This window comes from Panthera tigris, chromosome X, assembly GCF_018350195.1.
Source record: "Panthera tigris isolate Pti1 chromosome X, P.tigris_Pti1_mat1.1, whole genome shotgun sequence".
NCBI lineage: Eukaryota > Metazoa > Chordata > Mammalia > Carnivora > Felidae > Panthera > Panthera tigris.
The window spans coordinates 96,325,329-96,449,485 of NC_056677.1; the positions used below are offsets into that span (position 1 = coordinate 96,325,329).

Here is a 124,157-nt window from a genome sequence, read left to right on the forward strand (position 1 = left end):
TCCGAAGCAGGCTCCAAGCTACCAGCCCAGAGCCCGATGCAGGGGTCGAACCCACGAACCGTGAGATCATGACCTGAGCCGAAACCAAGAGTTGGATGCTTAACTGACTGAGCCACCCAGGCGCCTCAAAATGTTAATATTATTCTGACTGCAGTAAGAAGCCATGGGAAAATTGGGAGCAAGGCAGTGATATGATGTGTCTCAGTATTTTAAATGGTAATAGTAAGTGGTACTAAAACTTTAAATCAGCCTATGACAACAGCTGTAACTTATCATTAGCGTTCAGGGGTTTACAGAATTCCCTGGCCATGAGTTGAGTTCATTTACTGTCAGTGCTTTAAGAAAACAAGGGACACGTTTAGAAATCGTAACAATTACTTTAATAGCAATGGCCCCACTGCATCACATCTCCCTGTACCCATTACCTTCCTGTAGCCCTCCAACGCATTGACTTTGACCTTGGCCTCCCACATTGACTCAGTGACTTCCCCGGCCAATGTACATGAGCAAACAAGTCACAAGCAGAGGCCTGAAACGCATTTAGGCATTGGGGCTTGCTCTCCCTTGCTGGTGATAGAAGCTAGCAACCATGTGAAGAAGTTCAGGCTAGCCTACAGGAATGTGAGTGGCACTTGGCCCGGTTACGTCCATCATCCCTGCTGATAGCTAGCTAACCACCACGGGACATGAATAAGCCCAAACTCGGGAAAAAGGCACGCCAACAGCTGGTAACGCAGGGACAAGCCCTCTCAGCTAAGCCCAGCCCAAACTGCCAGCTCACAGCAGAGTGAGCCAATCAAATGTTGTTGTTTTAAGCCATTTAATTTTGGGGTAATTGATGATCATACAGAAATGAGTAACTGAGGCAGCTATATAAATAGAGTCCCATTTTAAAAAGCTCAGAAGTGTATCAAAATGTGTGCACTACCATAACTAAACTACTTTAAGTTATGCTTTGTAAAACCACTCAATCAATTTCAAAGGTGCTTAAGGCAGGGGCGCAGAGGTGGTTCAGTCGGTCAAGCGTCAGACTCTTGATTTCGGCTCAGATCATGATCTCATCGTTTCATGGATTCGAGCCCCATGTCGGGCTCTGTGCTGACAGCGTGGAGCCTGCTTAGGATCTTCTCTCCCTTTCTCTCTGCCCCTCCCCCACTGGCACTGTCTCTGTCTCTCTCAAAATAAATAAACTTTAAAGAAAAAAAGGTGCTTGGGGCTCCTGGGTGGCTCAGTCAGTTAAACATCTGACTTCGGCTCAGGTCATGATCTCACAGTTCCTGAGTCCGAACCCCGTGTAGGGTCTGTGCTGACAGCTCAGAGCCTGGAGCCTGCTTCGGATTCTGTGTCTCCCTCTCTCTCTGCCCCTCCCCAACTCATGCTGTCTTTCTCTCTCTCTCAAAAATAAATAAATATACATTAACAAAAAGAAATTTAGGGGCGCCTGGGTGGTTAAGTGTCTGACTTCGGCTCAGGCCATCATCTCACAGTTTGTGGGTTCAAGCCCCACATCAGGCTCTGTGCTGACGGCTCGGAGCCTGGAGCTTGCTTCAGATCCTGTGTCTCCCTCTCTCTCTGCCCCTCCCCTGCTCGCACTCTGTGTGTCTCTCTCTCAAAATAAATAAACATTAAAAAAAAGTGATATCCAGTGAAAAAGTCTTTCCATTTATGTCCCATTCTACCTACTACCACCATCTCACATAACCATTGTTATTCATTTCTTTTGTATCCTTCTGGAGTTTATGATTTTGTTATTCAAGAACTCAATTAGGAAAAACATATATGTTTGGATGTAAACGTAGTAAATGGGGCAAGAAAGAGAAGATATAATGGTATTTGTTAAAAGAGAACTCTTTCCGAGGAGCCTGGGTGGCTCAGTCGATTGAGTGTCCTCCTCTTGGTTTTGGCTCAGGTCCTGATCCCAGGATCATGGGATTGAGCCCCGAGTCAGGCTCCTTGCTGAGTGTGGCGTCTGCCTAAGATTCTTTCTCTCTCTCTCTTTGTCTCTCTCTGCTCCTCTCCCTCATTCACACACACACACACACTCTCTCTCTCTAAAATAAAATATTAAGAAAAAGAGAACTCTTGGGGTACCTGGGTGGCTCAGTTGGTTAAGCGTTCAACTTCGGCTCAGGTCATGATCTCACGGTTCGTGGATTCCAGCCTTGCATTGGGCTCTGTGCTGACAGCTCAGAACCTGGAGCCTGCTTCAGATTGTGCCTCCCTCGTTCTCTGCCCCTCCCCCAGTCGCGTTCTGTCTCTCTCTCTCGAAAATAAATAAATGTTAGAAAGAAAGAAAGAAAGAAAGAAAGAAAGAAAGAAAGAAAGAAAGAAAGAAAGAAGGAAGGAAAAAGAGAACACTTTCTGCACTGGAGGTTTGCCATTCTCTTTACTACCAACTTCTGGTTCGGTTTTATTAACTAACTCAATTGAAGAAGTATTTGTCACGTCTTCTCTACAGTATGATTCTAGGTGCCGGCTATATATGCATGCCATATGAGAACATCAGCAAAATACTTTGGTGAAACCAAAAGCAGGTTTTAATGGATGACCTTAATTGCACCATTAAATAATTTTTATAAACGTAGGATTCTCTACCCTAGAAATTGAAAATTTCCATTGAACATGTTAAAGGAAATTGAATATTTAGAAAACAGCTGGAAAGAGCCAATACGAAGTCAAAGAAAAGAAAAAATGTACGAAACTTGAGAAAACAGCTTTAGGAATGTCTATAGTTCCTAGCTTTCAGCCACCAGGAAGATGTCCAACCAAAACTAAGATTTAAGTGTCTTCAGGGAAAAAAGAGTTTCAACATTTAGCAGCAGCTCCGTTACTAAGAGAGTATCTGACCTAAATTCACAGAAGAACCACTCGTATTTTAAGTTACCTCATGCTACTCCAGTTTTCAGGCTTATAAATATATTGGTGATGTGAGGGACACAAATGCATTTTAAAACAAAGACCACACAGGAATTTTAATATTAACTCGCATTGAGCTAACCAACTAAATAATGTATGTCCCAGGAGAAATCACAGCCCAAAGCAACTACACAACATTAAGCTGCGTAGAAAGCCAGAAGGCAGGCTAGGTCAGCTATGAGGTCACCACTTGCACTCATGGATCCCCCATTCCAGGCATTTGAAAGAAATTTTCACAACTGGAATCCGTTCAAACAAATATGTCCACCATGCCTCCCGCTATCCTTCAGAGTTTCAACATTTCATTTGCATGTGACTACTTTTCCACACATCCTTGTTAACTATGGTCAAGTTCTGACGTCAAAAGCAAGCAGGTCCCGAAAGTAGCTGTTTTCAAAATGCAGTTAATATATAGTTTCCCAACTCTGTGACTTTTTTTTTTTCTATTATCCTTCTGACAGAACCAGGTGGGAGAAAAGGATAGAGATTCTATGAATGGAATAGTTTCAAAGGAAGCATGACAGAAGCAGGTGATACCCTTCAATGGAGTAAAATTCATGTAATTCATACTAGTAACCGTGTCAGGGTTCCAGAGAAACAGTACCAATAAAATAGAGAGAGGAGGAGGGGGGGGGCCTGGCTGGCTCCTTCAGTAGAGCATGCAACTCTTGATCTCAGGGTCGTGAGTTCGAGCCCCACGTTGGGCATACAGCTCACTTAAAAATCTTTAAAAAAAAATAAAAAACTAAAAACGAAACATATAGAGAAAGAGAAAGAGACAGAGAAAGAGGCGGCAGACTGGGGAGGCAAGGAACAGTTTATGTTTAAGCTCAAGTAAGTCTGCCGGCAGAATTCTTCCTTCCTGGTGGCAAGTCAATCTTTGTCCTAGTAAGGCCTTCAACCGATTGGATGAGGCCCACTCACTGTGGAGAGTAATCCACTTTATTCAAAGTCTACTGGCTTAAACGTCGATCTCATCTACGAAACACTTTCACAGCAACATCTAGAGTAATATTTGACCAAATGTCTGCATACCATGGCCTAACCAAATGGACACATAAAATTAACCACCACAGGGGCATCTGCGTGGCTCAGTTGGTTGAGCGCCCGACTCTTGATTTCTGCTCAGGTCGTGGGATCGAGCCCTGTGTTGGGCTCTGTGCTGGGTGTGAAGCCTGCCTGAGATTCTCTCTCTCTCTCCCCCTCTGCCCCTGTCCCCTGCTCACGTGCTTTCTCTCTCTCTAAAATAAAAAATAAATTAAATTAACCACCGCAACAGTTAATCTTCCACAAATATTTGAACAATACAGATGCTCCTGAAAAGTGGTACATAAATGGGGTTTTTATAGATAGAGGCCCTATGTGACTTCTCAAACTAAAGTTGCTTTCCACCCGTACCTTGACCCTGCTGGTAGTCCCTAAGGCAATTTTTAAATATTTTTATTTATTTTTGAGAGAGAGAGAAAAGAGAGAGACAGAGAGAGAGAAGGAGAGAATGAGTGGGGGAAGGGCAGAGAGAGAGACAGAGACAGAGAGAGAGAGAGAGAGAGAGGATCTGAAGCAGGCTCTGTGCTGACAGCAGCAAGCCTGATGCGGGGCTCGAACTCACGAACTGTGAGATCGTGACCTGAGCCAAGGTTGGACACCTAACGGACTAAGCCACCCAGGCGCCCCCCTGAGGCAATTTAAACACGGGCGTACGACTCCATAACCGGTAGGTTCAGTGACCCAAGGCCTGAGCCCTGGAGGATTGATGGTTGAGAGAAGTATCACTCTTCTTAAACTGGCAGACGTGAAGTGAATACAGAGCACACGCACAGCCAGGGAGTTTTCTAAGCCCCGCCGGCTTTGTTCGGTCTAGAAAAGTGGCCTCCCACCTTGGATTCTTGCTCTGCATTCCAGTTCCTCGATGGGAGGCTCAATGCCTGCCCTGAACCTCAACTTACTTGACTGGAACCCAAACACTCCCTTTACCCTAAACTGGGGTTGCTTCAACCTACCAAGAGCAACCATCAGCCTGACGCTAAACATGTTCTTCAAGGCTGCAGTGGGGCACCTGGGGGGCTCAGTCAGTTAAGTGTCCAACTCTTGATTTCAGCTCAGGTCATGATCTCATGTTCTGTGGGGTCCGTGCTGACAGGGCAGAGCCTGCTTGGGATTCTCTGTCTGCCTCTCTTTCTGCCCCTCCCCTGCTCTCTCTCTCACACACACACACACTTTCTCTCTCTCTCTCTCTCTCTCTTTTTCTCAGAAATAAACCGACATTTTAAAAAAGGCTGAAGTTTACTGCATCCCTTTTAACACTTAATTTGGGTTTTGTACCTAATTCTAATGTGTGTGTGTGTGTGTGTGTGTGTGTGTGTGTGTGTGTGTGTGTGGAGGGGGGGTGCGGTCATGGTCTCCCTCACACCAATAAGCAATTCTCCGGACACCAGCTGGGTGTCCTACAATTCAGCTCAATTCTGACACTATCTACCCAGAGACAGCATCAGTCGCCACAGGCTGAGGGTTCACTCCCACAAGTCCTCCCCCTCAAGGTCAGGTTATCACTTGTGCTTCTGACCGACAAGCTAGAGATTGTAGAGGTCTCATTTCACGGGCATGACTCATTAAATCATTGACCACTGGTGATCGATTCAACCTCCAGGCCCTCTCCCCTCCCTGGAGGTCAAGGGGTGGGGCTGAAAGTTCCAACCCACTAATCATAAGGTTGGTTCACCAGGCAACCAACCCCCATCCTTAGGTGTGATCCCAAAGTCACTTCACTGACACCTTTATTGCTCTCCTCACAGGACATTCCAAGGGTTTTGGGAGCTCCGTGCCAGAAACAGGAAGACCAAATGTATATTTCTTATTAGAAATCACAATATCGGGGTGCCTGGGTGGCTCAGCCCATGAAGTGTCTGACTCTTGATCTCAGCTCAGGTCATGATCTCATGGTTCTTGAGATCGAGCCCTGCACTGACAACTGCAGATCCTGCTTGGGATTCTCTCTCTGCCCCTCCCCTGCTCGCACGCATTCTCTCTCTCTCTCTCAAAATAAATAAACATTAAAAAAAATCACAATATCGCAACACTATTTGGAATGCTTTCTCCCCAGCACACATTCCCTTTTGATTTCCTTATCCTTGGGAGCCAATACATAGACTGTTTAGTTTTCCTATTTTTTTCCTGTCCTTCCTCACTGTTCTGTGGCTTCCCCACTGGCCTGGGCCAGCTTGCATAGGTTATGGCAGTAGATGAAAAGGGCGGGGGGGGGGGGGGGGGGGAAGTAAAAGCGAATGATTGTTGTGATTCAACAATCACACTTATCCATTACGCAAGGTAAGATTGATGAATATTTTTATAGAACTGAGTACATCCAGATTTGAGTGGGCATTCAGCTTATGAAACTGAATGAAAGAAACCTCATTTAAATTGGAGTCGGGAGGCCAGACAGGGGCAGTCTCCTGTGCTACCACTAGTCAGAAATTACAAGCCCCCATCAAGAAGAGGTACACTGAGGCGCTTGGGTGGCTCAGTCGGTTAAGCATCCGACTTCCGCTCTGGTCATGTTCTCAGGGGTTCGTGAGTTCGAACCCTGCATCGGCTCTCTGCTGTCCACACCGGGCCTGCTTCAGATCCTCAGCCCCTCACTCTCTCTCCCCATAAAAAAAAAAAAAAAGAGAGAGAGAGTGAGAGTGAGAGAGGACTACCTTGCATACACAATAGGAAAAAACCTACTTTACTATTTTCTACTTTCTCCTACTTTCCAGCAGGAGGAAAAGAATTTCTCATCGGCCAGCAACAAGCTCAGCCAATATAATGTTACCACAGGTCACCCAATCAGAAACCATCACCACCCTGAACTCTTGCTTTCCTCCAAAGTAGTTTTGTTCAAAGCAACGCCTCCCAACTTCCTCCTTTTCTCTGTATAGTTCCTGTTCTTTGTTTCCCGGTCTCGTCTATGGTTTACCAGAGCTTGCATATCCCGAATTGAAATTCCTCTGCTCTTCCCGAATAAACCCAATTTGCCGGTAAAATAAATGGCTGTTTTACTCTTAAGTTTGACAAGCCACAGCTTGTAGAACAAAACTCTGAAAAGTGTACATTGTCAACAACAATACAATCATGATATTTCTGCTGATGAGCATCAGTTATTTTCACCCCGTTGCAAAGGGGCTTTCTTTGTGTCGGAATCACATATTCTAAAACGGTGATCTTAAGGGGAAAATGAGCTACAAAAATATTTTTTAGTGAAAAACTAAGAAAAACTGGATATAAAATTATTGTTAAAGTATCTATTCATTATATTCAACTAGATTGTCCCAGAGAGAGCCTAGTTTGTACATCAGGCACCTCCAAAAAATACTTTCTTTTTGGCCGCTGTACGTTTTTAAAAATACCGGATGGCAGTTTTAATATTAACTTAAATTGACACCAGGAATTATTTGGTATTTACTATTCATTCCTTGCCTTTTTTAAAATGTTGACCTCTTTATCTTCTTCAAATGGACTGTGAGCTCCCTAAGGGCAGCAAGCCGGTATCGAATTTTTATTGCTTAACACTCACCTACTCTCACTCCGCCCTCACCCTCCATCACCAATGACTGACTGAGACAGAATTCAGACTTGGGCAGGTGTTGGGAGGCCATTGGCAGGAAACCAGGGTGAAGAGGGAAGTATTCTCACCTGAGGCAACAGGAAACTCTGGGGCCAAAGTGGTTAGCCAAGCCCGAAAGGATGCCAGGCAGCCCACGTCTAAATGCCAAGGAGAAAGTTCGGGAAAAGATCAAGTCCTGCGGGAGTTAGAGATGGAAACAATCAATATCAGAATGCACCGCCAGGAGAGAACCAGGGAGACAAGATCTAGCAAAATCAAATCCGGCTGAATTAGTGGGAAGAGAAGCCATAGCAACTGCCTTGGAAAGGCAGACAGCTCTTGGGGCTGGCTTCGTAGGTCCGCAAGGGAGTGTTGAAAAGAAGGGGAGGTAACTCAGCCCAACATAAAGAGTCAGGATTGGGGTAGATTCATATTTCCTGGGGTGCCTTTCCCATAGTCAACTGTCAGTTAATATTAACTGGGCTAGTCAAGCAATAATTAGTCACACATGATCCTGGTGGTCTGAAAGTTAATGTGGCCCATTAGTGCGCACAAGAATAAAATAGATCAAAGTTTAGAGCACACCCCTAAGTCATGGGACTTGTTTATGATAGTAAAATGAGACCTTCAGAATGAAAGTCTGAGAACAGCTATGATGAGGCACATGGAAGGAGGAAGGAAAGGAAAAAGAAGCTTGTAGTTAATGAATACCAACCCGTGGCCAGGTGCCTTTGTGTGTTTGGCTTAATTCGGTCCTTCAGGGTATAGGAGGTCCTCACGATGTCAAGTTGAGGAAACTGGAGAAAGCTTAAGTACCTTTCCTAAGGTCATGCCGTCAGGACTCAAATGCAAAGCTGTCTGATTCCAGAAGCCAGGCTCTTTTTGAATATTCCACCTGGACCTCATGAACCACGTTGGGAAAAGGCGCGAGCTGGTGGAAGTCAAAAATCTGACAGAGGGGCAACACGTCGTGAGCGAGGCAAGAGGGTCTCTGAAAGGCAGGAAAAGGTCGTTCCTTGAAAAGATACTGCAATTCGACTCCACTCTTTGTGACTTGGTTTTGTACCTGCGGCAACCAAGCGATGGTCTATGTAGTAATAGCTGCTATTTACTGAAAATCTGCTGCGTATTCATTGCCTGTCCTAGAAGCTTTACATACAGTAAATTCTGTTGTTTGCAAAGCATTTTCACAGCCATTATTTTACCTGGCTGATACAAAAACTCAGATACATTTTTCCAAGTTTATTTACTTACTCTGAGAGAGAGAGAGAGAGAGAGAGAGAGAGAGAGAGAGAAGTAGGGGAGGGGCAGAGAGAGGGAGACAGGATCCCGAGCAGGCTCCACACTGTCAGCATGGAGCCCAATGTGGGGCTCGAACTCCCAAACCATGAGATCATGATCTAAGCCGAAATCTAGAGCCAGACGCTTAACCGACTGAGCCACCCAGATGCCCCCAAATACATTTTTAAAAAGCCAAGAAGCCGTGTTTCCAGAAACGGGAAACAAGGTTAGGATAGGAATAATAACCGTTACAATACTGAAACCTGGACGGCTAGGCTGGAACTGGCTGGCTTTCTTTCTCCTGTCTAAAATCAAAATGTGGGGGCGCCTGGGTGGCGCAGTCGGTTAAGCGTCCGACTTCAGCCAGGTCACGATCTCGCGGTCCGTGAGTTCGAGCCCCGCGTCGGGCTCTGGGCTGATGGCTCGGAGCCTGGAGCCTGGAGCCTGCTTTCGATTCTGTGTGTGTCTCTCTCTCTCTGCCCCTCACCCGTTCATGCTCTGTCTCTCTCTGTCCCAAAAATAAATAAAAAAACGTTGAAAAAAAAATTTAAAATCAAAATGTGGTGGTGGGGGGGCACCTGGTGGCTCAGTGAGTCGAGCATCGGACTCTTGATTTCGGCTCAGGTCACGATCCCAGAGTTGTTGGATCGAGCCCCACGTTGGGCTTCGTGCCAAGTAGGGAGCCTGCTTGAAACTCCCCCCCCAACCCCCGCTTCTCTCTCTGCCCCTCTCCCCCGCTCACATGTGCACCCTCTTTCTAAAAATAAAATCATAAATAGGGGCGCCTGGGTGGCTTGGTCGGTTAAGCGTCCGACTTCGGCTCAGGTCATGATCTCACGGTCCGTGAGTTCGAGCCCCGCGTCGGGCTCTGTGCTGACAGCTCAGAGCCGGCAGCCTGTTTCGGATTCTGTGTCTCCCTTTCTCTCTGCCCCTCCCCTGTTCATGCTCTGTCTCTCTCTGTCTCAAAAATAAATAAACATTTAAAAAAAATTAAAAAAAATAAAATAAAATCATAATAAAATCATAAATAAATAAATAAATAAATAAATAAATAAATAAATAAAGTCAGAATTGGTCCAGGGGCTCAGGCAGGATTGAACTGCAGAGAGCAGGGGGAGAGCTGGTAGCCCCTGACCGTGGAGGAAGAAAAGCAATAAGGCCACGAAACAGGCAGCACTTGATGGCAATTTCATTCAAGAATGCCACAGCGGCAGCAGCCTGCGGTGGACATCCTAACCAAAGGGCATCTTGAGTTTGACACCTTTCAGAACGTGACAAATCACCCCCCACCCAGCAGCAGTCTATGCTGGGCCCCATCACTGCTTGTTGAATCATTTCCTGCCCCGCCCCACCCCTCCAAGCTTTCCATGATACAGACTCCTGGTTCACCTGCTGCCTCTGCGGCCCCTCCTCTGTCCCTTGCAAAGCGCCTTTCGCCGTCTTTTGGTATTCCCCATCTCAGTGAATATACCACCAGCCACTCAGTTGTACGCATCAGAGATTTAAACATTTTCCTTAACATTTCCTTCCCCCCCCCCCCCCGCGTCCCAATCACCGTGAATTACTATCAATTTCAGCTGCCGAATATCTCGTTAATGTGTTCACTGCTCCCTGTCCCCACTGGTCTGGCCCAAGACACCATCATCACCTCTGGCCTTGACGATGGGGCAGCCTCCTGGGATAAAATCCCACCTCTGCCACATTCCAGCTGTGTGATGTTGGGCAAGTCTCTTCAGTTCTCTGAGCTTCAGTTTCCTCACAGGTTATGTGGGGATAATAACTAACTACCTTACAAGATGTGAAGATTCAGTAACAATATGCATAGCGGTGCCCGGGGGGGGGGGGGGGGAAGGGCTCTGTCGGTTAAGCATCCAACTTCGGCTCAGGTCATGATCTCAGGGTTTGTGGGTTCCAGCCCCGCATCCGGCTGTACGCTGATGACGTGGAGCCTGCCTGGGATTCTCTCTCTCTCTCCCCCTCCCCCACTTGTGCTTTCTCTCTCTCTCTCTCAAAATAAACTTAAAAAAAAAACCACAATATGTATGAAAACCCTTACAATGATGCTTAGCACACAGTAAGCGGAACACAAATGATAGCTTCGTACATTTTATCTCTATTCATGCTTACCCAGCCACCCATTCATTCTCCACACTGTAGCCAAAGTGGCATTTTCCAAATTCAAGGTGATCATACCCTCCCACTGCCACTATGTGCAAGTACCCACAGAACCTTCCAATTGACTGACATTGTCTTTAGGATAAACTCAAAACTCCCTAACAGAGGCTGCAACAAAGTAGTACATGAATTTCTACACCGCAGGAAGCCACAACTGAGTTGCCCCCTCTACTCTGTAGAACCTTCCTAACACTTCACTAGCCTCTTCGTTCCTTCCGCTCTCAACCTGCTTCCTCCCACCCCGGGGCTTTGCTCTGCTCGCCTGGAATGCTCCCATTCCTTTTTCCTAACTGCTCTTTATCCTTCAGCACTCAGCTCAGACCTCACCTCCCCAAAGAACACATTTCTGACCAAAGACTTACAAACCCCGTCAAATCATCGCATACCCTTCCTGTATTGCATATATCAGCACGGCCACTTTTATTTCTTTGTGGGAAAGGAGGATTCGTTTCTGCTTGCCCTACCTAATTGGGCACTCAGTGACCTTAAGGAACTTGATTTTGTGCACTGCTAACTCAGTAGCTTGTAGCGTATGCCTGGCACATAATAAGTGCTCGACGAATTGATAGACTGAATGAATGGGGAAAAAATGGATAAATCTAACTCACATAGAAGGATCAACCGGCGGCAAAAAGAAACTGAAAGTTGAAGTTCCAACTCTGCAGGTGAGACTGTAAACTGGTCTGGGACATGAAACAGTTGAGGCTGTAGAAGCAAAAGCTCTTAGACCAAAATAGTGTTTTAAAGTTATAAGACAATGGAAAAAAAAAAGTGGAGTTTTGAGTAAAGGAAAAAGGAAGGAGGAAGGGAGAGGGTGGGTGAACCCACCAAATTGAGACAACTAAGCAGGATTTTATTTTATTTTTTTAAAGTTTATTTATTTATTTAGAGAGAGAGAAAGAGGGAGAGAGCAGGAGCAGGGGAGGGGAGAGAGAGAGGGAGAGAGAGCATCCCAAGCAGGCTCCGCACTGTCAACGCAGAGCCCGACGTGGGACTCGAACCCACGCACTGTGAGTCATGACCTCAGCTGAAATCAAGAGCTGGACGCTTAACCAACTGAGCCACCCAGGAGCCCCAGGCAGGATTTTTAAAGTTCAGTGTGTGTGTGTGTGTGTGTGTGTGTGTGTGTGTGTGTACATGTGCACACTGTATAGACTTTCACTTTGTAGTTTTTTTAAAAAATCACTCAAAAGCTATTTTTGACAGGAGAACAAAAATCTGGAAAAAAGCAGAGTCCCTGGGGCAGAAGAGAGACCCATGTCCACTTGGCCTTCTGTCCTGGCAGCCGCATTTCAAGAGAATTGTTCCTGTTCCTGTTTTTCTTTTTCTTTCTTTCTTTCTTTCTTTCTTTCTTTCTTTCTTTCTTTCTTTCTTTCTTTCTCTTGCTTTCCTTCTTTCTGAATAGAACGGCTGGAATGACCTAGCTCTGTATTGAATGTCTTCACCTTCAAAACTCCGCATTTCCAAGTCAAAGCTCTCACCTACCCAGTCTCGGGTCGTCTTGGTCTGCCTCAACTCTGCTGTTTACACTTGGTCCCTAAGTGTCCTCAAAGCAGTTGCCACGTGGCCCCACCCCCCGCATTTCTGTTAGCCTCCCCTTAACTGCACGCCTGCCTCTGGTGGGGAGATCCAACACAGCTTCACGGTCTAGCCCACAGATTTACAAACCACAGGTTGAGACTCATTAGCAAGGTTTCAAACAAATGTAGTGGGTCAAGATGAGGCTTTTTTTTTTTTAAACAAGGTGAAATATAAGAAAGAGAGAGAGGCAGAGAGAGAAAAGATCAGACTACATTGCTTATGGCAAGGTTTCTCTTGCACAACTTTCCAAACTCGATGATGTGTGCATGTATTCAGTTACGATGGAAACCAAATTTGGCCATGGTAAAAATGCTTGACAGCTTCCACTTCAGCCTCATCTTCTACTTAGTGCTGCCTCGTTGTGCTGGGTCCTATAGGGTATGAAGCATTCTTTCCCCCAAGGAGCTCAGTTCACGAGGTTAGGCCTTATGTAAATAACTCCGACACAAGAAAGACAGTAGTGAAGTGTCCTAAGAGAGCCATAAATAAAGTTTACAGATAATAGACAACAATTTAGCCTCTATGATAATAAAATGCTATTTATGATGTTTACTGAGTCCATTTGTATCAGGCAAGGCGGTAAGTACTTTGCAGGCTTTGTCTCATTCAATCCTCATGACGACACTGAGATAAAGCCCATTCTAGCCCTTATGTCGGAGAAGTAAAAATGGAGGCTCAGAGACATTGAGCAAATTGTCCGAAGAGCCAGGACTCAGCGGCAGCGTCCTTTGAGCCCAACACCCTGTTGTTCCAACAATCCCTGCCAATAATGTAGCCACTTTTACCGAGGGAATACTCACCATAGACCCTTCCTACTTACCAGTTTGGGGGCATTTAAGTTCCCCGGAGCCACAGCAAACTCTCAAAGTCTCCTCACTGCTTAGTAGTTACAGCATCAGTGATCTCCCACTAAAACAGAACATCTCTTGTCATGAGACCCTGATGAAAAGAAAGAAAGAAAGAAAGAAAGAAAGAAAGAAAGAAAGAAAGAAAGAAAGAAAAAGAAAAGAAAGAAAGAAAGAAAGAAAGAAAGAAAAAGGAGAAAAGGGATCATTATGTGGTATGTCCTTGGTTGCCTCACATTCTTTATGTCCCCGAGCCCATAAACACCAACAGGAAGACATTATTAATACTTTTCCCAAAGGCAATCGACCAATTCCTGCATAAATTTTCTTTTACATCCAGGAAGTTCAGTGGAAATATGAATGGTGTTGTTAAGCTAATAAATGTTACTATGCTTAGCTCATTAAGCCTTCTTCGGAATAATTTATAGTGAGGGAGTGAAATTTTAATTATTAAACACCGGGAAGCTTCAAAGAAATCTCTGCAACGTATATGTAAATTAGAAGACACAGTCACAACACCTGTGAACCCACTGTCCATCCAAGAGATGTTGAAAGCAAGCCTGTGGCCTCCATATTTGTACCCTATCTGTCACTTGGTTTTGGTTTTGGTCTAGGTCTTTGGAAGACTGAATAGCAAATGCCCACATCAACATCTTTTCAGCCTTTCTGATGTGCACGATCGAGGCACAGCATTTGGAATTATTATGAATATCAAAATATTCTGTTTCAGATACAGGTAAGTATTCTAGATGATATTTGGACTAAAAATTCCCTTATTATTGCAAGAGTAAAATGCTACACTAATAAATGATTGATACATAAATGATCTGTTAAATTTATGTGCAAGCACAATTATTATGAATGTCAAATAGTTAAACAGAAAAATAGATTGAGACTATAAATATTAAGAGAGTGCATTCACTAGATTAATCTATGAGGAAAATGATAAACTTTTTGAGCTAATTTTACAAAAATTAAATAATAATTCAAGGCCAAATAGTGTAGGTTTGAATGTTTAATGATTATCATATTTTTTTAATTGTTTGGTGTTCCTGTGTTTCCAACATGCAACAAAATGATCTCTGAGGGCTGAATTTAATTTTCAGGTATCTAAATCCACTTAGGCCACAGCTCTTCAAAGAGAAGCTCTGTTTGCGAATGCTTTACATTTTATAAGGGTGAATTAAAAATGGAATCTTTTTTAGGTAACTTTGTCACCTCAAAATTTCGCAGGGGAGAAAACCTCCCAAATCTGTCAAAGCCACCTCCACAACAAACCACCTTCAATCTCCTACGTCACAGAGAAGATAAAAAATGTAATGAAGAAAGTATTTTGTGGGGGAGGCGCCTGGGTGGCGCAGTCGGTTAAGCGTCCGACTTCAGCCAGGTCACGATCTCGCGGTCCGTGAGTTCGAGCCCCGCGTCGGGCTCTGGGCTGATGGCTCGGAGCCTGGAGCCTGTTTCCGATTCTGTGTCTCCCTCTCTCTCTGCCCCTCCCCCGTTCATGCTCTGTCTCTCTCTGTCCCAAAAATAAATAAAAAACGTTGAAAAAAAAAATTAAAAAAAAAAAAAAAAAAAGCATTGGCCGGTTCTGGATCTAAAACTAAAACTCTGTGGATAATAAAATGCTTATTAATGGAAGTGTAGCAATAATCATTTTTAATTAGGAAGTTTCAGGTTTATTCTTGCATCTCACAAGGTCATTCCTTAACGGTGATAGTTAGTTTGGGCTGAATATTGATGTTACACTAGAACTTTCAGTATTTTGTGTTTGTTGATCTCTTATTGCTATTTATTGCTTTACAACCTATATTGCTTAGATTTGCTCATAATTGAATTTTTCTATAAATGATACTGACTGTAGTCCTCTAGGCTTTTTTTTTTCACTCAACATTATATTTGAGACTTGTTTTCTTTGCTATATCATATTCCACTTTATGTGTATGCTTCCGTTTATCTAGCCATGCCATGAATAGACATTGGGATTGTTTCTTGTTTTGTTTTCTAATGTTATTCATAAAGCTCTTCTGAATATTCTTTTGCATGCCTAAGTACGTACAAGTCCGAGAATGCTAGGGTGTATTCCTGGGAGTTGAACCCCTGGGTCATAATGGACATACATGCATTTTTTTTTTTAATTTTTTTTAACGTTTATTTATTTTTGAGACAGAGAGAGACAGAGCATGAACGGGGGAGGGGCAGAGAGAGAGGGAGACACAGAATCTGAAACAGGCTCCAGGCTCTGAGCCGTCAGCACAGAGCCCGACGCGGGGCTCGAACTCACGGACCGCGAGATCGTGACCTGAGCCAAAGTCGGCCGCTTAACCGACTGAGCCACCCAGGCGCCCCACATGCATTTTTACCAGATAATAACAAAGCGTTTTTTCCAGAGTGGTAGCACTAATTCATACTCCATCCACAGTATTCATATCTATTGTTTCCCCATAACTTCACGGCCTTCTTGTGATACTACCCAAGCTTATGGGGAGAAGAAACAAGGAAATGTGACAAGAGAATTACTATGTGTTCCAGAACATCTGATCTGTTCTCGGTTCTTCTCCTAAGTTGCTGTGAGACTTTTAGAAGAGTTGCTTAATCTTTCTGTTTCTCATTTTAATCACCTCTCAAATGGAGTATTCGGACCATTCTGAATTTCATTCAGCTCGAAAATTCTCATTCTACCTAACAGTTGCAGATGCTGAGACACAGAAGGATGATTTGCTTTGCCCAGGGTCGTAATATATCATACCATTGAAGCTCGAGTTCCTCATATATAAAGGGTGGGCTAGACTGTATGATTGTAGATATCACTTCGTATTTTATGGGTCTGGACTGAGAGTCTATGATGTCAGGGCCACGATTAACCACCATGCCTTAATGGCTCCATTGTGACAAATATTAATTAAGTACATGCTATGTGCAAGGCAGGCATCACAGGTACCAAGGAGATAATAGGAAATGTTACCTGCCATTGAGGAGCTCACAACATGACACAATAGATAGGGAGATAAACCTGGCCCGTTCACACTATAGTGAAGTAAGAGCTGTGATGGAGATCTGCACACTTCATGGTGGGAAGGACAGAAGGGGACCCAGGGACTACTTATGGAAGGGACTAGTGTTTGAGAGGTGTTTTAAAGAGCAAGTTATCTAGATGATGGAGCGAGGTCTCCAGAATTTATCCTATATTCTTGGTTACTGGCTGTCACCCCTACTCTGGAATATAAGCTCCACGAGGAGCTGGGCTAGCGCTCTGCCTGATTCATTCTCTACACGTTCCCCAGCATCTACCACAATTCCCGGCTCGGGACAGTCTCTCAATAAATATTTATGAAATAAATGAAGGGTAATAACACCTTATCTTCCTAACACATTTTTACAGTTAACAAAAGGCTGCTTAGCACATTATCTGAGTTGATCTTATCAGGCCTTTTGGGGTACAATCAAAGCAGATGGGGCTGAGAGTCTCTGAAATGGCGAGTATCAGCAGAGATTAAAGAAACCCTGATAAAGTTGTTGCGGTTATTTTAACCACGTAAAATCTGATCTTCTTAACAGATGTTTCTTCCACACAGAGCAAAGGTTAAATCTGAAATCGAAAAAAAGGAAAAGAAATCAGTCTGAAATCCAGCCTCCATCATTCTGCCTTACTGCCAAAACAGCTGTCTCCCATTAAATTCAGGATTCAGGGTGGGGGGCAGTCGATTGAGCGTCCAAGTCTGGGTTTGCAGCTCAGATCGCGGTCTCACGGCTTCGTGAGTTCGTGCCCTGCGTCGGGCTCTGCACTGACAGTGTGGAGCCTGCTTGGGATTCTCTCTCTCTCTCTTTCCCTCTCTCTCTGCCCCTCCCCCACTCGTGCTGTCTCTGTCTCTCTCAAAATAAGTAAATAAACTTAAAAAAAAAAAATCCTCATGCCCAGGGCCTCTGTGGGGGCTGGGGATGTTAAAAAAAAAAAAAAAAAAAAAACGCAGGATTCACTCTCTTCCATATTACTGCTCTGCCTCTCTTGTCTGTATATGCTCAAAAAATGGGGGAAAAAAAAAACAAAACATAGAGCTAATTGCTATGAAAATTCAATGCTTGTCATTTTTTATTTTAGTCATGACAATGAAGGCTGGATTGTTGCATCTGAACACAAGAATGGGAATTATTCATGTAGAAGAAATCAGACGTGGAACAAAGAACAGCTCTGTAGGAGCAAGGCTGAACATTTCTGAGCCAGTTCAGCACCACTGCCTGGGATATCTGTGTGATTTTCCACTTCTTATCTTCTTTCTTTTCCTCGCAAAGCTGCGCTGCTGCCTTGGAGCTGTGTTTTAAGACAATTGCTCCTGATCTTCGTAATGACCCAATTAGGGTCTCTGAGAATCTACCAAAAATGGGCAAAGAGCGGAAGAGTAAGCCTTTACTGCTTTCTCTATCTAAATAGGGTCCAGCGGTTATCGTCGCTCTTTGCACCCGTGTTCTTGCCTAGCGACACTCGTCATAGGGAAGCTCCCAGCTCACCCACGGGTTAGGTTCTAAAACCAGCATGTGAGGTGAAAATAGCAGACTCAAAATTGCCATTAAACATCATTTAAGTGTGCCTGGGTGGCTCATTTGGTTAACCGTCCGATTTCGGCTCAGGTCATGATCTCGCAGTTGACAAGTTCAAGCCCCACGTCAGGCTCTGTGTGGACAGCTCAGAGCCTGGATCCTGCTTCGGATTCTGTCTCCCTCTCTCTCTGCCCCTCCCCTGCTTGTGCTCTGTCTCTCTCTCTCTCAAAAAATAAATAAATATTTTTTTAAAAAAATTTTTAAATCATTTACATTTCCCATAAAACACAATATGGATGGTTTGTGTATACTACCTTGTGTATTAATGGATAAATGTATTGTGTGCACAGGACTATCCAGTATATAATAGATTATATAGCAAATTATATCTCAGTGTTTTAATTACATAAAAAGGAGAGAGTGTTCAGAATGGAAATCACAGGGGCGCCTGGGTGGCTCAGTCGGTTGGGCGGCCGACTTCGGCTCAGGTCATGATCTCGCGGTCCGTGAGTTCGAGCCCCGCGTCGGGCTCTGGGCTGACCGCTCAGAGCCTGGAGCCTGTTTCAGATTCTGTGTCTCCCTCTCTCTCTGATCCTCCCCCGATCATGCTCTGTCTCTCTCTGTCTCAAAAATAAATAAAACGTTAGAAAAAAAAGAATGGAAATCACAGAACGGCACCTATCCTATGACTGTATTTTTTGGTGTAGTTACTGAAGGCTTAGTGCTGTTAGTTTTTAGTCATCATGAAGGCATGGATCCTGCCCTATTTTGATGACTTCTCTATTCTCCATCTCTATCTAATGCCTAGCTCAGTTCTGCTCAAAAATAGATGTTGACTGGCTAATGTTAAGGTGAGATGGGAGGACAGAGAGAGTCAGAATAAGAGATTCGTTCCAGAATGAGACTGCACTGCCACCACAGTGGCCTAAACAATGACAATCTGTCCTATCAGCTGTCAGAACCTAAAGATCACCCTGCTGGTCAGCAACTCTCGCGCCGTCTGCTGTGCCACACTTCCTGTCTGCCTGGGGCGGATGGCATGTGCGTTCCTAGAAGCCAAATGATCATTCTACTTTGTGGTTTTAGCCCATGGTTTTCCTACGAGAATTTCAATGTTTACTATTTCTCAAGTAGAGGCAGACCTCAGAGATGTTCTGGGTGCGTTTCCAGAGCACCACAATAAACCAAACATAGCAATAAGGTGAATTAAATGGATTTTTTTGGTTTCCAGTGCATATTGTGCTATACTGGAGTCTATTAAGTGTGCAATAACACTATGTCTAAAAAATGTACACGTCTTGATTTAAAAATACTTTATGGCTAAACAATGCTAGCTGTCATCTGAACTTCCAGCAAGTTATAATCTTTTTGCTGGTGGAGGGTCTTGCCTCAATGACGCATGGCTGCTGACCGATCAGGACGGTGGTGGCTGAGGGTTCGGGTGACCATGGCAATTTCTTACAATAAGACAATGATGAAGTTTGCCGCATCAATGAACTCTTCCTTTCACAAACAATTTCTCTGTAGCATGAGATCCTGTTTGATAGCATTTTACCCATGCTAGAACTCCTTTCGAAATTGGAGTCAATTCTCTCAAACCCTGCACTTGCTTTATCAATTAAACATATATAATATTCTAAATCCCTTGCCGTTATTTCAGCAATCTCAACATTTTCACCAGAAGCAGATTTCTTCTTTTTTTCAAAGTCGCTGTGTTGTTTTTTTGTTGCTTTTTTTTTTTAAGTTTATTTTTATTTGTTTTGAGAGAGACAGAGAGCGAGCGGGGGAGGAGCAGAGAGAGAGGGAGACATAATCCCAAGCAGGCTTCACGCTGTCAGTGCAGAGCCTGATGCGGGGCTTGAACTCATGAACCGTGAGATCATGACCATGAGCCGATGTCAAGATTCCGACGGTTAGCCGACTGAGCCACCCGGGCGCCCCATGTTGTTGTTGTTTTTTAAATTAGATTCAAGTTAGTTAACATCTAGTTTCAGGAGTAGAATTTAGTGACTCATCGCTTTCATATAACACCCAGTGCGCTTCCCAAAAAGTGCCTTCTTCATACCATCACCCACTTAGCCCATCCCCCCACACACCTCCCTGCCATCAACCCTCAGTTTGTTCTCTACACTTAAGAGTCTCTTATGGTTTGCCTCCCTCTTCCTCTCAAGAAACCACTTTCTCTGCTCATCTAGAAGGAGCAAACTGCCCGTCTGTTCAAGTTTGATCACGAGATTGTAGCAATTCAGTGTCATCTTCAGGCTCCACTTCGATTCTAGTTCTCTTGCTATTTCCACCCCGTCTGCTGTTACTTCCTCCACTGAAGCCTTGAAGCCCTCCGAGGCATCCATGAGGGTTGGGATCAACTTCTTCCAAACTCCTTTTTATGTTGACGTCTTGACTTCCTGTCGTGCATCGCAAGGGTTCTTTCTTAACGGCATCCAGAATGGCAAACCCTTTCCAGAAGGTTTTCGACGGACTTTGCCCAGATCCGTCAGAGGAATCCCTATCTATGGCAGCTAGAGCCTTACAAAATGTGTGGCTTAAATAATGACGAGGCTTCAAAGTCAAAATGACTCCTTGACCCCCGGGCTGCACACCGGCCACGAGAACAACGTGCATCTCGTATATCTTCACCAGAGCTCGTCGGTGACCGGGCGCATTTTCAACGAGCAGTACTATTTTGAACGGAATCTTTTCTTTCGGAGCAGTAGGTCTCCCCGGCGGGCTTCAGACATTCAGCAAACCACCTTGTAAACACACGTGCCGCCATCCAGTCTTGGTCATTCCTGTTAAAGAGCACAGGCACAGTGGATTTCGCATAATTCTGAAGGCCCTGGGGTTTCTGGAACCCGGCCCGTGAGCACCGGCTTCAACTTAAAGTCACTGGCTATATTCGCCTCTAATAATTAGAGTCGGCCTGCCCTTCGCAGCTTTGAAGCCGGGCACTGACTGCTCGTCTCTAGCCGCGAAAGTCCCACGTGGCATCTTCTTCCGACAGAAGGCTGTCTCGTCCACACTGCAGATCTGTTGTTTGGTGTAGCCTCTGCACTCCTGATCTTAGTTGGATCTCCTGGATGGCCTCGCGAACCGACCTCCGCTAGCTTCCAACTTTCCCGCCGCAGCCTCCTCACCTCTCTCGGCCTCCACACAACTGCAGAGAGTTAAGGCCTTGCTCCGGATCGGGCTCTGGCTTAAGGGAGCATGGTGGCCGCTTCGAGCTTCTGTCCAGACCGCTAACACTTTCTCCACATCAGCAATAGGCCGTATTGCTTACTTCCCATTCGTGTGTTCACTGGAGTAGCACTTTTAATTTCCTTCAAGAGCCTTTCCTTTGCGTGCACAATGAGGCTAACTGTCTGCTGCAAGACGCCTAGCTTTCAGCCTGTCTCGGCTTAAGACGCGCCTCCCTCGCTGAGCTTCATCATTTCTGCCTTTTGATTGAAGGGGACAGACACGTGATTCTTCGTTTCAGTTGAACAGTTACGGGCCACTGTAGGATTATTATTTGGTCGAATTTTAATATTGTAGTGTCTCAGGGAATAAGGAGGCTCCAGGAGAAGGAGAGAGACGGGAACCACCCGTCAGTAGAGTTGATTATCAATTATGTTCACTGTCTTATATGGGTGTGATATGTGGTGCCCCAAAACAATTACAATAGTAACATCAAAGATCACTGGTCAAAGATCACCATAAGAAATACGATAATAATGAAAAAAAAAAAAGAAATACAATAATAATGAAAAATTGGAAATGTCATGAGAATTACCAAAATGGGACACAGAGACATGCAGTAAGTAAACGCTGTGGGAAAAATGGCGCCAATGGACTCGCTTGACGCAGGGTCGCCAAAAGGCTTCGATTTGTAAAAAAACGCAATTATCTGTGAAGTGCAATAAAATAAGGTATGCCTGGGGCTCCTTAGTCGGTTAAGCTTCTGACTTCAGCTCAGGTCATGATCTCACGGTTCATGAGTTCGAGCCCCGCGTCGGGCTCTCTGCTCTCAGCAGAGAGCCTACTTCGGATCCTCTGTCTCCCTCTCTGCCCCTCCCCCACTCGCACATTCTCTTTCTCTCTCTTAATAATAAATAAACATTAAAAAAAAAGTTAAACCTATAATTACTTTTATATGTGAATTTCACATTAACATCAGGTAACACAAAAGGGGTTGCTATTGTGAGTGAGTTTTATTTTCATTTTTATAATTTCCTATGTGTCTAAAAGTGTTCTACAATGATTATATACTGTTTTAAAAATCAGAAAAACAGGTTTACAATATTAAATATGACATTATCTAACTCCCATTTTAAGCTATTTTAATCTCTTTAGAATTATAAAACCTTAGTATTATACCATTTAGGATTGTGATAAAAAGAAAAGTTGAGACATGATTTGAAAAAGGCACTGATCATTCTAAATATTTTAATTGTTTAAGAATACTATTTGTTTCTAGCTCGGTGCTATTCTTTTTTTTTAATGTTTATTTTTGAGAGAGAGAGAGAGAGACAAAGTGTGAGCAGGAGAGAGGCAAAGAGAGGGAGACACAAAATCCGAAGCAGGCTCCAGGCTCTGAGCTGTCAGCACAGAGCCGGATGCGAGGCTCGAACCCTTGAACCATGAGATCGTGACCTGAGCCGAAATCGGACGCTCAACTGACTGAGCCACCCAGGTGCCCCTAACTGGGTGCTATTCTTACTAAAAGTCAATTTCTTTCAAACCTCTTGAGATAAAATTGCATTCTCATGACTTTTTAGAAAAGATTTGGGGCATCTGGGTGGCTCTGTCGGTTAAGCGTCCGACTTCGGCTCAGGTCATGATCTCGCGGTTTGAGAGTTCAAGCCCCGCGTCGGGCGCTGTGCTGACAGCTCGGAGCCTGGAGCCTGCTTCAGATTCTGTGTCTCCCCGTCTCTCAGCCCCTCCCCTGCTCATGCTCTGTCTGTCTGTCTCTCTCAATAATAAATGTTAAAAACAAAAATGTTTTTTAAAAGATTACCTCTTGTCTCAAGTTTGCCTTGAGTTCCATTCACCACTTTGAAGTAGGTACCATTTCTAAGATTTTATACATGAGGGGTTTAGTAGGTGTTGAGGAAGAAAGAGCGAGAAGAGCTCCATTGCTTAATTTCCATACCCTTAAAGTGTGACTACCAACCCCCCTCACACACTCCTTAACGTTTAGATCTGTGACATTCTGACATCAATAATTTCTTCGCAGGGGCACCTGGGTGGCTCAGCCAGTGAAGCAACCGACTCTTGATCTCAGCTCAGGTCTTGATCTCAGGGTCGTGAGTTGAAGCCCAGCATTGGGCTCCCCCCCGGGGCGTGAAGCCTACTTAGAAAAAAAAAAAAACTCCTCGTGGATTCAGCAGTCACTTGAATAATCCACACTTTCTGTGTTCCGTATGTAAATACATACAAGGAGAAACAAAGACGTGGCTGATCCACAAAGATAAAACGTCTTAGGTTGGTTGCCACAACCTCACCTCCGATCAAGCACTGCTTAATACACAGACATTCATTTCCCCTACGTGACTCAAATCCCATTGAATAAGAGGACTGCCATAGTTCAAAACAAAACAAAACAAAACAGGAATCAGATGAACTGTGACGTCATGGAAGCACATTGGGCTGACCTGAGTTCTGAGCTCTGCTACCATGTATTACGTTGACTTAAAAAGTTGAGCTGGAAGAACTCTATCGATCATTTTAATTCTCCAAAATCCATTATTTGTCAGATTCCCAACGGTAAGATGCCACAATACATTAACTAACACCTCTTTGTTCAGTAAATAATTAGTTTTCCATAGAAGCACTGGAATTTTTTACGTGATATCTACAATTCACATCACTCTGGCATCTAGATGCATATCCCTAGTACTGAAATGTAAGTCTCTTGTAGTCAGTGGCAGATTTGGGATATACCTCTGTTATCTTCAGCTGTGATCCTCATAGGGCTAACTAACTTTACCAGGTCAAGTTGGGTCAATGCCCCCACATGGGTATTCCAAGGTCAACCTAGGTTCTGCCCTAAGCACTACATAATTGAAACTGGACAAGCACTACCCAGTGTGTGATACCAACTTATTATCAAGCACAGACTGAGAGACAACTTTTATTACTTAAGAAACAAAAAATGTTTAATTGCTGTCATGATGCCTTTTGACATAAAGAGTACTGGCCAAAATAATAATGTATAATACAATGTATAATCTTTTTTTTTTTTTTTTTTTTTTTTTTTGAGAAAGAGAGAGAGAGAGTGCCTGAGCAGGGGAGGGACAGAGGGAGAGGGAATCTCACGCAGGCCCCATGCTCCAGCACAGAGCCCCACACAGGGCTCGATCTCATGACGGCGAGATCATGACCTGAGCCAAAATCAAGAGTCAGACGCTTAACCCGCTGAGCTGCCTAGGTGCCCTCACACATTTTTAAAAGCAAGGAAACTTGTTTATGTTTTCCAGATTGTCAGTATCAGTGCTTATAGAAGAACATCTGCTGAACACAGAAAAGAGTGAAATACAGATGGTCCCCAACTTCCGATGGTTAGACTTACGATTTTTACATTACACAATGGTGCAAAAGTGATACACGTTCCACAGATATCGTACTTTAAATATTGAATTTGGATCTTTTCTCAGGCTATTGGTATGTGGTACAATGTTCTTTGGTGAGGCCAGACAACAGCAGCGAGCCACAGCTCCCAGTTAGCCATGCAATCCTGAGGGTCAACAAATACACTTATAATCATTCTGTTGTTCACTTTCAGTCCAGTATCCAATGAAGTGCATGAGATAGTCAACACTTCGTTTTAGTGTTTTTAAGTTTATGTATTTATTCTGAGATAGAGAGAGCACGAGCAGGGGAGGAGCAGAGACAGAGGGAGAGAGAGAGAATCCCAAATAGGCTCCACACTGTCAGTGCAGAGCCTGACGCAGGGCTCCATTCCACGAATCGTGAGATCATGACCTGAGCCAAGATCAAGAGTCAGACACTTAACCGACTGAGGCACCCAGGCGCCCCAACGCTTCATTTTAAAATGGGCTTTGTGTTAGATGATTTTGCCCAACCGTAGGCTAACGTAGGTGTCTAGTGCGCGAGACCAAGCTTTGATGTTCGGTAAATTAGATGTATTAAATGCATTTTTAACTTCAGTATTTTCAACCTACTGTGAGTTAGCCCATTGTGAGTTGATGAAGATCTCTGGGGGAAAACGACCCATTATCATTCAGTGGAAGGATAACTACTCTAAATATTTTTGTGTGGATAGTTTTGAATCGTTTACCTTTCGTAGTAAGACCAATAGTTAGGCTACGGGGAACTGTGCCAAGCGCTTAAACAGATGATCTCATCTGATATCCACAAACACCGGATCATGCAACTAAGTTTATTGTTTCCGTTGAACACTGAGGAAACAGAAGACAAGACAGGTTGAACCAATTGCCCGGTCACATAGTAAATTGCAGAGCCGGGCTCCAAACCACTACGTGTCTGACTCCAGAGACTAGGTACTTAACCGCGACACCGTATTGACTCCCTTTTCGTGCCCTCTTTCACTTCAACTCTGCCCTCTTGAATTTACTGTTCGTTGAAGACCTCCCCCTCTGCTCCCGCCATTCCCTTTGCCAGGATTGCCCTTTTCCGTCCTTCTGCCTGGCCAAACCGTACTTCTCATTCAAATGCCACCTACTCCTCCAAGCTTCTCTAATTGGCCCTCGGCTCTCCTCCTACGAGTCCCAATATTCTTTCCTGTACTCCATGGATTCCTCCCTCCTGTCTCAACCTCTTCCCGCTCCTCTGCCTCCCACACTAACACAGACAGCAGGGGTTTACTATATTTGTCAGTGCTGAGTGACTCGTGGCCCTGCTCCAGTTCCCACGCTTTGGACGTAGGGCTAAGCAGTTACTCCAGGACGCAGCTACTGGGCAAGAGGGAGCTGGCTTGGCCTTCTGATACTAAGGTGAAAGTGTAGCTCCTGTACGCACAGGTCAAAAAAAAAAAAAAAATCACTTCTCGTCCAGGTAAAGCCAATGTTTCACCCCACCTCCCAGGGCTGCCTGTTGTATTTTTAACTTCTTTCCCCCGCAAGGCTGCCCTTGACATTACTTTGAAGATGATTTCCTCCTGATAAAGTCTTTTACAATGTGGGATAATGCCAGCTTCCTGATCTGCCCTGGGTTCTAAAAAGGCAGCCTTGGTGGCTAAACAAGTTTTTTGTTGCTGTTTATTCCAAAGTTTTTGTGGGCCTCCGGTCCCCCGCCAGAGAGGCCGTTGCAACTGAAAAGCAATGCTCTGGACCCGATATCATGAAACTTAGTTCCATGGAACTGTATTTCCAAGCTTCACAAGGCATCCCTAGGGGTCCTTGAAAGAAAGTGTGGACATGTTTATCTAACCCACATGGTTAAGGGTGAGAGCGAGGGGCTGTTTGCACACGTGCCAACTGCAACGTGGCCTCAAGCGACTGGGTCTGGAAGCCATGAGCCCTCTGGATGCGTGCCATGTATAGAAAGACAACTCGCTGATGTATTTCTGATACACCACAGGCTTCCTACGGAGATGGGGAAAATGTGAATCTCCAGCCTGAACTTTGCCCTAACTCAAGAGCCGTATGTCTAACTGCCTAGCGGACATCTGTACCTAGGTGTATGACAGACATATCAAACTTAACACGTCTAAACAAGCTCCCGATAAGTCCCTCAACCCGCACCCTCCCACGTTGGCAACCCCATTCGTCCACTCGTTCAGATCGAAACCTTCACGGCATTCTTGGTTCTTCTCTTTTTCACACGTGCCACGGGTGGCCATGAGCAAATCCTGTTGGGCCTACTGCCCAAGTTCGAGCACTATTCACCATCCCGATGCCACTATGGTGTCCCAAGTCACCGCCATTTCTCCTTCGGCTTTTCGTCATAGCCTCCTACCAGGTTTCACTCTCTTCTGCACCCAGCAGTCGGGGCGATATTGTTGGCACTTAACAGGATCTACTCAAGACCCTCTGGTGACTTTTCATTTCGCTCATAATGAGAGCCTCGCTGTTCTTGAACATGCCAAGCACAGACCCACCTCAGGGCTTTGACTTGCTCTTTCTTCCATGTGGAAGGCTTTTTTCACCAGATCTCCATGGGGCTGTCTTCTCCGTTTCCTTTGAGTCTTTACTTAAGATTCCTCTTTCCATGCAGGCCTTCCCTCGTCCCCCTACAAAACTGAAATACAAATATCTTGGCACCTCCCACCTCCCTTCCCTGTTTCACGGTTCTCTGTAGGACTACCGTTAGCTAACAGACTATACATTTTACTGACATATTGTGTTAGTTGGTTGACTACTTCACTTCAACATTAATTCCACGGGGGCAGAAAATTTTACCTGTTTTATTTTATTCACTGCCGTATCAGCAGTATCAGAACGTGCCTGGCGCATAGTCACTCAACAAATGCTTGTTAAGTAAATAGGTGTTGAATGAAGAGAAGATACCAGAACTGGGTGAAGAATGGGTTCACCCAAGTTTAATGATTTTCAAACTGCTTTCAGAGGTCCAGTGCCCCCTTTACAAGGAGAAGGAACCCAAAGGGGTAAGGCTCTGGACCCCCAGACCCCTTCTTTAACCTGAATCTGACATACTGGCCTTCCATGACAGCTTTGTTTTAAACAAAACATTACTGGGGCACCTGGCGGGCTCAGTTGGTAGAGCATGTGACCCTCCTTTTTTTTTTTAAGTTTATTTATTTATTTTGAGAGAAGGCACAAGTTGGGGAGGAGCAGAGAGAGAGGGAGAGAGCGCGATTCCCAGTCAGGCTCTGCACCGCCAGCACAGAGCCTGACATGTGGCTCTAACTCACAAACCATGAGATCATGAATCGTGAACTGAGCCGCCGTCAGATGCCTAATGGACTGAGCCACCCAGGCGCCCCGAGCATGTGACACTTGATCCTGTGGGGTTGTGAGCTCAAGCCCCATGTTGGGTGTGCAGCCTACTTTAAAAAAATAAATAGAGGCGCCTGGGTGGCTCAATCGGTTGAGTGCTGACTTCAGCTCAGGTCATGATCTTGCAGTTTGTGAGTTCGAGCCCCGTGTCGGGCTCTGTGCTGACAGCTCGGGGCCTGGAGCCTGCTTCGGATTCTGTGTCTGCCTCTCTCTCTGCCCCTCCCCCACTTACACTCTGTCTCTCTCTCTCTCTCTCTCTCTTAAAAATAAACATAAAATTTTTTTAAATACACAAATAAAATATTTTTTAAAAACTTCAATTGAATTACAATTAAGAAAATAAAAAATACGCTCCATGGATGGGGTTTTAAGAATTGTTTGAAAACACCTGCCCTACATCTAAAGAGGTCGGAGACCATAATCTCCTCAGTCTGAGAACAATGACGTGGCTTTAGGGGACACATACGTTGGGTCCTCTCTAGCTCAGGCTCCGACGGTGTGGCCCAGGTGTCCCAGAGTAGGCCGTAGGGTATAAACACGGCACCGTTACCCGAGCAGCGCCTTTACCTCAAATGGGGGAGCAAAAGCGAATTTTCTATCCCAATAAAGATGCAGCAGAATGAACACGCCTCAAGAATTCACAAGATCACACGCCAGCTTTGGCAGAACGTGTGTAGATGGAAGGCACCATGCCTCAGACCACTCTCTGCCTTGCCGGTCCGCCTATCCTTTTCTCCGCCATAAAGAGAAGCAGGATTGTTCGAGCAGCTCCAGATCCAGGAGGAGCCGAGAAACAAAGAGGTGGCCTCGGGTGGCCCCAAACGATAGGTCACGCTTACCTAGGTAGGCTCCTTACGGTCACGCTTTAACGTGGGCCTGGGACCCTTTGCTGGTCAGGAGGGACGGGCTAAGTCCCGCCTGCACACTACTCAGACGCCATCCGAGAATTCATAGGCAGAGCCCCTTCCCTGCTGTTGCTCTGGGAAACGGCATCAGATTTCCTGAAGCTCGGGTCATGTGCTCCCCCCTCTCCTATCGGACAGCAAAGGCTAGAATTGCAGTGAGGCATTTATTTCATCCTGTACTTATTTATTTATTTATTTACTTACTTGCTTACTTATTTACTGTACGTAGGCCCCATGCCCAGTGTGGAACCCAGCGTGGGGCTTGAACTCACGACCCTGAGATCAATGCTTGAGCGGAGATCAAGAGCCGGGTGCTTAACCGACTGAGCCACCCAGGCGCCCCCAATCCTATCTATGTTTATTGACCAGCTTCTCCATACTCAGTACTAAGATATAAAAAAAAAAAACAAAAAACAGTACGACACTGGGTTTTAAAACATAAGATTTTTTTTTTTAATTGTCTTAAAAATTTTTTTTATTGTTTATTCCTTATTTTGAGAGAGAGAGACACACACACAGAGCATGAGCAGGGGAGGGGCAGAGAGAGAGGGAGACAGAATCTGAAGCATGCTCCAGGCTCTGAACTGTCAACACAGAGCCTGATGTGGGGCTTGAACTCATGTGAGATCATGTGAGAACATGACCTGAGCCAAAGCTGGATGCTCAACTGACTGAGCCACCCAGGCACCCCTAAATTGTTTTTATTTTTTTAATTTATTTATTTATTTTATTTATTTATTTATTTATTTTTTATTTTTTAATATATGAAATTTACTGTCAAATTGGTTTCCATACAACACCCAGTGCTCATCCCAAAAGGTGCCCTCCTCAATACCCATCACCCACCCTGCCCTCCCTCCCACCCCCCATCAACCCTCAGTTTGTTCTCAGTTTTTAACAGTCTCAAACATAAGATTTTTTTAACTGCTACCACGATTACAGTGTTCTAACCAACTGAAAGCTGCGTTAATAATAATCAGAGGGGTGCCTGGGTGGCTCAGTCGGTTAAGTGTCTGACTTCGGCTCAGGTCACCATCTCGTGGTTTGTGGGTTTGAGCCCCGCGTCGGGTTCTGTGCTGACAGCTCAGAGCCTGGAGCCTGCTTCGGACTCTTTGTCTCCCTCTTTCTCTGTCTGCCCCTCCCCCACTCGTGCTCTGTCTCTCAAAAATGAATACACGTTAAAAATTATGAGAAATGATAATCAGAGATAGTGATACTTGCAAAATGTATATACCTCTGAAGCGCTCCCGCCGATTACTAACTCTGAGGAATCCCTGTTGGATATAATAAGCCTGCAGCTAGGAAACAATTTTCACTGGCAACATTTTCCATAGTAGCTGGCACTCATGTTGGATGTCCAATATTTATTGGCTTCTTAGGAAGGCAAGAACCAGGGTCATGAACGAGGGGATGGTTGATCTCCACAAGTGATCTGTGAAACTATTCCACATTAGGAAATAATAGAGATGAATAGCTTTACACTGAAAAATAGAACAGGAGTCCTGAGCTCTCCCAGCTCTGCCACAAAATCACTGTGTTGCTTCTCCCCTCTGGGCCTCAGCTTTCTCATCTGTAAAATGAGGGCTTCGGTGGACAATGGTCCTTCAAGCTCTGATATTCTCTGGAGTCTATAAAACCCACATTGAGGGGTGCCTGGCTGGCTCAGTCAGTAGAGCATGTGACTCCTGACCTTGGGGGGTTGTAAACGTGAGCCCCACTTTGGGTGCAGAGGTTACTTAAACATAAAACTTTTTAAATAAATAAATCAATAAATCCCACGTTCATAGCCAGGCCACTCGGGGCACGTACGTGTTCTGAACTGGTCACCAAACACCACCGACATGTAAGGACTAGAAGCGAGTGAGTGAGCTGTTGGGGAAAGCCCCATTAAGCAAATGGACCTTGCCCTCATGCTCATTTCCAACAGACACGAGTAAGAATCCAAAGTCCAAGAAACTAGGCTGCCTCACCCTTCCTCGCACCGCATTCCATCGCGAGATTACACTTCAACGCTCCAGAAGCCGAATCAGGGATGGTCTACACGTCCCAGTCCAATCCAACGGGCCCCATCTGCTGGTTGGCCGATACAGGGGACACGCCCTGAACAGAATGTGAAAAGTACTCTTCAGGATTTGGATGTGATTGGATTTAAGGCTACCTTGGAGAGTATCGCTCTAAAGAAAAGGTTAGGAAGACCACAGGGCCCGAGCAGGAGGGCGAGGAAGCTGCACGGCAAAAGGAGCAGACGTCTGCCCAGAACCGGTTCCTCTCCAGTCTTCTCCGACAGCAAGAGCATTGCTTGCTAGACGCTGCCTGGCCACACCCTCACTTGGCCTCCTTTCAGTCTGAGTTTTAAAAGTACCGTCAAATAGCGATGGGCCCTTAGTGGAGGGGGGGGGGGGGTCTGGGCCCCGGCGCCAACTGTTAGCAGGTGAGCGTGATTCTGCAGGTGTTTTGTGAGAGCAGGACAGATCCGAAATGATTCTGATTTTGGAATCCCTTCGGAAGAGCACATACTCTCCCATTTCGGCAGGCAGCCACCACCCCTGAACTTACCCTGGGAGGCCTGGCCTCCAAATACTTTTCAGCGGGAGCTGAGACTCAGAGACCAGACCTCCCCGAGACACCAGTGCTGCTTTCCAGCTCCCCTCCCTTTGCAGCTGCCCCGTCCACGGTCAGCGTCAGCCCGGGCTCCAGCAGCCACCCAAAACTAAACAACCCCAAAGTCGAATGGGTGCGAAGTTTCCCTTCGAAAGCGTTTAGTTCAAGTCTGGGTGTTTCCCCGCACCTCCGCCCCTGTAGACACAGGAAGCACTGGCAAGTGGGCCCGCGCACGAAGCACTGGGCTTTTCTCTCCACTGGAGACGGGGGACTATGCAGACAGGGGACCGTCACAGGCAGGGCGGGGCGAGCCAGACCACCAGAGCCACTGTGTATTTGCGGTTCGCTAGAAGGCAGGTCCGTGCGACGGGTTTTAGTTTCTGAGGCGTTAAAAACCCAAACCACGACAGACCCCGTGACAGGAGGCTACCACCTGGAAAGAAAGCAAGACAGCGAATCCCTAGCAAGCAATTCATTTGTGCTTTTATCAAACGTCTGCCGTGTGTCCCACATTGTCCTGAACATTCCCACATTCAGGCACTTTTGTCTCACCGTCAGATCATGGGTCCCAACAATTTGTTGTTCAAAAAGTGTAATTATCATCCTGCGATCCCTAACACATCGGGTGCTCCACAGGAGAAAGAGACAGCACAAGCAATGTTTATTTCACAAAGAGACAGACAAAGGCACCCAGTTGTTGTTTTTTTGTTTTTCTGTCTAGTGTCCTTTCCTTCAAATTCGTTCCTTACCTCTAACAAAGGGTTGCCTTTTGCGCTCACCCTCATTTCAAACTAAGACATCAGAATCTGTGCCTGACAGTGATGGAGGCTGGAGTAGAGAAGATAAAGTTTATAAATGATTCTCTTGAGAGAGAGAGAGAAAGAAAGCACACACACGAGTCGGGGAGGGGCAGAGAGAAAGGGAGAGAATCTTAAGCAGGCTCCAGGCTCAGCGTGGAGCCTGACACGGGACTCGATCCCACGACCCTGGGATCATGACCTGAGCCAAAATCAAGAGTCCGACGCTCAACCGACTGAGCACCTCCCCCCACCCTGGCGCCCCTATAAATGATTCTTTATCTATTTTTTTAAGTGTATTTTTGAGAGAGAGAGAGACAAAGTACAAGTGGAGGAGGGGGAGAGAGAGGGGGAGACACAGAATCCGGAAGCAGGCTCCGCACTGTCAGCACAGAGCCCAGTGCAGGGCTCAAACCCACAAACTGTAAGATCATGACCCGAGCCGAAGTCAGATGCTTAACCAACTGAGCCACCCAGGTGCCCCTACAAATGATTCTTTAAGTGAAAAGATGCAAACCAGAAGCCTACAGCCATGTTCTATGTGGCCCACTACTAACATTTAAAAAGTGGGAGATTTTACATAAAAATCCGTATTTCCATCTTTTCTTGAAAAATCAGAAAATCTGGCAATACTGTGTCCATACTCTCTGGTGATGATTGACGAGAGCTGAATACGAGCTGCCCCTGTGTGGCGGGAAGTGCATTCTCTAGGTAGCCACATTCCTTCCCCTTCCCTGCTGCCTCCTCTACTCCTCTCCTACAGGTGGATATAGGGGACCATTTATCGTGACATTTCAACTATCGATTTTCTTCCAGAAAAAAGAAGAAGAAATATTTCTCCTGTGTCTTACGGAAGCAGGAAAACAGATGATAAGTATATACCACTTATTTCAAAGAAAAAATAGCATTTTTTGCGAACAGCAAAGAATATTGCTACATGTTCAACACGCCCAACCATTGGGGCACCTGGGTGGCTCAGTCGGTTGGGCCTCCAACTTCAGCCCAGGTCATGATCTCATGGTTCGTCAGTTCGAGCCCTGCATCGGGCTTTCCGCCCTCAAGCACACGGCCTGCTTCAAATCCTGTCTCCCTCTCTCTCTGCCCCTCCCCTGCTCGCACTCTCTCTCAAAAATAAAAAATAGACATTACAAAAAATTGAATACGCCCAACAAACGTGTCTTTCAATAAAATATATCGGCCTTGCTTCACTCATTGATGTCACACGTGAGCTGCCGCTTCTGCTTAAAATAGACACTGAAACATTAGTCTGTAGGGAAGGAAAAAACTTTTACTACTAGTTTTCCTGGTTCTCCGGCTAGAGTCCTGGAAATTCGGCTGACAGGTTAACAAGAGGAAAACAAACAGTTAATAAATAGCACACATAGCAGAAGTACATGCAGCGGAAACTCAGCGATGAGTAACTCGAAGGGGTGGTTAGATCTTGTTCTTATATAGCATCTTAACAGAGAACAATAAATTTATAGAGAAGTGACACGCCAAAGGAAATGGGTTTTAGGCTTCCAAGGGCGGCAAACTGTGGAAATGCACATATAGTGGGGAAACTAGTGAAGAAACTAGTTTGGGCAGGTCCACATCGGCATCAACTTTCTGTCTTTTTCATGGCCATAATCTTTCCTGGGAGAGGGGACTTACGATTGTATTCACTTCTCAGAAGTTTCTGCTTTTAGTGAGATAAGGGAAACTCCGGGAAGGGCCTTTGTACATCTGTTGAATCTTAAATGTCTTGAGCTCAAAATAATCCTTAAAGCCAAAATGACATATTTTGGGGTGGCATATTATGATCCCCTACAAATCCGAATGCCCTTTGCAGCTAAGAGGACAGTGTCTACTTAGATCCCGGGATCTTTTTCTGTTCTGTTGGTGAGACAGAGGCTGATTCAGGATATCAGACAATAATCCTCTTTCCTTTTTATTTAAAATGCCCTTGGGACGCCTGGGTGGCTCAGTCGGTTAAGCGTCTGACTTCGGCTCAGGTCATGATCTCGCAGTTCGTGAGTTCGAGCCCCGCGTCGGGCTCTGTGCTGACAGCTCGGAGCCCGCAGCCTGCTTTGGATTCTGTGTCTCCCTCCCTCTGCCCCTCTCCTGCTCATGCTCTCTCTCTGTCTCTCAAAAATAAATAAATGTTAAAATAAATTTAAAATAATAATAATAAAAAGATAAAATAAAATAAAATGCCCTAGTGATATAGATGTATGTAATCCAGGTTGGGAATGCCACAGGAACACACACACACACACACACACACACACACACACACACACCTTCCAGTTGGTTTTTTCTGTACAATAAATTTTCACCCCAAGGTTGGATTTCAGGTGATGATGCTGTTTGGTGAGAATCTTCCAAGATAAGATGGCACAACGTACTGGACAGCCACTGATATTTCTATACCCTTAGCTCTTTGTCCATGCTTCTCTTCTGGCACATACCACTTTTTATTACCTATTAGACACATTTTGTAACTCTCCCACTTAAACTTAACCTCCCTCAGAATAAAATCTGTGTCTGGTTCATCCTGATATTCCATGGCACATGGAACAGAGCCTTGCCCTGAGCAGGTACTCCAACCACATTTGCTGACTGGCTGGTGGCTGACAGAATGAATGACTTTCCCCCGTAGTCGACTCATTACTTAACCATTTTGTTCTCGTTCTTCACAATTTCTCTCTTGGGGGCAGACGGGGGGGGGAGTTAAGCATCTAGCTATAAAGGGAAATGAAGGTGGTACTTTTTTTTTTTTAAGTTTTTGACACCTAGATCAGGCATGAATCTAGTTCTTTAGTCCAACATGAGTACAGACACGTGAGACCATTTGGTCATGATCAAAGCTGTGCTGCTAACCCTGAGGCCTGCCCTCACCCCAGCAGACTGGTTGCTCAGCAGCTGCCCTTGGGACTACTTCAACCTCAAGACTATCTCCTGTGAACATCAGCCCTAAAAGGCACCGCCCAGAATTCTGGGCTGCACATTCTATTCTCCTCAGCTCTGGCCCAACAGACTTATAATTGAGGATACTGTCTTTTGATTCCTTTGAAAACAGGTCACTATAAAAAGTGTGCTGATGCTAATATATGCTTATTTTTCAGGACTGCTTTATCTCTAATGCGGTCTTTTTTTTTAATTATTAGTCAATTCTGCCACGTGTGGAACAAAACTATAAGCGGCCACTACGAATAAACCTAGTTCTCATATTCCTTTCCAATCAATTCAGACACTGCCTCTTTCCCTCCACTGAAACATTTATTCAAAATTAATGCTAGATCACAGGCCACTAGAGCTGGTAATAACCTCAGAGACTGCCCAGTCCAACTCCCTCATTTGATATCGTCTTCGTTTCTTTTTGCCGCTATAACAAATAACCACAATTATAGTGACTTAAAACAACATCGATGCACTCTCTTACAACTCACACAGACAGAAGTCCAAAATCAGTCTCACTGGGCTAAAGGCACGGCGTCGGAAGGGCCGTTTCTCTCTGGAGGCTCTAGAGGAGAATCCTTCTCCTTGTGGTTTTCAGCTCCTTCCGGTGACCTGCATTCCTTGGCTTGTAGCACCTTCTACCATTTTCAAAGCACATCACTCCAACCTCTGTTCCATCATCATATGACCAGTACCTCCTCCCCCTGTGTCCTCTTATAATGATCATGGTGATCACGCTGGGCTCATGCAGGTAATCCTGGATGATTACCCCATGTGAAGACCCTTAACTTAATCACACCTGCAAAGTCTCCTTTGCCATGTAAGGTAACATTCATAGCTTCTAGCATGGACATTTTGGGGAGAGGAGCGTTTTCAGCTTACTACAATAAAGAAGGAGATAGGGGCCCGGAAAGGGGTAGTGACCTAGCCCAGGGCACATACCTATTTGAGCCCAGGCTCTACGTTTCTTGACTTTCCAAACACCATTCACTACAGAGCCAACCTTTTCAGGGTTAACCTCTGTGCCTTCCGATGTAGCAATTAGCTCATTTGATAAGCCATCTTTAAATAGCTAGATGATCAGGATCTTCCTCCCTTTCCAGATAATATCTGCATATTTTTGCATATCCTTCCAGAGTTATTTTAATGGTGGAAATTTCAGAGTAGATAAAGAACAGAGAGTCAAAAAAAAAGCAACACAGAGAAGATGTGGACCAGACTAGAGTTCTCAGAATGATCTGAAGTGACAGAGGCTGGGCCGATTAACACGATTGTATAATCTTGTTGAGAATTCTGAAAATTACTTTACACAATGGAATATTGAGTGAATTACCATCAATATATGGACAAATTAATAAACAATATATACTTTCCCCTATTCGCTTTCATGAAAGGTCTGAGGAAATAAAAACACAAAAGGGAAGTGACTAACATTCATGGACAGTGAATCAAATTGATCCAATTAAGCTCTTATCAAAACAGATGCGCTTTTTCTCTTAATGATATTTAATAAGAGAATTTTTAAAAGATCTCGAAATACAGTAGGATGGCGAGTACCATATTCCTAAAAATCTCCATCACACTTAAGCGGGATCTATAAATCTCATATTCATGAGAAACGGAATTCTGTGCCTCCTAACCTGGCTATGACTTTTCTGAGACCATAGTAGGAACACTGAAAACTCATTTTCCATTCATTTCAATTACTACAGAGAAAGCATAAATTCTATTTACAATAAAAAGCCATGACAAAGAAGCACTTCATCTCTTGGTTACAGTGAAATCCACACTAAATATAAAATTATTGACTGCTGCCCAGATATAAGCTACAAGGCATAGCTCTAAAGATCAATAAATTTAAATGGCGCCAACCATAGTGAGCATCAAATCAGCCAATACATTTAGTATAGTGCCTCCCTAAAGGGAAATTATCATCAGACTCAATACTTTATCTCTGTAGGCGAACGTGTCCCTACAGAAATGGGTCTCACGTTTCTCTGCACAGGCAAGCCGTAGGAATCCAGGTGATGTATTCCATTACCAACAAAGAATTTGCAATAAAAACAAAAATGGTCTTTTGAAGAAAATGGTGGGGACTCCAAACAAAAGCAAACCAAACAAATTTGATATCTTTTCATGTATGTCTGATTCCCAAACGTTAGATTCTTTCTCTTTCTGTTCCAAGTTAGTCAGCTACTGTCTACCCAGTCACTGGAGACACTCAATCCCTCCTTTGAGGGTTCCAGATCCTATCCTTATTTCAATTTTTCTTAATGTTTATTTATTTTTGAGATAGAGACAGAGCATGAGTGGGGGAGGGGCAGAGAGAGAGGGAGACAGAGAATCCGAAGCAGCTCCAGGCTCTGAGCTGTCAGCACAGAGCCCGATGCGGGGCTCGAACCCACCAACCGCAAGATCATGACCTGAGCCGAAGTCAGATGCTTAACCGACTGAGCCACCCCGGTGCCCCTAGATCCTACCCTTATTTCAAAACCACGATACACTCCCTTCAATCACCTCAAGCCCAATCCACATGGTTCGGGAAGCTGCCACCAATTCTTTACCTTCTTTTTCTTGTGGTGTGAGGAAAGTCATTTCCTCAGCTTCCTCATCTCAAAAGTAGGGGCAAGAAAGACAACAGTATCTCATAGGTTTATGGTGAGAATGAAAGATGTAAGTAATATTGAGAACCTGGCTAGGTACTTGCCACCCTGAGGGTGATTATTAAAAAAATCACTAACGACAATAACAACAGTCATAGTTATAACGAGGTGCTCCATTTAACTTCTCCCCTGTTGGACAGATGAGATCCTCATCCTTGCTGTGTTTCCATCAAGTTAGATGCAATCAGCTCTCTCTTAACTTCTCGTTAATTCCATTTTCTCTGCAGAGTTTTTTACTTGGCAAGCCCTTATCCCCACGTCTGCCCTCACCATACCTTCTGATTAAATGCAACCCAATCTTTACAGGATGAAATGAATGCTTCTAGAGCCTACATTTACAATGCAACAAAATCATGGATTTTTAGAGCCGGAAGGGACCTGAGGACAACTCCAATTGTCCTGTGGTCCATGACAGGGTTGACATTCTTTACCACGGAGGGAAGGGATCAGAAAGAGAAGGAGGGGGAAGGGCAAGACAAAAGTCAGGAGTCAGATTCAAGTTCTGCCTTAATTGATTGTGGAAAGTTCAATCAGACCCAACCTCTTCTTATTATAGAAGGAGAGTCCAGGAGCCAGAGAGGCTAAGTGACTTGCTCCAAAAGTTAGTGGCACAACAAACAAAACGAGTGCCAGAGCTTGAATTAGAGTTCAAAGCTCCTGGCTCCCGATTCAGTGTTCCAGTGCTCTCCCCCACTGCCCTGGGCTGCCTCGGGTTATATCTTTATAACTCAAATAGACTATGCTGAGTTTAAGACAGTAAAAAAAAAAAAATGCTTACTGTGACAGGCCTAACAATTTGAGATGCAGGTTTACACAATCAAGGCACTTTGAAGCAGCCATCCTTCTCAACTGCTTGGCTCATTTACACCAGGACCCAACCTATTCAGCTCTAAACGTTGCCTGCCGGCCACTGGTTCTGCCCCTCCTTCCATTATCTACCTGCCTCAGCATTTACATCTGCACAGTATTATTTTTTTCCTGATGATAACCTGTCTTTCAGCTCAAAGGAACGTAGCCCAGTAACTGGCCCTTAGTAAGTGTTCAATGAATACCTGCAGAGTGAGCGACCAGATGAATTATCTACAACCTTGCCCGTCCATCGTGGAAATGGCATCTCGTGCCTCCTTGAATGACAACCAATCGAGACTGAGCCAATTCCCAAGACCTCCCACCACCTGGGCAACCAGGGGGGGGAGGGGGGAGTGGGTAGGAGAATGAGTCTCAGAAGTTCATTGCTGCTGATTCCACATAGCCATTGACTGCTGTTAGGTAAGCTCCCGAGATCCTTGTTTTGACCCTACGACGTTGACACATTTTGAGCAGGTAATCTCTGGACTGGAGTCCTTTTAAGGGTTTCCTTTGTACCTTGCTTGTTTTCGTCCTCGTCCTACCTTTCTTCTCTAAGCACTGTTAGCACGGTGCCCGGCAAAGAGCAGGCATGCACCCCACAAAGGTGCGATGACCTCCCCTTCCCCTTCATATGTGAAATCTACTCCCCCCCCCACCTGCTCCTACCCCCGCCAGCATGGTAGGATTCCATGAATTAATCCCTGAATTAAAAAGAAAGAGAAAAATGGTCTTCAGTACTACTACTTTGGGGTGTGTTGGATTTTCAGCAGAACTGAGCTTTAATTTTCTGTCGATTTGGGAATTTTATTTTCTACATTGTCTGATACCTAACGTCTTGGCCGGCCTAAGCAATATACGTGCAGAGAGCCATCTGAGGGTCAGCAATCCTCTGCTCCAACCTCTGCCATGCTGCACACTACGTGGTATAAGCAGGGAGCTAGTTACGTGTAGGGCTTTGTTCGCAGCCAGAGTTGAGAACAATTCCCAGCTCTCTCACTTACTTCCCAGCTAATTTACCTCTTTGGGTCTAAGAGTCCTTACCTGCGAAACAAAGGTAACAATCCCTACCAATGGTAAAATGAAAAATATATTTGGTCTTCTTCCCGATTTCTTGTCACAAAACTCCTAAAACTCTTGGAATTTTCAGGGGTGCTTGGGTGGCTCAGTCGTTTGAGCGTCCAACTCTCAATTTCGGCTCAGGTCATGACATCACAGTTTGTGAGTTGGAGCCTCTCATCAGGCTCTGCACTAACGGTGTAGAGCCTGCCTGGGATTCTCTCTCTCTCTCTCTCTCTCTCTCTCTCTCTCTCTGTCTCTTTCTGCCCCTCCCCTACTCTCTCTCTCTCAAAAATAAATAGCTCAACTTTTTTTAAAAAAAGATTAAATGCTCTTGGAATTTTCAGGGTGATATGTCTTGTGTTATTCACAATAAGCCCTTTTCAACACTTGGCTGTGTGCAACTGGTTGACTCAAGGTGGGGCCCCTAGATGGCTTCAAGGTGGAGACCAGAAAGACCAAACACGTGATTTGAGCGATGGAATTTTTCACCTATATTCCCTGGTGAGGGAGTTCGGGGATTGGGCGAGCTGGCTGGCACCGGAGATGGAGTTCTATCAGAACTCTTGAAAAAGAAGACTCAGGGCGCCTGGGTGGCTCAGTCGGTTGAGCGTCTGACTTCGGCTCAGGTCATGATCTCGCGGTCTGTGAGTTCGAGCCCCGCATCGGGCTCTGTGCTGACAGCTCAGAGCCTGGAGCCTGCTTCAGATTCTGTGTCTCCCTCTCTCTGCTCCTCCCCTGCTCATGCTTAGTCTCTCTCTGTCTCTCAATAATAAATAAACGTTAAGAAAAAAAAATTTTTTTTAAAGAAAAAGAAGACTCAGAAGAGCTTGCAGGTTAGTGAACTTGTAGCTGTGCGAGGAAGGTAGCACACCCAAAGAGGGCACGGAAGCTCTGTGCTCCCCTGCCTGTGCCTTGCCCTATGTATCTCTTTCATTTGGCTGTTCCCGAGTTCTATCCATTGTAATAAACCAGTAATCAGAAGTCAGGTGCTTCCTTGTGAGTCATTTCAGTGAACCATCAAACCTGGATGGGGAGGTCATGGGAACATGTGAATTGGTTGTCAGCTGAACAGAGGTATGTGTCACCTGAGGGCCCCCATTTGCAGCTGGTAGCTGAAGTGAGGGCGATCACGTGGGACTGAGCTCTTAAGCTCCGGAGTCTGACCTAATTCCGGGTAGCGAGTGCCGGAGTTTCACCGAATTATCGGACACCCTGCTGGTGTCCGAGAATCGGAGAATTAGTTGGTGTTGGAAAAAACACCACACATTTAACGTCAGAAGGGAAAAACCAACAGAGTTTTGTTGTGAGTTGTTGTGAGGAGTAAGGAAAATAATTTGCGACGCGTATTAAGTGATCTTTTTTTAAGTTTATTTATTTATTTTGAGAGAGAGAGAAAGAGAGAGAGAGAGAGAGCGCGCGCAAGGGCAAGCCGGGGAGGGGGAGAGAATCCCAAGCAGGCTCCATGCTTGTCAGCGCAGAGCCCGATGCAGGGCTCGACCCCACAACCCTGGGATCATGACCTGAGCCGAAATCAAGAGTCGGACACTCAACTGAGCCACCCAGGTGCCCCGGTAAGTGATTAATAAGAAGCGGCTTTTACTATTAGTTGCACGATTGCGCTTCTTCCGTAGTTCCTGAATCACACCCGATGTCTTGCGCTGGACCTGGAATCCTGCCCAGAACCCGAACGAGCTTGGCTAGATCCTGCAGATCCCCATCTAACTCTAGCCACTCCTCCTCTTGGATTAGACTCGTCCGACCCTCCCTAGCTACTAGCTGAAGTCCTACGGAAACTGCGAAGACATCTACCACAAAGCACGATACTGCCATGTGCCTAACTCATAGTTCTACTTGTGATACCAAGCCCAAACCATCAGGTGAGACCCTCAGGACATAAATTCCTGCCGAATCCAAGGTGAATTTCGTCCTATCTCTTCAGATCCTGGAGTTTGGATAGGGGGCCATCCTTGGATGCGAGACTTAGCCGCGCTTCAGCTCAATTTTGGCCTCCTCCCCATTCCTGCTGAGTCTCAGCACGCCTCACAGCTGAGCACCTATGGGTTTGACTTAAAAGGCAGAACAAGACAGAAAGGTAATGATGGTCTCATGACTTTCAGAGCGACTTACATCTCAAAGGTCTTACTGTTGAGTTCAGTGAGAATTGAAGACGATCTACTAACCTTCCCGGAATGTTCAAGAAGGTCACCTTTTGTCTAAAGAACTTGCAGCCCCTTTCCATGTGATTCACATATTACCAGAGGTTTCTGACTTCTTTTTGAGAATCGAGATAGTCCAGAAAAAAAAAAAAAAATTTCAATACCACACTTTCTGCTAACACCCCCAGGGAAGAAGTGAATAGAAAAGACCATTGAGACCATTAAGACTCCCCTGCAACAAGAATCTGCTTGTCTGAGACCACCACAGGAGGCGGAATGAATGGTACTTCTCAGTTGAATTTTTAAAGAATCCTAATCCAATTACCTTCCGCTACCAAAGTCAAAATAAGACTTTCCTGGACAAAGATAGAAGTGAATTCATCTGGACAAGCGAAGTCTGTTAAATCCAAAACCAAACCCCAAACCATCATGCGTATGTGCCTTTCTTTACATAACAGACTTGTTTCTAAATGTGCTGCACGTGAAAAGCCTTTTTAAAAATAAATTGACCCATATTTTAAGCACACCTTTAAGCTATTTAAAGGAATCTCTGTGAGTCATTTTTCAGAGCAAATAACCACCCATTAATTTATTTGTGCAATCTGATTTCTGCACGTTGCTTTACTTTAAGAGAAAAATGGTAAGCACAAAGTCCTGACCGACAGACCTTGCCGGAATCTTGCCATCTCTACATTGTAGCTACGGTCACAGCTTAAAGATCTGTCTCCGTTCCCAGTCACTGACTCGCAATGTCACAGAGTCTGAAAGGGCACTGGAGGGCCAGATCCCACTCTCTGACACATCGAAAATAAGATTCCACCCCACGGTCCAGGTCATGAAAGATGACCAAGCTGGACACAGCCACATTTTTATGCCTCGTCCCAACCACACAGATCACAGATCACGTACCAGCTAAAGGTGTATATTCTAATCCACGAGATAAAATGCTGGGCGCGTGTGACAAAGATGGCACCCAGCATGGCTGGGGGCCCTCGTGTGCTGGTGCAATTAACCACGTGTGCGCAACAAACATACACCAGAGTCCCAGGAAACTGCGGCTATAAAAAGGTGTCTATAGGGGCGCCTGGGTGGCTCAGTCGGTTGAGCGTCCGACTTCGGTTCCGGTCGTGATCTCGCGGTTCGTGAGTCCGAGCCCAGCATCGGGCTCTGTGCTGAGCGCTCGGAGCCCGGAGCCTGCTTCGGATTCTGTGTCTCCCTCTCTCTCTGCCCCTCCCCCGCTCATGCTCTGTCTCTCTCTCAAAAAGAAACAAACATTTAAAAAATGTGTGTCCAGGACGTGTCAGTGGAGCCAGCAGGGAAAGAGCAGCAGCCCAATTTAGGGTCGCTAAGATGTGGGACATTTAGAAGGGACAAGATGGAGGGAGAGCGTTTTCACCCCCTTTCCCAAGCACCCAGTACCCTGCCACATTCCCAGCCCTAAGCCATCCTATTTTTCCACAACTTCCTTATACGTCTCAGCACTTCAGAAACCACAGGTATCCAGTGTTTCACATTTCCCCACAACTGTCTCTCTGCCTGCTCCACGCCTACCCAACAAACTAACCCTTCGCTTTCCTCGGCTTCATCAACACCCGTGTGGCATGAATTATGGAGATGATTTTGTCTTCTGTAAACAGGAATACCTTTTAAGTGTTTCCACATCTGTTCCCTCCTTCCGTCGAGGCTTTAAGATAGCTGGCATGTAAAAACATGATACCACGGAAGGAAAATATAACACAATCTGATAAAGGCCGTTTTAAGAGGCGGGGAGTAGGGAAAGAGACCAACATATCGGTCGGCAATATCGCTCTTCTGGCAACCCGACTGCATACAGAGATATAGCTCAGAGGATCCTGGGGAACAAATGGTTAATGTATAGCTTGGACTCTCTCTCTGAAATATCAGCCACCTCCATCAGACTTTTGCTGGGAGAACATGGTTATACTTGGAGCGGGCCTGTAATTGGGGAGGGAGATTTTCACCTTAGGCGGTATATAATTACACGCCAAACTGAGTGACAGGCGGTGCTTGCGGGTGATCCGAGGCAGGAAAAGCAGCGGGGGCTGGAGTGACGGTGAAAGGCTTGCTGCCGCGGCCAGAGAAGAGGCTGGAACTCTGCACATCTCAATTGCTCTCTGACGGCGAAGCGTGAGCTTCTGTTGCTTATTTTCCACCACTCTCTTCTGCGGTCACACCTGCCCTTGGCCATAAAGGGGGCCCGCTTCCCGTCCGGTAACCCACCCAGGGAATTAAAGAGTAGGCACGCTGGCGAAGACTTCAGGGAAGTAAATATGGAAGTTTTACACACGGCAGACAAAACATTTGGTCATTGGGGGTCCAGGGGAGCATTGCCCTGTCATGTAACTTGGTGATTATAATCACACGTCCTTGGCTGGGAGGGAAGGGACCACTGGGGAAATGAGCTACCATCGTCTGTGGCCCCAGGCAAATGACACCTGTAACTTCCTCAGGTGCGTGGACTCTTGGCAAAATGAATATTCAAGAGTCCTGAGGTGCATCCGGGATCATAGGCTCGGTCCCCTGCGCAATCTGTGGAACTTTCTTTTTCTTTTTTTATTTGAGAGAGAGCAAGATGGGGAGAGGGGCAGAGGGAGAGAGAGATATCTTTTTTTTTTTAATTTTTTATGTTTATTGTTGAGAGAGAGAGACAGAGTGTGAATAGGGGAGAGAGAGGGACGCAGAACCGGTTCACGTCTGTGACAGCGCAGACACAGCCTGATGCGGGGCTCGAACTCATAAACCACGACATCATGACCTGAGCCGAAGCCGGCCCGCTCAACCGACTGAACCACCCAGGCGCCCCTGGATCTTTCTAAAGATGCTTGATTCTCACCCTACCTGACTTGGTATCCCTGAGAACACTCACATTTACCCACTTATCCAGCGCAGTTCTCGCCAGAGGGACATATGACTAGTACAAATACTGCCAATAATGATAAAAAAAAAAAATAAGTAACACTTCTGTAGTACTTACTATATGCCAAGAACCATTCGAATCTATTTACATATGTTAAATCATCTAATCATCATGAGGTAAATGCTGCTGTTATTGTCCATTTCACAGATGACAAAACTGAGGCACAGACGAGTGAAGGAACTGGCCCAGGGCTCCACAATTAGTACAAGTCAAAGCTGCAGTTCCAGCCCAAGATAACTGGTTCCAGAGTCTTTGCTCCTAATGAACTCTGCTGTACGGCCTGATGGGTAGAGCAAAGGACTACCCTGTTCCACCCACATTAGCCCTGGTAGATGTAACATAAAGTCCAGATGGCAGGGCTATTCTCAGGAGAATGCAGACTAGGCTGCCAACTACATGTGATGATTTGGGAACAACTGAGCAGAATCTCCTGTCCCAAAATATCTCCCAACTTCTGTAAAAATATCCTAATTTCCACCATTCAAAAGTCACTTCTCCACTTCTTGAAGGCTTTCGCATTTTCAAGAATCCCTTAGGAAAAGGTAAATATCACAGGGCAAGGTCATCCCTTAAATCACTATCAGGCATCTACAGTGTGATTAAAAAAAAAAAAAAAAAAAGTTCGAGGCCCCCGGGTGGCTCAGTCGCTTAAGTGTCCGACTCTTGGTCTCAGCCCAGGTCTCCATCTCAGGGTCGTGAGTTCAAGCCAATTACTACCTGTGTGACCTCAGGCGAGACACTTAACTTCTCTGAGTCTCCGTTTCTTTATCTGTTAAATGGCAATGGTAACACCTGCTGTGACTCCCTCTTAGGATTGTTGCAGGAATTTAGTGGTTGCAAAAGCGTTTTGCAGGCTTTAAAGGACCATACAACTCTAAGCTGTTATTCTGATCGCCTAAACCCCTGGTGGGATTACATGAATTACCGACAACCAAAGCAATGTATGTGGCCAGTGTAGACGGACAGACAAGGCATAAACCAAAAAGATTCACGGCCTGGCCAATTCAAAACTGTCAGCATGGACAGGTGAGTCTCTCCGGGGCGTCATCAGACCTTACTATTCATCTCCACTTGCTTTAGCTCTGACTCTCCTTGGCTTCGGCTCCTGTGACAGGACACTCTTCGGCTTGGCATTCCGGGCCCCAGGGCCCAGACTTGGCTCTAGCTTCTGAGCCCTAGGGCTATTTCTCGACTTTCTTTTCCAGTGTGCTGCTGCTGCTGCTGGCAGGACTTGTGCTCCACTCCATTCCTACCTGTGACCTAACACGCCTTTCCGCCGTGTGACTTCCTCAACCCACTCGGCCCCCCAGTTACACCAGCACTCTGGAACCTTGGCTCTCTGCCTCTGTCGTGGAGTGTCTATGAAGTGCCTCATATGTGACAGGCACAGCACCCCTCCACCAGGCAAACGGTTCCTATAGCTGCCACGGCAGGGACCTGGGAGGGACAAGGGAGGGCACAGTGGCACCAAGAGGGGGGTCAGGAACATGGAAAAGTAAGACAAGAGGTGAAAGGATAGTCGTGGTCTGCTTTAGTCTTTTGCAGACAAGAGTATTAACTGTTACAGAGGCGACTGTCGCTTAAGCCCCTACTCTGCGCTACGCGTCTGGAATGCACAGATGAAAGGTATGGTTCCTGATCTCAGGAGGCTTAACATACGATGAGGGAGATGAGCAGGTAGACAGACGCGAGTCCCTACAGCGGCTAAGCCCCTCTAAGGAAATACTGTTGTAAGGAAGCTCTGTTTCTTTGCTCACCAACTTGTCCTCTAAAGGCCTTAGGTGAGACATAATTATAATACAGCAGTTTGCGCCTGGCTGCCAAGCTTTGTCTGAAGTATAGATTGTGATGGGCTACTTTTTCCACTACATATATTTTCCCTTCGTTTTTTTTTTTTTTTTTGGCCTCTTTTTTTTTTATTGGGATATAATATACATTCAGTAAAGTGCGCACGTCTTAGGCGAATCACTCAATAAATTTTTATTTATGGATACACCAACGTAACCACCACCCAGACCGCCATATAAAATCTAATAGCCTACCAGAAGCGTCTCTTGGAACACACGATTGATCACACCCCACCACAATGAAGTTACCACTATTTTGACTTTCGTGCAATAGTACCATTATTATGAAATAGTAATAGACCCTATGAGTCTGGCCACCCCTCCTCCCCCATAATAGTTAGGACAGTACCGGTCACCCAAAGAAGACATCAGACAGCGATGACATCAGACAGCAGACAGCCTGATGCGGGGCTCGAAACCACGAACTGTGAGATCATGACCTGAGCCGAAGTCAGATGCTTAACTGACTGGGCCACCCAGGCGCTCCCAATTTGTAATTTTTAAAATTACTCAGCCAGGGGTGCCTGGCTGGCTCAGTGGAGCGTGCGATGCATGATCTTGGTGTCGTGAGTTCAAGCCCCATGTGGGGCATGGAGCCTACTTAAAATTAAAAATGATAGATAGATAGATGGATAGATGAGAGATAGATAGATAGATACATACATACATACATACATACATAGATAAGTAAATAACTCAGCCAGAAGTGTGGAGAACAGAGTGAGGAAGACACAGATTGCCACAGTGATCCAGGTAGGACATGGCGAGGTACCTATAAGACATCCAAGTGGAGATATTCTGTAGGCAGTTGAATACGTAGGTTATGAATGAATGAATATGGACATCCATACAAATGAATATTGAGCTTAGAAGAGAAATCTAGGAGCATCTGGGTGGCTTAGTCGATTAAGCGTCTGACTCTTGATTTGGGCTCAGATCATGATCTCACGGGTTCCTGACATCCAGCCCCACATCAGGCTCTGTGCTGACAGTGTGGAGCCTGCTTAGGATTCTCTCTCTCCCTCTCTCTCTGCCCCTCCCCTGCTCGTGCCCTCTCTCTCTCTCTCAAAATAAATAAATAAACTTTGAAAAAAAAAAAGAAGAGAAATCTAGGCTCAAGGTAAGGTTTGGGGGGCATCTGTATCTAAATGGTAGTGGTTTAGACTATCTAGAAAAGTGTACAGGATAAAGTACAAGGTCAAGATTAGAGCCTTGGGGTGCCTGGGTGGCTTAGCCAAAACTCTGGGTTCGTGAGTTTGAGCCCCGCATCGGGCTCTGTGCTGACAGTGAGGAACCTGCCTGGGATTCTCTCTCTCCCTCTCTCTCTGCCCCTCCCCTGCTCACGCTCTCCCTCTCTCCCTCCCTCCCTCTCTCTCTCTCAAAATAAATAAAAATAAATGTAAAAAAAAAAAAAAAAAAGAACAGAGCCTTGGGAAACAACAGCATCGAAGAGTCCAGCCAACGTGGCACAGCCAGAGGATGAGGTAAGAGGTAAGAGAAAAAAAACAAGGACGGGAGATTGGCACAGTAGCCAGAGGAAGGAAGGTTTCAAGGAGGGAGGGGTTGTCATTCCATATGCCGTGAAGTACCGCAAGACAAGAAAAGTATACACTGGTCTGGCGACATGGAGGTCAGCAGTTTAGCCTTAGCGAGAGCGGTATCGTTGCCAGAAATCACACCACACTGAGGAGTGAATGGACCAGTGAATCGGGAGCGAGGAAGCAGCAGCTGCCCGTTTAGAAGCTTTAGCTGGAGCAGAAAGAACAAAGTAGACGAGAGAGCGAATCTGCTACAGACTGAATGTGGGTGTCCCTCCAAAACTCCTACGTGGAAACCCTAACTCCCCAGGTGATGGTATTTGGAGGCGGGGCCTTTGCAGAGGAGCAGATCCCGAAGGTAGAGCTATCATGAATAAAATTCATTTGTAGCACAGGCCCCAGAGAGCTCCCTCCCCCTCCTCCCCGTGAGGACGCAGCAAAAACACAGCCATCTATAAACCACAAAGCAGCCTCTTGCCAGACACTGAATGGGCCGGGGTCTTGATCTCGGACTTCCCAGGCTCCAGAACTGTGAGAAACAAATTTCTGTTGTTAATCAGCCACCCGGTCCGCGGTATTCTGTAATAGCAGCCTGAACTAAGAACCGTAGTTAAGCAAGGTCGTTTATAAGAGGGACCTGAACCACTGCCAGAATTGTTCCACTGGAAATATCGTCCGAGGGAGTCAAGCATCAGATGAGAGATTGACCAAAATAACTTTTGAGACATAGACTCAGAGGTTTTATTATTCCTGCTGATAAGGGATGGCGCTTTCAACTTTCTATGTGGAACAGAAAATTTAAACATTTAAATAACGCATTTATCTTTTACCATAAATGTAGAGAAATGAATGGAAAGGGAGACTATGACAGAAATCATTTTTCAGGACTTTGGTTTTTATATCCACAAAGTGAAACAAAAACACACAACCTATGCTGCGGTAGGATACAAATTATTGCTGTGCCTAGGATTTTACCTAATTGGTGTAGAGATAACAATTTTAAAAATCCCTCATGGTAGCAATTTACTAACAGAGAAAAAGCAAGTCAATTGTAGTGGCCTATAAATTAACATATTACTTATTAAGCAAATTTTACCCCCAAGTACATCGAAACATCTTAAACATCTACACAACATGGGTTGGAAAGCTAGTTAATTAAAACAGAGCTACAGGGTGCCTGGGTGGCTCAGTCGGTTAAACATCTGACTTTGGTTCAGGTCAGGATCTCACGGTTCGTGAGTTTGAGCCCTGCATCAGGCTCTCTGCTGTCGGCTTAGAGCCTGCTTTGGATCCTCTGCCCCACCTCTCTCTGCCCTCCCCTGCTAGTGCATGCTTGTTTTCCCTCTCTCCCTCTCTCCCTCTCTGTCAAAAATAAACATTAAAAAAAATAATTAAAAAAAAAAACGCTGCTTAAAAAAAAAAGTTAAAATACTCATAGAAAAGTCATATATGCTCAGCCAATAAATTTTTATTGAACACCTACTAAGAGCCCGGCATTTCTCTAGCAACTAGATATTAACAAAAAATAGATGTGTCGATTTATGTAATTCCTTCTGGGACCTGATCAACACAGTTGGAAGAACTACCAACGATTTGCAAACGATTTGAATTTGTGGCCATTTCTATTCTAAGGCCATATTTATCTTCCTCTATCAAAGACATGGGCTCTCACAGCTGGCGAGGCCTTCAAGGACTACCAGCCTAGCCCATCCCATTTCACAGATGGCAAAGTGGAACTAATGAGAGGGTTACAATACATTTTGAACTATTACAGCCAGGGCTACAACCCAGAATTCCTTAATTCTGATTCAGAATTGCTCTACCAATTGCGTCTCATTTGCCCTACCAATGAAATCACATCAATAAAACCACGACTCTCCCCAACACCCACGCTAGCCTCCGCCTCTTTTGATCAGCTTTTCAATAATCGGTTCTGCCTTTTTCTCTAAAATAGCAACGTTTCTATGACCTGTGGGCACTTGGCCCAGATTGAAAACATCAAGCCTAAGGCCTGCAAACATCTCTCGTCCATCGGGGGTGGGGGTGGGGGTGGGGGTGGGGGCAGCTGGCAAAGACCGCCTCACTTTGGGCATTTCGTTAAAGCGTCCAAAAATTCCAGGAAGATACTGGGTATGTTTTATCTCTATTGTCTGGCTGCTAGGGAGGAGAATGTGTCGTCTCAAAATTTCTATTCAGAATTTTAATTAAATTGTGGCCTGTGGCAAAATAGAAAGGCATTAAAATCAAATGCTAGTGTCTCTTTGTTTATTTTATGAGCTCTCATCTCTAACTAGTTCTCGCTGAAATAATTAAATGTCTTTTCAGCAAATGGACTGTACAGGCTGTTTAGTTTAATGTTTCTTATAACCTGGCGAGGATGTGCTTTATAATTCCGTTGATTTCTGCCCTTCCCCACCCCGCCCCACCCCCCACCACACACACATTTCTCTCCCCTCTCCCTGCACAGGCTGACTCAAAGGTTTCTGAGGATCAGAATGGCATTCGTGCACCTGTAGGCCAAAGTGTCCTCGCACAGGCTGGCAGAGGCTGTTGGAGGCTGAGCACACTGCATTTGACATTAATAGGTCAGAGGCACTTCTAGATTGAAATTGCTGAAGGTGGAGAGGACACACAGTGTAGTCAGTGAGGCCTCTTGGTCGGAAACCAGTGCATGAAATCTCTTATTTACTGACCCACTGTATTGCAGGAAAGGAAAATTGCTTTCTAAACATGATAGAATCCACACGGAGGAGGCGACAGCAGAATTTACCTGGGGAGCGTATGCATGCGCGTGTGTATGTTAGGAGGAGGGCTATGCTGTTCTCCTGCTTCGGAAAACACCATTAGGGATCCTCTGGGGATAAAAGCTGAACCCAGGGTGTAGTTTGAAATGGGGAGATTTAGTCAAAGGCGATATAATTGCCTACATGATAAAGTAGAAAGGAGGTCTTTCTAGGAATTAAAGAGATGGTTCTTGTGAGCAATTATTTTCAACTTCCTCCAAACAGAGCCCCACCCCAGAAACAGGGGACAGAAAGGCAGTGCAAGAGATGTGAGGAAGCAAACTTTGTCCTGCTAATGCGTGTTCACTATGTTCTTCTAGGCACCAGGCTAAGTGCCTTTCCCCAATTATCTCATGTAATGTTCCCAACAGTCTTGTGAAATAGGGACCATTAGTCTCCTCATTTTACAGATCTGACCATTGCGGTCTAGCAATATTAAACGACGTACCAAAGGCTCACAGCTACTAAGTGGCAAAGTTGGCATTCATATTTGTCACCCCTATCCTTCTCCAGAGAAAGGGGAAAGTGGTGTGAACGTATAACATCTGGGCCTGCGAGCTGTCAGGCTCACTTAACCTGAGTAACAATGGCAGTGATAATGCAGGTGTAAGGGGACAGATATTGGGTACTTGTGATATGCCAGGCATTGTACTAAGCACTTTATAGGAGTCAGGTCACTTAATCCTCGTGAGGACATTTTGGGGAAAACATCTGTATTCACTCTATGTTACAAGTGAAAAAAACCCAGTGTCTTCAAAGGTCAGGAACTTGCCCAAGGCTACACAGCTGGAAAATGGAAAAGCTGTAGGTTAACAGCAGACCTCCCCAACCTGATGGGACACCAGGGCCTAAGGAGGGAGCGATCTACCAGTAGGACAATCCTTCTAATGAGATGTGGCCCAGGAGATTTGGGAACCTTGATGTTTCCCATTTTATATTGCTCCCTGTTCTAGGCTAAGATCCACCCTTGAAAAATGAGCCTTGAAACACTTCTGCCTCATACGGTGGAGACATAATAGACAGTCAAGAAACATTTGGTGAATAAATGAATGGATAAACGAGTGGAGTCTAGTCCACAGTTTTTCATTTTTTCCTCCTGTGGCGCTGTAGGCTCCACGTCTCTATGACGAGCTGGAGCTTTTTGTTTGAGTTTTGAATGTACCGAAGTCCAGAATAAGAAAAGATAATGAATGAAAGAAAGGACTTATTTGTGGCTGGATAAATAGGATGTAGAATTTTATTTATTTATTTAAAAAAAAAATGTTTAACGTTTATTATTTAGTTTTGAGAGAGAGACACATACAGAGCACAAGTGGGGGAGGGTTAGAGAGAGAAGGAGACACAGAATCCGAAGCAGGCTCCAGGCTCTGAGCTGCCAGCACAGAGTCTGATGTGGGGCCTGAACTCATGAACCTGACCGACTGAGCCCCCTGGGCGCCCCTTAAATAGGTCTTTCAAGGTCCTCATTGTCTGGGGAAAGGGAAATCTGCTGTGGGGACCAGGCATCCGGGGAAGTAAGGAGTTAAGATGGACCAGAGGAAAGGAGGTATGGGAGCTTAAAGGGATCTAGCATTTTCCGTATCTACTGTGTACTAGGTCCCTTCATATATCCTAGGTCATTTAATCCTCACATGTATCCTGGGAGGCAGGTGTCATTATCTCTGTTCTATAATAAGAAAATTGAAGCTTATCATTAAGTAACTTGCCCAAAGTCTCACATGTAGGAAGTGGTGCAGCTGAGATTCCATCTCTGGTCTGACTCTTTGTTTTGTTTTGTTTTTAAGATCTTATTTTTAAGCAGTCTCCACACCCAATGCGGGGCTCGAACTCACAGCCCCAAGATCAAGGCTCACATGCTCTATCTACTGAGCCAGCCAGGCACCCCGTGGTCTGAGTCTTTCTAGAGTACTCACTGCCCCTGCAAACAGAGTTGAAAACAGAAGGGCATTTTCATTGGGTGTGGAAGGGAAAGTATTTCAGATTGAGGGAGACGAGAAAAATAGGGCAAAGAGCTTGTGGAAAGGCCCAAACCAAGACCGGCGAGATTTGAGGAAGCTGGAAGACAGGCCCTGGCTGAATGAGATGATCTCCGGGAAAGTGTACTCTAAGTTCTCTACTGTGTTACCCATAGTTCCTCACTTGGTAATTGCAGCAACTGTCTGGAGCTTTTAAAAGAGTGAAAACTGTAGCCAGGCTAACAGCCCAGAGGCAGCAAAACAGGATGGTGGGAAATAAAGATAAGTGTCCCCGGGGGCGCCTGGGTGGCTGAGTCAGTGGAGAGTCCAACTCTTGATTTCGGCTCAGGTCGCGACCCCAGGGTCGTGGGATCCAGCCCCATGTCGGGTGCCGCACTGAGTGTGGAGCTTGCTTGAGATTCTCTCTCTCCCTCTGTCTTTCCCCCAAACCCCACCCCCTCCCTGCTTGCTCTCTCTCTCTCTCTCTCTCTCTCTCAAATTAAAAACAAAACAGGGGGCGCCTGGGTGGCTCAGTCAGTTGAGCGACTGACTTCGGCTCAGGTCATGATCTCACAGCGCGGGAGTTGGAGCCCCGCGTCGGGCTCCGTGCCGACAGCTCAGAGCCCAGAGCTTGCTTCGGATTCGGTGTCTCCCTCTCTCTCTCTCCCCCTCCCCTGCTCACACTCTGTCTCTCTCCCTCTCTCCCTCTCTTTCAAAAATAAATAAACACTGGGGCGCCTGGGTGGCTCGGTCGGTTAAGCATCCGACTTCGGCTCGGGTCATGATCTCGCGGTCCGTGGGTTCGAGCCCCGCGTCGGGCCCTGTGCTGATGGCTCGGAGCCTGGAGCCTGTTTCGGATTCTGTGTCTCCCTCTCTCTCTGCCCCTCCCCTGCTCATGCTCTGTCTCTCTCTGTCTCAAAAATAAATCAACGTTAAAAAATAAATAAATAAATAAACATTAAAAAATTAAGAACAAAAACAAAAACAAAACAGTGTCCCCAAGACCCCTGCTCAGAGACCTTTCCCCCAGCTTGTGGACGGCAGAAGGGCATGGCGGGACTTGCCGCTAGGCCCCAACATCTACCTCATCACCCCTCTTGACTTTACTCCTGGTCTTGAATACACACCCACCAACAATTAGTGTTTTGAAGGCTCACGCCTTTGAGTCTTCTTTCCAAGGCATGCGAGTCAAATCTAGGCCCAGGAAATAAAGACTGTTTCCTGCGATTTGAACCCCCCACTCTGCTTGCGTTATCTGAGGTCCTCCAAGAAGCACGTGTCAAGACGGAATTAAACATGGCAAGGTTTTCACAGGAGAAACGACTGTGTGTCAGAAGAGAGGAAGGGAGCTGTGGCAAAAGCCCGACCCTGACTCCGGGAGAGAGGAGAGAAGGCTGAACGGAAGTGGTCTAGACTACCACGCGGTTTAACAAAGCTTCCGCAAGTCAAAGGAGGCCAAACAGAGCAGTCCACAGATCTTCCGGGTGGAAATCTGCCTTAGGATCCCCACTCAGTCCCAGGAGGGAACAGGCCATGGGAAGCTGAGGCCCCCAGTCTGCCAGTCATCTCTAATGGGCCCCAACACACCCCCTGCCTCCTCTATTCATAACGACAAGGGCAAATCTCAGCTAAAGGCTCATTCCTTTTTTTTTTTTTTTTTTTTAGAGGTGGGGGAGAGCACGAGCAAGAGACAAAGAGAGAGGATCCTAAGCAGGCTCGGGGCGCCTGGGTGGCTCAGTCGGTTAAGGATCCAACTTTGGCTCAGGTCAGGATCTCGCGGTTCGTGGGTTCGAGCCCTGCGTCGGGCTTTGCCCTGCCTGCCTTGGATTCTCTCTCTCCCTCTCTCTCCCCCTCCCCCACTTGCACTCGTTCTCTCTCTCTCAAAAATAAATAAATAAACATAAAAAAAAAAAAGAATCCTAAGCAGAATCCATATCCAGCATGGAGCCCAACACATGGCTTGATCTCACGACCCTGAGATCATGACCTGAGCCCAAATCAGGAGTCAGACGCTCCACCGACTGAGCCACCCGGGCGCCCCTAAAGGATCATATCCTAAGGGAGGCCTTTCCTGATCCCAATCCCACCCCTAGTCAAGGTAAAATTACTTTTTCATACAATTTCATAAAAACATGTTCCTTTCCTTCAGAGCACTTGTCTCAGTTCATACTTATATATTCATTAGTGTGATTATTACATTAATGAACATCTCTCTTGGTAAATTCTAAGTTCCATGAGAACAGGGACCATGACTGTCTTGTTCACTGCTTTATCGTCAGTGCCTACCACGGTGGCTAATAGTAGACACCCAGTGAATATATTTGGAATAAATGGATGCGAATGAATAAATGTCGGCGAACAAATATGAGCTATATAATCACTTCTAACCCCCAAACTACTGGAAACTATACAGCTTGAAACAGAACTTGAAGAGGTGAGACTGAACAGAAAGGTTTACAGTCAAGATGGCAACAGAAGCTTCTTGAGCGGACATGAGCAAAAGCGAGCCATGACTGGTGCCTGCTAGGCCACACGGACTGAGATTCGTGTCAGAGGAATTTAGATAAAAAAGAAAGGGTGCATGTACTTGGGGAGTGAGACAGACCATGAACATAAACCGAATAAGCACCCCTTATTTGATCAAGCAGTCTGGTTCTGGAAATGTGGGGTCAGGGCTACAGCAGACACACAAGGAGCCAAGGAAGTGGAAACCATCGCAAGGCAGGAGCCCAGCCACACAAAACAGCCTCAAGGACCTCTCCAGAGAAGTGAGGTTGTGTCAACAAGGTCTGTGGATCTTGGCCAGGTTTTCAGCTCAGGTCTTCTCTGGTAGCCTCTCCTAAGTCTTAAAGGGGCCACATCTTGATGACTAGAGCCAGGCTTACAGAGTTGTGGTCATTGCCTAACAACTATATTTACCGACAGCCCTACAGTCCTCCAGGATCACTTGAAATTTTATCTTTCTAAGCCATGCCTTTTTCCTTCCAAACAGTGAGATAAAATTTAACCTCACAGGATGATTAGGACTAGAGAGAATAGTATGAGATGACTTACAATAATATGAATGAGGTGTAATGTGGCTTCTCTCTCAGATTCTCAGTATTTTTACACCAAAAAATAAAATTAAACAAAGCAAAAATTTCTCTGTGACTCCACTGATGATTTAAAAATGGCTTTGGACACATGACATACCAAAATCTTTAGAAAATCTTGCCAACATTGACAATCCCTGGGGCGCCTAGGTGGCTCAGTCAGTTGAGCGTCTGACTCTTGATCTCGGCTCCGGTCTTGATCTCAGGGTCATGGGTTCAAGTCCTGAACTGGGCTCTACCCTGGGCGTGAAGCCTACTTAAAAAAGAAAAAAAAAAAAAGAATTCACTTTCTTCTAGCAAGCTGGAGCAAAATGTAAATTTATTCCACGGCCAAGTGTAAACACAGATAAAGTGAATTTCAGCCTGAGACCAGGGTATAAAACTGTGCATATTTGCTGGAAAAGTCTTACTGGATCATTAAGGTAATGAGTTAGTCAAAGCTGGTGAAAAAAAAAAATCACAGTTAACCTAGGGCGCCTGGGTGGCTCAGTCAGTTGGGCAGTGACTGCGGCTCGGGTCATGATCTCATGGTTCGTGGGTTTGAGCCCCACGTCCAGCTCTGTGCTAACAACTGGGAACTTGGAGCCTGCTTTGGATTCTGTGTCTCCCTCTCTCTCTGCCCCTCCCCCACTCGTGCTCTGTCTCTCAAAGATAAATAAACATTATAGAAAAAAATTTTTTTCAATGCCAGTTAATCTGTTCTTATTTCTGATTGTAGTTGAGTGGCTACGTGGTCCTCAAAGTCCAGAGTCTTGTTCTATTCTTGTCCGTTTTCTTGACTCACTCAACCTCTCTGTGTCTCTTTCATCATCTGTAAAATCGGGGCTACAAATACTTAACTGTGTACAAAGCCATTTTTCCTTCGTCAGTGTCCTTCACAGCATAACACACCCCCTCCTCAGTCAAAACAATAAGGCTTTTGTTAAAACACATTAACTCCAAAGATAGACTTCAATTGAATTTGATGATTATTTCTTGGAGCCTTAGCACAATGGGAATACAAGTCAGAATAAAATAAAGTTCCCGTCCTAAAATGGTGACTCCCAAATACCAGTCCACACATTGGGACTGGTTCCTGACAGTGTTTATACAAGTCCATGGCAAAATGAACAGAAAAAGAAAGGATAATACAGAGAATGTTTTGTGACTCTAAACTTCCATTCAATTTGAAAGAATTTCTCTTAATATAAGTTTCTTATGAATATTTTCTTTCTAATCTGTTCTAGAAACTGAAATGTTTCTTTTTAATCTCGTGGTGGCAGTTGCCTCTTTTTAACATCTTAACTTAGCAAAACCAAACAAAAAAAATGTCAACTCTAAGTCAGGCTCTTTTTTGCTTTTAATTTTATTGGTCAGTTAACTCAAAATGAATGAGACTCAGTAAATAACTTCCACCTACTTAAGTAATATGATCAATCTGGTTTAGAGTTTAGTCAAGAAAATTGCTTAAATTTGTTATATAGAAGTTTCTGTTCTGAGAATTGTTTGAATTTATAATTGGAAGCTAAAAAAAAAAAAAGAAAGAAAGAAAGAAAGAAAGAAAAGAAAGAAAGAAAGAAAGAAAGAAAGGAAGGAAGAAAGATGGAAAACAGATTTGGAGCCCAAGCTACCGCTAAAAACAAAAAACAACCAAAGGAGCAAAGCCAGTAATAACCAAATGGTGCCTGGCACATAGAAGACTTTTGGCAAATATTTGTTGGATAAGTAAATAAATTATCAAGTCAAACAAATACGGATTCAAGTAATACCTAGCCAGCAGCTATAAAACAAAACAAAGCAAAATAACAAAAACTGATAAGCGTGAGGATTTTCACTCTTCGGTCAGAATAACATGTAAAATGGCTTTTCTTTTCTAGTTTTTCTTTCCAGTTACCGAGAACTCTTTAAGTATTATATGCCTTCAGCCTAGGAAAAAACCATAGCTCATTCTTCTCTCTTACCAAGAGGAAATAAAAGGGGCAGTCAGCGGCACCCAGCTGGCTCGGTCGGTAGAGCACGTGACTCTTGATCTTAGGGTTCTGAGTTCGAGCTTCACATGCGGTGTAGAGATTACTAAAAATAAAATAAACTTAAAAAAAACAAAAAGACAGTCAGAGGAAACTGAAAGCAATTTGGAAATTGTTTAGACTAATAGAAGTTAGACTCACAGAAGTTAGAGACAGAGATTTAGAAAGCACCCAACCCATCCCTTTCAATTTACAGATAAGGAGACAGGCTCTGAGAAGTTTCCCCAAGTTGCCCATGTTTTTAGGCTTGGACCTTGAGAACAAAGCCAAGATACTTCTGTCATGTAGCAGCAGTCTACCCTAATTGCAGGGGGAAGGTAAGTATCATTTTGAAAACTCCTTGCATAGTCAAACTACAAACTTGAAAGTGCAGAAAATCGAGACAGTGAGTTACATGTGACTTGTGTGTATTTCCGTCATCTTCAGGATTATTCCTGTGATAGCATTCATCAACACTAGATTAGCAAAGAGCTCTCATTATTGACCAGCCACTAGGATATGGAAAGAGTCTTGCTCAACTGAAGCTAGCATTAATAATCGTATCCGTGTTGGGCGCCCGCGGGGCTCAGTCAGTTAAGCGTCCGACTTGGTTTCAGCTCAGCTCAGGATCTCCCAGGTTGGTGAGTTCGAGCCCCGCGTCTGACAGTGCAGAGCCGGCTTGGGATTCTCTGTCTCCCCCTCTCTCTGCCTCTCCCTTGCTCACTCTCTCAAAATAAACAAATAAACATTAAGAAACAATAATTACATCCATGATTATTACAAAGATACACCGACAAAACCAAAATGGTATATGTACAAGGCCATTTAATGGAGCATCATTGGTAGTAGCAAAACACTGGACACAACTCAAATGTCCACCAGTTGGAAACTGCTGAAAGAAACTACGGTACATTCGCCAAAGGGTATTATTCAGCTATTGAAAAAAATGAAAAAATGAGAAAGACTTCTATATACTGAGATGGTATATCAACAGGATCTATCACTGGGGAAAAAAAGCAAGAGTACAACAATGCTTGTAATATGGCACCTTTTTAGTAGCCCAATCTAAAGGGAAACATACATGCACCCCCCACATTTACTTATAGTTTCAAAATGATACAACAGAAAAATAAACAATAACTAATAAAGGCGCTTCCATCTATAGTGCAAGGAAGGGGACAGGGTGGAGGAGACAGGCATGATCTTGAGGCTTCTTTAAATATACTTTGTTAGGGGCGCCTGGGTGGCTCAGTCGGTTAAGCGTCCGACTTCAGCTCAGGTCACGATCTCGCGGTCCGTGAGTTCGACCCCGCGTCGGGCTCTGGGCTGATGGCTCAGAGCCTGGAGCCTGCTTCCGATTCTGTGTCTCCCTCTCTCTCTGCCCCTCCCCCGTTCATGCTCTCTCTCTGTCTCAAAAATAAATAAACTTAAAAAAAATATTTAAAAAAAAATAAATATACTTTGTTATATACTTTGACTTTTGAACAAAACTAATCAAGAAGAAAAAAAAATCCCTAAAAATAGAAAGCAGATGGAAGGAAACAAATGGACTGACCTTTATACTAAATTTGTGACCAAACGATATGGAGAAAAGAATTATTTCAACTTGACTTCAAAAACACAGAATTTGGGGGGCGCCTGGGTGGCTCAATCGGTTAAGCGTCTGACTTTGGTTCGGGTCATGATCTACGGTCCATGAGTTCGAGCCCCACATCGGGCTCTGTGCCGACAGCTCAGAGCCTGGAGCCTGTTTCAGATTCTGTGTCTCCCTCTGTCTCTAACCCTCCCCCTGTTCATGCTCTGTCTCTCTGTGTCTCAAAAATAAATAAACGTTAAAAAATTAAAAAAAAAAAAACACAGAATTTTGATTGTACATCCCAAATTGGATATATTCTCAGGACAGAGAGAACTACAAAGACATTCTAAACTGCATTCAGCAGTTTTGTTAATGATAATAGTGTTATTTTTATTTTTATAGGAAGTTATATCATAGGTGACTGTGTTAATGCTGTTAAGAACCAAGATGTTCAAAATAAGAGAAAGGAAATACATGGAGAAATTTGAAGTTAGGCAAAAACCCTGCCATGTTCAATTTAAATTGGAAATATCACTATAAATTCAGAGTTTTTGTTTATGTTTATTTTTTTTTTATTTTTTTTAATGTTTATTTATTTTTGAGACAGAGAGAGACAGAGCATGAATGGGGGAGGGACAGAGAAAGAGGGAGACACAGAATCCAAAGCAGGCTTCAGGCTCTGAGCTGTCGGCACAGAGCCCAACACGGGGCTCGAACTCACAGACCATGAGATCATGACCTGAGCCGAAGTCGGAGGCTCAACCAACTGAGCCACCCAGGTGCCCTAGTGTTTATTTATTTTTGAGAGGGGAGGGGCAGGGAAAGTAGGAAACAGAGGATCTGAAGCGGGCTCTGCACTAACAGAGAGGCCAATGTGGACTTAAAGTCTGGAATCGTGAGATCATGACCTGAGCCAAAATCAAAAGCCAGATGCTCAACTGACTGACCCACCCAGACACCCCTCCAAAGGAATTTTTTTTTTAAATATTCTTTATTTATTTATTTATTTATTTTTGAGACAGAGAGAGACAGAGCATGAACGGGGGAGGGGCAGAGAGAGAGGGAGACACAGAATCGGAAGCAGGCTCCAGGCTTTGAGCCATCAGCCCAGAGCCCGACGCGGGGCTCGAACTCACGGACCGCGAGATCGTGACCTGAGCCGAAGTCGGATGCCCAACTGACTGAGCCACTCAGGCGCCCCCCAAAGGAATTTTTTTTAATGTTTATTTATTTTTGAGAGAGAGAGAGAGAGAGAGAGGGAGGGAGGGAGAGCACGCACACGAGATCAAGCTGGTGAAGGGCTGCGAGAGAGGGGGACAGAGGATCCAAAGTGGGGGCTCAAATTCATGAACTCTGAGATCTTGACCTGAGCCAAAGTCGAACACTTAACCGACTGAGCCACCCAGGTGCCCCTAAATTCAGGGGTTTTTTAAACAAAAAGGTTATTATTCGCCCTGACCACTGAAAAGTCTGAGAAGCAATGACCACCTAATAGCAATCAGTTCCCTGACACAAATTATAATCACTGAAGATCATCCCCCACTAAATAAAATAGGATTCTTTAGAGAAATCTCTGACTCCAGGTCTGGGGCAAGGGCCCGTATGAGATGAGCCAGGGAGGTCTTCTTGTGCAGGAAAGCAAGGAAACTCTCAACAACTACTATGGTTGTGCCAAGATGCCTCACAGGGCACCTGGGTGGCGCAGTCGGTTAAGTGTCTGACTTTGGCTCAGGTCATGATCTCATGGTTCGTGGGTTCAAGCCTGCACTGGGCTCTGTGCTGACAGCTGGGAGCCTGGAGCTGGCTTTGGATTCTGTGTCTCCCTCTCTCTCTGCACCTCCCCCATTCATGCTCTGTCTCTCAAAAGTAAATAAATAAGCAGTTAAAAAAAAAGAAGAAGAAGAAGAAGCGGAGCGCCTGGGTGGCTCAGTCGGTTCAGCATCTGACTTCAGCTCAGGTCCTGATCTCGCGGTCCGTGAGTTCCAGCCCCGCATCGGGCTCTGTGCTGACAGCTCAGAGCCTGGAGCCTGCTTCCGATTCTGTGTCTCCTTCTTTCTGCCCCTCCCCCACTCATGCTCTGTCTCTGTCTCTGTCTCTCTCTCTCTCTCTCTCTCTCTCTCTGTCAAAAATAAATAAACTTACTTCTCTAAAGAAGACATCCGGATGGCCAACAGGCACATGAAAAGATGCTCAACGTCGCTCCTTATCAGGGAAATACAAATCAAAACCACACTCAGATATCACCTCACGCCAGTCAGAGTGGCCAAAATGAACAAATCAGGAGACTATAGATGCTGGAGAATGTGGAGAAACGGGAACCCTCTTGCACTGTTGGTGGGAATGCAAACTGGTGCGGCCACTCTGGAAAACAATGTGGAGGTTCCTCAGAAAATTAAAAATAGACCTACCCTATGACCCAGCAGTAGCACTGCTAGGAATTTACTCAAGGGATACAGGAGTGCTGATGCATAGGGGCACTTGTACCCCAATGTTTATAGCAGCACTCTCAACAATAGCCAAATTATGGAAAGAGCCTAAATGTCCATCAACTGATGAATGGATAAAGAAATTGTGGTTTATATACACAATGGAGTACTACGTGGCAGTGAGAAAGAACGAAATATGGCCCTTTGTAGCAACGTGGATGGAACTGGAGAGTGTTATGCTAAGTGAAATAAGCCATACAGAGAAAGACAGTTACCATATGTTTTCACTCTTACGTGGATCCTGAGAAACTTAACAGAAACCCATGGGGGAGGGGAAGGAAAAAAAAGAAAAGAGGTTAGAGTGGGAGAGAGCCAAAGCATAAGAGCCTCTTAAAAACTGAGAACAAACTGAGGGTTGATGGGGGGTGGGAGGGAGGGGAGGGTGGGTGATGGGTATTGAGGAGGGCACCTTTTGGGATGAGCACTGGGTGTTGTATGGAAACCAATTTGACAGTAAATTTCATATGCTGAAAAAAAATAAAATAAAAAATAAAATAAAATAAAATAAATTTTTAAAAAATCCAAAAAATAAAAAAATAAATAAACTTAAAAAAAAAAAGAAGCCTCATGAATCAACTTTAAAGGGATCTAATAAGGGACAATTTGGGTATCAAAGTGAAAAATCACTGATTTATTGAGACACATCCAATATATAAAAATCCCTGAACTCAAAATGAGCTGATAAAAACATTAGTCACCCTTGAACACCAAAATCATTCTGAAAATTGATCTAGAAGGCAAAAATCACACAGTTGTGCCACCTTTCCTACATTTCAAGATAGACACAAAGTTGATGAGGGAAATTTCTTCTATATAGACTTCTAGCTAATGCCAAAGAAATGATGGCATTGGAAAATCAAGTCTCCTCCTTCTAATGACAGAGTGGACCTAGGCAGTGATCATCAGTGACTGCTAAAATCATCAGCTTAAAGGATAATAGGATGCTAGAATGCAAAATTCAGCCTCACACCATCTGAACCCCACTCATCAATCTTTTTTTTTTTATTTTTTAATGTTTATTTATTAATGAGAGAGAGAGACAGAGTGTGAGCAGGGGAGGGGCAGACCGAGAGGGAGACACAGAATCCGAAGTAGGCTCCAGGCTCTGAGCTGTCAGCATAGAGCATGACGCGGGGCTCGAACTCATGAAGTGTGAGATCATGACCTGAGCCAAAGCGGGAGGCTCAACCGACTGAGCCACCCAGGTGCCCCTCATCAATCTTAATATCATAAAAAGTAAGACACCAGACATTATAGGCCTCCTGATGTAAAGATGCAATGAAGGATCAAGAACACCTCGGGGCAGCTGCTTGGCTCAGTCGGTTGAGTGTCCGACTCTCGATTAGGGCTCAGGTCATGATCTCATGTTGTGAGATGGAGCCCCAAGTTGGGCTCCACACTAGGCTGCTTAAGACTCTCTCTCTCTCTCTCTCTCTCTCTCTCTCTCTCTCTCTCTCAAAAAAACAAAACAAAAAAAAAGGACACCACCCATGAGGGATTCTTAACTTAAAAAGTGAACCCAAATCTGATCGAATCTCTACAAAAAAAAAAACAAAACTAGTTATGAAAAGTGTTTGATTTATATTCAAGGAGTGAAAGAGCAAAGCAATTCTCACAGCTGAAGCCACGTGACTGTCCCAACCCCACTCCTGTAGATTCAGGCAGCCCACAGCTCTAGAACAGCTCCTGTTTATCCATTAAGGGGAAATTGAGGAGCCCGAGTTCCATAACTCACATGACTGCATACAGTCAACCTGGCCACTGATCCTGATAGAACATTGTGTGTGACTCATACCCCACATTCAATTATTGGTTGACTGCTTTAGGCCCTGTGACTACTTTTCTATCTGACTAATGTACCTATTGCCAGAGTTGCTCTGAAACAGGGGCTCTGCTTGATTCTTAAAATATTCCTAAAGATTAGGGTCCTGACCTCGAATTCCAATGCACCTGCTGGGTCCTCACTCCATATTGCTAAGTACCTACTTGCACCCTGTTTCTTGCCTGCTCCCAGGCTTTCTTGCTTTCTTTTTTTTTTTAATGTTTATTTATTTGAGAGAGAGAGAGCACATGTGCTCAAGCGGGAGAGGGGCAGAGAGAGGGAGAAAGAAAATCCCAAGCAGGCTACACCCTCAGTTATGGAGCCCAGTGCAGGGCTTGAACTCATGAACCTGAAAGATCATGACCTGAGCCAAAATCAAGAGTCAGATGCTTAACTGACTGAGCCCCCTGGCGCCCCCCAGGCTGCCTGTTTTTAACTTCTTGCCATCTTATTAGGTGTTTCTTGACCTAGAAATCTTGTGTTAATTTGACCCATACTGCTAAAATTTAGACTAAATATCAGACCATGTATTTTTGCTAATTCATAACATCCTGGGGCAGGTTGGTGACATTATCCTTGTTTTGAAATGGAACAAAAACATGTGAAACACTTGTTTCTGGGGCAGCACCATTACAAGCACCCTCAATCTCGGTTCCCTAAATAAGGAACAGTAGATGCAGCCTGCAAATTACTTAGCAAGTGCTCCCATTCTCTCCAAGCCTTGAGTCCTCTCCTTGTCTGTCACTGCTGGCCCACCCCAGCCATCTCTTCCTTCTCTGCTCCACTTGACCCCTGCTCTGATGGGAACGCTTTTTAAAAGCTTCTACAACCAGGTCAGTCCCCAGGTGTTGGCTCAGTGCTTTGATTCCATGGATATGACCTTCTTCTATTTTTTAATGCTTTTTATTATAAAGTAAAACAGATAAAGAACACCACACAGACGCATGGCTTAATGAATTCACATAAAGCAACACTCTCGTAACCATCATCAGGTCAAGAAATAGATCTTTGCAGTTACCCCGGGAACCCCTTCCATGCGTGCAGCAGCCAGATCACAAGCCCCTCCTTTACTCATACATAACTATAGTCTAGACTTTTATAGTCATCGCTTGCTTGCTTTTCTTAAATAAGTTTTCCCACCTGTATGTGCATCCCCAGACACCCTATCTTAGTCTTGCCCATTTAAAAAATTACATATGTCTTCCACGTCTCTTTTTTTTTAATGTTTATTTATTCATTTTGAGAGAGAGAGGGGGAGAGAGAGAGAGAGAGAGAGAGAGAGAGAGAGAGAATCCCAAGCAGCCTCCACACTGTTATCGAAGAGTCCGACACCGGGATCGATCTCACACGGACCGTGAGATCATGACCCGAGCCAACATCAAGAGCCAGACACTTAACCGACTGGGCCATCCAGGTGCCCCTCTTTCACGTCTCTTTTAATCTTCAGTTCCCCCTCCATTCCTCTTCTCCTCAGAATTACCTGTTGAAACCCCCAGGCTATTTGACTAATAGCTTCCCAGTCTGGATTTCGCCAGCCGATTGCTATTTCAATGAACTTACCTGGCCTTCCCGACTTCCCTCTCATCTTGCTGGGGCAGGCTTGCAGATCCGGCAGCTTTGGGAGAGGTGTCCTCACTGCACTCCACAGCATGACTGATTGAAAGAAGCCAGCTTCCCTGCTCCCCGTTGCTGCCAGCTAGGGCTCCATCTGGCTCTTTGGGCGGCTAGCTGACGTCAGATATGCTACGCACTCCTGCTACCACGATCCACCTCATTCTTTCCCTTCTTCTTGGTGAGAGGTGCTGCTTGATCCCTGAGACGTAGAAAAGTAGAAACAGAGGCATCCAGAGTGTTATTGGACCTTGAGGTACAGGAAACATCATTCCTTCCGGTGGCTTCCTTGCCAATTTCTAGCAGCGCTTTTGAGGGGGATTAAGCAATGGACAACATGCCAGCTGAGTTCCCAAATACGGGCCAGGCTGGTTAGGATCCTGAGTGTTGGGTATCTTTTGAAGGGATTTTGTATGTTTAAATGTACTTTACAAAGCTTAAAAGAAATAAAGTTTAAAATCACAGTCGTAACGATATTTCAGTCACGCTGTGGGTGAAGTGGCGTTTTTGTAGGCCCACCTTGAACCCTAATCAAATATAGCCTTATTTCTGCAGGAAACCAAAGGCCAAATTCCAAACGTGTAACTTTAAAAAGTGTGGGAATAGATCTCTGTAAATCTGAGGGTTAGCTGCGCAGACAACTATAACATTTTAGATTCTGGGTTATGCAAGCTAACCTGAAATTACTTTCTCGAGGTCTTCTCCTAAAGAGGGTTTACATATTCTTACCCTAAGTATCCTCCCAAATGACTTAAAATATCATTCCTTCATCTACTTCCAAATAACAAAAAATAATGATTCCCCTTCTGTGTTCTAAAAGAAAGGCCAAGAAAAGTATTGCTTCAGGCAGCTAATGTCCAAAATCTGACTACCATAGAGAAAGTCACAATACCCGCCAACCCCCTAAAAATTCTAGAGACCAACACTGTTATTATACAAACTGAGCATCTCTCCAGGGGAAACAACCCCACCCACCCCCAAACCTTCTAAATCTCCAAGCAATATATGGAATTATTTAGGACATAAATGTGAATCACTAGCAGCTGGGAAATTTTTAGATGTTGAAACATGATAGTCTCCATTTGCTTGCATCCCGTCAATAGTCTCTGTTCCACTTGAAAAGCATCACATCAAAGATAGAGGCAAAATGTAGTAATAACAACAACAACAGAAAGATTTATTTCATTCTGGAGCTCTATGGTAATGACTCTTTAGATTCTTAGACTCATTACAACTTACATTGTGTCCAAGAACACCAACGCATTTTATAAGGCCTTTCAAATAAGTCAAATAAGGGTATTCAGCCAAGACTCATTCATATTCAGATTTCTAGGACACTCTGATTTGATAATATATGTTCCATACAATGCAGTAATGGTTAAATCAGGGGTCTACTGAGCTTTGAGCCTCGTGGAGTGAAGCTGCAATTTAAAGCAGCATAGTGTTTGGGGTGCCTGCGTGGCTCAGTCGGTTGGGCGGCTGACTTCAGTTCAGGTCGTGATCTCACAGCTCGTGAGTTTGAGCCCCACGTCAGGGTCTGTGCTGACAGCTCAGAGCCTGGAGCCTGCTTCAGAGTCTGTGTTTCCCCCTCTCTCTGCCCCTCCCATGCTCATGCTCTGTCTCTCTCTGTCTCTCAATAATAAATAAAAGTTAAAAAAATTTTAAAAAAGGAATAAAATACTTAGGAATAAATTTAACCAAGGAATTCTTAAAACTGCATTCTTAAAACTATAAGACACTGGTGAAAGAGCAAGATGACACAAGCAAAAGGAAACATATACCATGCTCATGGATTGGAAAAATATTGTTAAAATGTCCATACTACCCAAAGCAATCTACAGATTCAAGGCAAAACCTATCAAAATACCAACTCTATTCTTCACAGAACTAGAACACATAACCCTAAAATTTGTATGGAACCACAAAAGTCTCCTAATAGCCAAAGCAATCTTGAGAAAGAAAAATAAACCTGGAGGGATCACAATGCGAGACATCAAGCTATACTACAAAGCTATAGTAATCAAAACACTATGGCACTGGCACGAGATAGACACATAGCTCAACGAAACAGAATCGAGATTCCAAAAGTAACCATGTGCTTATATGATCAATTAATCTGTGACAATGGAGGCAGGAATATAAAATGGGGGAAAGACAGTCTCTTTAATAAATGGTGTTGGGTTAAACTGGACAGAAACATGCAAAAGAATGAAACCCCTGGACCATTTTCTTATACCAACACAAAAATAAACTCAAAATGGATTAAAGACCTAAATGTGGGGCAACTGGCTGGCTCAGTAAGGAAAGCATGCGATTCTTGATCTTGGGGTTGTGAGATCAAGCCCCACATTGGGTGTAGAGATTACATACATACAGGGGTGCCTGGGTGGCTCAGTCAGTTAAGTGCCAGACTTCGGCTCAGGTCATGCCCTCGTGTTTTGTAAGTTTGAGCCCCGCGTCGGGCTCTCTGCTCTCAGCACAGAGTCTGCTTCAGATCCTCTGTCTCCCTCTCTCTGCCTCTGTCTCCCTCTCTCTCTCTCTCTCAAAATTAAATAAAGATTTTTTAAAAATTTAAGAGATCACATACATACATATATAAACTTTAAAAAAAAATTTAAAAAGACCTAAATGTGAGCCCTGAAACCATAAAGCCCCTAAATATAATCATAGGCAATTATCTCTTAGACATTGGCTTTAGTAATGTCTTTCTGGATAGGTCTCCTCAAGCAAGGGAAACAAAAGCAAAATTAAACTATTGGGACTAAATCAAACTAAAAGCTTTTGCACAGCAGAGGAAACCATCAACAAAATGAAAAGGCAACCCGATGGGGCACCTGGGTGACTCAGTCGGCTAAGCGTCTGACTTCGGCTCAGGTCATGATCTCATGGTTTGTGAGTTCAAGCCCCACATTGGGCTCTGTGCTGGCAGCTCAGAGCCTAGAGCCTACTTCGGACTCTTTGTCTCCCTCTCTCTCTCTGCCCTTCCTCTACTCGCTCACGCATTCTCTCTCTCTCTCTCTCTGTCTCAAAAATAAACATTAAAAAAAATTAATGGGAATGCAAGCTGGTGCAGCCACTCTGGAAAACAGTACGGAGGTTTCTCAAAAAACTAAAAATAGAACTACCCTACGACCCAGCAATTGCACTACTAGGCATTTATCCACGGGATACAGGTGTGCTGTTTCGAAGGGACACATGTGCCCCCATGTTTATAGCAGCACTATCAACAATAGGCAAAGTATGGAAAGAATCCAGATGTCCATCGATGGATGAATGGATAAAGAAGATGTGGTATATAGATACAATGGAGTATTACTCAGCAACCAAAAAGAATGAAATCTTGCCATTTGCAACTACGTGGATAGAGCTGGAGGGTATTATTATGCTAAGTGAAATTAGTCAGAGAAAGACAAAAATCATATGACTTCACTCATATGAGGACTTTAAGAGACAAAACAGATGAACATAAGGGAAGGGAAACAAATATAATATGAAAACAGGGAGGGGGACAAAACAGATGAGACTCATAAATACGGAGAACAAACTGAGGGTTACTGGAGGGGGTGTAGGAGGGGGATGGGCTAAATGGGTAAGGGGCACTAAGGGAGTCTACTCCTGAAATCATTGTTGCACTATATGCTGACCAATTTGGATGTAAATTTTTAAAAATAAAAAATAAAATTAAAAAAAAATTAAGAAAAGGCAACCTGCTGAATGGGACAAGATATTTGCAAATGATACATCTGATAAGGGGTTAATATCCAAAATGTATAAAAAACTCATACAACCCAACGCCAAAGAAACAAATAATGCATTTGAAAAATGAACCGAGGATCTGAATGGGCATTTTTTGAAAAGATGCTCAACATTACATCAGGGAAATGCAAATCAAAACCACAATGAGATATCACTTCACACTAGTCAGAATGGTTAGTATCAAAAAGATAGGTAATAACAAATACCGGAAAGGATGTGGCAAAAAAAGGGAAGCCTCGTGCGCTGTTAGCGGGAATGTAATTTGGTGCAGCCACTGTGGAAAACAGTATGGAGGTTCCCGAAAACAATTAAAAATAGAAGTACCATACAACTCAATAATTCCACTGCTGGGCATTTACCTAAAGGGAACAAGAACAGCAGTTCAATAGATGAATGGATAAATAAGATGTGGTATGCGTCCAGAATGGAATATTACCCAGCCATAAAAAAATAAAGAAATCGTGCCATTTGCAACAACATGGATAGTCCCAGAGAGTATTATGGTAAGTGAAACAAGTTAGACACAGAAAGACAAATACCATACGTAGAACCTAAAGAACAAAAAAACAGAAAGAGACTCATAAATACAGAGAACAAAGTGGAGGTTGCCAGAGGGGATGGGGTGCAGAAGCGCATGAAATAGGTTTAGGAGATTAAGAGGTACAATCTTCCATTTATAAAATAAATAAGTCACAGGGATGTAATGCGCTGCACAGAGATACAATCGACAATGTTGTAAACATTTTGCATGGTCACAGAGGGTAACTACACTTATCATAGCAATCACATCATTATGTACATAAATATCAGATCACTATGTTGGACACCTAGAACTAATATAATATTGTATGTCAACAACACTGCAATCAAAAAAGATTCTGGGGGCTCCTGGCTGGCTCAGCCATAAGAGCACATGACTCGATCTCGGGGTTGTGAGTTCGAGCCCCTCGCTGGGTGTAGAGAGGACTTAAATAAAGAAAACTTTGAATAAAAAGATTTTTGTGGGATTTTATAAGTTGATTCTAAAATTCATACGGAAGAACAAAGAGCCAAAATGAGGGAGAAAATGTGTGAAGAAATGCAACACAGAAGAACCTCGTTGACAGATTTTACTATAGAACTAGAGTTGTCGTGACAGTATGGTAATGGTGCAGGGACAAATAGCCCAAAATGACCAAATAGAAAAACTACAAAACAAATAGAAAAAAAAACGAAATAAACAACAATAAAATAAAATAAATAAAAATAATAAATAAAATAAAATAAAAAACAAATATAGAAACTACAAAACAGACCTCCACAACAGAAGTGACATTACATATCGATGGGGAAAGGATGGCCTATTCAGCAAATGTGGCCAGTTATCTACCGGGAACAAACCAACCAACCAACAAACAAAAACACTTCAAGGCGCCTGGGTGGCTTGGTTAGTTGAGCATCCAACTCTTGCTTTCAGCTCAGGACATGATACCAGGGTGCGGGATCGGGCTCCGAGTAGGACTCCACACTGAGCGTGCAGCCTGCCTGAGATTCCTTCTCTCCCTCTGCCCCTCTCCCCCATTGGCACACGTGCTCTCTCTCTCAAATAAAAAAGTTAAAGGGGCACCTGGGTGGCTCAGTCACTTAAGTGACCGACTTCAGCTTAGGTCACGATCTCACAGTTCGTGGGTTTGAGCCCTGCGTCGGGTTCTGTGCTGACAGCTCAGAGCCTGGAGCCTGCTTTGGATTCTGTCTTCCTCTCTCTCTGCCCCTCCCCCTTTCGTGCTCTGTCTCTCTCTCTCTCTCTCAAAAATAAATAAAATTTAAAAAATTAAAATTTAAAAATTTAAAAAGCCACTTCAATTCCTACCTCATGCCACACACAAAAATAAATTCCAGGTACATTTAAAAATCTAAATGTAGGGATGCCTGGATGGCTCAGTCGGTTAGGCATCCGATTTCAGCTTAGGTCACCATCTCATGGCTTGTGGGTTCGAGCCCCACATTGGTCTCTGTGCCAACAGCTCAGAGCCTGGAGCCTGCTTCGGATTCTGTGTCTCCCTCTCTCTCTGTCCCTCCCCAGCTCATGCTCTGTGTCTCTCTCAAAAATAAATAAATCTTAGGAAAAAAAAATTTTTTAATCTAAATGTAAAAATGAAACCTAAAAATTGTATAAGAAAAGAGAGCAGGGGCACCTGAGCAGCTCAGTCGATTAAGCACCTGAGTCTTGACTTCAGCTTAGGTCATGATCTCACTGTTTCTGAGTTTGAGCCTCACAAGGCTCAAGGTTCAAGCCTCACAAGTTTGAGCCTCAGCAGGCTGAGAACTGCTGATGAGGAGACTGCTTGGGATCCTCTCTCTCTCTCCCTCTTTCTCTGCCCCTCCCCTGCTCTCTCTCTCTCTCTCTCAAAATAAATAAATAAACTTTATAAAAAAAAAAAAGAAAAAAGAAAAGAAAAGAGACTGTCTTTATGAAATCTGGGTAGAGATTTCTTTAACAGGACATAAAACTTACAAAAACATATAGGACAATGATAAATTTGACTCATTAAAATCTAAGATGTATAAAACACTATAAAAAATGAAAATACAAGCTACAGACAAAATTTTTGCAACTCACATAACAAAGGATTTATATAAAAATAGGTAGTAACTATCAATCAATAGCAATCAAATAGGAAAACAGGAAAATAATGATAGCTAACGTGTATTGTGTGCTTTGTTGGTTTTTTTAATGTTTGTTTTGAGAGAGAGAGAGAGAGAGAGAGAGAGAGCGGGAGCTGGGGTGGGGCAGAGAGGGGGGAGAGAGAGAGTCCCAAGAGGGCTCCATGCTCAGCTTGGAGCCGGACAAAGGGCTGGATCTCACGACAGTGAGATTGTGACCCGACCGAAATCAAGAGTCAGACGCTTAACCGACTGAAACCCCAGCACCCCATTTTTTGTATTTGAATTGTGTGCTTTGTATTGGGCACCGTTCCAATTGTTTTACTCATATTACTTCATTTAATCCTTAAAGGACGTGAATAGGTAATTCACAGAGGAGAAAACCCAAATGGTCAATAAATTTATGAAGGTATACGTAACCTCGTCAACAATATTATATTTAAAACATTAAAAACACAGAATAATTAAATTAATAGAATAAGATATCTCCTAGTTATTAGAGTGGCAAATGTAAAATCTGACAATACCAATTGTTGATGAGGGTGTGAAACGGTATTAACTCACACACCGCTGGCGGATTAAGTACACCAGTACAATTATTTAAAATATTTTTCAATGTTTATTTATTTTTGAGAGAGGTAGAGACAGAATGCAAGTGGGTTAAGGACAGAGAGAGAGGGAGACACAGAATCCGAAGCATGCTACAGGCTCTGAGCTGTCAGCACAGAGCCTGACGCGGGGCTCGAACCCACGAACTGTGAGATCATGACCTGAGCCGAGGTTGAACGCTCAACCGACTGAGCCACCCAGGCACCCCTCCAGTACAATTATTTTAAACAAGTACAATTACTTTGGAGAGCAATTTGTCAATATCTGACAGAGTTGAGGGCACACAATTCCACTCCTGTATATTCCCTAGAGAAACTCTTGTGCTCTGCACGATGTACAAGAATGCTCATTGCAACAACAGCAACAACAAAAAATTGTAGCAAAAAACCTAAACGTCCATCAACCAGAGAAAAGACAAATTGGGGCATTTTCGTACAACGGAATTTCATTTTAAACTAGTGAAATTAATGAATGAAGCTCCATGTATTGGCATGATGAATTCAATAATCGAGTGGTGGCTTTTAAAGAAGCAAGTTGCAGAAGGTTAAATACAGGGCAGTCCCATAAGTAAGGTTTAAACCTGTAAAAGAATATTGTTTATGGATACGGTCCTAGGTGTTAAAAGTACTAAAGCATACATAAGAATGATAAACATCTAATTCTGGATTCGGTACTGCTATTGCCTACCTCCAAGGGGCATAATTCACATTGTATTCCATAAAATTGTATTCCGGAGAGAGGCATTCACAGACCGGAAGAAAGGAAGGAGAAATATCCAGGGAGTTTCAACTGTATCTATAATGGTTTGCTTTCACTTTTCTTTTCTTTTGTTTTTAACGTGGCACATCCTCATTTCTATTTTTTTTTTTATGTTTATTTATTTCTGAGAGAGAGACAGAGTGCCAGCGGGGGAGGGGCAGAGAGGGAGGAAGACACAGAATCCGAAGCAGGCTCTGGGCTCTGAGCTGTCAGCACAGAGCCCGACGCCAGGGTCGGAACTCAGGGACCGCGAGATCAGGACCTGAGCCGAAGTCAGATGCTGAACCGACTGAGCCACCCAGGCGCCCTCTTTTTTTTTTTTTCCTCCTAAACTATAAGTAAATAAAAAGAAGTGAAGAAAATCTGGCAAAAAGTTAAGATTTGATAGAATTGGGTGGTGGGCATATAGATGTTCATGATGTTTTTCCTCCATGCTTCTCTGCATTCTTAGAATTCATCATTATAAAACATAAAAATGGAACGGATGTAGGCACTCATTCAGTAGCACAATTGCTGAAAACAGAGCCAAGCTATGAGACAGAGAGAAAGAGCAACAGTGAGAAGAGGAGTGCTCGTTATTGATTGAATTAATTTCAAGAGCCATTTTGTCCTGGGTTGTCTTCCAGGAACTGTGTTAATTTCATTCTTCCTACAGGTCCTCCACTCCTACAGACCTAGCCTTACTCCCCAGAGCAACCCAGATGTTTCCAGCCTGGGTGTTCCCAAGACCCCCCTCCTTCTGGCTTCCCCATTCCTTTCAATAGTTAGAAAAAAAGCCACAGCTAATATTTATCATGCACGTAATTATGCATTTGCGGTGGCTCCAAACATTTTACAACCGTTTTGTCATTTAGTTATTACACACAGCAGCTTTATGAGCTAGCTTCTGGTTTTTGTCCCCACTTTCAAGATGAGGACATTGAGGCTTAGGAGGTTAGTTGATTTCCTAAAGGCCACACCAGTAATAAGTAGTGATCCCTACTTGGTCTAATTCCAGAACTCTAAGCCTTCAATTTCTTCTTTCCACTAAGCTCATGATCTCAGAAATATCTTGCTTTCTGTAGTCATTCTCTTCTCTACCCCGTATAGACCTACCTAGCCATAAAATGCAGCTCCTTTTCCACTAATCCCCTGACACGCCACTAGCAAGAGGATATTGCGCACAGAAGCCTTTTGAAAGGAAGGTATCACATGCCTCGCCATATAATAAACACTTTTAAATGGAATAGTATACACCCCCAACCACTGCCGCTATCCCGAATTATCCTCGAGTTGCCGGTCATGTTTTACTTCTCCTTTCTCTTCCCCCCCACTCATTATTCTCACCTTCCTTTCTTCTTACATCATCTCCACCCGACCCCATTTCTTCAAAGTCAACCTTTAGTATAATGAGAAATTCAATTCTTTGTTTCATTCTCCCCTTTCTAACAATGCCACTGAAACTCGAATAGGCCATTAAGGAGACATTTTCCTTTTTCCTTTGTTAAATATTTTAATATTTTATTTTTCAGTAATCTCTACACCCAGCGTGGGGCTTGAACTCACAGCCCCAAGATCAAAAGTCGAACCCACAACCCTGAGATCAAGAGTCGCATGCTCCACCGACTGAGCCAGCCAGGCACCCCAAGACATTTTTCTAAACACAGATTCACCTCCCTGGACATGAATAATGCCTCTTTTCTTGATGCAAAAAATGTCTGCAGTCAGTTCTTGTTTTAAATAGAAAGGTTTTCTTTTGCTTGTCATTATACCAAAGCCTATGAGATTTATTCCCCTTTTTATTTCGTGTCATTTGCATTGCATGATTTTATGTACCTGATTTGAACATCGGACATTAAACAACCATCTCCTGGCTAGCGTTACAGTTTGCATTGTGTGATCCCCCGAAAATGTGTATGTCGAAGTCCTAACTCCTGGTACCTCAGAATGGGACCTTATTTGGAGAGAGGGTCTTTATAGAAGTAATCGAGCTAAAATTAGGTCTTTAGGGTGGGTCCTAATCCAAACTGACTGGTGACCCTATAAGAAAAGGAAGTTTGGACACAAACACAGAGGGAAGACAATGTGAAGACCGGGGTAGGAGAAGATCTACAAGCCAAGGAGACAGAACTGGTACACATCCTTCTTCCACAGCCCTCAGCAGGAAAGGGCTCTGCCAACACCTTGATCTTGTACTCCTGGCCTCCAGGACCGTGAGACAATACATTTCTGTTCAAGCCGTCCAGTCTGTTCTAGCAACGCTAGTAAACATATAGTACAAATTCTTCAGTTTGGAATTCAGAGACCACCCAAATGTGGACCTAACAGCTCTCTTCAGTCTTCTCTTCGCCCCTAGCTCTTTGAATACCAGAAGCTCCAGGCAAACTACACTACTTGCTGTTCCTGCCCTTGACTTCACCCCCTACCTCGTACAAGCCTTTGCTCAGGCTCTGTGCTCTTGCTTAGAATGACCTCTGCCTGTGGCTAGCTACCCACCCTTCAGGGTCCATCGCAAATGCCACCTGCTTCATAAAGACTGTCCTAAGTCACCCGCTAGAAACTCTGAGGTCAACCAGACAGATCTAGATTTGAATCTAGCTCCACTGCTCACTAGCTGTGTGGCTTTAGACAAGAGGCTGAACTCAGAGTCAACCATGGGCCTGAGAAATTTCCCCCTTCAACAAGGTAAGCGTGGTGAGGGCGGAGTGAGATGATGCACGTAAGGCACTTAGCATAGTGCTTGGCACAGGGGAAGCGTTCTGGAACTACAAGCTTTCATTATTTTTTTTTACTCTGAAACCCAGTGGCATTTTAGATAAATCTCTCTTATGCCACTTACCACATTCTGTCTTGTCTTGTTAGTGGGATCAGTCAGCTAAATCACTAGGGACTTAAAACAATCATTCACTATCTCCCACAGCATCAAAAGAGAGCTTTCAATCTGTCAGTCCTCGCCGTATGCAGGCCAGGTGAAGTTTCCACCCATGAGGAAAACTCAGCCTCGGGCTCCACACCTGGCGATGCCCTTCCATCAATGCCTTTGAGTGTCAGCTCTGCAACCCAACTTTCTATTCTCCCACCGCAAGGGACCCACAGGCTTCGGTTTCTTGGAGGCTACCCAGCAGGTTTTCATACCAGAGTCACCTTAATAAACTGTGTGTTATAGTTCTTTGTCAGTTAAGAATGCCAGCAGACGGACCTGGGCTTTATCCCCAGAATCATTTGGCCTCTGTAGGACTCACTTGACTTTATCTGTAAAATTAAGACGGGGCACCTGGCTGGCTCAGTCGGTGGAGCGTGTGACTCTTGAGCTCGGAGTGTCGTGAGTTCGAGGCCCACGCTGGGTGCAGAGATTACTAAAAAAATAAATAAACTTTAGGGGCACCTGGGTGGCTCAGTCGGTTAGGCGTCCGACTCTTGGTTTCGGCTCAGGTCATGATCTCACAGTTTTGTGGGTTCGAGCCCCACATCGGGTTCTGCACTGGCAGCGCGGAGCCTGCTTGGGATTCTCTCTCTCCCTCTCTCTCTGCCCCTCCGCAACTCACACTCTGTCTCTCTCAAAATAAATAAATAAACTTTAAAAAAAATAAACTTTACAAATAAGATCAAATTAAGATAATAATACTGCTGCTAAATAGGTTCCAGGGGAGACGAAAGGAAGTCATCTGGGGAACGGGTGTTGGGCACTGCTGACCACTCAGTAAAAGATGCCATTATCATCATATTTCTTCTAACTCTTAGATTATAAACCCCTTGAGGACAGGAAATATGTGCACATAGTAGACTCTATAAAACTTTATTGACTTGGGGCTCCTGGGTGGCTTGGTCGGTTGAACATTCAACTCTTGATTTCAGCTCAGCTCATGATCTCACAGTGTGTGAGTCTGAGCTACGCACTGACAGCCAGGGGGACCTGCTTGACATTCTCCCTCTCTCTGCCCCTCCCCTACTTGTGCTCTCTCTGCGTCTCTCAACATAAATAAATAAACATTAAAGGAAGATTATCGGGGTGCCTGGGTGGCTCAGTCAGTTAAGCATCCGACTCAGGTCATGATCTCACAGCTTGTGGGTTGGGGCTCTGCATCGGGCTCTGTGCTGATGGCTCGGGGCCTGGAGCCTGCTTCGGATTCTGAGTCTCCCTCTCTCTCTCCCCCACTCACGCTCTGTCTCTCTCCATCTCTTAAGAGTGAATAAACATTAAGAAAAAAAAAGTTTATTGAATTAAGTTCTGAATTTTGATGCAAACCACCCTGAAACGCTCATATCCACAACATTTATCTTGAGGGAAAAAAAATCACATTTCTGTGTGAAGTTAGAACAGAGAAGTACAATTTTTTTCAGCTAAGAACAAGTTTAAGCTACAATACTATCTATGTAGCTAATAAATAAAATGGGTTGGAACTATTCAGGTTGTTTTCACTATTCACAGAGAGCCAAAGAAAAGCGTTAAGAAACAATTCACTGGGTTGTTTTATTGGAGCTTCATTTTCACAGGAGAAAATATGATCACTTAAAATTTTAATAGTCTTTTCCAGATGATCTGCAGCCAGATCTGGTAACATGAACCAGCCTCTATTTTTAATATCCGTTGTTGTTTTTTTTTTTTTTTTTTTTAATCTTTGGCACTCTCAATGCACCTCTCCTCTCCCTGGGCTTTACAAGCAAAAAAGGCTTTCTGCTATAATGTTACAAATCCAGGGGAGAAACTGAGCCAGGGCAGTAGATTGGTAAGTAGCATGGGGTCTATGGGCTACGGCATTCCAAAGGGGCCCATGGGAAAGTCTAAACCCCTAAGATACTTTCTTAACCTCAGTGGATAAAGCTGAGAAGGGAGAAAACCGGCAACAACAAAATGTCATTTTCACACTAAAAGCAATTTCTTTCTAGTAGTTGGCGGAGTTACCAATGCTCCTTTAAAGCGGGCTCTTCCTTTGTTCTGAGAAGAAAAACACCCAAATGCTAAACAAAGGCTCTCTTCTGAAATGAAAATGGGAATTCAGTCTCCACATTTAGGGTGATAATGTTAAAGCTACCCTCTATGGGCCGCCTGGCTGGCTCAGTCGGTAGAACATGTGACTCTTGACCTCGGGGTTGTGAGTTCAAGCCCCACGTTGGGTGTAGAGATTACGTAAAAATAAAAAATAAATTAAAAAGGTACCCTTTATGGAAAGCAGAGCTGAATCTCCATAGACCAGCATACTTTGGGAGAAAATAGGTCTCTGGCGTAAGAGGGAGTGGTGGCACAGTGTCAGTTTGTTCCTGGCCTGGTTCTCTGGACTCAGTTTAGGTCTTGTGTTGAAAGGAGCATCACAAGCACATTGCAACTCTTTCCAGAAGAGATTTTTATGATTCTACGCCTAGAGCTGCTTTGGGGCCCGCATGACAAAAATGTGACAGAATTGGGAAAAGGACAATTCTCTTGGCCTTTTCATTCATTCATTCATTCAACTAATATTTACTGAAAGCCTACTTTGCACAGTGCTCCATGCTAAGTGCTACAGAGATACAGTGGGGAACCGGATATTCTTGGGGCCTCTCTTCACAGCCCTTACATTCTGATGCTGTACATTATTCATCTATTGCTGCACAACAAATCACCCCCTAAAATACCAAACATTTATTATCTCCCAGTTCCCGTGCACCAGAAATCTGGTGGTTAGCCGACGCCTCTGTCTCAAGTCTCTCGCAAGGCTGCGATCAAGGGGTCCGGCAGGCCGCAGTCACCTCAAGGCTTGATTTGGGCAGGATCCAATTCTAAGCTCACTCACAAGCTAATGGCAAGGCTTCAAATCCTTCTTAGCTGTTGGTCCCTTGCCTCAAGGACCTCTCCATACTAAAAAGATGGCAGCTGGCTTTCCCCAGAGTGAGAGATCAGAGAGGAAAAGAGGCAAGAAGAAAGTCACGGTCTTTTTGTGACTTAATTTCAAAAGTGACATCCATCACTTTCGTGAGATGCGGGTCATTAGAACCAAGTCAAGTAGGTTGAGCTCCATGCGACGAATGGTAGGTTACATCAGGGCACGAATCCCTGGAAGCCGGGATCATTGGAAGCCATCACAGACACTGCCTAACGCTAGGTAGGGTCAAATTGTCCTCTGGCTCCCCAAACCACAGTGGCCATTGTGGGTGTATCTTTTCCCATTTTATCCCGAATTTGTTTTTCACTGGTATAGCAGAGGAAATCTACTGTTTGTGGGGCACAGGTCCCACTCATCATCAGAATCTATTCAATGCGTAAAAAACACGTTGACTGACAAATTTTCTAAAAGCAGGAGCCTCCACAGCCGGTTAAGCAGCCGACTTCAACTCAGGTCATGATATCACAGTTTGTGAGTTCGAGCCCCACATCGGGCTCTGTGCTGACAGCTCAGAGCCTGGAGCCTGCTTCGGATTCTGTGTCTCCCTCTCTCTCTGCCCCTCCCCCGCTGGCGCTCTGTCTCTCTTTGTCTCTCAAAAAATGAATAAACGTTAAAAAAATTTTTTTTCTAAAGCAGGAGCCTCCAGTCCATAGTTTCAAAAGAAAATAGTGTGTTCCCAGCCCTCTCAATACCAATGAATTTCCTCAACTATCACAAAGCACTCTTAGATACCTATGCAACCACCCACCAAAGATTTCAACATAATATTAAGCATTTAACACAGTAATTACTTGGGGCGCCTGGCTGGCTCAGTGGGGTAAGCGTCCGACTTTGGCTCAGGTCATGATCTCGCGGTTGGTTGGTTTGAGCCCCATGTCGGACTCTGTGCTGACAGCTCAGAGCCTGGAGCCTGCTTCACATTCTGTGTCTCCCTCTCTCTTTTCCCCTCCCCTGCTCATACTCTCTCTCTCTCTCTCTCAAAAATAAATAGACATTAAAAAACAATTTAAAACAGTAATTACTTAACAACTTAACCCTTAATGACCTCATTAGTGGGTATGTTTGCATGCAATATGTCGTGACACCATACAGCATCAGATGAATTATTTTCCTTCTGTGCTGCAACAACCACATCCTTTAACGTAAAGAGTAAACTAATATGTTAAAGATATGTAATTGCTACAAATGATCTTTAGCAAAATGAAAAAAACCTAGTCGTAAATTGTTTTAGTGATATGCACATATGGGTCCATTATAGAAGGTTTTCAATTCAGAGAGTGAAATTTGATCATTCGGTAGATTTTTTTTTCGTGCCCGTCTAGCAACTATTTTGACGGTGGGAATGATGGCTACCTGTGCTTAGTTTGTATTTACTACATTTCTAATATCTATAATTAGTGTTGCTTAACTTTCAGTTTAATCTTTTACAGTTTACAAAGAGAAATCAAAGTGTCAGCAAATAATGACCAATTCTGACTCCACTTTTTTCAATAGCTAGGTCTTTTATGCTGACTCTTGCCTTATAAAGTTGGCTATAACGTAAGCCCTATTGAAGTTAGTTTTCTTGAATAAATGAAAACACATACAACGTTTTTGGATGGGAAACCTAACTAAAATAAAAATGATTTTAATTCTTCAAAATGAATATATGGGGCGCCTGGGTGGCTCAGTCGGTTAAGTGTCCGACTTCAGGTCAGGTCATGATCTCACCATCCGTGAGTTCGAGCCCTGCGTCGGGCTCTGTGCTGACAGCTCGGAGCCTGGAGTCTGCTTTGGATTCTCGTCTCCCTCAATCTCTCTCTGCCCCTCCCCCACTCATGCTCTGTCTCTATCTATCAAAAATGAATAAACATTAAAAGAAAATTTTTTAATGAATATATAAATTTAATGCAATTACAATTAGGGTCCCATAATTTTTGTTTCCTTTATTTTATAAACAGAGTACATGATCTTAATGCTCAGGTGGAAAAATAAATGTCTCAGAATACCTAATAAAGTTATAGAAAGTAAAAACAATATCTGCAATATCTACTTTTTTTTTTTCTTCAAGTAGGCTCCATGCCAACTTTTTTTTTTTCTTCAAGTAGGCTCCATGCCAACATGGGGCTCAAACTCATGACACGGAGATCAAGAGTCACATGCTCCACCAACCAAGCCGGGCAGGCTCCCCTATGTGATATCTGCTTTAAAAGATTTTAAATGTATCATGAAGCCCTTTATAAACAAAATAGTATGATATTAGCGTAAGAACAGACTAATAGATCAGTGAAACAAAATGAAGTGTAGAAATAGAGATGAGTTTATGTGGGCCTTTGATATATGACAAAGCTGGTAATTCAGTTCAATAGGAAAGAGGCAATTTATTTAATAAAAAGAGACTGGCACAATTGCCTACTGATCCAGTATAAAATTAATTTAAACTCTCTTTAATACCCCACTTTTAAAACTTTGAGATATAGTAAAAACATAAGTTTAAATACCAAAACAAGAGGGGCGCTTGGGTGGCTCAGTCGGTTGAGCATCTGACTTCCACTCAGCTCATGATCTCACATTCGTGGGTTCGAGCCCCCACATGGGGCTCTATGCTGACAGCTCAGAGCCTGGAGCCTGCTTCAGACTCTGTGTCTCCCTCTCTCTCTACCCCTGCCCCGCTCACTCTCTTGTCTCTCAAAAAATAAAATAAAATGTTAAATGCTAAAACAAGAAAAACTATAGGAACTTTTATGAAAACACATGTTTAACTTAGTGGTTTGGGAACTCTTTTAACTGATATGGAACACCCACAAGCTATAAAGAAAAATTTAAACTTTTTACCATGTGACCTTTTTTTTCTTTTTCAACATTTCTATGGGAAAAAAAATACCATATAGAAGGGCAAATGATACAGTGAGAAAGAAAACTTACTATACATTGCCAGATAAGAGGTCAATATCTGTAAGACTCAAATAGCTCCTTCAAACTGATAAGACAGGGGCACCTGATGGTTAAGCCTCTGACTTCGGCTTGGGTCATGATCTCACGGCTTGTGAGTTCGAGTCCCGAGTGGGCTCTATGCTGACAACTCAGAGCTCGGATCCTGCTTCGGATTCCATCTCCCTCTCTCCCTGCCCTCCTCTGCTTGCGCCATCTCTCTCTCAAAAATAAATAAACATTCAAAAACATTGTTTTTAAAAATTGAGAAGACAAAAAACATAGTGGGAAAATTAACAAAGGAAATGAAGTGCAAATCCAAACAGTAACTAAACAATGGTAGTTTGAGAAATGCAAATTAAAAACAAAATAATGTGGTATTTCTCGCCCATGAGATTGGCAAATACTTAAGTACCAACACTTACTGCTGGCGGGATGGGGGAGGAGAAGCATACTTTCATAAAACTGCTTACGTTAATGTGACTATTTACAGCCTTTTGGGAAAGCAATCTGGGAATACCTATAAAAATTAAAACTACACATACCTTTTGTCCCAGAAATTCCACAGCTGTGACTCTATCCCAAAGAAATATAAATACCAGTTTAAGGAGACTTACACAAATACATACACAATGATGTTTACAGCAGAAAGAATGCCCTTCTGCAGAGATATAAGTGAATAAATTATATATCCATACCATAGAATACTGTGCAGATATTAAAGGAATTCATTAGATCTTACTAGTAAAGGTGGAGAGATTTCACTGTGGAGCAAGAAACGTAAGAGACAAAAAAAAAAAAAAAAAGTATATCACACGATACCTCTTTAAAAATGAATAATGGTTTTGGGGGCACCTGGGTGGCTCAGTCGGTTAAGCATCCGACTTCGGCTCAGGTCATGATCTTGCAGTTTGTGGATTCAAGCCCTATGTCGGGCCCTACACTGGCAGCTTAGAGCCTGGAGCCTACTTTGGATTCTGTGTCTCCCTCTCCCTCTGCCTCTCCTCCACTCGCACTCTGTCTCTCTCTCTCTCTCTCTCTCAAAAATAAATAAACATTAAAAAAATTTCAAACTAAATAAATGAAAATGAATAATGGTTTTTAATTCTCTTTTTGTGTCCATGTCTAATTATTTTTTAATAATTTTTTTTATGTTTATTTATCTTTGAGAGAGAGAGAGACAGAGTGTGAGTGGGAGAGGGTCAGAGAGAGAGGAAGACACAGAATCTGAAGCAGGCTCGCTGAGCTGTTAGCACAGAGCCAAACGCGGGGCTCAAACTCATGAACAGCAAGATCGTGACCTGAGCCGAAGTTGGATGCTTAACCGACTGAGCCACCCAGGTGCTCCTGTGTCTAACTATTTTTAACATAGTTATATGAACCTGAATAAAGGGCTAAAGGATATATACACCCAGTCATTAACACTGGTTATTCAGTGAAAGGTAACAAGCAAACAATTAAGAATTGTAAAATTGAGGGGCACCTGGCTGGCTCAGTGGGTAGAACACGTGACTCTTGATCTCAGGGTTGTGAGTTTGAGGCCTGTGCTGGGTGCAGAGATTATTAAAAATAAAATCCTTTAATAGAAAGAAAGAAAGAAAGAAAGAAAGAAAGAAAGAAAGAAAGAAAGAAAGAAAGAAAGAGAAAGAAAGAAAGGGAAAAAAAGAATTGTAAAATTGCATTTGCATGTAAATACATATGAGAGATGCATGAAGAGACCATAACCAACAGGCCATGGGTGGTTGTCTCAGGGTGGTGAGATTCAGGTGATGTTTTACTTTATTCCTTATATTTTTCTGTCTTTTATTTTTGCGCTTTATGAATAAACACGTGTTCTGTACCTAATCAGGAAAAGAGTCCGTCTATTTTCCCTGAATGAAAGACAGTTGGGAAGAAGAAAGTAAGGTTCAGTTTTCGAACAGCTACGCGTAGATGGGTTGGAAAACAGCTAGAAACAGAACAATGCAAAAGGTACTGCAGCAGTGTCTGGGTGCTATGGTGACAATCTGGGCTAGGATCGTGGCTAATAAAAAAGAAAAAGAAAGAAAGAAAGAAAGAAAAGAAAGAAAGAAAGAAAGAAAGAAAGAAAGAAAGAAAGAAAGAAAGAAAGAAAGAAAGAAAGAAAGAAAAGAAAGAAAGAAATATACTTAAAAATTATTTCAGATAAGGGATGGAGAAGGTTTAGCAATTTGGAGGTGCCTATGTGTGCTTTAAACCGGTAGCATACAGGGAAGGGTTTTGGTTTTTTGGGGTTTTTTTTTTTTTTCAGCTTTATGATTAACAAATAAAGGTAGGATTAGGGCGTCTGGCTGGTTCGGTCAGTACAGCATACGACACTTGATCTCAGGGTTGTGAGTTCAAGACCCACACCGGGTGTATAGCTGACTTAAAAATTAATTAATTAATTAATTTTTAAAAAATGTTTGGAAAACCCAGGGCACCTGGGTGGCTCAGTCGGCTGAGCATTCGACTTCGGCTCAGGTCATGATCTCACAGCTCGCGAGTTCGAGCCCCATGTTGGGCTCTGTGCTGACAGCTCAGAGCCTGGAGCCTGCTTCGGATTCTGTGTCTCCCTCTCCGTCTCTGCCCCTCCCCAGCTTGCTCTGTCTCTCCCTCTCAAAAATAAATTAAAAAATTAAAAAAAATATTAAATAATAATAACCAAATAAAGGTAGGATTAACACAGAAAACTGTATATATTTGAGGTATACAACTTGATGTTTTCACTATGAAATGATCACCACAATCAAGCTAATTAACATACCCGTCACCTCACATAGCTACCATGTTCTTTTATTTCCTTCTTTTGTGTATGTGGTGAGAACACTTGAGATCTACCTTCTTTTTTTTAAGTTTATTTATGTTTGAGAGAGACAGAGACAACACGAGTGGGGGAGGGGCAGAGAGCAAGGGAGAGAGAGAATCCCAAGCAGGCTCCTCACTGTCCGTGCAGAGCCCCATGTAGGGCTTGATCCCACAAAACCGTGAGACAGTGACCTGAGCCAAAACCAAGAGTCGGACGCTTAACCGACTGAGCCACCCAGGTGCCCCAAGATCTACCTTCTTAATAAACGTCGAGTATACAATACACTATTGTTAACTAAAGTCACCATGCTGTACGTTAGACCTCCAGGACTCATTCATCTTGCATTTCTGAAACCCTGTTCCCTTTGACCAACATCTCCCCACGGAGCGATGCAGAGAAATTCTTTAGTTACGTGGGTCTGTGGAACCTTCGTCGCTGGCACTGAGGTTTCTGCCTCCTCTAATACTTGGTAAATTTGTTCCCGACAGCAAAGTGGGCAAGCTTACGTGACTTTTCCTTTCAGTAACAACCTCAAGAGTCCTTAGTCAGACATATTTCTTTTGCTCAAAGGAGAAAAAGGGGAAGTTTTTGTTTTTGTTAAGTGGGGTAGGGAACTACTACAGTAGACTTTGCTTTGGGGCCATTTTTATCAATTAAGCCAATGTACAAATTCTAATTAGTTCACTACTCACGTGTGCATATACGAATGTATGGGAGTGTATAGATATTTGCTTTTTGGGGTTTTTTAAAAAAATTTTTTTAACATTTATTCATTTTTGAAAGAGAGAGACAGAGCACACAGAGCACGAGCAGGGGAGGGGCAGAGAGAGGGAGACACAGAACTGGAAGCAGGCTCCAGGCTCTGAACTGTCAGCACAGCTGACGTGGGGCTGGAACTCGGGAATGGCAAGATCATGACCTGAGCCGAAGTCGGACACCCAACCAAGTGAGCCACGCAGGCGTCCCAGACATTTGCTTCCTCTATCATCTTATCTGTGTACCTATTGACTTAAACCATTGGCTATTCAAGAAAGGATTTTAAGTGGCTATTAAATATACAACATTTTGTACTTTCAAGAGAGCTGCTTTCTTGACAAATAAGTTCTTTCAGCCTTTACTTTCGGGCCGTGTCTCTCTGTCTATAAGGACCAGGAAACAGCATCATCAATCTGGTGACTTTGGCTAACTGAAGGCCTAACGGGAGTCTTCTCAGAATCGCTCCCATCTATCACTGTACAAATGATTGTGACGATGGCCAAGCAGCCCAAATCCCTCACGCTGCAGCCAATTCAGTCAATAAATGCTTGCTGACCTGAATATTCGCATCAACGTAAGCAGACACCGAGCAACAGACACTGAGCAAGTCCCACTGCAAAAGCAGGTCTCAAAGGAAACGATCATCGTCCCTCAAGTGCTCCAAAGTCGGGCAATCACGTTCATGGCTGAAAGGAGGCCCTGCTGACCCAACTCCTGTCAATCTCCAGCAACCCTTTTGCTTCTGCCTAGCGTGCCTCTCTACCTCCCCGCCGGCCCCTGCTTCTTCCTCGTGAAGGCAGCTAGATAGAGTGGGCCTAGAGAGGCCTGAGTTCAAAGCCTAACTGACAATGACCAGGTTTATTTAGTAGAAATAGTGATACCTGGACGACAAGTATCACTGTAGGGTAAGTACACAGTACTTGGCTCTGATTAATGTTAATTCACTCCCTTCCCCCTTGAGAAATCCTACTTATTCTTTCTTTGTTTGTTTTTGTTTTTTTTTTTTGAAATCCTACTTATTCTTCAAGGCCCACCAAACATGTCGCCTCCTTCATGAAACCTTCCCTCACCCCCTTTATAGATTTAGCTAATCGCTTCTTCCTTTGTCCATCCGTAGCACTTCTGATCAGACCTTTGGACTACTTTCCACGTTAAATAGACTTCATAGCTGTCTCAATAGACCAGAGGCTGGGACGGGGGGGGGGGGGCATATCTATATAATATTCATATTAATATGCCCCTGCGTCTTGTAACAATGCCAGTACCCGGCATACAAAAGACACTCAGTAAATATTTTGCCAGATGAATGTTTAGCAACGACATGGTATCAGTTCAATAGTTCAAATAAGCCTGGTGTCACGACCAAGCTAAGTGTCACACTGTGGGATTTTTAGCTGCCTACGTCATTGTTCACGTGCAGAGTTCTCAAAGAGGGTAAAGTAGACCACTTGGCAAAAGAGGAACCAGCGTGTCTACTTGATTTAGACTTTCAAAAGGTCTTTGGCAAGGAGGCACAATTCCAAGGGAAACATTTCCTGTAGGCAGAGAGCTGCCTCCACCAGCCTCTCCAACTCCCATGCTGAAATCCTATCCCTCTCAGTGCATCTTTGCTACCACCCCGCCTTCAGAAACCCTTTTTTGATTCCTCCAACCTCATGGGGCTCCTCCCTCCTCTGAACGGCAAGGGCATTTTGCCTGTCCTCTCTTGTGTGGCACACGGCATCGTTTTCTTTGCTTATGTTAGAGTGTCTAGTCCCCCTACCAGGCAGAGAGCAAGTGGCAGGAACTGGGTCGTACCTCTGGTGTCCCTGCAGTGCCTAGCACGGGGCTGTATGCACAATAGGATTGTAATATGCAGTGTCTCATCTGGTTCTCCCAACAACAAAGAGGAGCAGCCTTACCTCTCCCCGGTTTTTTCTCTTTCAACAGATGTGTCTATTCGGCACCTTCTATTATTTCAGACCCACAGCCAAGGAAAAGGCACAGAACCAAAGAGGATCATAAGATGAGTGGGAAAGATATCCACGTAAACAGATTATCATAATACAGAGCAATAAGAAAATATTTTATGAAAGGCCTTTAAGGGGTGCCTGGCTGGCTCAGTCAGAAGAGTGTGCAACTCTCGATCTCGGGGTTGTGCGCTCGAGCCCTACCTTGGGAGTAGAGATTACTCAAAAATAAAATGTTTAAAAATTAAAAAATAAAATAAAATACCTTTGAGAAGGGTCCACACTTACCAAATATTTTTAAGCCTAGTATGTTTAGAGTATCATGACTTTTTAAAAAAAAATTTTAATGTTTATTTATTTTTGAGGGAGAGAGAGACAGATCACAAGAGGGAGACACAGAATCCAGAGCGGGCTCCAGGTTCTGAGCTGTCAGCGCAGAGCCCGGTGTGGGGCTTGAACTCACAAACCGCAAGATCATGACCTGAGCAGAAGTTGGGCACTTAACCTGAGCCACCCAGGAGCTCCATGACAACCTGAAACCCTATCCTTCCTCCATTACCTTGACTCTCAGCTCATGAGCTAGTCTCTTGAGTATGGCGATAAAGACCATCCTGTAGGAGTAATGTAGCTTCCTTAAATCCCCTTTAAAGCCTGGCCTGAGATAACGTGAGGATCATAAATTGAAAGCCTACATAAGGCCAAGCGGGCCACAGAAGAGTGCCAGGGCGGGTTCATGGTGGACTGGAGAGCAAGCACTACATCTAAAGGGAGCAGTAGCTACTCAGTTCCAGCTGGCCATGACCGTGAACAAACGGAGGCCCAGTGCATACAGAGCTTTTGAATTCTCAAGAGAAATGAGAAGTTTGGACTTTCAAAATGTAAAATCTCCTGATTTTTTTAAGTTATTTATTGTTTAATGTGAGAGAAAGAGAGAGAAAGAGAGAGAGCATGCGCCTGAGTGGGGCAGGGGGGGCAAAGGGGAAAGCACTCAGTGCAGAGCCCCACGCAGGGCTCGATCCCACAACCCTGGGATCATAACCTGAGCTAAAATCAAGAGTTGGATGTTCAATAGACTGAGCTACCCAAGTGCCCCGTCCTGTATTTTTAAGTTTGTGGGGGTGTTTTTGGTTTTTTGTGTTTCTTTTTAGTAATACCTACATCCAACATGGGGCTCAAACTCACAACCCTGACATCAAGAGTCTCATGCTGGGGCGCCTGGGCAGCTCAGTGAGTTAAGTGTCTACCTCTTGATTTCAGCTCAGGTCATGATCTCACAGTTTGTGAGTTCGAGCCCCGCGTCAGGCTCTGTGCTGACAGTGTGGAACCTGTTTGGGATTCTCTGTCTCCCTCTTTCTCTGCCCCTTCCCTTCCCTTCCCTTTCCTCTCTCTCTCTCTCTCTCTCTCTCTCTCTCTCTCTCTCTCCCTCTCAAACAAATAAATAAACACTTGGAAAAAAAAAAAAAGAGTCCCATGTTTTTCCATCTGAGCCACCCAGGTGCCCCTAAATCTCCTGGTTGTTAACTGCTGACTCAAAATACTTAGAATGTTGTATAGGCCAAAAAACCCCACAAATACAGTACTGGTTTGTGTTCTTTAATACAAGCAAAATGACACAAAAAAATTAACTGTCCTGGGACACCTGGGTGGCTCAGTGAGTTGAACGCTTGACTCTTGATTTTGGCTCGGGTCATGATCTTATGATCATGGCATTGAGCCCCACAGAGCCTACTTGGGATTCCCTCTCTCTCTCCCCCTGCCTTCTGCCCATCTGCCCGAGTTCATGCTCTCTCTCTCTCTCTCTCCCTCTCTCTCTCTCTCTCTCTCTCTCTCTGTGTGTGTGTGTCTCCCTCTTTCCCTCTGTCCCTCTGCCCTAGCTCATGCTCTCTGTCTCTCTCAAATGAAAAAACAAATGAACTGTGCTGGACTTGACTTCAATGCCCCACACCTGCTAAAGCTGTCAGGGACTCTGCACATGAAAGAACTGCCTCAGTGACTTCCCATGAGACAAATGCAGGACCTCTTCCTCGCCCTTATAGGCCTTGACCTCTACAGCACTTAGCCAGTGCTATCCTTAGTCCCTGGTTACTCCTGCTTCAGCGGGGGCCAAGTTTGAATCTCCGTCTCCACAGCTACTGCCTTATAACCAAACACCTTGCCACATCCTGGATGGGAACTGGGGGGTCCTTCCGCATTTCCCAACTGGCCTTCCTGTGATGTGCTTGAGCATTTTGAATCCTCTTTCAGTATTGCGTTCTCAAACACACAGACCTGATCATGATGAGTCCCTACTTCAAACCTTTCATTAGTTTCGTGTGCTTTTCCAGCATGGTGTCCAAGGCCCTTCATGATCCAGCCTCTGCTTATCTCTTCAGCCTCATGTCCATCACTCCACCTCTTAATCCCTTTGGAGACAGAGAGAGAGTGTGTGTGTGCACGTGAGCAGGGGAGGGGCAGAGAAAGAGGGAGACAGAGAGTCCCCAGGAGGATCCATGCTCGGCGAGGAGCATGAGGCATGACACGGGGCTTGATCTCCCGTGAGATCGTGACCTGAGCTGAAATCAAGAGTCGGACACTTCACCGGCTGAGCCACCCCGGCGCCCCCTTAATCCCTTTTCTTGAGTCAACTGAGTCATGGTAGCTCTATACATGCCATGCTCTCTGATGCCCCAGTGCCTTGGCACTGCTGCTTCCTCTGCCTGGAAGAATCTATTACCAACCCCCTAATCCAAGGACGCAACAACTACTCCCGTCACCCTCAGCTCCGACGGCAGAAAAGCTCAAGCTCACTTCCCAGAGCAGCTTGGCATGAGACCCAAACGTGGGACACACAGAGAAGGACCTGTAGGGCTTCAACAAGACACATTGAGTTCCATGTGGTTTAGTGGTTGTTGCTGTTCTCGACCATTCTGGGTTTTTGTGCTTCTCTTCTTGTCGAAGCCCTACAGGGAAATTAATATGAGAACCCAACAACATAGGAACTGTGGTTTGATGTAGATAATTATGCTTCGGTTTAAATTGCACTAAGTTCTAGATAATCTTTGGCTACCTTGACTCATTTCGGCTTTTTGTTGTCTTCAAGTACAGTTAACTGGACTGCATGGAACCCCCCTGACAAATGCAGTGGAGATTTTGGTGCCCAGGGGTGCCAGGGTGGCTCAGTCAGTTAAGCGTCCGAATTTTGGTTTCGGCTCAGGTCATGATCTCACAGTGCATGAGTTTGAAGCCCACATCGGGCTCTGTGCTGACAGTGCGGAGCCTGCTTGTGATTCTGTCTCTCTCTCTCTCTCTCTCTCTCTGCCCCTCCCCTGCTCACTCTCTCTTTCAATATAAATAAATAAACTTAAAAAAGAAAAAGACTTTGGTGCCCAGGATAGGAAGGCCAGGCAGGGAGCAGATTTTCCCAAATGGGGCCTCAAAGAGGCTTATTTCTGCTTCGGAGTGCTACCAGGACCACGTTCACGGCCATTAACGCATTTGCTCCTCACAGCTGCCCCAAGCACAAAGCAGAGTAGATATTACACATATTATCCCTATTTCTGAAATAAGGAAACAAAAACTGTGAGGGAATATGACTAGATATTTTCACTCCTGCTTGGGGCCCGCAAGCTTCAGCGATATTGCTGCACTTGCTTTAACCCAGTCCAGCCCATGGCAATCCCCAAATTCTGGAGCTAAAAGTCCTCAGAAATCATCTGGCTCAAGCCTCCGTGTTTCACAGAACTCAAGTTTCCAGAGCTTCCATCAGCCTGTGGGACAAAGAGCAAAGAGGAACGACGAGAGACCGGCTCCTTAAACCCGTTGGTTTCCCCCACGGGGGCCCTGGAGGCCTCAAGTGCACCTGCTGGCCGCGCACGCGCCGGCAGTTGCCAGTATCATCTGCTCCAGGCCCGAGCCCCCAGGTATTCAGATAACAGAAAGTGACGCCCAGAGCAGTGATGTGACTTGCCTACGACTCCCAGGGTGTGAGGGGGCAGATCCAGGTCTTGGTACCAGTTTTTGGACTGCCGATGCAGTTCCGGCTACAACACGGGCTGTCTCCCGAAAGGGAGCAGGCACCGGGGACATGTAGAACACCATCGTATTCGACTAATTGCTTTTGTTGCCGCTGCTTTGAATATCAAATACCCAACTAGGGCACTCTTTGTCAAGACTGTCAAATGGAATCTCAACATCCTTAGAGCGTGGAAAATTCTGAAATCAAAAAGACCATATAAAAAAGACATAAAAACACCAGCAGAAACCTAAAGAGGAAAATTAGAGGCCATGCACTGCTCTGGCAAGAGGGCGTTAGACAAACCACAAAATAATGTATCAGCAAAACCACTTCTCCTAATTCCAGCCCCGGTGACCATTTGTAACAGAAACGCCGTACGTGGGCGCTCCCGGGGGACGCCCGGGTGAGCGCTCGGCCCAGCTCAAGGAAAGAGCAGGCCAAGAAGTCACAAGCTGTTAACTTGAAGGGAACAGAGGACTACATCTCTAAGCAGGAAGTGACAGAGCCCTTAGTCAATCTGGAGAGATTAAGTGTGTCCTCATTAATTTCTCTTTGTTATAGTCCAGTAAGCATTGTCAAGCGTTTTAAAGTGGATCGTGACACTGGCGCTGGGCCTTGCAATGCCGCAGAGATCAGGTGGCTGGGCAGTGTCTCAGGAAGAGAAGGTAGCACAGGGCTATTGAGTGGATATTTTATAAATGTAACGCCTGTACGGGTGTCCGGCTGGCTCAGTTGGAAGAGTGTGTGACTCTTGGTCTTGGGATCGTGGGTTTGAGCCCCACGCTGGGTGTAGAGATTACTAAAAAATAACATAAAATAAATTTTTAATAACAACAACGATAACTATGTGTGTGTGTGTGTGTGTGTGTGTGTGTGCGCGCGCGCGTGTGTGTAATCATCTATAGGCATTTTATCTATAAAATATCCATTAAGTAGCCCTGTAGGGCCTAGTTCACAGTAGACACTAAATCAAGTTAACACAGAAGCGCCTGGGTGGCTTGGTCAGTGAGGCATCCGACTCTTGATTTCCGCTCAGGTTATGATCTTGCGATTGGTGGGTTCAAACCCCACATCGGGCTCTGCTCTGACAATGCAGAGCCTGCTTAGGATTCTGTCTCTCTCTCTCTCTCTCTCTCTCTCTCTCTCTCAAAATAAAAAAAACTAAACTTAAAAAAATAAAGTTCTCCCTCAAAATAAACTTAAAAAAATAAAGTTAACACGATATTAATAATAGCCAATACTTACTGGGCATTTTTCATGTATTATCTGCTTTCATCCTCCCAAGAACCCCGTGAAGCATACACCGTCATTGTACTCATTCTACCGCTGGCACAGAAAGGTGGAACCACTTGCCCAGAGTCAAATAGCTAATAAGTAACTCAACTGAAGCCTCACCCACTGGCTCCAAAGCTGAAGCTCTTTTTTTTTTTTTTTTAATGTTTATTCATTTATTTTGAGAGACACAGAACACAAGCAGGGGAGGGGCAGAGACAGAGGGGGACAGAGGATCCGAAGTGAGTTCTGTGCTGACAGCAGGAAGCCCGTGGCAGGGCTCAAACTCACGAACCGTGAAATTGCAACCTGAGCCAAAGTCGGATGCTCAACCCACTGAGCCACCCAGGCGCCCCTCTGAAGCTGAAGCTCTAAATAACTATGCCAGAGGGCTTTTTCATCTCTGGGTTTTATTTCTAACTAAATACATTCTTTTCTACTTCTGAAAGAGACTGAAACATGAAGAGTCTTTATTTTTTTTAATGTTTGGGTTTTTTTGAGAGAGAGAGAGTATGGTGGGTGGGGGCGGAAGGACAGAGAGAGAGAGGGAGACACAGAATCCAAAGTAGGCTCCAGGCTCTGAGCTGTCAGCACAGAGCCTGACACAGGGCTTGAACCCACAAACCATGAGATCACGACCTGAGCCGAAGTGGGACGCTTAACCAGATTGAGCCACCCAGGCACCCCTCCTTTATTTTTTTTAATAGTATAGCATCCAGGGGCACCTGGTTGGCTCATTCAGTAGAGCACGTGACTCTTGACGTTGGGATCATGAATTCGAGCACCAGGTTGGCTATAGAGCCTACTTAAAAAAAAAAAAGTATCGCTTCCATTTATTGAGCACATACTATATGCCATGCACTATTCTAGGTCCTGCAGTATTTCATCTAACCCTTCCAAAGGCCCAGTTAGGTATGCACTATTAATATCTGCAAGTTACAAATGAGGACACTGAGTGGTAGAGTAACTAATTGATCAGGCCTGCCCGAGAGCAATGTGAGAGATGACAGAAGGAATCTCCTGACTTACAGTCACAGTTGACACGGTCAGTCACTAGTGTGCTGATGAATGTTTAACAACTGGATCTCCGTCAAGAAAAGAAAGGGCCCTCAGCTGCAGACAGGCAAGACAGAGTAAGCGCACGCGCACACACACACACACACACACACACACACACCCCATCTCTCCCACGTCATGCAGCTATAAAACTGGGACAGATTCGTGGAGCAGCTCTTTGAAGATGCTGACCAGTAAGTGGTGCCAGGAGGATGGAAGAAGAAAACCAGCATCCGAAGTATCACCAAAATGGGGCGCCTGAGTGGCTCAGTCGGTTAAGCGTCTGACTTTGGCTCAGGTCACGATCTCACGGTTTGTGAGTTCGAGCCCCACGTCAGGCTCTGTGCTGACAGTTGGGAGCCTGAAGCCTGCTTCAGATTCTGTGTCTCCCTCTCTCTCTGCCCCCTCCTCCTCTTGTGCTCTGTTTCTCCCTCTCTCAAAAATAAATAAACATAAAAAAAAAAGTATCGGTAAATCAGTGGTGAGTTTACCATTTTCCCCTTGCGGCTGTCCCCAGCCTAAACACAAGGCAGCCTAAACAGAACTCGAAAGTGGGCATCAGCACGAACAGAGAAAGCTCTGGGGAAACGCTCCAGTCTCGGTTCCAGGACCAGGAAAAGAGACTCCTCATGGTCAGAAAGGTTTTCTTTTATCTCCTTCCAGTCTCTCAAGGCTCAGACGCTAAACGACTCAGTGACAGTGGGGGCAGAGGAGGCTGTATGGGCCAAAACCTTCCTTTGCGATCAGCAGAGCTTTGGTCCCAACGGGGCGGGGGCTCTTCTGTTGGTGTCGTGTCCTTCCGCCTGCCCACTGCTCGGCCCTGCAAGTGGGCACAGGCACAGAAGTACAAAGCAGAATGAGGGAACTAAAACCCCTGATGTCTGGCTAGAGGACCAAAAACAGGGGAGGAGCCCCAGAGAGCTGTAAAGTACCGAGGAGATCGCAGAGAGAGAGAGAGGAGCTCAGGAAAATGACCACGTAAGGTTGTTTACGAACTCCTGGACTCACCGCCAATCTGATCCGAGTCACCCTGAATCTAATGACTATGACAAAAACTTGGGGAACGGAACCGCAAGAGAGATCACTGCCCAGGTCCTCTACTGACCACTGGGTGGCACAGAATTGGGACAGATTCAATAACAATGTAAAGAAAATCAAACTCAAATTGGAACTACAGCTCACAGAGGTAGGTTAGAAATTGCAGCCCAAACATAACCAGGTTGATTGTCTGCTGAATATTGGCATCTTTTATAGGGCTTAACACCTAGAGTCTTATATAATACAATAGTCGGGATGTCCAGGATGCAATCCAAAAAATATTCGGCACACAAAAAAACCAGGAAAATCTCAATTCCCATGAGAATAGACAACCAACAGATGCCGATGTCAAAATGACACAGATGTTGTAATTATCCAACAATCATTTTAAAACAGCTATTATAAAAATGCTCCTGCAAGCACTCATAAACATTCTTGAAACAACTTGGAAAATGTAAAGCTTCAAAAAAGGAACAGAAGATATAAAGACATGTAAAGTGTCAAAATTGAAAAATATAATAACCAAAGTTAAAAACTCATTCTATGGGGTCAATAGCAGATTGGAGATGACAGAGGAAGGAGACAATAAACATTAGATCCATAGAAATTCTCCAATCTGAACAAGAGAAAAAAAAAAGACTGCAAAAATAAACACCCCTGATTAGGAGAGTTTGCCATTTTCTTTTTTTTTTTTTTTAAGTTTATTTATTTTGAGAGAGAGAACAAGTGGGGGACTGGCAAAGAGAGAGGGGCACAGAGGATCCAAAGCAGGCTCCACACTGACAGCAGAGAGCCTGATGTGGGACCCGAACCCACGAACCCTGAGATCAGGACCGGAGCTGAAGTCGGACGCTTAACTGACTGAGCCACCCAGGTGCCCCGAGAGTTTGCCAATTTCCACAGTGAAAATACTTCTATCAAGGCTCCAACCGGTCATCATTAGATGCCAGTCGAGGAGAGATGTGCATATCTGGCTCTTACCCACAAACATCTCTCAACCCCCAAGGCCAAAGCAGAAGGGCTAGAGCCTCAGCCTTCCAACAACACACACCCCAGGGCTGTCGATCTCCTTCTTAGGCACTCCCAAGCCCCTAGCGTGCTGGTGTTCTCCTCAACCTAATTTGAACCGGGCAAGTGTGTGCAGAGGGCATACGAGACTGCCAGGGGCCAGTCCCTCAGGCTCTAGGGGGGGCCCCCCGGAGTGTGAGAGATTTCCCCACGAGGGAAACTAGGTACTTGAGCCCAGCTGAAACCAACACAGTATTAATCAAACTAACAGCCTGAGGGCTGACACGAAGCACATGGGGAAAACGTAACCTAGATGAGCAAGTCCAGGGAACATGGACTTACACGGAGTGGAAAGCCTGGGCTTAGAATTGATCTCTGCATTCCATATTTTCATTTTTGGGCTTTTTACCAAAAGAAGCTGGAGCCTTCTGAATACAGCCCCGTGTATTTTTCCTCAAGAAAGGCTGGAAAGCAAGATGGGCCGAAAGTTTCAAGGACCGGGATCCCATTCCACAGAAGGACTGCTTATTTGGCAAGGAGCAATTTCAGGTTCTGGGAGTCCTAAACAAGCTTCCACTGCATCTAAGATTCCTCAAATGGCTCAAGACTAGTAGATCCCCAAAGCCACTAACCTCCCACAAAGGCCCTTTCTAACCTAACAGTCTTATTCGCACACGTTAAGAATGCAAACTTCCAGAGAACCCATGACTTTCTCAAGGTCACACAACTGAGGAGCTAGAACAAAAAGGGAGATCTCCTGATCCCCAGTCCCGTGCATTTTGCTTGACCTCACACTTCCTCTTCCACTTCCTTCCCTGAACAAGATTTATCTGGCCAGTGGGAACGGAGATGAAAACCACTTGGTGTGCTTCGAGCAGAATGAAAAAAAAAAAAAAAAAAACGAGCGAGGGGCCCAGTCGCAGAGGACTCAGATTGCATCAAGGGGTTCAAGCCAGTGGTATTGTTGTTAAGTGAGCCAGAGAATGGAAACTCATAATGAATCGCACAATTCGGAAGGTCCCCTCTAAGAAATTAGCAGGCACGCTGCTCTGAGAAGCCCTCAGACTGCAGCTGGGGTGTTATTACGGAGCCGTGGGGAGAGCTCAGTGCCCAAGGTGCTGAACATGTCCTGGGTCCTCCCTGCCACCACCCCGCCTCTGCGACACACGCTGCCAAGTCTGGCCAATTGTTTGACAAGGCAGCTGCGTGCGTGCCTGTTAATTACACTGTGGGGCACCAAAGTGCAGTGTCAGGCAGCTGCCTGGAATATCAAATGGCTGCTAGTGGCACAGGCCGGCTAGAAAGGTTCGCTCCGGAAAGGTCCCCACGGCAGCTGACTTCCCCTCCCCCCTCCTCCGCCAGCGCAGCCCCCTTTAAAGTCCCATTATGAAGGCTGCAGTGATGTATTTTCACAGTTAGGTTAGAATCCATAATGGAACTAGTGTCGCTGATCTTCCTAACATGCCTGGGTGGGACGAATATAAATGTGATCTTCTATTTCTACGTCTCCTAATGGTAGTATCCCCTTAAAACCAACACACCCTCTGAATTAATGTATCTAGGCCCGTCTGATTAGAATGAGTTGGAAGTATTAAAGCTGCTTCCAAAATACTGACAGCCAGTGCTTACGTGAGGCTCCCTGTGTGCCAGGCAACTTACGTGGATTAATTCACTTACTCCTCTCAACAACCCCAGGTAGATGCTTTCCTTAGTACCATTTCACAAATAAGGAAACCGTGGGAACGCCTGAGTGGTTCAGTCGGTTAAGTGTCCAACTTCGGCTCAGATCATGACCTGAGGTTTGTGGGTTCAAAGCCCCGCATCGGGCTCTGTGCTGACAGCCCGGAGCCTGCTCCGGATTCTGTGTCTCCCTCTCTCTCTGGCCCTTCCCCGTGCTCTCTCTCTCTCAAAAATAAATAAACTTAAAAAAAATAATAATAAGGAAACTGAGACTTTAAGGTTAAATAATTTGTCCAATATAACACAACTGATACATAGCAGAGCTGATATTCAAACCTAGGCAACATGGCATCTCCATGCTTTTAATTCGTCAAACAAAGCTAATGGTCCAGGACCATCATTCAATATTTATCCAGCATCTTTAATGTGCACATATTGGTTCTTTTGTTCAACTTGCTGCCTCTGGAGTCAACACAATAAGCATTTTCTGTGACTCTACTTGGTCCAAGAAGGGAAAACTCACTTCTGAACGGGGTGATTGCATAAGGTGTCATGAAAGAGGCAGGTTTTGGGGTGCCTGGGTGGCTCATCCGATTAGAGTCTGACTTTGGCTCAGGTCATGATCTCCCGGTTTGTGAGTTCGAGCCCCACATCAGGCTCTCTGCTGTCCGCACAGAGCCTGCTTCTGATCCTCTATCCGCCCCCTACCCTCTCTCTCTGGCCCCCCTCTCTCTCTCAAAAATAAATAAACATTAAAAAAAAAAAAAAGAAAGATAGGTTTTGAATTGGATCTCGAAAGGTAGGTGCAGTTTTACCTATCAGAGATTAGGGGAGTCATAAGGCAAAAGGACAAATGTGAGCAAATTCACACAGGTAGGAATGTTCATGGAAAAATAGTAACGCTGGGAGGCTGAGCTGTTGGATGTGGGCCCGGATCACAAGGAGATTTAGCCCCAATGTGAAGGATGGACTGCTACACGGGTGAAGGGGAGGAGGGGGAAGAGAAAGAAGAAGAGGAGAAGAAGGAGGAGGAGGGGGAGGAGGGAGAAGAAAAGGTAGGGTGTACATTTGTGTGTGTGTTTCTGTATGTATATGAAATAAAGAAACTGGAGAAGCTGATGGTCATTTATTCACGATCGCTTTTCTCCCCTGTCCCCTTCTTCCACCATGACTCTATCACATGAATAACTCACTGCTAAGCAAAGTCCTCATGCTGTTACATTCACAATTCCCTGCAAGTTCAAATTCAGGTGATCATAACTTATTACTTGTGTTACTCTAGAAACAAGATTAAACTTCTTATAGAATTCCTTCTTTCTTTGGGGGGGGGGGCAGAGGGAGAGGGGGAGAGAGAATCTCAAGCGGGTTCCACGCCCAGTGCAGAGCCCGACGTGGGGCTTGATTCCACAACCCCGGGATCACGATCTGAGCTGAAATCAAGAGTCAGACACTTAACCGGCTGAGCCACCCCAACGCCCCAAAACTTCTTCTAGAATTCTAGTGGCGAATTCCATGCTCCAACTTACCGCACTTCCTGAGATGTAGCCACAGTAGTATATTTTCCACCACTGTGCCCATTTTTATTTTTACTTTCCACCACTTTGAAACTTACCTCCTATTGATACTCCCACCTCTTGTTTTATTTCCCTTTTAAAAAACTGAGGTATAGGGGCACCTGGCTGGCTCACTTGATCTCAGGGTCGTGAGTTCGAACCTCACGTTGGGGACAGAGTTTACTGACAAAAAATAAAATAAAATAGAGTAGAGTTTACCTTTTGTGATGTTAGTTTTGTGAGTGTTAACAAACCACCAACAAAATCAATATATAGAACACTTCCTTCACCCTTCAAATTTCCTTCATGCTGCCCCCCTTTGTGGAGAACCCCTCCCCGCTCCCAAAGCTCCTGAAAACCACTGATCTTTTTTCTGTCCCTATCATTTTACCTTTTCCAGAATGTCACATAAATGGAACTGTAACAACAGTATATGGCAGTTTGAACCGGCGTCTTTCACTTAGCATAAGGCATTGGAGTTTCATCCATATTATTACGTGAATCAGGTGTTTGTTATTTTTTATTGCTGAGGAGTATTCCGTTTTATCAACGGACCACAATTTTTTTCACCATTCAGCAGTTGCACGATATGTGGATTGTTTCCAGTTTTGGGCAATTATGAATAGAGCCACTATAAACGTCGGTGTACGGATTTTTGTGTGAACAAAAGTTTTCATTTCACTTCAGCAAACACTGACCCGATAAAAGGCTAATACCCAGAATATATGAAGAACTCCAAACACCCAATTTTGAAAGAGGCAAAATATTTGAACAGACACTTTACCAAAAACAGATAAACACATGGCAAATAAGCATGTGAAAAGATGCCCAACATCACAAATCAGAGAAACGCAAATTAAAAACCAAAATGACATGCCATTGGGCATCTATTAGGTTATTAGAATGTTTAGAAATCGACAATACCAAGTGCTGATGGGGACGCAGAGCGACAGAAACTCTCAAACACTGCTGATGGGAATGCAAAATGGCACAGCCACTCTGAGCGACAATTGAGTAGTTTCTTACCAAGTTAAACATAACTCTACCATACAGTCCAGCAATCCCACGTTCAGGTATTCACTCAAGTGTTTGTCAGCAAATTTTTTAGGATGGAATTTTTTTTTCAGTTTATTTATTTATTTTTCAGAGAGAGAGAGAGAGAGAGAGAGAGAGAGACAGAGCAGGAGTGGGGGAGGGGCAGACAGAGGGGGAGACACAGAATCCGAAGCAGGCTCCGGACTCCGAGCTGCCGGCACAGGGCCCGACGCGGGGCTTGAACTCACGAACCGCGAGATGGTGACCTGAGCCGAAGTTGGACGCTTAACCGACTGAGCCACCCAGCTGCCTCAAGGATGGAATTTTTTTTCCCTGCCTTCTGAATCAGACTAGAAATATAATCTAATTATTTTCCGATGAGTCGCGGTTAGTATTATAAGCACTGTTGGATTATACGGGGGGTCCGTTTTCATGTCTACCTTGCCCCACAAGCTGAGTGTCTATCTCATGCTACTTTATGGGCTCTGTGCTGGGAATACATATATAGAGGCAAGACCGGTTCTATCCTTTTTTCGCTTTTTAGAATAGACACACTTCATTTTTTAGTGCAAGTGTAATTAGCATACAATGTTGTGTTCGTTTCAGGTGTACAACACAGCGATTCAACAATTCTATACATTACTCAGTGCTCATCGTGAGAAGGGTAGTCGCCATCCGCCATCACACAGTGTTATTACAATACTGACTACATTCCCTGTGCTGTACTTTTCATCTCTGCGAATACTTATTTTGTGTGGCTGGAAGTTTCTGCCACTTAATCCCCTTTATCTACTTCACCCATGCCCTCCACCCATCTCCCCTCTGATAGTTCCTATTCTTTTTTTTTTAAGTTTATTTATTTATTTTGAGAGAGACAGAGACAGCACGAGTGGGGTAGGGGTGGGGCGGGGCGGGGAGAGAGAGAGAGAGAGAGAGGGAGAATCCCAAGCAGGCTCCGAGCTGCCAACATAGAGCCTGACAGGGCTGGAACTCATGAACCATGAGATCATGATCTGAGCCAAAACCAAGAGTCAGATGCTTAACTGACTGAGCCACCCAGGCGCCCCATGACAATTCCTATTCTTAACAGCAGAGATAGGCTCAAGGCATCGTGGTGCACGTGGTTGTTTGCCCCTTCACTCAATGGTCTCTGACTGCTGAGCTTTTGCCAGTTTTTTGCATATATCTTTTAATGGGGCACGTGTCTGGCTCAGTCGGTTGAGCGTCCAGCTCTTGATTTCAGCTCAGGTCATGATTCCAGGGTCGTGGGATCGAGCCCCGTGTCGGGCTCCACACTGAGCATGGAGTCTGCTTGAGACTGTCTCTCTCTCTGCCCCCTCCCCCACTCACGTGCTCTCCTGCTCTCTAAAATAAAGAAAATAAAAATAAAATAAAGTGAAAGAAAAGAAAAGAAAAGAAAAGAAAAGAAAAGAAAAGAAAAGAAAAGAAAAGAAATGAGATTTCTACTCCTCCCTGGCATTCAAACTTCTGGCTGTTATTTCTCCTGGCTCTTAGTGGACCTGCCGCTAACAGCCTCTCATCTAATTCACTGTGGGCCAGCAAGCAAGATAATGAAGTCTATTAGAATTGTATACAAAATAAGGTTACTGATTAAGGGTAGCATCTGACTGCCTCTCCTGATGCTTCTCCTACAGGGGAAAGTCCATGGTCTTTGTGACAGTTCTTTTCAACTCCCAAAGGCGTTCTTTGTTTTCTTACAGGTTCTGGCCATCTTCCAGAGAGGTCAGTGAGGATTGCTGGAAGTCTAAATGACAGATAAAGGGGCTGTTACCACAGTTTACATCTATCTAGTCTAAACTGTTGACATGTTTGTTCTACCTCCGTGCTCAACAGAAGGACCAGTGAGCCTTATAATCTGGGAGAACTAGGTTTGCATAAACTCAACGCGGTCCGCGACAGAACGACGGAGAACAAGCCAGAACCCAAAGAGCAAAAGCAAGGCCTGTGTGAACAAGAATATAAGGAAAGATAAAATATATGCCAAGTTCTGCCTCCTGCACTCAGAAGCCTCTATTTCTCATTGGGACTACCACATTTCAAACAAAGTGCGGGTTTCTTTTTTAAAGTTCGCATATCGCACTTACATCCATCTTAAATTTGAAAGGCATTCAGTACAGACATCAGCATCTCACTGTAACTTGCAAAGCCTCACAGAGGGGCTGAGTTACAATTAAAATTTAGCAGTAGAAACAGTTGTTCCTAACAGATGTGGTTTTTTTTTTCCCTCTCCCATCTTGTTAGAGAAGAGTAAGTCTTCAGAAAATAAAGTTGACATAAAGAAAACATTTACCTTCTGAAATAAACTCTGCTCTACCAAACCCACTCGGACCTTCTGTTGTCTTTTTTAGAAAATCAGCAGGCTCTGGGCCAGGTCTGCTAGAAAAAAAGAATCTAAGACTCATCCTTGCCTTGTGCCAAATACATTGTCTCAAATGCATCAGCAATTTCCATTCCAAAGAAGGGTTCAGTCACTTACTGAATAAAATAATTTTCCACAGCCCAGGACATGAGGAGATTGGATATTCTATCAGATGGGCATCAGAACAAACAGGGCTCCAGGTGGCTAATGTCACAGGGATGAAGGCACCCAGGGGAATAAACAGGCTTCTGGGTTTCGATGGCCTTCCCTCCATCAACATCCAACACGACGTAATTGGATTCCCACCATGATAGCCTTTTTCCAACCAACCCCCCGATAATAATCTATTCTAATATAATGCAGTTTATTTAGAAGAACAGAATTTATTGGGATACTGAGCCATTTATTTTCTTCCTCTCCTTTAATTTTCTCTTTAACCTTAGTCTTTAAAAAATTGCTCTTTCTTGGCAGTTCCAGGCAAAGGTGCCAAAGATGGAAAGAAATAGACCCCTGTTATTTCCATGAAAGACTTTAAAAGGTTCAAAAATTATTTTGTCAGCTATATTTTAATGAAAATCGACGATTCCATTTTCCCTTCTGAGAAACATCGTTTACAAGCTCTGCCCCTGACGTAACTGCGTGCTTTAAAAAACATCACTAGGGGAGCCTGGGTGGCTCGGTCGGTTGAGCCTCCCACTTCGGCTCAGGTCATGATCTCACAGTTTGTGAGTTCGAGCGCCACATCGGGCTGTGTGCTGACAGCTCAGAGCCTGGAGCCTGCTTCCCATTCTGTGTCTCCCCCTCTCTCTGCCCCTCCCCCTCCCTCAAAAATAAAATAAACATTAAAAATTTTTTTTTAAATCTCTAAATGACTTTGTGTCAGTGAAGTGACTTGGAACACCCACCACTCATAAAAAATGCTTCATTTCTGTCATCTGCATTTAGGCAAGTCTCTACACAACATCACACCCATTCGATTAAATAGAACAGCATTTTATACTTAGGAAAGCGACCATATTCTTTCCTGGGTTCAGCGCTGCACTGGTCATGGCATGCTTTCTTCAAAACTCTCACAGTATTTTAAGGAAATATTGTTAGTTCTTTTAGGTGTGGTTATGTTTTGGTACCATGGTTAGCCCATGTGTTGTTCTGTTTACTTCTGCATATACTTATCCTTTTCCACTGTAAGAAGTCAAAACCTTTTATCACTCTAATGCCTGGAGAAGTAGCAGCTCCTTGTTCTGTCTTTCCAAGCCTTCGTGAAGCTTTGCATTTACAAAGTTAACTTCTTAAAGTAATCGCTATGGGGTGCCTGGGTGGCTCAGTCGGTTGAGGGTCTGACTTTGGCTCAGATCATGATCTCCCGGTTCGAGCCCCACCTCGGGCTCTGTGCCGACAGCTCGGAGCCTGGAGCCTACTTTGGATTCTGTGCCTCCTCCCCTGCTCACGCTCTGTCTCTCTCTCTCTCCTCCAAAAATAAATAAACATTAAAAAAAAACTTTTTTAAGTAATCACTATACCCAGCGTGGGCTCAAACTCACAACCCTGAGATCAAGACGCTCTACCAACTGAGCCATCCAGGCGCCCCTACAAGGTCCATTTTTTTTTAATGTGTATTTAATTTTGAGAGAGAGAGTGTGAGCAAGGGAGGAGCAGAGAGAGGGGGGTGGAGAGAGAAAATCTCAAGCAGGCTCTGCACTGTCGGTGTGAAGCCCCACTCAGGGCTTGATCTCATGACCAGGAGATCCTGACCTGAGCCAATCAAGAGTTGCACACTTAACCGACTGAGCCACCCAGGCGCCCCTAAAAAGGAACCTTTTATGCAACACCCCTCCCCCTAAACCTCCTAAAACCTTGCTCCAGTCTTCTCCAACTTATTATCCCAGGTGCACCCCACCTCCGCCCCCACCAACGTCAATTTTTAAACCTACTATCTCCCTATTCCCACTCATGCAACTTGCATACCAACCAAACTGGACTACTGATAATTTGCAGAACATACCTGGTCCATCCCCACTGTTAGATTTTAGCACATTTTATTCTCTGCCAGAATGTCTTGCCCTTCCCACCTCTATTTCTGCCTTGCGAATTCCATCCAGTCCCATATCAAATACCACTTGTTCCATAAAGACTTTTACTATACATACATCAAAAACGGAGTCTTTCCACACCATTTTCCCTTTGCATTACCTGCTTAGGTAATTGTAAATGATTACTCCATTAAGTGATATATAATTTGAATAGAAATAGATCACAGCAAATGATGATTTGGTGTCGTTAAGTGGTCAAAATCGTATTATATCAAAATATTCTAGAATAGATACCTGACAAACAGCACTGTGATTAATTCCTGGAGCATTATATAAAGAAGAGAAATTGATCCCAAATTAAGTATTATTTACATTTAACTTTTAATCAAGAATTTGAATGATGGAAGGAAAAGCATGATATTATCAATGAATGTTTCCTAGATACCCATCAGAAAATAAGACTTCCCAAAGAATAATCATAACCACTTGTCCAAAAACAGTTTCTATCACTCCAGAGCTTTCAAACTAAGCCTCAAAATAGATGCAGATGTGACAGACTCAGATAGACCAAAAAAGCACTCATATTTCAAGAATAAGCACATTTGATATGGGAAATTTTCTCATGACATAATATGAAGTTGGAAAAAACAGGATATACAACTGTATATACAATACGATCCTGATTTTCCTAAGAAGCTATGTTTCTATAAATACATAAAAAAGAAAAAGAAAATACAATATGTTAACAGTAGATATCTGTAAATAATGCAGTAATAGGTGATTTTGCTTTCTTTTTCCTTTATCTCTAAATTTTTTACAATGAGCAGCTATTACTTACATAATCAGGGGGGAGTAATGGTTAAAAAGCATATTTGAGAAATTATCACTATGTCATTCCTTATACCAAATGAATTAAATATTTAAATCTGAAATAACAGAACCATAAAAACACTAGAAAAAAATATGGGTAAAATTTTTAACTATTCCAAGGAGGGAAAGACCTAAGATGCCATATAACCCAGAAGCCATAAAAGCAAAGACTGATTAATTTGCTTATATAATCTAGAAGTACCCTATCACCAAAAAAAAACCATCATCAGGAAATCAAAAGACAAACTAGAAAAAATAGCAACACACACCAAAGACAAAGGGCTGCTTTCCTTAACATGTAAAGTACTCCTACAAATCAATAAGACTAAGGTCAACAACCCAGTTAAAAATTGGTCAATGGATAAGAAGAGATAATTCACAAAAAGAGGTAATACAAATTTCTCTTAAATATGTGTAACATGTTCAATTTTACTCATAATGGAAATGCAGGCTAAATCTAGAATATATAGATCTATGGGGACGCCTGGCTGGTTCAGTCGGTAGAGCACACAATTCTTGATCTTGGACTTGTAGGTTCGGGCCCCACATTAGGTGTAGAGATTACTTAAAAATAAAATCTTTAGAATATATAGATCTACAATATGCCCAAGACAAAGAAAGATAAAAACTTAGGATAACACCATTCTGTGTAGGCATTCTCATACATTCCTGATGGGACTAATAACTCTTTTGATCTCAATGGAAACAATTTGGCAATTTCTGTCAAAACTAAAAATGCATCTACCCTTTGACCCAGCAATTCCCCTCCTGGGGATTTATGCTACAGATATACTCCCACGTGGGCAAAAAGACTTTACAAAAATATGTTATAGCAATGTCTATAATAACAAAATTATGGAAACCATCTAGCTATCTATCAACAAATTATGGTTCATCCAAACAATGAATCAGGTATTTCTACATGTATTAATGTTAACTACTTCCAAAGTAATATTAAATGATACAAGTCGGATGTTGAAGAGTGTATAATGTATGTTATTGTATGTATTGTATAAATGTTTAGAAAACCTTTGGAGAATAAACAAAAAATCAGTAATAGTTATTGCCTCTGGGGAAGGGAATTGAATGGCTGAGGTTAGGATAGGAAAAAAACTTTTCACTTTTTGAGGGTCTTTTTAAAACTTATTTATCTTTACTGTTTGGGTTTTGCACCTAGTGCATGTATTACTTATTCAGAAATTATGTTAAAATGGATAGAAGTTAAAAGATCACTAAAAAAAAGTAGATATGGGGGCAGGGCCTGGGTAGCTCAATTGCTTAAGTGTCTGACTCTTGATTTCGGCTCAGGTCACGATCTCACCATTTGTGAGATCAAGCCCCAGGTCGGGTTCTGCGCTGAGTGTGGAACCTGCTTGGGATTCTCCCTGTCCCTCTCCCTCTGCCCTTTCCCGCCTTGCACGCGTGCGTGCGCTCTCTCAAAATAAATAAACTTAAAAAAATCTTAATGTTTATATATTTTTAAAAGAGAGACAGAATGCGATCAGGGGAGGGGCAGAGAAGGGAGACAAAGAATCGGAAGCAGGCTCCAGGCTCCGAGCTGTCATCACAGAGCCCAACGTAGGGTTCTAATTCACAAACCGCGAGATCATGACCTCAGCCCAAGTCGGACACTTAACCGACTGAGCCACCCAGGGGCCCCAAACTTAAAAAAAAAATCTTTTAAAAAAAGTAGATACGGGGGAGAATAATACCTCAAAACACTCATGTGTCAACAAGGTGTGGATGAATATATGAAAGCTTAAGCCTGCAGATGGAAGGCACGGTCACTGACTCCTTAGGATATATGAAGAGACTGTTAAACTATCATAGATGACTTAAGAAAGTTAAACAAAGATGATCTGAGAGTATGTATAAGTTAGGAGAAAAGAAAATTCAGAAAGCTCTACAGATACAAGGCAAGAAATATTCAACAAGATTCGTGAAAAAAAAAAAAATTAGCGGTATTATACCACAAGAAGGATTCAAAGTGTGTTATCTGCAAAGACCACATGATACTAATGACATTGAGATGTATGTAATAAGAGGAATTAAGGAGGTCAGCATTCTCCTGTACTTGGCATTGACATAACCTGCTTAGGAGCTCTGACCCAATTTACTGATCCAGGCTGTTTCTGTAATCAATGGGCAGTTCAGTGATTTGTGGTCAGGCATACCATGGAATAAGCTGTGATTTTTCCCCCTGGGAATCAACTCAGCATGTGAGCGCGCGCACACACACACACACACACACACACACACATACACACACACTTCAGGAAGAAGTCCTTTACTTTCTTTGTTGTTTTTGCTTTTGCTCTCTTGACCCCAATGCCATGCCGATGAGTCATGTCACAACATTACGCCTTTAACCTTTGTTACAATCCTTATTAGAGTCTAACCCTTCTGTTCTCTCCTAGAGTCTAACCCTTCTGTTCTCTCCTACCAACCCCACCCAGCCGGACCCAGGAGCAAACCCAAAAAAGTGGAACTTCAAGGGAAAACTGCCGTCCATCAGAACCAAGCTGGTCAATTTGAAAACAGAAAGCAGATAGGATCTAGGGCAAATGGTTTAAAACTTCTAAATAAGCAAATTCATTATTACTGAAGACAAAGCCTTCTTTTGCATGAACACTAAGCCAGCCAGAAACAGGTATTAAAAAGAGCCACAAAAATTATCTAACTTCCACAAAACCAATTAATAAAATTCCCTTGTGTTGGGCTGCTGAGAAGCTTTCTAAGTGAAGTGTTGTTTGAAAGTGCACAAAGTACAGGTGAAGCCTCAGGCCACTGGGAAATGCCCAAAATACCCTCTGTGGGCCACCATAAAGTGTTTAAAAGAGCTGGCAATATTTTCTTTGGCCCTGATGAGAACACAGACTGTGAGTATGTGCTTTTGTACATATTCCCCGCCCAAATTTAGAATATTTGTTATATCCTGTCTGCATTCTACATGTCAATTACTTAGTTTCTGCTTTTCAGTTTCATCAGGAATGCTACCCCAGAAAAGGGTTGAAGCAATCAGTAGGAACCTTGACATTGTCTCTCCTGACATCTAGTGGATAGATACCGGATACCACCACAATAACTCCATTTTTAAAAGATCAGTTTTGAGTTAAGTGAACAAATAAATGTATATCTCTCTCCCTCTCATGCTTTCTAAAGATGACCTAAGATCTGATCACTTTTCAATGCGAAAAGCAAAACTATGTATCTGCTACTGATGGGTCTGAATTGCATATATAGACTTAAAGTTTGTACCCACCAAACAGGCATGTTTTTCTGTTTTTCCTTAGAATAGCCCTGTAACTCCATAAGCTCTCTTTTTGTAGGCATATAAAACAGTACAGCCTAGTAATCAAGAGCATGGGATCTGTATTCATTTCCTGTGGTTGCTGTAACAAATCATCACAAACTTAGTGGCTTAAAACCACGTCCACGTATTATCTCATAGTTCTGAAAGTCAAAAGTCATAAACTCAAGGAGCCAGCAGAGGCTGAATTTCTGGAGGTTCCTGGGAAGAATCCATTTCCTCACCCTTTCCAGCCTCTGGAGGCCACACACATGCCTCAATTCATGACTCCATCGTTCCAACTTTGTATTCCAGGGTACTTCTCTTAGTCAGTGACCCAATCTTCAATGACATGGCAGTATTTGCCAATGTCCAGCTTGCAGTGATCCATCAAATTACCAGGGCATTTCTGAGGGGGCAAGCAATCCTCTTCAAGAGAACACTGTCTTTAGCCACTAAATGCTGTGTTTTTCTGCAAGTTTTTGAGGCATATAGTAGGGCATGACACTGAGGTTCAGCAAATGTGACTGCCCTCTCTAGATTTTCTACTTAACAGGACACTTAGATGGAACACGCAATGGCCTGACACAACGGATACACAGAAAATGGCTGTCTACCTTCCAGTCTCTCCCCTAATTATTTCATGACGCCTCTTTTTGAAGGAAAAAAAAGAAAAGAAAAGGCAGTGGGCAGAAAGCCATGTATTCAGCAAACGGACATGAGACTGTGACAATAATCCTGTAAAGATGACATTGATCCCTTCATGCAAATAAGAAATGACCTATATAAGATCCTTTCCTGAAAAATGTTTGCATGAGCCAGAAGAAAGAGAGTCTGACTATCTGAGGGGCTGGGGGCATGAAGTTTTGGTTCGAGGAGCAGTGAGGAACACCCCCAACGTAATCGGCTTCACGAAGGTGCAAATGGCTGGCGCGGTGTGAGGAAATGGGTTTTTTTTAAGATGTTCAGAAATATTATGACAAATACGAAACCCTTATTGCTCCTGACACAGTGACTCCGGGCATGAAGGTCATGCGAGGAGACAGTTACTTGCCTGACAAAGAAGTCCCTTGGCCACATAGAGCTAGAGTTTGTGGCAAAATTGGAGAATGACAATCAGGAAGACCAAGTTGCTTGTCCCATTGTGAGAAAAAAAATGGCTTCCGCAGGACAGGTGGCTTTCACTGAATCGAGCTTTGGGCAAAGTTTAATGAAAACAAAAGCCGTCACCCCTTCTGAAGTGAAGTCAACATGGAGTTGGGGAGAAGAGGCATTTCGGTGTTTCCTTGGCAAGCCATTTCACAAGTGTGACAGTGGGCTGAACAGCAATATTCCTTCCCCAAGGTAATGCCTAGCAAGGCTCAAGAGGACAGCTTCCAAAGCACCAGTCTAGATCGTTCGCCACCCCAAGGTGGTTCCATTCCGAGCAAAGTCTCAAAGATCGTGAGACCTGTTGGGACTTGAATTCTTGGACAATTTAAATGGTACACAGTGTGGTTTCAGGGTATCCGACTCTTTTCTATGCCAACAATCAGGACCCTTGGTGTGAGAAACCAGTCGACACTGAGCAGGCAGTATGGGTTCAATCTACACTACTACTCATTGCGACATTCATTATTCAACAAACTACTAATGACTCTACAGTCCAGGAACAGAGCCAGACCTCCAGGTGATAAAGGGAAACATACCGCCATCAAGGAAGGAAGGACAGGGTCACCTGGGTGGCTCAGTGGGTTCAGCGTCTGACTCGTGAGTTTGGCTCAGGTCATGGGATCGAGCTCTAGGTCAGGCTCTGTGCTGGCAGTGCATAGCCTGCTTGGGATGCCCTCCCCCCCCCCAGTGCTCCACGCTCACTCACTCTCTCTCTCTCAAAAATAAATAAATAGACTTTAAAAAATATATTAGGGGCACCTGGCTGACTCAGTCGGTTGAGCATCCAGGTCTTGATTTCAGCTCAGGTCATAATCTCATGGTTATGAGATCAAGCCCTGCATCGGGCTTGGTGCTGACAGTGGGGAGCCTGCTTGGAATTCTCTCTCTCTCCCTCTCTCTCTGCTCCTCCCTGCGTTCTCTCTCTCTTTCAATAAATACATAAATATTTAGATATATAAATATATTTTTTAAAAAGAAGGAGATTTCTTTGAAACTGGAATGTTGAAACGTGAGAGTACTCCGTGTGAATAAGGTTTATTTATTCTCTTTGGTTACTTTACTTGCTTACCTTAGTGACAATACCTCTGACCCAGCCCCAGTACCTAGATCACTGGGCTGGACACACTGCTTAGAGCCTTTGATTCTCCTTCCCTGAGTCTGGCCCCACCGGCTAACCATTACTGCCAGCTTCCCTGGCTCTCACCCACCCCGCGCCTGTCCCATCTCTTTCTCGATGCTTAAAATCACCCGTTGCAATAGTAACTCTTCGGCACATTAGGATGATCCATAATGGAAGCTGCCTGTGTATCAACCCTCAACACTCTTCTCTCACAAGATCCTAGTCTTCTCGCATCAGACAAACTTCCCACAACCCAAGATGAGTTGATAATGAAACAGTCCAAGTTTCAAGATGCAACAACAACCGACCAGCCATTAAAAAAAAAAAAAAAAAAGGAAACAGAGAAAAAGACCTTTCTCCATTCCAGACTTAGAAGCCTATAAGAAATAAGTAAAGATAAAAACATCCTTTTGTGGAGGGCATGGCTGGCTCAGTCAGAAGAGCATGCAACTCTTGACCTCAGGGTCATGGGTTCAAGTCCCGCTTTGGGTGTAGAAATTACTTACAAATAAATAAACAAAAAAAATTTTTAAGTATATATATCCTTCTGCAATTGGAGATGCCCAAGGAAGAATAGCATTCCAGCCAAGTGCCAAATACATATGATCAGTGCTTAAGTAAACATCACTTCACCATAGAAAAAGTCTGTTTTATTTATTTGCTTATTTATAATTTTTATTTACTATTTATAGTCTACTTGCTTCTGAAAGAATTAGATACAATATATAGTTTAAAAAAATAATGCAAGGATACATATACCAAGAATAGTGAAAATAAAGATATAAATAGCATATATTAAAACTCTAGGGGCGCCTGGATGGCTCAGTGGGTTAAGTGTCTGACTGGCTCTGGTCACAATCTCGATGTTCGCGACTTGGAGCCCCACATTCTGGCTCTCTGCTGTCAGCATGGAGCCTGCTTGGGATTCTCTGTCTCCTTCGCTCTCTGCCCCTCTCCCACTTGTGTGAGTGCTCTCTCTCTCTCTCTCTCTCTCTCTCTCAAAAATAAACATTAAAAAAAAAAAAAAACTCCGGGGTGCCTGGGTGGCTCAGTCGGTTAAGTGTCCGACTTCGGCTCAGGTCATGATCTCGCAGTTGACGAGTTCGAGCCCCACATCGGGCTCTGTGCTGACAGCTCGGAGCCTGGAGCCTGCTTCGGATTCTGTGTCTCCCTCTCTCTCTGCCCTTCCCCTGCTCATGTTCTGTCTCTCTCTGTGTCTCAAAAATAAACAAAGATTAAAAAATTTTTTTTAACTCTAATAGATGTAGGAAAAGAGAAGTTATTGGAAACTAGGGATGAACTAATTACCACAATTGAGCATTCAGTTTTCTTCCAAGCATCCTGAGAACCAAGCCAAGCCAAAAACTCTCCAGCTCCTGCTGTCTCCACAACCCCACTTCTTACCAAGAAACAAGCTTTTTCCTGGTACTAAATTCGAGGTGGCATTTTTTTCTTAAGAGTTCTTAGTTAATGAGTACTGTAGTCACTTTCAACACATCATACTCTGAAAGATGCAGAATTTCTTTGTGACTCTTGATATTATCTCTCAATAGGGGTGCCTGGGTGGCTCAGTCAGTTGAGCGACTGACTTTGGCTCAGGTCATGATCTCATGGTTTGTGAGTTCGAGCCCCGCGTCGGGCTCTGTGCTGACAGCTCAGAGCCTGGGGCCTGCTTCGGATTCTGCGTCTCCCTCTCTCTCTGCCCCTCCCCGACTCATGCTCTGTCTCTCTCTGTCTCAGAAATAAACATTAAAAAAAATTTTTTTAAATGCTTTCTCTCAATAAAAGTCACGTGTTATGTCCAAATATACTTAGAGAACCCGAAGGAGTATATATTTACCACTTTAGTGATTGTCTCTCAAAGATATTCAACTATTCCTTGACCTAAGCTGACTAGAAGTCATTTCAAGATGGACTTCTCTGTCAAGAGCCTCAAATACAATATTGGTGTGGAAGCAGGTGGGAAGGTTGGTATATTTTATGTCACAGAAAGGTGGGGACCAGGGTGGTGAAAATCAAGGAACATGATATGCCTTTTACCAATAACATTGCTGGATGACAGGATCAACTTTTTTGTGTGTTAGTATTTTTTACTTTTTTACCATGAACAATGATTCTGATCAAAACGTTAGAAGAGGGGTGCCCTGGGTGGCTCAGTCAGTTAAGTGTCTGACTTCAGCTCGGGTCATGATCTCAGGGTTTATGAATTCAAGCCCCGCGTCAGGCTCTGTGCTGACAGCTCAGAGCCTGGGTCCTGCTTTGGATTCTTCGTCTCCCTTTCTCTCTGCCCCTCCCCCAGCCTCCCTCCCTCTCTCTCTCTCTCTCTCAAAAATAAATATTAAAAGAAAAAAAAAGAAGAAACTGGAGCAGCCCAAGGCAAGACTGTGTACCCCATTTCTCCATTCTCCAGAACTTTCCCTACCTTTCTTTTCCATCAAATCTTGCCTCTCCTATTTCTGTCATTGCAATTCTGCTTAACAATTATCCTGTAAAAATAGTTTTATTTGTCCAGTAAAGATTCAAATAAACGGGTAACTATTAATCAGCATCTCCAGAAAACAGATTCCAATGTATAAAAGTACTATCAACATCCTAATTCCAAGATAAGTTGAGATTATCTTTGGGGCAACATTCCCTGCCTTATTAATATACATTGAGCTTGACCTTCAGAAGTGACCAGGCTACAAGGCTTCCTGTTGAGCAGTGCTTCCTATCAACGGGGGAAAGAGTAGAGTGTAAATACCAGTGGGATAATAGATGGTACAGGGGTGGAAGGTCTAATTATGTCTTCTTTGAATGAAATTTTACCATATTTCTGTTGACTCATATCCCCAACAATAGTTCATTCCTATATGCTACGTGGCCTTTCAATCTTCCAAGTGGACGATAAAATTGGATCTATTCCTCACACTACAAACCAGGATAAATTCCAAATGGATCAGATATTTCAATGTAAAAGGTAAAACCACTTATTAAAAATGAACTCTTTCTGGGGCTCCTGGCTGGTTCTTCTCTTCCTAACAAAGAAGCCTAACATCAGGTTGCCTATAAGATGGGAAGTATACTTTATTAAAAACTATAATTAACAATTATAAAGTTAACTTGAAAGAACAAATGATAAAATGTAAGAAAACCCTCAGAAATAATACCCCAGGGGAGGAAGACCCATCTGATAATAAAATATACCATCCAGCCTCTATAAATAAAATAGAATAAGACAGACCAATAACAGAATAGAAATCTAGAAATAGACTCAATTCTATAGGCAAGTTTAGCTTAAAATAAACGTAGCACCTGAAATCAGAGAGGAAATTACAGGCTTGTTAATAAACGGTAGTGGGAGAATTTGACAGCCATAAGGAAAAAAGGTAAAATTGAATCTATTCCACATACCGTAAACAAGATCAATTCCAACTGAATCAGAGACTTAAATGAAGCAAACGGGGCACCCGACTGGCTCAGCTGGTGGAGCATGTGAGTTTTGATCTCAGGGTCGTGAGTTCAAGCCCCACACTGGGCGTAGAGCTCAGTAAAAATAAGAAATAAATGAAGCAAACACACAAACAATATCAGTGCTAGAAAATATGGGTATGTTCCTGTATAAGCCGACAGCTAGGAAATCTCTCCTAAATACGACTCAAAATCCAAAGGCAAGAAGGGAAGATAAATTTCATTACATAAAAACTGTTAAACTTTAGCATGTCCAAAACACATAAGCAAAGTCAAAAGGTGTAAGCTAGAAGACATTAACACCCTGTCCTGAGTTTTAATTGAGAATGGCACATCTCATCCTATTAGACAGAACAAAAGCTATCTAAAACTACTAGGACCAGGTCAAAAGGACACAAGATGCCAGACTGAAAGGTCCCAATGTCCAGAGACGGGACAGATAAAGTATCAAGGAAACTATTAGCTGCAGTGGGTTGAAATCCATCACATGTATTTAAATCCATTAATTTGTAACTAGGGTAAAAGGGGAAAAAAAGTCACTGTTGAAGGATGCTGGCAAACCAATTCCTTATTTCGGAGGATGCCAAATAAGGGGAAGAACTCACGCATTTTTGCCTGCCTCTCCTACATACGCTGGACCTCAGGGTAACCGAATAGTCGATATAAGGAAGTGGTACTCTTTCTACAGGTATTCCAGCTAATAAATGAAGAAAGGCTGTTGCAATTAGAACATCATCATTTTGCAGCCCTTAGTGAGTTAATATATAGGTATTGATCAATGGTGGGTGACTAACATTCTAAAAGAGACGACCAGACCCCGTGGGCTCCTTCAGAGAAAATCTACATAATCACACAGTGGGAAACTCTTCAGGACAAAGGAACTACTTTACTTCAACAAGTAAATTACAATAAATTAAGAAATGGAGAGGGAAACTGCAGATGAAAAGTCTTAAGACACTCGGGAAATAATCACAACGTGGGGTCTTTTTTTTTTTTTTTTTTTTTTTTTTTTTTTTTTTTTTTTTTTGCTTCCTGAGTCAAACAAGCAATGGGAAAAAAAGGCACTCATGAGCCAATTGGAAATATGAACACTGACCTGATATCCGATTATATTTAGCAAGTGTAACTTTTTAGGCATAACAACAGTATTGTGATTATGTTAACTGTCCTCATCTTTTAGAGATACACATTGAAATATTACTGATGAAATTTCTTTCCTCGAATTTAATTCAGGGGCACCTGGGTGGCTCAGTCGGTTGAGCATCCGACTCTTAATCTCAGCTCAGGTCATGACCTCACAGTTGGGGAGTTCGAGCCCTGCGTCGGGTTCTGCCCTGTTGGTGCAGAGTCTGCTTGGGATTCTGTCTCTCTTTGCCCCTCCCCTGCTTGTGCTCTCTCTCTCTCTCGCTGTCTCTCAAAATAAATAAACTTTAGAAACTTTTCAAAAAATTTACCTCATCAAAACATTATTTGCCTCGAAATAATAAAGGTGGGAAAAAATGGTAAGGGTAGAGATGAAACCAGACTGGCCAGGAACTGATCATTGTTGAAGCTGGGCGATAAGTACCAAAGGGCCCATTACACCAGCAGTGGTACACTGAACCTGGACAGTACCTGCTCATGCAAGCCCACTGCTGAAGTTTCAGGAATTCTGACATCACACATGCTATAAATCAGCTCTCTCCCCAAAAGCTGGACGTTAAAACGTTCATCAGCACACCACTGCTATTCCGTCTACGTACTCCTGTACGTGTTCTTTTCATTCGATAAATATTTATTGAGCATCTACTCTTGTACATGTCGAGGTATTTTCATTCGATAAATATTTATTGAGCATCAACCACGTGCTAGGCACTGGATGGGATGCTGAGCGTGGAGCGGTGAGAAAGATATCATCCCTGCTTGCATTAATTTCCTAAGGCTGCCATAACAAAGGACCATTAACTGGGTGCCTTGACACAATAGAAATGTATTCTCTCACGGTTCTGGAAACTCGGAGTCTGAAACTGAAGTACTCGCAGAGCCGTGTTCCCTCTGAAAACTGTAGGGGAATCCTTTCTTGCCTCTTCCTGGCTTCTGGTGGTTGGCTGGTAATCTGGCATTCCTTGGTTTGCAGCTCCATTAACGCCAGTCTCTCAGTCATCAGACAGCATTTTCCTAATGTGTCTGTGTCTTCCTATGGCCACCTTCTTATAAAGGACACCCGTCTTATTGGATTACGGGCCCATCCTACTCCAATAGGACTTCATCATTTTTGTATTTTTCTTAAATTGTGGTAAAAAAAATTGCAACATCAAATTTACTGCTTTAATCAGTTTTGAGCATTACTGTTCAGTGGTGTTAAGTATATTCACGTTGTTGTGCAACAGATCTCTAGAACTTTTTTTTTAAGTCTATTTATTTATTTAGAGAGAGAAAGAGTGGGAGAAAGGCAGAGAGAGAGAGAGAGAGAGAGAGAGAGAGAGAGAATCCCAAGCAGGCTCTGTATCATCAGTGCAGAGCCCAATGTGGGCCTCGAACTCAGAACCAGGAGATCACGATCTGAGCCGAAGTTGGACACTTAACCGACTGAGACACCCAGGCACCCCTAGGACTCTTATCTTGCAAAATTGAAACTCTGTGCCCATTTTCCCTTCTTCTCAGTCCCTGGCAACCATCATTCTACTGTCTATTTCTATGAGTTTGACCGCTTTAGATATCTCATGTGAGAGGAATCATATAGTACTTGTCTTTTTGCAACTGGCTTATTTCACTTATCTTAATGTCCTCAAGGTTCATCAATGTGCGATGTGACAGAATTTCCTTCTTTTTTTAAGGCTGAATAATATTCCATGCTATGTATATAGCATTTTTTTCTTTTTCTTTTTTTAAATTTTTTAGAAGGGGGGAGGGGCAGAGGGAAAGAGAGAATTTTAAGCAGTTTCCATGCTCAGCACGGAGCCCAACTCGGGGCTCAAAGTCACGAAACTGCAAGATTGTGACCTGAGCCGACACCAAGAGTCCGAAGCTCGACTGGCTGAGCCACCCAGGCGCCCCTAAATATTATTTAAACCCGACGTTCAAATAATCTTTGGGGCGCCTGGGTGGCTCAGTCAGTTAAGTGTCTGACCTCGGCTCAGGTCATAATCTCGTAGTTCATGAGTTCGAGCCCCGCGTCGGGCTCTGTGCCGACAGCTCGGAGCCTGGAGCCTGCTTCGGATTCTGTGTCTCCCTCTCTCTCTGACCCTCCCCCGTTCATGCTCTGTCTCTCTCAAAAATAAATAAACATTAAAAAAATTTCAAATAGTCAATCTTTTCAACAATTAAGTATTGGTTTTATCTAGAAATAGAAGCAATTAGGACTAAATTAGATTTTTTAGGGAAACATTGCTTTCTGCGAACTAAATATAATTAATGAACATATATCAAACAGCAATTCTTCACTCTAGTACATAAATCAATGAAAAAAAATGAATTGTCTTCTCGTATTCATTTCAAGCACATATGTTTGTATTCCCTATTATGTTTACAGGAACAAACCCTAGAATTGGACTCCTAATGTTTCTTTTGATTGTGAACACTGAATCGTAATTAAGATGCACACACTTGGCTGCAATATTTGTGTTGTCTCAGAATTTGTGAGGATGTAAATTCAGACACTTTTCAGTTTCAAAGTAATTGTGGTTATTAGACTTGAAGTGGCCCTTTTAGTCTCTGCATTTTGCCCAGCTTTCTGTCAGTAGAAATTAGCATAAGGTAGGTGGTGAGCCACAGGACTGAAATACGGCTACTCTCTTCATCAAATGTATTACAATGGAGGAAAATGAAACAATCACTAGTGGATGAATGGGAAATCAGAAGGAAGAGAAACCTGTGTTCTGTGTTTCAACAGTTAAGGACCAGATGTATGCCTCAGAATTATGAATACTCGTTTCCATGGAGAGTTTTTTCCCAGGCTGCCCTTTGTTTACATTACTTGTTTCCACATTCGTTCATTTTCTGCACATTGTAAATAATAATGTGATTCTAGAAACTGTACTGCTTTGTTATTCTTGGTCATGCATCCCTTTGAGGTCTACACGTGCCAGTCACGTGTAGGTATAGAGAGTTCATGGAACTGGTGTTAGAATTCATGCCTTTGGCCAAGTGTTTTTTTTTTTCTTCTTAGACTGGACTACTTACTCGATCTGCATCCCATTGGAAACCTACTAGAATTTGGAGCTAGAAGATGGCTGCAGAGATCTAAAAGCTTAACCTGCATGGGCAAATACAATTCAGCAGGAGCACCCAGTGAATGATCATGTCAATACATCCTCTGTAGCAACACGGCCGGGGGTCCAGACACAACCCAATAGCATTCTGGAGACACTAAGTCAGCCACTGGGAGTATAGAGCAAGCCGATGGGGGACGTGTCATGTACCCCTCCAGTCTGTACCTACTGATTCACCCGGAACCCACTGTGGAGTACTGCCCCCCCACTGAGTAGATAATGGCAGAACAAAAATGAAAAAGTTGGGTGGGGCCAGCAGCAACTAGAGGTTAGAGACGAGAAATGGAGCCCTTGCGAGTCTGGCCCGGAGAATGCCAAGGGATCATTTTTCTGGCTACTGCATGGTGGAAACCAGCTCTAATTCTTCTCCCAGGGGACAGCCTTGCCACCTGTGCTCTCCTCGAATTATCTTTGATCAGGCTTGTGTGGTAGGAAGTCATGTTTCAGTGGCTGTGATTGGGCCCAGGGCGTTGCTAAGTCTATAATTACTAGCTGGTTTAAATCACAGCGCTTCTGGAATTTAGCAGCCATTTGTGGAAATTGCCTCGATATTTTTAGACTATAAGCTTGTCCTTTTATACTTCTGTGGGAACTGAGAGATGAACAAGGAATAGTTAAGGAAAAGCAAATTCGTAAGTGAATTAACAAATGTGCAAAATGAAGGGAGCTAGCCACAGGCAGGAAAAATGAGTCTTCACTGCAGACAGAAGGTCTACTCTTGCTCAAGGACTTTTCATGAGGTAGAAAGAGAGGCCTTTACAGAGGCTTCCAATTTTGGAATACCGAAGCTTTGGAAGGAGTTCCTCCAACTAACCACTGAGAATATCAGGTGAGGGACAGCTAGCAGAAGACCTGGGTTCAGATCCCGACTCCTCCACTTATTTCCTGGCTGTATGACATTAGGGGAAATTATTTAACCTCTGTGATCATCAGTTTCTCACTAAAAAAACAAACAACCAAACAAAAAAACCCAACTTCCGGGGTGCCTTGGTGACTCAGTCGGTTAAGCGTCTGACTTCGGCTCAGGTCCTGATCTCATGGTTCAGGAGTTCGAGCCCCACATCAGGCTCTGTGCCGACAGCTCAGAGCCTGGAGCCTGCTTCTGATTGTATGTCTCCCTCACTCTCTGCCCCTCCCCCACTCACGCTCTGTCTCAAAAAAATGAATCAACATTAAAAAAAATTTTTTTTAACTTCCTAATCTCACAACATGGCTGTTGTGAAAATCGAATGAAATAACAAAAAGAACATTTAGCACCACCCCTGGTATAGTAACGGCACTTAATAAATGCTTAGTAATAATAATAACAAAATCATCCTTTTTATTCAAGTAACTTGGTTCTCTGGGCTCTACAGGAGAGCAGAGTGATTCCTTTGCCTATGTACCCTCTCAACTCCATCCAATTGCTAATTAGAATTACATGGCAGAATAAACAAAGGGAACTCTTTCGGGAGGAAGTGAGAGAGCCACACTCCTCCCTGAGATTGAGAAAGGTTGTTCTCAGATGGTGTTTTTTTCCCTCTCTCTATAATGCCCCTGAAATGTTACAGTTGATGCAGCTAAAGAACATGGTGCATAAACAAGCTAATTATTTCCAAAGGAAATGAATGCTGATATAATTTAACGCAGGTGGTGCTTAATAAACAACCCTTTCACTGAGTAAACAAAAGAGGGAAACTGTGAGTAATTTACAGGCATGTAAGTGACATCACTTATGGTGCCTTATGCATGGATGTCTTAAGACCTCCATTCTGTTTTACTGCTCACCTCTGAGGTATGTGTCATTGGAAGAGTCTGGCAACACAAACATGAAAATAGCCTTAATCAAGTACATATGTGTACATCCTGCACTTTGCTTAGCGAGGTGGATGAAAAGAATTGGAGTCACTTCTTTATGCGCTTGGGCAGCTGTGCTGTTGGACCCGCGCCACCCCGATTCCCCACTGAAACAAAGGAAGCGGACTCTGTTTTCCAGAAAATAACGCCTAACCCTTTGGCCAAACAGTTGTTCCAAATGTTACCCTCCTTAAAGGACACCGTAATAATTAGGAATATATGATCGAACCACATTTGGAAAGATTACCTGTGGGCGCATGAGATGTTTAACTTTTCGCATTTTAAGCCACCGCGCTGTGGTCATTTACTCGGGCTTTAAAGGGCAACGTCTGACATTTGGTCTTTGGTAGATTTAACAGGCCCCTCGTAAGCTGAAAGGTTTTGCCTGGTTAAATCGGGTTTTATCACAGAGGCTATTTGCAACTTTATGCTCTGTCTCACAGAAATGTCAGGGTGTTTGCCTTTGCTCTGAGCTGGGGCGTAGAAACTCAAGGTCTGTCCCTGAGCAGCTTGAAAACAGAAGATCCTTGGCTTTAGGTATATGTTCTTAACCACCCGCTCGCAACCTCCGTGAAGCCTTCGTTTTCACTCAGGGTGCTAGAAGGCTTCCGGATAACGGAGCGACAGCCGTCTTTTGGGAAGGACTAACCGCTTAGAACTCTCTGCCACATTGTAAACTGCCAGCGTGTTTTCTTTTATTCTCTCCCTGGTGGGGGGAGGGGGGAGAACCACCCTATTTTGATAATGAGCTTGAGAAATACATTTTCTATGGATTCTGTGGAAACAACTGTCTCATTCGGTATGGGAATTTGGACCTCAGCTGGACTTGTACTGCAGCTTGGCAGGGCCGCTTGTTGACTCCCTCGGGAATTTCTTAAACAGTTGTTCTCAATCCAAACTGTTTCCACTGCTCTCAAGTCCCCGGTCCTAACCCAGCTGTCCCTCCTCTCACAGATGACCTCACCACCTACTGCACTGCAAAGACCGTGGCCATGGAGGCTCCCTCGCTCCCCTTCTTCCCGCATGCTGCCGAATGCACGGTGCGTTTATCTGTACTCCAACACAGCCCTTCTGTCTCCAAGAGAGCCATGTCTCTCTTTTGCCTGCCGAGGCTATGCCCTCTACTTGGACATGCGATCCCACCCCCTCGCCACCCCTGAGAGAAACTGTTCCACCAGCTGTGTTCAGTGGCTCCTTTCCCATGGCCTAGAAACACATTCAGGGCTCCTCTGACTTTGACCCAAGTGACCATTCTATCCCTCCGCTTCCTTTCACGGGCACCTGTCATGAGTCAAACTTCTTGCACACGTAGCCCCTGCTCACTGACCCCTTCCTCAGCATTAGTTCATTCCCTAACCCTTGGCGACCTAACTTCCACCCCACACTCTATTATACTCTATTGAAGCTGCTGTCTTGAAAGTCAGCAATGACCTAATAGTTGGCAGATTCTATGGCTTTTTCTTAGAATTCACCCCGCTTGACCTAGCTGCAGCTTTTACCAATGTTGACCACTTCATCCCTCTTAAAACCACCTCCCTGGCTTCCATGAAACCACTAGTGTGGGTTTGTCTCCTGTGTTGACTTTTTCCTCCATCTATCCCTTAAATGTAAGCACTTCTGAAAGGTCCTGTCCTTGACCCTCGTCTGCTCTCTCTCTTTTGAGCAATTTACCAATTCCGCGGGTTCAATGACCTCTGTGTGGGTGGCTACCTAACCTCTATCACTCATTCATGAATTCATCCATCAATTTACTGAATGTATGCCACGTGGGTGACTATATAATTTATCGTTCTAACTGGGACATTTTGAGTGTGAAAGGGGGCACTGTTAATACTTCCATCAGAGCAACAGGCATAAATCCATAGTGTCCCAGGCAAACTGAGACATACGGTAACCCTAAGAATAAGGTACTCCTCCAATTGTTATGAAACTACAAAAGCAAAGCATAAGTGCATCCTGTCCTCAAAGAGCATTAAGTCTAGTAGAGTGATAAGACATGAACGTAAAGGAACCGAATACCATTAGAAAGTGATAAACACCCTGAGAGAAGTCCAGATAAAATTTACTGGGTTTTCAGGGTGAGAGATGATTTGCTTCCATTTCCTTGAAGAATCAGGACGAGCTGTGTGAAAATGGCATTGGAGTAGTCCTTGGACATACAGTGGAGGAAGCCCCACTCACGGTTCCTCAGTTTGTGTGCCACAAAAAGACCACCGCACCTACAGGGGGCACTGTTCACATCGTTGACATCTTGGTTATTTGAACATTCTTATAGTTTAATAACTAGTTTGTTCCTTGGAAGAAGAGTGACGTGTACGTGTATCACAATTTTCTAGTAGACAGCAAGAAAATGCCATTTTCTCACAATCGGTACATGACAACGGTTTTCTGACAGATAGAAATGGGTTGAGGAAGGGCCACCTCTTTCTCCTATGCACCAAGATTCCATGAGCTAGACATGATCCCAAGTAAAAGAATTGTGTAGCATGATTACGGCAGAGAGAATATATCAGTCTGACTAAAGCATGGGGTGCGTGAGAAGACACAACAAAAAAACATTTGGAAAAGTGGATTCAGACCAGACTGCGGCCTTGAGTGGCGGCATAAGAAAATCAGACTCGGGGTGCCTGGGTGGCTCAGTCGGTTGAGGGTCCAACTTCGGCTTGGGTCATGCTCTCACAGTTCATGACTTTGAGCCCCACGTCAGGCTCTGTGCTGACAGCTCAGAGCCTGGAGCCTGCTTTGGATTTTGTGCGTCTCTTTCTCTTTCCCCTCCCCTGCTCATTCTCTGTCTCTCAAAAACTAAAATAAAACGCTAAAAAGAAAAAGGAAAAAGAAAATCAGACTCCAGTCAGTAGGCGCGGGTCAAAATGGTTTCCAGAAGTTACCCTGTGGGGGAGGGTGCCTGGGTGGCTTGGTCGGTTGAGCAGTGGACTTTTGATTTCAGCTCAGGTGGCGACCATGCAGTTAGTGAGATCGAGCATCATGTCGGGCTCTGTGCTGACCGTGCGGAGCCTGCTTGGGATTCTCTCTCTCCCTCTCTCTCTGCCCCTCCCCCACTGGTGCTCACTGTCTCTCTCAAAATAAACTAAAAAAAAAAAAAAAAAAAAAAACAGAAGAAGAAGGAGGAGGAGGAGGCAGAGGAGGAGGAGAAGTTACCCTAGGAACAATACATAAAATACTTGGGTAAGGCAAGGACTGCAGTGGGAAAACCAGTTAGCAGCTTAATGGCCTCCTACCGCAGGCCAACGCTTCCTGAAGTAGCTCTGTGGAACTAGCTCTATTTGTTCTGCACTTTAATGACAATGCTGGTCGGCAGGAGAGCAGAAGCAGAGAAAATTCCAGTTGAATCCAGCCCTACCATCAGTCCAGACCTTTGACTCTTCTACCTTTCTCTTTGAGTGACCTGCCAATGCTATACACTCACAGGCTGAAAATCAAACCCAGTACCTTTCCTCCCAAAAGCATTTCTTCTGTGGGTGCCACCACAAAACAAGAGTGGCTTAACTGAGAATTTCAGAGGTAGGAGGCCCAGGGCTAGTATGACAGCACCATGAAATTTGCAAGGATCTAAACTCCTAGGTGTATCCCTGCCATTTTTAGGGTGTGAGTCTTCATTGTCCAAGATGAATGCTGGAATACCAGCCATCACATCCTTGTTCCAGACAGTGTGCTGGAGAAAG

General features: G+C 44.1%; 1 long non-coding RNA gene across 1 annotated transcript; it reads right to left on the reverse strand.

Moving 5' to 3' along the window:
• Positions 1-8,332: 8,332 nt before the first annotated feature.
• Positions 8,333-65,403, reverse strand: LOC107180526. Its single transcript, XR_001511285.2, has 3 exons — positions 65,386-65,403; positions 13,356-13,474; positions 8,333-8,489 (listed from the first exon to the last, which is right to left on the reverse strand). It is a non-coding gene; the product is annotated as an uncharacterized LOC107180526 (long non-coding RNA).
• Between the last annotated feature and the right edge of the window lie 58,754 nt (positions 65,404-124,157).